This window comes from Polyodon spathula, chromosome 1, assembly GCF_017654505.1.
Source record: "Polyodon spathula isolate WHYD16114869_AA chromosome 1, ASM1765450v1, whole genome shotgun sequence".
NCBI classification, from domain to species: domain Eukaryota; kingdom Metazoa; phylum Chordata; class Actinopteri; order Acipenseriformes; family Polyodontidae; genus Polyodon; species Polyodon spathula.
The window spans coordinates 17,045,531-17,187,041 of record NC_054534.1 but is presented as its reverse complement, the minus strand read 5'-3'; the positions used below and the strand labels follow the sequence as shown (position 1 = coordinate 17,187,041).

The 141,511-nt window shown below is 37.1% G+C and overlaps 1 pseudogene; it reads right to left on the bottom strand.

Moving 5' to 3' along the window:
- Window positions 1-67,743: 67,743 nt before the first annotated feature.
- LOC121316285 lies at window positions 67,744-135,212 on the bottom strand (annotated as a pseudogene).
- Between the last annotated feature and the right edge of the window lie 6,299 nt (window positions 135,213-141,511).

Below are 141,511 nucleotides of genomic sequence, written 5' to 3'. Positions count from 1 at the left end.
CATTACGTTTGGTGGAAAGTGTGAACAACAAAGTCCGCTTGGAAAACAAACCAAGCTGAGTCACTTTGAAACGGACCCACTGTGAATGCAGTCTAACAGTACTTTTTCCCTATGCAAGTACAAAGCTTAGTAGCAAATCAACAACCTTCAGCATCAAACTTAGGGGTACATATTTGCGTTCCAATTTGCTGCAATGAAGTGTAATTCTACTTTATAACATGATTTATAATCAATCAATCTCAGTGGAACAAACTATACCTAGGGCAGGTGTTGCTGCTAATTGGCTAGTTTGATGTTAAGACACATCAAGGTTTAAATTATAATTCAACAGAAAATAGTGTTATTGTGATTATAAAATGTACCATTCCATAAGTATTACACAACAAAAAGCAGTATTACAACAGACTAGCAGAGAAGGTAAAAAAAAAAAAATGTGTTTCCATCTATCCATCCATTATCTTTTTTATGGTTTTAACACTTAATCTTAAATTTCAGAAATAAATCAACTAAAAAGGATAATAGAAAAAAGGATGACTTATTTCTTGTGATGAGTGAAATGTTTTTAGTTTATTTTTATTGTTTTAGTTTGTTTTTATTTAACATTTTCAGTTATTTTTTAGTATTCTTACTGTTCATTTTATTTGCAAGTCTTGTAACTGCAGCCATACTAGCCACTGATTTCATTCACTGCTTCATTTATTTGTGTTTGACTTCTTTATCAAGGAGAAGAGCAAGATTTCCCCCACCTTTTTTTCCTTAGTCCATCAGGTTATTTACATCTTTAATACAAGTCGACCTGCTCTCAGATGTGTTTCAGTTGAGCACACTCTCACGAAACTCCTACCATTTGTCATGCTATATTTATATTCATATTCCAAAACCATCTTTTTCAAACGACAGCTTTGTTTTATTAGAAGAGATATGAGCTGTGCATGATTGTTCATAAACTCATGCACATGTCTGGTACAATATGCAAATTGATTAAATATGTGCTTTTTTGCACAATGTAACGTCTTTTTTTTTTTTTTTTTTTTATTAGTTTGGATGTATACCAGAGTTTTCCGAATAGTATGCACGCACTTTAACAAATTTTAGAAGGACGCAGGATACACACAAGGTGTGAAGCATACATGTGTATAATAAGTCAGTAACTACATGAATACTATCATGTTTTTGTTTCCTGCTACTGTCAGAAAAAGCTTACGTTAGAGTTGAGCCTTTAAAAATACGATTAAACCAAAATTTTCTAGTGGGACTGTCTGACTATATAATAAATGTGTGTTTATGCTTCATTTATAGATTAAAGTAATGGGTTTTAAGTTTATGACTGTTGTTAGGATACAAAAGGTGCTGACTGCATTGGGAAAGAAAGAAGGTTAATATGATGATTTTAAAACAATGTTCATTAGAACAGCATTAGCAGTGCTGCCATGATTAACCCTTTACAGTTCAAGGGATAACCACAAACAAAAATTAGGCTAGCTTTCTTATTTTTGCAATGAGGTGCACGAAACAGGGTTTAAAATGTACTGACAGCTTGGATCTGGTCATTCAAATGGTCATTTTGATTGTGATACCCGAGTCACTTTCAAATGTACTTTAAGAAGAAGCCATTTGAACTGCTCAATTCCTTGTGTACTCTACAGGGTTAAGAAGCAACAGTAGTGTAATAGTTAAGAGAACTTGTTAAGTGTTAATCACTTTGATCCATCAGTGCCCCAAGTCTAGCAAATCGGAACTAAAAAAACCAAATGCCATACGCATGGTTACTTTGCAACTTCCAATCTCCTAGTATTAGAGCATGGCATCTCTGGGACCTGTGGCACATTTACGAAGGTATTCTCGTCATTTGTTGCGGTTTAGTTTTTTTTAATCTAAGAAAACATTTCACTCAGTATCAAACCATTCTGAAAGGAATGTGCGTGTGTTTAATTGTAAGAGGAGTTGCACATGTTTATTGTTAGGATGACAGAATTTCCCTGTGTTGCTGATGGATTTTGTTTGTATTGTGTTAGTCTGTGCTCATAAAGCCCCCCCTTTCTTTAGCTAGGCTGCCTTTGCTGACACATACATTTTGAAGTACATGAACACAATGTAATAAACAATATGTGGGAACATATGCATCATTAAAAAGTGAAAAACAAATCAAATGGTTTAGCACACTTATATATAACTAGTTCCCCCTAGTAGGGGAGAATGGTGTGCCAACAATGGACGAGACTTAACTGGCCGAATGGCCTTTTCTTGTTTCTAAACTTTCGTCTGTTCTTATGTGCTTTTATATTTTAGATCAAATATTTCCATATCCTCCAACAAGTATTGGAATGGCAACATGAAAAGGGAACACACTTCAGTATAAATAGAAGTCTATTGTGCTTATGTATTCTGTTTAATTAAAATAAAATCAATGTTTGTGTTAATGAACTTATGTTTATGTTTACAATAAATCTAAGAAGCGTTTTCTTCACTCAGTGAGCGATATAATTCAACTAGACAAGACAAACCAGAAAATTATGTAAATCAAATGGACACAGATTGTAGGTATTAGTAGTCAGTCTTTATATTACACTCCCTTTACATTTGGCAAATGTAAACTTTTCTTCAAAGCTGCTTTGTTAGTGTTAAGGCAGCCATCTTTTTAACTCCCACTCTCCTGCTGAATTTTTAACATATACAGCAACTGGTATTGCAGTGGAAGAAATGTTATTATAAGAGTACCACAAGAGAGCTCCCCTTAGTATCCTGCAGTGTAACCATTTACACAGCCATTCATTTATTTTACATAAATATACACCTTAAAACAGCCATTCTTTTGTTTTACATAAATATACACCTTAAAACACTTAGGGTTCAAAGTGTGGCTAAGCCGTGTTGTAAGATAAAACTGTCACTATAAACACATTCAAATTGTTCAGTTCCTATAACAGAAAGTTGACAAAGACACAAGAGCAACTGGTTAAATGGAAATACAAAAATAAATAAAACGATGTAATAAACAATAAGTGGGAACATATGTGTCATCAAAATTGAAAAACAATTCAAATGGTTTAGCACATTTTTATGTACTGTAAAGCCATAAATATTTGCAAGGCTTTTATTGTGTGTTTCTCGTGTGTGGAAAAAAAAAAAGGCACAAATATCAAACTCCACTAACAATACAGACAAAAGAACTTAAGAACATAAGACAATTTACAAACGACAGGAGGCCATTTGGCCCATCCCGCTTGTTTGGTTGTTAGTAGCTTATTGATCCCAGAATCTCATCAAGCAGCTTCTTGAAGGATCCCAGGGTGTCAGCTTCAACAACATTACTGGGGAGTTGGTTCCAGACTCACACAATTCTCTGTGTAAAAAAGTGCCTCCTATTTTCTGTTCTGTATACCCCTTTGTCTAATCTCCATTTGAGAACCCTGGTCCTTGTTTCTTTTTTCTGGTCGAAAAAGTACCCTGGGTCTAAATTGTTTTGTGAAAACATATAAAAACACCTTTGTCCATCACCAGAACTTTGGATATAAGATGGATATAAGACATATAATGACACATATTTTATGTAGCAGATTGATTCCGGAGATAACTGCAGAAGGTTTTACATTTTCCCCATGCAGTGAATGCTGAGTAGCAGCTGCTCAAATTCAAATAAAACCTTTTTTTTTTTTAATGATAGATATCACATTTAATTATGTTTCACCACAGGTGGTTTTCATTTAAGTTTGCAGAATATTTGCATTTTTGTATGACCAACAATAAACTCCTCTGCACTCTATGAAATTGAAAATAGATTTTTGATATCCTATAGAGAGAGGAATAAACACCATTTCCAATATATACACATTTACAACTAACTCTGCCTTGTACATCACTGTTAATGTCTTCACATTACATAGCACTCATACTTCCCAGTCTGTAAACACAATGTAGAAGTGCTTTACAAGGAATACCTTACTGTTCCAGATTGGTCACAGGACCTAATTTTTCTTTCAGATGGATTCAAAACTTTGAGGAACTGTCTTGCAATTCAATAAAATGACACTCTGAAAACATCTCAAAGCCTTTTTGAAGGTGCTCGCTGTGAAACTCTAAGCTATCTAATCAACACTGGTATGCTAAATGAACAAACTCCATAATGCAACAAATGAGTTTTCTGAGAAAGTATAAATAAAATGCTCTGAATGCTTGGAAATTACTTGTATTACAAATCAGATTTTAGGAACATTACGCAAATTAAACTAAATAGGAAACAGCATATTGTTTGTATAGCTGTGGCTATATAATTAACTAATGCTAAACTAAACATGCAGAACAATGTTACGTTAACATATTGGATTACACGCCGCTTTGTAGTTTTCCCATAAATTTAACAAAAAACTGAGGAAAATTTTAAAATGTGACATTTCGACTATTAAGGCTTCCTGTTGACTTTTACAGTATCATTTTGTAGTTTATTTGATTACATAATGTTAAATAAAATATCTAAATTATGTTTTTATATATAATCCTAAACAATCCTAAACTTCCAGATGATGCAAGACTTTTGGCCATAGCTGTACACTTTCTAAAAGCTTGAGCACTCCCTGCCTTTTCTCTGTTCTTTCTTAGCTAGTGCTAATTTTCATTATTAGGGGGAAGCTGTGCTTCATTACTTTAGGCACTGCATTCCCTATGTATGAGAAGCTTCTATGAAAATAAGATGCAGCTAAAGTTGTTCAGCTGTTAAACCAAATGACATCACATTGGGTATGTACTCGCATTGACCTGTCATGCAAACTTTAATTAATCAAGACAAAAAAAATAAATAAATAAATTTGCACTACAACAGTTTGAAATCCTGCTGATGTGTTTTCTTAAGGGTTCAAATGGATTTCGTTTATGAGGATTACAAAATTTCTTTCCTTCACACAATTCTTTGCTTTTGCACTCTGAATCAAGCAAATTCCCCAATCTAACAGCTCGAAACAGCACAAAAGAAAGGCCTTTAACAGCACGGGAATGTGAGCCACGTTTCAGTAGAGTGTCTGTTCTCTAACAACACTCTTCATAAACTAGACACATGTGAGACAACCTGTGAGAGTTGCGTGATTCAGCTAGAGCAGGGCTTAACAAAGACTTTCCGAAGAATAACAAAACTCATATCCCGGAGAGAAGGCTACTCATCTGAAGCACATTAACCCAAAAAGCTTGCTTATGAGTTTTGCAGCACAGAGCCCACCGATGTGCCGAATGTGTAGGAAAAGCAGCAGTCAATTTGTTCTGTTGTCTGTGTTTGAGAGGCCTGCTACTAACTAGTCACATAATAGAAAGTGAAAGCCACAGTGGACCTGTCCATGATGAATTAGTAAATTGAGCAGGTGACAGTCACTTGGTGGCAGGCCAGACACTTATTCTCTGAAGGCATATGGGAATTTAAGTAACTGGTAGCTACTGCACATCAGGAGAGGTGCAACAGCCTTTCAATTGAGCTGGAGGAATTACTTTAACAAAGTTGGTACACTTCTTATTGCCGAGTCTAGAAGGCTTGTTATCCCTTATGCAAATGCCAAGTACTAGAAACAGTGCAATAGCTATGGTTGGGTCAAGGTCCCCCCCCAACATTTTCATGAATACATCACATATATAATGTGTTATACATCTAAACCGTAAGGTGACCAGGTCCCGTTTTGGATGGGACAGTCCAGCTTTTGGAATACTGGTCCCCCACAACCTTTCTTGGGATGCTCATTTTGTCCCATTTCCTGAAGAGGTTAGACTACTGCAGTGTAACAATAACGGTTCATAAAGATACCACTATATTGTGTTGGAATTATTCTCTTCATCCATGATATCTGTGCAAACGGCTTTGCTTCGTGTGTAGCTATAGGTGACAATTGCGGAAATCAATGCTGTCATGTCACATTACCTTGACATGTTTACAACGCAGTGCACTCCCCCCACTCCCTCGTGGCTGGCAGCTCCCTCTTCAGGGGCTGCTGAGGTTGGGAACCATCCTGCCCTGGTCCCTCCAATGCTGAAGGGAGAGACAGCTCCTGCTTCTCTCCCTCTAGCAGGGTTGGAGACAGAGGCAGCTCCTGCTGCTCTGCTCCTGGTGGTGGTGGAGACAGAGGCAGCTCCTGCTGCTTTGCTCTTGGTGGTGGTGGAGATCGAGGCAGCTCCTGCTGCTCTGCTCCTGGCAAAGGCGGTAGGGTAACTCCCCTTCTGGAGGCAGGAGCTCCTACCCTTCTGGCTGCAGTGGGGAAACTAGCAAAAACATATACAAAACAATAAACAACACACACGGCTATGCCGTCATTTATAACAAATACAATAAATCATAATACATAAATAATACGGGCGGAGGGGTAGACCCCGTTCTAAAAATAAATAAACAAAATACATAAAACCGCAGGGATTTTCTACCGCCCTGCTACAGATACAAACAAAGGCTTGGTTTACATGGACGTGAAAATCGACTCTACAGTCATGACTGTGTGACGCTGTCACATAAATACAGCAAAAGGACGTCCTTTTGGTAGCGCGACTTTAAGGACAGGGTCAATCGCTTTCTCACCATAAAAATAGCTTTTAAAAAAACATGCAGGAGCAGGAATCGTGCTTGTGGCTCATGAGATTTCAGCAGTCATGAACCTGTTCTTCTGACTTAATCTCACATAATCTTCAGCAGAAAGCCCGTACAAAACACATACACCCACAAAATGTACATTGATTTATGGGCTACTTTAACACTCGAAATTCCGCGGTTATACTCATACCTACAACCGCGGACAGCAGTCATTATCACGGTATATTTTAAACATCAATATTAAAATGAAAGACACATTATTGGATACAACTCAAAAGTTTTATTCAAGCACATCATATCAAACATCTGCACAGCCAAACAAATTAAAAATAAGAGTTTACTTTCTAGCTTACCACATACAAAAGCACTACTTCAAAAAATGAAAAACTATAATGAAATAAACATTTCAAAAGCAACTAGTGTGTAAACAGGTTTATGTACACACAAAACTGTAAAAACAAAACTAGTTTTTAAGCTAAAACAAAAGTAACATAATTTGTCTTGCATGTGTCACTCGCAGCACAGAATCCAGGTTGAGCTGCAGCAGCCTGCAGCTTTGCAGCTTTCTGATTGTAATGTTTTTGCCGAAGCACTGTGGCTAGCTTCAAGATTAAATCTCTCCTACTGATATTTTCCCCGGTGCAATCCTTGTACAAAATGAAGGAATTGATGGCTGCCAGGTCCAGTAGAGATTTCAACATATATATATGGAATATTATAGGTTATATAATATTCAAAATAAAAACATGTATTGTAAAAGGCAGTTCAGCTGTTAATGAAATTTTACTTTTAGATGTTCCACAAACACACACACAAATGTAAATTCTAAGTAGTAAAACTTGTACTTAGTAGAAATTATATTTTATATAATTGTGCGTGCATGCTGGAAAGCTAACACAAACAAGTAGCTAATGCACGGCATAATTCAGAATGTGCGCGACAACATGTGAATTAATTTCTCTTGTTAAACATTTTAATCTTCATGGCAGTGCATGAAGCACTCCTCACAATATTCAGAGTTGTTCTTTTCGTATTTAGTAAGCAGGCACAAACATTTAACTATCCCCTCCCCTAAACTATGAATTGAGTAATCTGCACTGGTACAGACGACTATTTTTTCATAAATCAGAACTGCATAGCAACTAATTTCCTGAAAAGTACGGCAAACACATAGTGAGGAAAACTATCATGACTTGTGCATGTAAACACCACATTTTAGAATAATACTTATGTTTATATTAAGGAAGATTAAATAGCTTTCGTAAATAAAGACTTGACAACATTTCATCAGAAAAAGGAATATGACAGTCTTATTAATCCTTGATCCATGTCTCAGCCTGTACTGTTGATTTAAAAAAAAAAATGAACTCCAGCCAAGATCAGCAAAGAAATAAGCCTTTGCAATATGCTTAGTTATCTAATTCAGATTGTCATAATATGCTTTCTCATGATCACTGACTGGTACAGAAAAATGGAATAGGCGGGATATTTTATTGTGCAATGAACACGTTTTTAACAGGTTTCTTTCAGTTTTAAGTGATGCCCATCTGCTTACAACATGTTAAATGGAGGAATTTGGAAATACAACTATACAGAGAAACTTAAAGGGTTTGCCTACGTGGATTAATATTTACCATACTTAATAACTACTTCAGAAGAAAATTCCTGTTTCTGCAATCAGGGCAGCTTCTAAACTCAACTCAGAAAAGCTGATTAGTGGGCTTCATTTATTGCACGCAGTCAAAAGATAGGATATTTAACACATTTCATCACCTTTTAATAGTAACAGTTTAATAGCAGAAAGTGGCTGAAAAAAATCTTAGTATCTCTTAATCCTGACACACTAATGATCCAAGCAGAAACTGCAATAGAAAATATATACAGAACAAATACCATGTCTTATTAGATGTTAAGAAATTAAATATTTTGAAAAAAATAGATTCTATTAAAAAGAAATATTGAGATATGTAATATTTTCATACAGGAAGGGCCTGGTTTGCAGATTGGAGGATAGCATAGAGATAGAGTCAGAGTTAGATGGAAAACGGAAATCAGAGAGAAGATGCAGTTTCTTAGGCAGAAAAGGGACTAGATCTGCAGCAGTAATCAGCAATAAAATAGAATCTCAGAATGTAATACTATTGAATTGCCACTGTGTAATGTAATAACTATACTTACAAAGACAATAAGATCATTTATTCACAAAACAGGGTTTGAAAGTAAAATATTCCACTCTGAATATCACATTGAGTCTCTGCATTTACTTTCAATATGATATCAGATGAAATGCTGCCAAAGTGAAAATAAAAAGCCTACAGCTTCCCAGTAGCTTGGAATTTGGAAGTTATTCACATTATTTCCATACTGTCCCAGTTTAAGGACTTAAAAATCAGGTCACCTTAACAAACCATATTGAACCTGAAAGTTGACACTGTCCACAAAATCTAGTTGTTTTGTTCAATGTTGCATGGCATATACAGTACTGTCCTCTATGAGCATCAAAAACTGGAATATCCTTGAATGCTCCCGAAGAGAGTGTGGATGTTTTTTTGTTTGTTAGTTTTTTTCCTGAAATGCTATTTCACACATCCAGAATGTCTTAATACAATGTCCTAATTCAGGTCTAGCCAGTGTGATGGTTATCCACTCAACACTACTTGATATGCAGGTTAACTGAGCTGTTGATCTCCACAGTCTCCAAAATTTCTATTTTTGGGTAAAAGAATTAGACTCAGGTGGTGCTTTGAATAAAAATTCACATGGTCCCTACATGAGTCTGCCAATGTCCTGCGGTTCAAACAGGGTTGACAGCTGGCCGTATTATTACAAGAGATGCCCATCCTGTGCAGTCTGGGTGACAGGACATCAAAGCTCAATGGGTCTGTCTGCTCAGACAGTGCAAAATTATTTTTACACATGATAGATAAACAAGTTATAAACACAGTTTGTACTCAGTAACTTAAAGCATTCAGAATTCTAAAAGGTATTGACAATGTCGACCCAAGGGGCTTTTTCGACCTGAAAAAAGAAACAAGGACCAGGGGTCACAAATGGAGATTAGACAAAGGGGCATTCAGAACAGAAAATAGGAGGCATTTTTTTACACAGAGAATCGTGAGGGTCTGGAATCAACTCCCCAGTAATTGAAGCTGACACCCTGGGATCCTTCAAGAAGCTGCTTGATGAGATTCTGGGATCAATAAGCTACTAACAACCAAACGAGCAAGATGGGCCGAATGGCCTCTCGTTTGTAAACTTTCTTATGTTTCTTATGTTCTAAACATAAAAGTGCTGTCGTTTTCTTACCTTTAGAACTATGCCATAAATTGTATGTACAGGATGAGATCTACACAGAATAAGATGTACCTGTGCAGTAATTGTCACTTATCCTTAACGCCCATTCTGCCGAGTAGCAGTTCCCTGGAAAAGGGGATAATAGAATTAACTGTACTGTTAAACTTCAGCAGCACTCATATGCAACGCACTTAGTTTCTTTATGGTTACTGCACGACAATTGTATAAAGGCTGTTTTATCATTCACTGGTTTGGATTACATCTGTTAAAACTAGTATTGGTTTTAAGAATAAATAAATATTAAACATACCTGGGGTAGCTACCGGGTCGCGGGGCTTCCTGTGCTGTAAACCTGGAAAGAAAGGTTAGCTCGGAGATTGATACGCGGCAACTATTGTATTGGTGTGGACTGTAAGTAATATAGGTGCACATACTCCTTACAATGACATAAACGTGCTGTCAGCGTGTTATTTAAAGTAAATGCTCTGAAACTGTTTGTGAAGACAATGTATTAAATTACTTGTTAATATGTCAAATTAGCATTTTGACTTTGTGTACAACTGCAAGCCGTTATAACCATCGAGAAGGGCATTTTGGGCGGCGCGCGCTGACATGAGGCTGTGTAATAATAGCCATGAACGCGCGTAATGGAAGTCTATGGTGGTACTGGGTTTCACTGTTGTTTTGATTGTATTGTTACTGTTTATACCTGCACAGTGTAGGTATAGTATGTTATATCAAGTGTATTCACCTGAACATTTTAATATGTTAAGGTTAACTATTATTCAGGGAATGCCTTAGATTAAAGAATATGGTCATTTATTTTGTATTGGATTAGTCCAGGGGAGGGGCTAATGGGAATACTGGTATATTGGTTGTTGGTTCATTGGATTGAAAGATTGAGAGTATGAAGCACTGTCTGAGTGACACAATTAAACAGTGATTAAACAGTCTGTTTTGTTTAAAAGTTTTCTATTTTTATTTTTAGTCATTCGTGTTGAATTCTTTGAATTTATTTATTTTCTTTTTCTGAATTATTTATTTGCTTTTTATTTGTTATATCGCTGGAGGCCTCTAAAGAAATCTCACTTACTTTCAATTTGAATCTTGTGTTCTGATTAATTCCTGCACCAACCCACTTAACCACTATGCATTTCAAGTCCCAAATTAGATCACAAACAGCACTATGTTGAAAGTAGCCAATTACGATTGGGTTTGTGACAAAGTAAAATCATATTGTTTTAAAACTGATTTATTTTGTGTTCCTTTTGAAAAAAAAAAAAAAAAAACACAAATATAAATATTATGAAATGCAGTTAATCAAAAGAAAAGGTGCAAATGTCAAGTACACATTACCATGGAGTACAGCACTATTAGAATAAAAAGAGGTCAAGCCCATTCTAGGTTATTAGAGTGCACATAAAAGGACTCTGTCAAGGTCTGCTCATTGTGTTCTCATTATCAGGGTTTTTGACAAAGATACATCATTCATAGCTCCTTCTGTAAAATATTTTTAAAAGGAAAATAAGACTCATCCATCTGGTTTTATATCACACAGCTGACAAAGTCTTAAGTCTCTTGGTTCGTATTTTACTATCCCCATAGCTAAATTACAGCTAAAGTTCTTAGTTTCAGAACAGAGTTCTTATGTTTCTTTTCCAAACTCATATAAACATTTTTTTCTGTCAATAAATGTGTTTTCAATTTAGTGTAAAGTCATAGTCTTAAGACATACTACATGCCATTCTTGATGTGCAATAACATTTTTCTGTAAGTTAGTTGTACAGTACTTTGTAATCCTTTGTTTGTATTTAAGTTCTTTCTACTATCGTACTGAAATGTCAAAGTCTAAATACAGAATATATATGTATTTAATTAAAATGTTTTCTTTTGATTTTTTTTAAAGCGGTAATATATACAACACTGATTAAAAAAAGATGGAGCTTGGCATTCATTTCCTTGACATTTATATTTACCATGTATACTGTAAGACTTTGATTTCAATCGTATTCTTCATTAAAAGAAGAGTTCCCCCTAGACCTCCTTAAGCATTCCTTTTTCTGTCTGTCATTAGCTCCCTTGTCACTGCCCCGTTTGTCATTCTCCAATATTTCTGGTTTTAGTTTTGTTTTTAAATTAACTTCAGTTTTCACAAACTTTACAATGGTAAGTACTGATTAGGACCTGGGGCACAACACAAACCAGTGATGCAATGTATTCTTGATCTGTACAGTATTTGCTTTGCTGTACACTGTTTTGGTTTATAGAAGGGGTGGTCAATCATCAAAATCTTTGGCATTTGCAAAAAGAGCTTGCATGAACTGTTTTAAATTATTTGCATTGCTCTCAAGAGAGTTCTGACTGCCTGACTGCTGAGTTTCTGCTAATGACTAGCTAAAATCTGCCCTTGCTGTTACTGACAGTACAGAATTGTAAAATATGATACATAAGTGAGCACATAGCTGATGTACAACTTTTTCATGTGGTTTGTGACATCTGCATTACTATTGGGCTACTGAGATTACAGAACAGACCCTTGCTCTTTATCTTGTCTGACACAGATACAGACCACACATACTAACCTTCTGTATAAGAAATACAATCCATATAGAATAATACAGGGACTGCAGTAAATTACAAAAATCAAATTCAATCTAGGGGTCCAGTGACATCATAAGCTTGAGCAGTTTAGCAAATGTCACTAGATGGAAGTCTGCTGTTGTTTTTATAAGAATTAATGTAATAAAAATCTTTAAAAGAAAGTTTTTTTTTATTTATAAAAGTTTGTAATAAATAATTTACATGAACATTTAATAAAATTGCTTTATAGTAATTTATGGAACTGCAAACGATTCATTTTTCCTCTCCAAAGTGCGGATAGCCTCCAATCCATAGCCCATCATACTAACCCATCTTTGTTTTGTTTCTCTGTCTTATAAATCACAATTAAATAGTTTTAAGTTTTAAAATAACTTCCCTATTTCTATACAATTTCATTCAGCTAGATAAAGGCTTGTGAATTGTTTTGAAATCAAACAGAATCAAAATGAGTACCACAATAGGACTGAGCTAAGGCAGGAGTCCTCAAGCACTAAATACAGGTACCTCCTCTATATGTGTTTGAAATCTCACTGCCTTGGCCTGATGTAAACTGAACGCATATTAAAGTGTATGATATAATTTTTTCTTCTTCCCAATTAAACAGTGGGGCCTTTGAGGATAAAAAAAGAAAGAATCCAAAATCATTTTGGACATCTGGAAAACTAAAACTATTATTCGCTGTTTGTGTAATTGCTATCATCTTGACTTCCTTCCCAGCATGCACGGTGGTTCTGTGGCTTCTTGTATGACGCAGTTCATCTTTTAAAAAATAGTGCAAAAAAATCTTGAGCTTCTTTTGACTGTGTCAAAACAAAGCATGTGGCATATATTGTTAGTTGTTACCACATATATCTTTTACAGGAGATAAATGGATGATGTAGGGCTGCACATTATGCCATGTACCTTAATTCAATATATGTGTGGGTGAAAGAATATACAGTGGTAACCATGCATTCAGTCTCGGATCTAGACTTTTTTTTTTTTTATCGTAGTTGTTTTTTTGTGAAAAGGGTTGTGTAACAAAAACCTAATCCCATTGACAATTACATTTTGTGTGATAACAGTAACCATTAAAAAAAGTTTTTGAATGTCATGTAGCCACCTTAAAATAAACAACATCTGCCCCAGTTGTCTGCTGTGCACATGGTTATAAAAAACTCAATCTGTATTTAACTGGGAAACATGCACCCAATGTTCTCTTTTAATTGCACTGCTTCTGAAGTAATACTTTGAGAGCTGGCAAGCTTCAACATGATATTAACAATTCATTATTTCCATTACATGAGAGTAGGTTATGAATCAGATGTGTGACAAATCAAAATATCATGACTGAAATAGCTTCCCCTTTAGAAAATGTTTTTATTTCTCTGCATTTCTGTTATGTTTTTTTTTTTAATTTTTAATTTTTTGCTATTATTGGCACAACACCACAGTACCTGCCAGTGGCAAGCTGATGTAATTGCCTCTGTTTGAATTTGATTTTCCTTTGGCACAGTGCCACCTGGTGGATAAATGTTGTAATTGTCAAAAGGAGGTTACAGGGAAAAACAAGAATGCATTATAAGCACATGACTACAAGCCATTTGATTGCTCCCCCAGTACAATTGGTCTCTTGACCGAAAATATTGAAATAGCAATTTGTCAGTATATGCTTTTAGTTATTGTCTTTTTCAATAATGATATGAACAAGCGGTTAACGTACACTTATGAACATGGTTAAGTAGGATTATGAGCCAAGTATTTTTTAATTTTTTTTTATTATACATGACTTCTAAATTAATGTCATATTATGCACATGAAGAGATTTCTAACATACTTGGTTTTAATGTGCAGCAGTTCCTGAGATCCCCTTTTCACATAAAAACTACATTTGTGTGTTGACTCACATTCATTTTCGTAAGTACGGACCAAGTTGACCAACAAAACTCCCACTTGAGATTACCACTGTCAAAGTGGTTTGCATTGCGCAGGTGTAGAGGTGATGCAGTGCTCAATACAACGACAAACAACAAAGTACTGGTGAAATGATGATGTTTATTTATAATTCAAATGTCACTTGACAACAGCAATAATAAAGGAGGACTAGCAATACACAACGATGTGTTTTGCTCAGTGAAGTAACCACGGGGTTCAGTCCCAAAATAATAAACACAGTATAAACACACACAGAACACAAACACGATCACAAGTCCAGAGTGAGTGCTGACGTGCAAGTGGTGCAATATAGTTTATTAGTGAACACAAGTGCAGTGAAGTCTGGGTTGGGTGCTGGCCTTAAGCGGCAGCATCTGGATTGTGTTAGCAGTCTATCAAGAACAAACAGAAACAGGCTGACAAACAAACAAAACATGATAACACTCATGATTACTAATTACATCTGTTTTCCCACGGGTCCTTCAATAACCAACCAAAGGAAGAGATCACTGGACCACTTTCTCTAAATACCATCAGTCATGCCTTCTTTCGGTGGCGTGACCAATCACATATCCTCCATACCATATTAAGGCGATGACTTCTGGTATCGTGGCCCCACCCCTTTCCTGGATGACCAGCTTCTCACTGACCCGGGAATGAACTGCCAAACCATCCATTCTGGGGCACTCTGCTCTGGTTATACCGTGCCCTCACAGGTCGGAAGGGAGACTGTTGACTAGGATTCATTTGTTCTCTGTCACCATGATCATGATTTTTTTTCACAACACATCAACCACAATTTCTTAAAATCTGGATATCTGATATAAAATTGCCCATTTAAAATCAATGATGAAGTCATGGTGAACTTTTCACTTTAAATTTGGCTACCCATTCTGCGTGCCACTGGGGTTTATTTTGCATCTACAATCTGGTGGTAATTAAATGTTTACCAGAATGTGTCCAATTACAAGGTTTTTACATGTCCTCAAAATGTTTCCATAGCCAGCGCTTTATTTTGGAACCATTTTCTACCAGCTAAAAGAAGTTTTTCCTTGCTGTAATCTATTGTTAATATCCAACATTAATCACCCAACCAACCACTATATGGGAAAAAGTATTCACTGCTCACTGATCTCATAAGGATGACGAGGGCCAGCATGACCTTAGAATATGTGTCATACAATTCCAGTTTTGGAATTTTTAAATAGTAATTTACCCACTACAGACACCTGGATTAGATTGTCCAGAGGATGACATGCAAATTGGATTATTATTGTTGATAAAAAAAAAAAAACTCTTATTTCATAATATTAAAGTAATTATTGACATTGACATTGCCTTTGTCATTTGTAATGTATCAACACTTTTACACATAGATATAAGACATACATGGGATAAAACCACATCATAATTTACTTATTCACCACTTCTAAACAACCCAACATGAAACATTCATGCAAGACCAGCCATCAGGTAACAAATACCACAACATTTGAGTCTACAGAAAATTGTCTGTATATTGGGAACTGTTTTTGATTTTAAGATCAGAACATATGCATGTGTAGCTTTATCATCAGTCTATGCAACCAATGGCACTGACCACAAATGAAATAGTGGTCACGTGAATATAACTTAAAATCTAATAGTTTACTAGAAAGTCACTTTAAAACATCAAGGTACTTAGTACACAACTCAGACTGAACCTATTCTGAATACAATTACTTGCTGAATGAATCATGTTACTGAGGGCGGTGAAAATAAGACAGCTTCCAAGTTCAAATGCATGCTTAAGCTCAATAACAATTTAGTTATACAGGAAAAAAAAAAAATCAATCAAAGATTTCACTAACAATGGTGTCCTGCTGTCAGCATAGCAGAAATACATACAGCGGCTGATGGGAAAAGATATCTCCACTTGTACACTACTGTATGAAAAGTAAACTAGAAGCTGGTGTGAAGTCAAAAGAAGCTGTGATTAAGAAAAAATATCCACTAGATATTGAATCACATTATTATTATTATTATTATTATTATTTATTTTTTTTTTTTTTTTTTTTTTTTTCCAGAAATACATTTGAATACACAATAACAGGACTTGCACAAATAAAAAAAGCAAGCACAAACTTAATGCATATTATTGAATTGTGGTATTTTTGTGTATTGCCGCAGTATACTGTACCATATGCCATACCCCTTTAAATAACTTTTCAGGTCTGTGTTGTTTTTTGGCAGACCATACCGTATCACTGCACCTTACCAATTTAAAACGTATGGCTACTATCTCACCTACACCCCCAATTGCAGAATGCAGTATAGTTCATCCCTCCCTGCGTTCCTGTACAACTTGTCCATATTATAAAGCATATACCAGAAGACCCAAGAGCACTTCTTAAGTTTTCGCCCTCTCCTCTTCAACACCACTGCAGCGCGGGAAGAAACCAGGCTTTAATTTCAGCTAATGCAGAAGCTGACAACTTCCGTCAACATTAAGAAAGCGTTTTTTTTTTTAAAACAGAAAAGAAAGCAGCCATATGTGGTGGTACTATATGTCTTCTGACCAGGTTAGTTTTTAAATAAATTATATTAACACAGACGCGTAAAAAGAGGAAGATAAAAAGAAGGAACAGTTTTGCAAGGGAAACCATACAGAAAACTGAGTTACGGAGCACAACTGTGTATCATCACAGACGGAGTGCACTTATTTTTAGCGTGACTGCTACTTTACCTTTCAAAATTTGTGAACATTTTCGACAGAGGATGAAAAATCACGTGAAAAAACACCTCAATACATTTTATGAGACATTTACTACCACTGGAGTGTAACTTTAAAATAAAGAGAGGCTTGGTTAGTGCCATTTTTCATTGAACTGTCGGTTAACAGTTTTTGATCTCTCTTGGTGAGCAACATTGATATTTGGAAACTATTAAATGGTTTACACCTCGTTTCGCCCAATTTCTTCATTTAGCTAAATACAAAGTTTACCTTCACCGCCTTCAATGCTGCCAGTGAATTACTGTTATTAGATTGTAGATCTACGTTTTTGGGAAGAGGCCATTGATGTTCCTGCTGTCACTCACAGTTCTGAATCGCATCACTCAGGCCTATATTAAAAAAAAAAGAACTGCACCCTTGCTAATTTGACATTACTGTTATACTATTGATTGTGATGGTGAAAGTTGGTCAAGTAATGTTTACTTTGTGAGGTTGTATATTGAAAAATATTGAATATATCAAAGGCAGTTTTCAAGCTTGCAAAACATTCCTTTGATATAGCTTACAATTTGAAGAACAAAGGTGATCAAGCTGACGGTTCTGGTTTATTGACAGCTTTTTCAGCAGTGCCATGGTAATATACAGTTCATAGCTATGCCCCTTGGTGTGCAATGGTTAGTTTTTTTTTGTTTGTTTGTTTTCCTGTTGAATCATGATCCAAAAATAACCATTATTGTTGTTGTTGTTGTTGTTATTAATCTACAATGCTACATCCATTAGAAATGTCTGTCACTTTTTTTTAAAGTAACTTATAATAGCTTTCAGCACGTCACCACAGACTTGCAATGTGTCACTTTTGGACAGTGACATGCATTTTGTTGACCAATTATATTATGACCAATATTTCCAAATTAGTATGGACTTGTGTCCATAAGATCATTGAATAAAATATTATTCTCAGTTGAATAAAATATTTAGAATGGTAATAAATGTTATATGAACACACAGTTATTTTTGGGTGTGCAGTTTTCAGTGAATTAATGTCTCCTATCCTACAATAGAGGACAGCAGTGTTGAGTCCTAGACCTCTATAGGTTGTTGAAAGAGTTATTATACACTATGGTACTGTAGATGGTTGAAAGGGTGTGGAATATAATTTAATTTTGCGTTTTAATACATTTTTATCCTGTAATTAACTAAACTGCACAGAAATTTCCCTGGCATAAAAAGGTGCATATTAAGCTATGCTGCAAACTAAAGTACAGTTTGTTTGCCCTGTATTTGTAAGTGTAAAACCAAATGCATTTTGGCATGTAATTCGTGCAGTTCTTTTGCAAGACCAAAATCGACAAGTCTTATTGCTTCTTTTTAACAAAACGGAAAAACAAAGGGGGGGGGGCTTGCATTTAAGATGCAATGGGGAGTTGAAAAGCATTTGTGTCATTTGTGGCACTCGATAAACTTCTGAGGGTTCCAGGCATACCTCTGCATCTCTCAGAGTAAAACATATTACTGCAGTAGTTATCTTGCTTCTTTAAGGCTGGACCAGAGAAAGGATCTCAATATTTTTACATGCTTATTTTTTAACCTTTCCCACCTTGTCTCAGTGTACAGTGTGGTTTTTAGTTGGCCAGAGTATTACATTTATTTGTTTTAATCTAATTTATTCATTTTCCCCCAACATGAACAAGGCTATAACGCCTGTGTAAAAGAGGCTGAGGTACATTTTGAGCATACAATATTTTATGTTTGATGCAATATTTGACATATAGAACCACCTTAAATCAAATTTAAATGTCGTCTTAGTGCAAAACTAATATAGGCCTATGTATTACTATACAGCATGTGGCATTTGAATTTGTATTGAAGGTGGCACTCTGTGTGAAGTAGTATTGTAATTTAAAGTTCAGTTGTAAGTGTGATATAAAGCTTTACTATCACAATAGTTTGCCCTGAAATAACTGATTTTCTAGTGCTACTTTTCCTGTGGTTTGCTTCCATACATTTCTATATTAGAAGAGATTATGCTTTTCAGGACAACTTTGAATTTTGTGAGTTCTTCAGTTACGATATTGTTTAAATTGTGTGCAACGAAAGCGTAAACATTTAATCAAGTAGTTTTGTTTAAGCCTACTGTTTCTGTTTTAGGAGTCTTACTTAAACATAATGTGCATTTGCACTGTGTTTTTGTGGTATTTTCACCAAAGGGTGTGTTATGCTATGTCTTTAAATGTAATTATATCAGAATTTGGTTTGGAACTACAAACTACATGCCGTATTCCTTCGAATTTAAAACACTTTTTTTTTTATTCTCAAAAATAACCCGTGTCCTTAAATTCAAAAACAGTACAGTGATGCATGTATTAAAAGCGCCAACAAAAGATGTGACTACCCGAGTACACAAAAAGCTACATGACTTAGTGCAGAGAAAAGACGAACCAAAACATTGCTGCACAATCTCGAATCATCCATGGCATACAGACAGCCATTTTCAAAGAAGCGCCATTAGCTTCCTGAGGAATTCAAAGATAAGCTTTTACAATTTCAGCATTTCTAACAAACAGTACCAGCTTGGACAGATTGGAAATGCTGATCAGACTCCCATATTTTTTGATATGCTAAGCAATACCACAGTTCACAAATTGGGAGAAAAACTGTTGTGAGTAATGACGACTGGAAATGAGAAGCAACACATAAATGTAATGCTCTGTGTGATAGCAGACTGCTGCAAACTGCCTCCATATGCATAACTGAGTTTGTATCTTTGTAAATGCATATTTATTTGATGTTATTTTTTTCTCAAATTGAGGGTGGGAAATTTGGGTTGCGTGTTAAATTCAGTCGACACTATTTTCAACTACAAACTACAAAAGAGACTGACCAACTGTATTGCCCAAAAGACAATATTGGTAAAATTCACTGAAACAAGACTTGTCACTTCAATGTTTTTGTTTAATCAAGCTCTTTTGGCAACATTTTCTAAAAAAGAATGCAAAAAATAAAATTAGACTAACCTTCTCTTGCCACTGCATGGCTTTTTTGAAAAACACAAAACAACGCAATCAAATTGTTATATTGTTATTATTTACTGAGCATCTTAAGTGGGCTTATTGGATTTTCTCGTCTAACAAATAACTAAAATATTAATAATACAAATAAAAAAAAACTAAATCTTGTTGTTATTGGGGTCACTTGAGTGAGCAGCTGAAAAAAATCAGTCTTCCTAAAAAAAAAATGTAATTTCAAAGAACTGCTTCTTCAGACATTGTTCATAAGAGGGTTTAACAGAGACTACTTTCTGATCACTTCCTGCCTGCGAAACAGACACTCACTCACACTCCCATACAACAGTACAGAACACCTCAATACAAAATGGCACCTAACAAAAAAAAAAAAAAGTGTAACATCCCTTCAAAAAATTTGAGCAAGTCTTTGTGGCAATGGTGCACATTCAGTCCATGTAGTGTCTATCAATTTTCTGTAAAGCTAACATTATGACGTGTAAATGATGGCAACTGAATGTTCTAAAGATAACAGAAATTAGAGCTGTGGTGTGATAGGCATACGTTTGGAGGTACATACTGTACATTATTGTGTAGAAGCCACATCGTTTGAATTCCGTTGTGCAATGATTTTTGCTGTTTTTGGCAATTTTAGAGTTTATTGTTGGTGGGGATGTACCTTGCATAAAAGCACTAAAATAGCCAGTGGAGAACGACCTGTACCTGTACCGTACCGAGGCTTCGTGGGTCGGATGTACCAGTGGAGAAGGGGTATATGTGTGCATTATATAATTTTAGTATAACTTCTCTAGAGTTGAATTCAACTGACTTGATGATATAATCTAACATTATATTTGCCTTTTTATAGCTTCTCCACACTGTCTAGTTTGCGTAAGAGTTTCATCCACTACTACCCCCAAGTCCCTTTAAAAACCTATAAGAATTACTTTTCAGTTGAACGCTCTAGCCAGCCAAAACATGTTTTTGAAGTCTGGATAATATAAATATGTAAAATATTGGTCCCAGCATCATGTGATAAAACTATTAGAAATGTTGCTGGTAAACTCTTGGTGTTAATGATGCCAAGTTGCTAGAAATAGTTTTAAGCCACAGCAGGGAGGTGGTATAAGTTACAGTTGAGCCCCGCTCTTCTAATGAAATACTGGTGATGACAAATTCAGATGGAAACAAGTTGAGCCCCAGCTGGACAATACTTTTAAAAGCAATTGTTTGATTAAAACTCAGTCACTACAGCCTTGGCACAAAAGGTTATTGATTTTTTTTTTTTTTTTTTTCATAACTGTTTAGCACAGGTTTTTTCTTTAATGGAAAAAAAGGCTGAAGAAATTACCTTCATTTTTTTTGTGCCTCGCAGATTTCCTGGCTATTAGCTGGAGAGGCCCTGGTCTTGAAGTACCCATTCAGGTCTGACTGGAAGTCTTTGTGTGTGTGTGTGGCTTGTGGTATGGCCCAGCAGAGCACCATTCCTGCTGTCTGCTTGGAGTATTGGCAGAATAAAGCTGTAGAGTGGGGACAGGCCACCACTTTGGCATCCCAACAAGATGTCTGCCTACACCTGCAACAATTAAAGGAGTTTCTACAGCAGATTTTCCAAAAGTTGCAGCATATGGTGAGTTGACATAACAGAAGTTATAACTGTCTAAAGAATAGAGGCAGTCCACAGACTGGAGTGAATATGTAATGTAAGATAATAGTAGCCATTAGGGAGTGATGTAAAGATACACGCAAAGTGAGTTGCGGGTACAAAACCACCATAATGCTGCCGTGTTTAGCAGCCGTAAAGTCTGATTACCAGCCGCTAAAAGTGCAGCGTATGTAACGAATGGTGTTCACCTGACATTCTGCACCCACTATCAAATTTGCAGTTTGCCATTACTCCATAAAAATTATGAGCATGGAATTGGGCGGCATATGGATACTAAGCAGGCTCAAACATTGTAATGTGGTGTAAAGATTTTGCCTTGCACTTAGGCAATTGCTCACCCTCCAAAAACTTTACACCTCTTCTTACAAGGTGCAAACCATTGTAGAGGCGAGTAGTTAAGAGCTGTATAAAAGCACACACCAGTAGAGACCTGTCATTGGCTTCAGGATGGCTGCTGTAGTACACCTGATGCGGTGACACATAGATCTTGTTGAGGAGAGACAGGAACACATTCGGAGGGCAAGACGAACCTTTTCCAGAGTGCTAGGCTTATATTTTTATCTGACCTTTTTTTTGTTTTGTTTGTATTTTCGTGCTCTACAAATGTAATAGAGCCACTACTGGTCTCTGTACTCATAGCTCTGCAAGTGCGGCCGCTAAATAGATCGATAAGCTCATTGAGACCCTCATTATCATAATTGTGAATCACTATTTGTGCGTGCTGATCAATTTGCATTGGTCTTAAGCTTACATAGGGTGCAGTGTAAAATAATAGCCTGGCCACAATGCATTTAGAATTTAGCATCCACAGTTATTTGCACTGCGCCTGTACTACATCACCCTCTTAACCTCATGTATTGCTGGATCAAGTGCTGCAAATTGGGGACCAGCCAGAGGTAATGTTAACAGGAATGTATGTCCTGCAATCTTGATTTATTGTGAAAGAAGCCCTTTATTCTTGATTGGTCCCCTTGTCTCATGAGATTTACTAGCCAATCAAGTCGCTACAATTCCTGGCACTTCTAAAAGAAAAAAAAAAAGATTCTGGTTGTCAGGGCCTTAGTGAGTCATTAAAAAGAGGCCTTTGCATGTAAGTCTGTAACCATTCCTATCAGATTTAAAGCATTGTGACATCATCAGGAATGTTATTGTACAGGTATCTTAAAATAATTGCTTTCAAATAAAAATACCTTTTCATTCCTGTTGAAAGGAAAAAACAAAGGTCTGCTATAGTTGATCTTGCTCCTGTTCCTTCAGTGTAGTTTAATTGGACTAGGATTTTCCTCTTTGCCTTATTAAATTGTGTTAAAAATGTTAGTTTACCTAAGTTAAAAAAAAAAAAACTAAAAAAAAAAAAAAAAAAAACAAGTCTAGTGTAAAGTTGGATAATGTTTTTGGCCATACTTAATCACTTCAGATCAGGGAACAATGGGGCCCTTTAGTGATCTTTGCTATTACTTTATTTTGCATTTATACAATCCCTAAATATAGGAAATCCACATCTTGATTCAATGGGATGATCTAAAAGTTCATGAGAAATGCATTGTGTACCTGGAAGGCTGAAGATACTTAATAATTGGTTGGTTTTCAGTTAGTGCTAAGCCACTGACCCTGCTGTTTAGGTGTGAGGAATATATCACATAATCCTCATCAGTGAATAAGCCACATGAAAAATCGGGCTCTTTCAAGTACATGAACTGTTCTTTCAAGTACAGCACTTTTCTTAAATTACAACTGCCACATGTGGAACTATATGATTTGAATTTTTGGTGCATTCTAGATTTTATTTTTTCTCTCTTTAATTATTTGTATTAAATCCAGTAAACCTCATAAAATTATATGTAATCTGTTTTTACGAGGGGGGAAAAAAACTGCTTTGCGGCAGTAAAGGAATGTTTTGTTTCAAAAACAGCATTGTTATTGTCTCCTGGGTTTGTTTTGTGTTGTAGAACACCACTGCGGCCATAAAGACATTTCCTCTAGTCGGTCAATTGCTTGGAAGACTCTGTTGGAACCCATGTGTTGTAGCGGATGGTAAGTAACGCTGGAACTGCCAAGCTCTTGTATTCTCAGTCACAATTATTAAGTCGCTTAGCGCAGTAGAATTAATCAAACTAAAGAAACAAGGTCCAGTAGCAGACAGATGTTTAAAAAAGGAAGAAACATCTTGTGACAGGACTGGAAGGAGTCCCTGTCGTAATTTGCCCTCCCGACCACCGGCAGCGCTGTGTAGGGTTGACCGTGATTGGATCAGGAGGCTGAACTCTGACCATGCAGGAAGTTCCGGGTCAGGCAGCCATCTTGGCCCAAGGTAGAACCATGCGGCCGTCGGGTCCCATCATTGCAATCAGCTGTGCTGTTCTCGTTGATTGGCTGACGTGGGGCAGCGTGCTGATTGCAGGGGTGGGACTTGGCAGTATTTAAGCAGTATGGTTTTGCCATTCGCGCTGGCTGGGCTGAACTGAAAACACATGCTGTGCTTGCTTTGTTGCTTTCATTCACTGCTGTTATTCACAGAAGCTTGAAAATCTTGGACACTGTTGGATTACTGGAGTGAGGAACCGAGGACTGGCCATTAATCTGTGAAAGGGAGCTAAGAAGCGGTGAGAGGAAACCCACTGCAGTACCACAACGAAACCCAGTGCTTCCTTTGTTGTTATTTTGTAACCGTGACATTTTTGTTTACTCTTTTTATTTCAAACCTGAGTTTACCATTGCTGGTATTCCAGGTGGTTTTCTTGTTTATTTTTTGCAATACTGGACTGTTCTATTTTTATTGTTTTTGTAAAATAAAACCCTGCCCTGATACCATTGATGATACAGGGCTCTAAGGACTAATCTCCATTTCCGGCTCCTGTGTGCTGTCATTTCTGGTCCTTCCCAAAAGCTCCACCCACTACCCTCCCACACATCTAAACAATGTTCTATTTGAAATTTTGTTTAGATTACATGTTTGAGCATTTTAAGTTTTGGATGTAGGTCATGGTGATCTCCTCTTTCATGATTACAGATTGCTGTAATTTAGTGTGACACAGCCGTGGCAGGGCAATGTACAGCTGCAGCTTCTTGCATCACCTAGAATTTTAGGGTTAAGACAATAAACCGAAACAAAAAAACTACATCTCTCTCTCTCTCTCTCTCTCTCTCTCTCTCTCTCTCTCTCTCTCTCTCTCTCTCTCTCTCTCTATATATATATATATATATATATATATATATATATATAATGAATGGAGCTGGCACTCACTCTCGTTTGTGGCACCTTTTCTTTTTATACACTTGAGCACACTATCAAGCAGGCTTCTGTACACAACAGCAGCCCAGAACAGAATGGCTGCTTTTTTTAAATACCCTGCACCTAGCTCTAATTTAGAATTATCACTAGGTGCAGGGGATAATTAATAGTAAAACAATTAACAAATATAATTAAACAATTAAACAAATACACATTTTATGCAGGGAGGATATTAACCCCCTCCCTACTCTGTGTGTGTGTGTGTGTGTATATATATATATTTTATTTTATTTTAGTTTTTATTTTGGCTAACATTTTACAAACGTGTTCAATTTGATATTTTTCTTTTAACAACATTTAAAAAGAGAAGGGCACAATAGGCATCAAATGCAATGAAAGACTTTTTGTTGGACATTGATTGAGCATGACCCCATCGAAAAATGCGAACCCATTCTGGAATTCCCCTCCCCTGTCTTGGTGCTTGGGGAGTTAGTTAATTCTACAGGGTGATGCAAAACTTATGGCCCTAGCTATAGTGTGTTACTGGTTTTCGTGTCTATTCGCGCTAGATAGCAGAAAGGTCTCTAAAGACTAGCATGTATAATAAATATAGTACTGTAAATTGTGTGTAACAGAAATTGTTATAGAGGGTTAGTTTAATGTGATAATCACTTTGATTTTTTTTTCTATACCTCTGCATACTAAAGTCTCCTTTCTGAGTTTTCTTACAACTGTTTCTTTTGTTTCCTGCTATAAGAGAGCCAAAGGACTCTGCTGCAGTGTTTATGGTGTCTATACAGTGCTGAACCACAGAATGCCGTCGAATTAAATGCCAATGGCTGGATACAGGTATGAGAATGAACTTTAACTGACCTGTTTTCAGATTTTTTATTTTATTTTAGTTTTTATTTTGGCTAAGCTTTTACAAATGTGTTCAATTTGATATTTTTCTTTTAACAACATTTAAAAAGAAAATGGCATAATAGGCATCAAATGCAATGAAAGACTTTTTGTTGGACATTGATTGAGCATGACCCCATCGAAAAATGCGAACCCATTCTGGAATTCCCCTCCCCTGAGTTGTGAGTTTTGTAAAACCATTTCTTATGTTAATCATATACAGCAGTAAGGAAAGGATTTCATCATCGTCGTCATCATCATAATCATCATCATCATCATCATCATCATATAATAATAATTGGCATTGTGCTGGAGAAATCCAGTGCCGCTCCTCAGTCCTCCCTCCCTATCTCAGAGTGGATGCTCTGTGGTTGGGGAAATAGGATTCCAAGGTGCTCTACTTGTGTTGGGTGTTCTTGGTTACAGCCAGGACAGGGCTGGGGCTGGGGCTGATTGTACAAATCCCTATTGCCAATCCTGAAGTGCTGGTCAAAATTCATAATTTTTGTTGTGTGTTTATGGCAAGGATTCATGTGCTTACTTCCAAGGCAGACCAAATATCCACATATTTGAGTTAAAATATGTGTCAGTGCCAATGGAGGTGTAAGACAACCATCGAGCTTGTTAGAAGGTGTAATATGTAAGAGGTAAAAGTGAAAAAATAGATCTCTCTTGCTGTGCGTTGGCTGTATAACTTTTAATAATATTTTTTTTTATTAATTCTCTGCAGGAACAAGTGATGTTTCAATAGTCCAGAGAAGGATTGTTTTTCTGCTACTGCATTTAAAAATGCGTCTTTCATTACAAACAGAGCTGTAGTCTTACTGATAGAGCTGCAACACCTGGTGTCTAACAGATGGGAGAGGTATTGTTTACATTAAAACCTAATATTTTTCAACCAACTCAGGCCCCTTTCACACTGGCATGCTCTACCCAGGTTGGAACCTACCTGGTCAGGGCCAGGTGTCATGCGGGTTGGCTACTTGATTTCATGCTGCTTTAGATAGGGCACAGATGCAAGTACACAATGCGTGTATTAATGTCCCAGAAGCAGTTTGTTACGGATGCTTCCATCCAAGCTTCTCTGGATTGAACCATCGGCCCAAATGTTGATTAGAGCAAATGTTCCTACAAGTCTGCTGTAGTCTGGCTCATGCTGTGTCTCAGTCTACACAAATTGGGACAAGGATGTGGAAGGGGCTTTATTCTAAAAAAGCAACCAGATTAAACCTTTGCACATTAAAATACTACCAAATTAAATAAAATGGAATTCGTCTAATTCTAGTAGTAAACTTTTAATCTGCCAGATGTTTTCTGATCTACAACTTAAAAAAAAAAAAAATGTATTAAATAACTAGAAAGAGAACTTGGTTCACGGTGCTTTGAAAAAGAAAAAAGGAAAGAAAAAACAATAAAAAAAAACTTCCATATGGATTTTTTTTTTTTAACATGTTTGATAAAGGTCCTCTAAGTGAGCAAATACACTAAGGTAGTTGGCACAACTTACTTAAAAAATACTAACTATTTGTTGGTATAGGTAAAGTAATCTAGTCTAGACTGATTAAATGTAAACCATGGGTGTCTGTGATGAGTCAAAGGGGTTTCGGTCTGCAATTCAGCCTCCCAACAGTAGAAGGCATCAAACCAACTCGGGACTTCCCTTACCAAGGTCTTGTGACCATGACAAAAGTCATCTTTTTGAGGGGCGGCACCTTGGTGAGGGGCGGAAGTACGAGTATGTAAATTCCAGCCACTGGAGTCAAGTGAAATTAAGGATACCTGTCAGTTTGGGATTGGTGATCCACTGACTACCGGGGCGGGTTGGTCCTAAGGAATAGAGGCGGGGGAAAAAAGGCTGGAGGGAAGTACGTGGGAGTTTGGACTCTGTCACGAACGGAGGCTTTACTAACTTGGCTCTTTTCTGTTTTTATTCCTTTTTGTTTTATTTTTGGATTTAAGCAGAACGCGAAGAGGACTAAGAGGCTTCCGTTCCTTTATTTTTGATTACTCCAGCACTCCCTCCCTCACATCCTTCTTTATTATTTTTCTTTTTTCCGTGTAATATTAAATAAAATTTAAATTTTTACACGTAAATCACTGTCTGGAAAATCCATTTTTACTCACACGCCTCACAGTGCCATGTTTATATTTTTCTGTAAACATTTAAACCACCTGCAGTTGGCTGATCTGAAATATTTATTTAATAAATCAATTAATTAATTAAGAATATTGAGCATTCAGAAAACCACAGGGTTAATTTGCACCAAACACAATGTGAAGCATATATTAACTGCTGTGTTTACTTTAATAAATACTTCCTCGCTGCAGAATGGTTTTCATCATCTGACATTATGCAATCTGCAACAGTAAAATCGACTGTGAACTGTTTTGGCAACAAATCTGCTTCATATTTATGAATAACAGGCTTACTGAGGCTTGCGTTTGAGTCATCCACGCTAACTTTTAACATAAAAAAATATAATAATAATAATAAATAATAATAATAATAATAATAATAATAATAATAATATACAGTTGCACATAAAATATTTCACAAAAGCCACACAATCTGGCAAGAACAAAATAACTATTACCAAGAACATCTTTGCAACTGATTTTTTTCATTTATTTATTTTTACCAACAAAAAATCTCACCTTCACTATCTGTGTGGGATTACCTATTGATGCTATTTGATATAATTGCTCATGTTAACATTGGATTTGTCTGAGAAATGTTTATTATTATTATGGGGAGCATTGGATCAGTCTTCACGTGGCGCTCCCTGTCAGTACCTTGGTACTGCTAATTGATCCAACCCTGCTGATCGAATCCAATCAGTTTTTCATGGATCCCGGCCACTTGCGATATGCAAGCCACAACGTGGCAGGATCCTCCGACTTTCAAGCCATTCAAGTTTTTCAACTCAACTCGAAGGCTTATCACCAGCCAAGAGCACACTGATCAGCAGTCTTGCTCATCAGCTCAAGATTGACATTGTCTGTCTACAAGAGACGCACATTGCGGTTGAAGAGGCCGGTCGCTATGCCATTGACGGCTTTGACTTGCTGTGTCATGCAAATCGCCCGAAGCACGGCCGTGCAACGTACGTCCGCGGCGACGTTGCCGATGCTCTGTTAATTTCGTCAACCGCTTTTTGCGATGTCATCGAAGTCGGAGGTTTTCAAATTGCTAATGCTTACAAGCCTCTGAGTGCCAACTGGGACAGTCAAGTTCTACCGGTGCTTCGTCCTCCCGCTATCTATGTGGGGGATTTCAACAGCCACCATTCAGACTGGGGATATGAGGATGTATCCAATGACGGTGACAGCCTTGTTACTTGGGCCGCCAGAAATTACATTATCCTATCATACGACCCAAAACAACCAGGTTCCTTCCACTCAGCCCGCTGGTCCAAAGACTACTCACCAGACTTATGTTGGGTGAGCACTATGAATGGTCATTCCCAACCTACTGCCAGAACGATCCTCAGTGACTTTCCATATTCCCAGCACAGACCATCACTGATACATATTAGTCTGCGCCTACCAACAATCCACAGCTCAAACAAGCTTTGTTGGAACTTCAGAAAGGCAGACTGGGAGAAGTTTAGTGAGATAGCCGACCGCAGCATTCCAACGATTCCACTTCGCATCATTCCGGTTGAAGAGGCGTATAACCGCTTCCGTCAAGCAATCTTCAAAGCAGCAACGTCATCAGTTCCAAGAGGCCGAAGACCGGTGTACATACCGTGCCTGGACGATGAATGTGAGGCTCTGTTGAAAGAGTACGAAGATTCAGGATACCCAGAGTTTGTGGACCAATTGTTGGAATCATTGAATGCAGCCAGAACAGCGCGCTGGGAGGAATCGACAAGAAACCTTGATTTCACCCACTCAAGCAGGAAGGCATGGAACTTGGTCCGCTGACTTGGTGCATCCCAGAAACCTCCTTCATGTAGCTGCCCAGGAGTGATGGCAAACCAGGTGGCCACTCACCTGATAGAGGTTGGCAAAGCACCTCTCGAGAAACAATGGAAGAGATGTGTAAGAGACGAGTGGCGTCAACTCCACCGAAGGAATAGTTGGTCAGGTCACAGTTAATCCAGTCACACCTGCTGAATTGGCAGAAGCTCTGAACAGAATGAAATCTGGAACCGCCATGGGCTATGACAACATCCCCCCAGAATTCCTGAAGCATTTAGGACCAAGGGTAAGGGCATGGCTGGCTGGGTTTCTAACGCGTGTCCTGTCAGAGCGCCTCATGCCACGAGTTTGGCTCTGCTCAAAAGTCATCGCTATCCTGAAACCGGGTAAAGACCCTCGCGTCGCAGCAAGTTACAGACCTATATCAATACTTTCAGTATGCTACAAGATCCTGGAGCGGGTGATCCTTAAACGCATCACCCCAGATGTTGAGCGGATCTTCCTAATTGAACAAGCAAGTTTCAGAGCAGGAAGAAGTACATGTGATCAAGTCCTGGCTCTAGCTACCTTCATCGAAAAAGGGCTTCCAATGGAACTTTAAAACCGGTGCCGTTTTCCTGGATTTAACTGCAGCGTATGATACCGTCTGGCACACAGGCCTCTTGTTAAAGCTGGCAAAATCCTTGCCAGCTTGGGTTCCAGATGTCGTGGAGTTCCTGCTGCGAGACCGGAGGATATGAGTACACATGGGTGAAGAAGTAAGCAGGTGGCGGATTCAGCAGAATGGTCTCCCACAAGGATCTGTTCTCGCACCCACTCTCAACCCAGTTCATGTATGCGGACGACATCTGCTGTGCCACTCAAGCCCAAGCTTTCGAAGAACTCGAAGAGCGTCTCAACATTGATATGGCATATATGTCTTATCCGACTACTGCAAAAAGTGGCGACTCCAACCAAGCGTCACAAAAACTGTCTCAGCAGTTTTTCACCTGCACAATGCAAGTGCTTCACAGGAACTGAATGTAGTCCTAGATGGTAAACGGCTTAAGTGCGACCACAGCCCAATTTACCTTGGTGTTACCCTGGATCGTTCACTGACATTCCAAGACCACCTGATAAAGACAGCCGCGAAAGTCCACGCACAAAATAACTTGCTGAGTATGTTGGCCGGCATATCATGGGGAGCACGAACACCGGTCCTCCGGTCCACAGCCCTTGCTCTCTGCTACTCAACAGCTAAGTACTGTGCCCCAGTCTGGTGTCGCAGTTTGCATGCAAAGAAAATTGACACTCATCTGAACTCTGCAATGTGGACCATTTCGGGCACTTTTCGCTCAACTCTGGTCCAGTGGCTACCGGTGCTGAGCAACATCACACCTCTACACATTCGGCGCAAGGAAGCAGTGGTCAAAATCGTCAACAAGATCCAGGATAACCCGGCACTACCATTGCATGACTTTATCCTCCATCCACCAAAGGTGCGTCTGGAATCTAGATGCCCAGTCTGGCTGTCACTTCCTGACCCTGATTGGTCATCAACAACCCAGTGGCAAGAGGAGTGGTTCCAGAGCGACACTCACAACCAATTCCACATTGCCGACCCAACAGACCGCCCGCCCGGCTTCAACCTGCCACGCCAAAATTGGACTTTACTTAATCGCTATCATACTGGTCACGGTCGACGTGCAGCGTGTCTTTATGACTGGGGCCTCGAAGACAGCCCACTCTGCTCATGTGGGCAGAAACATTGTGGAGGACTGCCCGCTGGCAAGTTTCCCGGGTGGACTCCGTGCTTTACACGTAGCTGTTGATTCAGCAGTTGCTTGGCTGAACAAGAACAGTGCACGCTAAGAAGAAGAGATTATTATTATTACAGAAAAAATTTAATTGGTGATCCATGCTTTAGGTCGTGAAAGCAGTGGTACCACACATGCTCCTTAAATAAAATTGATGGTCGAACCAACAATGTTAAGTTTCACCGTAGAGCTCTCTATGTACAGTATTGTCACCTTACACAACCGCTTCTAATGGGACTAATGCCTTTTTCCTGCGGTGTCTTCTTCCAAGTAGAGAGGAACAATAAATAATTCCTTTAAAATGTTGTGCTCGACCGTTCTGCTGTAGTTTCAATCCTTCAAATCTGTTTTCCCAGTAAAATGTTCTGGGAATGTGTGTGTGTATGTGTGTGTGTATACACACACACACACACACACACACACACACACTGAGTGTACAAAACATTAGGAACACCTGCTCTTTCCATGAAATAGACTGACGAGGTGAATCCAGATGAAAGCTATGATCCCTTATTAATGTAACCTGTTAAATCCATTTCAGTCAGTGTAGATGAAGGGGAGACGGGTTAAAGAAGGATTTTTAAGCCTTGAAACAATTGAGACATGGATTATGTATGTGTGCCATTCATTCATTGTTGCCGAAAGACCCATAAAAGAATGCACAACTCGTCGTACCTTGACACGAATGGGCTATGGCAGTTGACGACCTAACAGAGTACCACTTCTTTCAGCAAAACACAAGAAACTGTGGTTGCAGTGGGCTAAGGAACGAAAACACTGGACACTGGAGGATTGGAAAAACATTGCCTGGTCTGATGAATCCCGGTTCTTGCTGTTTCATGCTTATGGGAGGACTAGGGTATGGAGAAAACCACATGAGTACATGCATCCATCATGCCGCATGTCAACATTGCAGGCTGGTGGTGGTGGTGTGATGGTGTGGGGTGTGTTTTTATGGCACACATTGGGCCCCTTGATAAAAGTGGGGCAACTTTTGAATGCCACAGGATATCTGAACATCATTGCCAATCAGGTTTATCCATTCATGGCAGCAGTGTATCCTTCTGCTAATGGATTTTTTCAGCAGGATAATGCCCTATGCCACAAGGCTAGGATTGTCCAGGTATGGTTCCATGACCATGACAGTGAATTCAGCTTACTGTGAGTACAAATGGATTTTCCAGACAGTGATTTACGTGTAACAATTAAAATTTTATTTAATATTACACGAGGAAAAAAAGAAAAATAATAAAAAAGGATGTGAGGGAGGGAGTGCGGGAGTAATCAAAAACAAAGGAACGGGAGCCTCTTAGTCCTCGTCGCGTTCTGCTTTAATCCAAAAAAATAAAACAAAAGGAATAAAAACAGAAAAGAACCAGTTAGTAAAGCCCCCGTTCGTGACACAGTCCACAACAACCAAGTCCTCCTCCAGCCTTTTTCTCCCCGCCTCTATTCCTTAGGACCAACCCCGAACACAGTAGCACGTTCCCTTTAGTATGCAAACCCCGCCCCGGTAGTCAGTGGATCACCAATCCCAAACTGACAGGTATCCTTAATTTCACTTGACTCCAGTGGCTGGAATTTACATACTCGTACTTCCGCCCCTCACCAAGGTGCCGCCCCTCAAAAAGATGACTTTTGTCATGGTCACAAGACCTTGGTAAGGGAAATCCCGAGTTGGTTTGATGCCTTCTACTGTTGGGAGGCTGAATTGCAGACCGAAACCCCTTTGACTCATCACATATCCCACCCCTCAGAGTGGAGCCGAAGGAACACTCGGAAACCTCTAACCCCTCCTTTTCCCCTCCCTCCCGGGAAAAAAAATCAGCGTTTTGATGTAACTTACCTGCACGATGCCTTATTTGAAAGGCGAAGGGTTGGAGCGCCAGGTACCACCGCGTAATCCTAGCGTTTGAATCCTTCATTGTGTCTAACCACTTTAAAGGGGCGTGATCTGTGATGAGTACAAAGGGTCGTCCCAGAAGATAGTATTTTAAGGACTCCACCGCCCATTTTACTGCCAGGCATTCTTTCTCTACCACCGAGTACCTCTGTTCTCTCGGCAGTAACTTCCGACTAATATATAATATCGGGTGTTCTATACCATTTTTTTCCTGGGACAGAACCGCCCCCAGACCAGTGTGTGATGCATCGGTCTGAAGGATGAACTCTCGGCTGAAATCCGGGCTTACTAATGCTGGGGCCTGACTCAAATTAGTTTTAATAGATTCCAAGGCTGTCTGACACTCTGCACTCCACTTAATTTTATTTGGAGCGTTCTTTTTAGTGAGATCAGTGAGAGGGGCGGCTATAGTGGAAAAGTGTGGAATAAAGCGGCGGTAATAACCAGCCAATCCCAACAATGATCTCACCTGGGTTTTTGTGGTAGGAACCGGTGAATCCAACAAAGCCTGGACTTTTGAAACCAACGGTTTTACTCTACCCTTACCCATTATGAAACCTAAATATTTTGTTTCTTCTTTTCCAATAGCGCACTTTGCCATGTTCGCTGTGAGTCCCGCCTTCCTCAGAGACTGTAGGACGGCTTTTAATCTACTCAAATGTTCTTTCCAGGAAGAACTGTATATGACTACGTCATCGATATATGCAGCTGCATACTCTCGATGAGGTTGTAATACCCTGTCCATCAGTCTCTGGAAAGTTGCGGGAGCTCCATGAAGTCCGAACGGCATAGTACAAAATTGAAAAAGACCATCTGGGGTTGAGAATGCCGTTTTCTCACGAGAGGCTTTTGCTAATGGAATTTGCCAGTATCCTTTCGTCAGATCCAAAGTTGAAATAAACCGAGCTCGCCCCAGCCTGTCTAAGAGTTCATCTACCCGAGGCATGGGATATGCATCAAACTTAGAGATAGCATTCACCCTCCTAAAGTCTATACATAACCGTAGTGACCCATCTGGTTTGTCTATTGGTACAATTGGGCTACACCACTCACTTCGGGAAGGTTCAATTATCCCAAGTTTCAACATACACTCCACCTCCCTCCGGACAGAATCTCTCCGACTTTCTGGAATGCGATACGGTCTCTGTCTAACTCTCAGACCTGGCGGAGTGATAATAGCATGTTCAATCAAATGCGTTCTTCCGGGCACGTTAGAAAACACATCACCAAACATTTTGATTAAATTGCTTACCTCTTTGCGTTGATCAGGAGTTAATTGTTCCCCCATCGGAACCCCAGCTGCTGATACTGGCTCAATTGAGGGTCCATAGTCCTCTCCCTCCTGTTCGGGAGATATAAAATGGACCTCCCGTTCTTTCCACGGTTTGAGGAGATTAACATGATAAATTTGATTTTCCTTCCGACGCCCAGGCTGTCGGATCTCATAATTAACTTTTCCAATTGCTCGAATGACCTCAAAGGGACCCTGCCATTTAGCAAACAACTTAGATTCTGATGAGGGAAGCAACAACAACACTTTGTCTCCAGGTCGAAAGTTCCTAATTCTTGCATTTTTATTGTAGCTTTGCTGCTGCTTCTGCTGTGCCACTTTGAGATTGTCATGTGCCAATCGACCGACTAATTCTAAGCGATCGCGTAGCTGTAATACATATTTCACTATATTTTTAGAGTCTTTTGACTGTTCTTCCCAGCCTTCTCTTATGAGATCCAAGATACCCCGCGGCTGCCGACCGTACAAGAGCTCAAACGGAGAGAACCCCGTTGAGGATTGTGGTACCTCACGAACTGCAAAGAGCAAGTAGGGAAGCAGTTTAGCCCAATTACGTTTCTCCTGATCTACAAAGCGGCGCAACATACTTTTTAAAGTCTGATTAAATCGTTCAACAAGCCCATCCGTTTGAGGATGAAAAACTGAGGTTCGAATTGAACGGATTTTCAATAATTTGTATAATTGCTGAATACAGCCAGACATAAAATTAGTGCCCTGATCAGTGAGAATTTCTTTCGGGATTCCCACCCTAGAAAATATTTTAACCAATTCATTTGCTACTACTTCTGCACTCATAGAGCGTAAGGGAACAGCTTCTGGATATCGTGTTGCGTAGTCCACTACTACTAAAATATACCGATATCCTGACTCTGCTCCCTCCAGAGGGCCTACTAAATCTACACCAATCCTCTCAAACGGTACTCCAATAATTGGCAGTGAGACCAGAGGTGCGGGGCGAACTAACTTAGGGGCAGCTAATTGACATTCCGGACACTCAGATACATACTTCCGCACAAGACCATAAACCCCTGGCCAAAAAAACCGGGCCAGAATTCGTTCCTGAGTCTTTTCAGTTCCCAAATGACCTGAAAATGGAATGTCATGCGCCAATCTCATGACTTCTGACTGAAAAGGCCTAGGAACCAATAACTGTTTTACGAGCTGTCCCGTCCCGGGAGCCCGGGTTATTCTATATAATAAGTGCCCAGATACAGAAAAATGCGGAAATACCACTGGTTGTCCTTCCTGCATATCCTTCCCCTCAACATATCTAACCTGTTTCCAAGCATACTGTAATGTGGGATCATTTTGTTGTTCATAGCCCAGGTCAATATCTCGGTCCCAATGATTAGGTACGCTGAGAGGAGTGTCTTTTATTATGTGACCTTCCACATCAGTAACCTCGCAGCCCCGGTCACACTGAACACCTACTCCTTTACCCTGCCGTTTACAAGATTGGTTTACCTTTGAGTCAGACCCCTCCCCTTGTCGTCTCAGAGTTCCCTCATATTTTTCCACCCTGCGCTCTCTCTTTGTTTTTCTCAGGCGGATTTTAGGGTTAAACAGGTCGGATTGTAACGGGAAAATCTCGCCAATTGTTTTCTCCCGTTGCTTAGATTGTCCCCTGGTAGAAACTAAGACCATTTCCCGACCTAAAATACGATCAAAAAACGGCCAGTCTCTTCCCAGGAGAACAGGGTATGGTAAACATTGCGCTACAGCCACTTTAACGTAAGCTGAGTAACCATCAACAGTAAGTCTAACTTTAGTGGTGGGATAAACCCGAGTTTCTCCATGGATACATGAGATAGCCACTTTACCCTGTGGCTCCCAGGTTACCCCCTCCAAAAGAGCTTGTCGAATCAATGTTTGTGCACACCCAGAGTCTGCAAATGCATTAGTACTCTTATCCCCGACCTGTACTCTTAATTGATAAGGGCCCTCCCAACATTCCCCAGTGTTCTTACCTGTTACTGCCGACCAGGATCTTCTTGCCAGGTCTACCTCCATCATTGGACAATCCCTGGCTATATGTCCGGGCTCATTGCATCGGTAACAAACTGGGGTAGAAGGCACCAACGGGGTTTGCTTGTCCTGTGAGTCGGTGACCGACAGGTTAGGGGGGTTTTCTCTCGCCCAAGATGGGGCTAACCTCGACCTCCATGGTCTGAAGGTCTGGTTACCTCCTCTGGGCTTCACTGATGGGTTGGTCCTGGTTAGTTTAGGCGCAGGAGTGGGGTCAGAGGCGGCGCCTTCATTCGCATCCTCATAAGCCTCCGCCAGGATGATGGCCTTCTCGAGAGTGGTAGGTTGATTCCTTCTAACCCACTCCCGATTTCCTGGCGGTAGTATGGAGGTGAACTGCTCTATAGCGATCTTCTGCACCAGTTCTTGGGGTGTGTGTTCTTCCGGTTGCAGCCACCGGGTGCACTGATCCAGGAGATACTGTCCCGCAACCCGGGGCCGCACCCCCTTGGACAGCTGGTATTCCCGGAAACGGCGCCGGTATGTTTCTTCCGTGATCCCGAGGCGTGAGAGAATGGCTTCTTTTACTTTTATATAATCCGCGGCCTCCGGGGCCATCAAGGCTCTGTACGCTGCTTGCGCCTGTCCTGTCAAACAGGGTGCCAATTTCATGGCCCAGTGTTCCTTGGGCCACCCTGCTGCTTCTGCCACTCTCTCAAAGGTGACCAAGAACGCCTCAGGATCATCTTCCGGAGTCATCTTCTGTAGCTTTGGTTGTGAAGAAAACATCCGGGCAACCGCTGTTTCCGCCGCTGGTGTCGAGATTTTCTCTACCAGCTGACCAAAGAACTGGGCGAGCTGTTCCTGGCGCCGTGCTTCCCTCTCCTCTCGCTTCTCCTCCTGCTCCCTAAACATCGCCAAAACTGTAGCTGGATCCATCTCCCACAATGACACCACGTGTGAGGCGTGTGAGTACAAATGGATTTTCCAGACAGTGATTTACGTGTAACAATTAAAATTTTATTTAATATTACACGAGGAAAAAAAGAAAAATAATAAAGAAGGATGTGAGGGAGGGAGTGCGGGAGTAATCAAAAACAAAGGAACGGGAGCCTCTTAGTCCTCGTCGCGTTCTGCTTTAATCCAAAAAAATAAAACAAAAGGAATAAAAACAGAAAAGAACCAGTTAGTAAAGCCCCCGTTCGTGACACAGTCCACAACAACCAAGTACTCCTCCAGCCTTTTTCTCCCCGCCTCTATTCCTTAGGACCAACCCCGAACACAGTAGCACGTTCCCTTTAGTATGCAAACCCCGCCCCGGTAGTCAGTGGATCACCAATCCCAAACTGACAGGTATCCTTAATTTCACTTGACTCCAGTGGCTGGAATTTACATACTCGTACTTCCGCCCCTCACCAAGGTGCCGCCCCTTAAAAAGATGACTTTTGTCATGGTCACAAGACCTTGGTAAGGGAAATCCCGAGGTGAATTAAACTGGGTAGATAGTGTATTTTTATGGAAAATGTGTTTGAATGGTGTGTTTTTTTATTTTTTATTACTTGCTGTCAGTCTAAGGTTTGTGTCGCTCTTGGTTGGTGCTCCTGTTGGTGGAGGATGATTGTAAATCTTCACAGAGACAGATTTGTTTAAAGTGCCTAAAAAACATGAATTGTGGGTGTTGTTGAGTGATTGAAATTATGTAAGTCATTGACAAGAATGTTTTTAATTTCCTGTCCCTCTCCATTTTCTCTGAGATACGAGCTTTAGATCATTTTTTTTTTTTTTTAACTTATTCTCATTTTGTTGATCATTAATGAACATTTCTCTACTGTGGGTGTTGTCAAATGATTGAAAACGAGACATTTTGTGTTTGAATTGAAAGTGGTCTTGAGGAGTCGAATGGGTCAAAGTTCAAGTATATTTTCCTGTAGAGGAATTATGACATTTTGATGTCACTACTGTGCTATTATACCTTTTTTGTTCAAATGGCTCATGGATGCATATATAGCCTTCATCCATATATATATATATATATATATATATATATATATATATATATATATATATATACACAGTACTGTGCAAAAGTTTTAGGCAGGTGTGAAAAAATGCTGTAAAGTAAGAATGCTTTCAAAAATATACATGTTAATAGTTTATATTTATCAATTAACAAAATGCAAAGTGAGTGAACAGAAGAAAAATCTACATCAAATCATTATTTGGTGTGACCACCCTTTGCCTTCAAAACAACATAAATTCTTCTAGGTACACTTGAACACAGTTTCTGAAGGAACTTGGCAGGTAGGTTGGCCCAGACATCTTGGAGAACTAACCACAGTTCTTCTGTGGATTTAGGCATCCTCAGTTGCTTCTCTCTCTACATGTAATCCCAGACAGACTCGATGATGTTGAGATCAGGGCTCTGTGGGGGCCATACCATCACTTCCAGGACTCCTTGTTCTTCTTTACGCTGAAGATAGTTCTTAATGACTTTCGCTGTATGTTTGGGGTCGTTGTCATGCTGCAGAATAAATTTGGGGCCAATCAGATGCCTCCCTGATGGTATTGCATGATGGATAAGTATCTGCCTGTACTTTTCAGCAGTGAGGAGACCATTAATTCTGACCAAATCCCCAACTCCATTTGCAGAAATGCAGCCCCAAACTTGCAAAGAACCTCCACCATGCTTCACTGTTGCCTGCAGACACTCATTCGGCGAACAAACTGCCTTCTGCTACAGCCAAATATTTCAAATTTTGACTCATCAGTCCAGAGCACCTGCTGCCATTTTTCTGCACCCCAGTTCCTGTGTTTTTGTGCATAGTTGAGTTGCTTGGCCTTGTTTCGACATCAGAGGTATGGCTTTTTGGCCGCAAGTCTTCCATGAAAGCCACTTCTGACCAGACTTCTCCGGACAGTAGATGGGTGTACCAGGGTCCCACTGTTTTCTCCCAATTCTGAGCTGATGGCACTGCTGGACATCTTCTGATTGCAAAGGGAAGTAAGCATGATGTGTCTTTCATCTGCTGCAGTAAGTTTCCTTGGCCGACCACTGCGTCTACGGTCCTCAATGTTGCCCGTTTCTTTGTGCTTCTTCAAAAGAGCTTGGACAGCACATCTGGAAACCCCTGTCTGCCTTGAAATTTCTGCCTGGGAGAGACCTTGCTGATGCAGTATAACTACCTTTTGTCTTGTTGCTGTGCTCAGTCTTGCCATGGTATATGAGTTTTGGCAGTAAACTGTCTTCAGCAACCTCACCTTGTTAGCTGAGTTTGGCTGTTCCTCACCCAGTTTTATTCCTCCTACACAGCTGTTTCTGTTTCAGTTAATGATTGTTTCAACCTACATATTGAATTGATGATTATTAGCATCTGCTTGGTATAATTGTTTAATCATACACCTGACTATATGCCTACAAGATCCATGACTTTGTGCACGTGTACCTAGAAGAATTGATGCTGTTTTGAAGGCAAAGGGTGGTCACACCAAATATGGATTTGATTTAGATTTTTCTTCTGTTCACTCACTTTGCATTTAGTTAATTGATAAATATAATCTATTAACATGTCTGTTTTTGAAAGCAATCTTACTTTACAACATTTTTTCACACCTGCCTAAAACTTTTGCACAGTACTAATATATATATATATATATATATATATATATATATATATATATATATATATATATATATATATATAAAGATAAGATATATATAAACTTCTAAGCTGAAAGAAGCTAAAAACAGGAGAAAAAGAATTTTAAAATGGGAAGCAAAACCGTAATTCATAATACTGGTAAATCATTGTTTATTTGATATTAGGCAGCCACCTAGGGGAGAACACCGACATTACAACCAATTCATTTTTGTTGCGTTAATAAACAGCATTGGTTAATAAATTAAAAATAACTGTCAACATGATTGTTTGGCAGTTAAATCATAGGTAGAAACAGTGGAATTGCCGCAACACATGCAATAGATTAAGATAAGAATATTAATATTATATTTAATGAGTTGAGTAGACAGTGTTGGCAGAAATTAGCACATTGATTTCCCTTTAATGGCTGTGCTTCACATTTTGTGGGTGGTCCCAGTCTGCAGGCATTCACAGTGGAGATTTCAAGTCATCTTAATCCCTCTCACTGTGTTTTGTTTTTCATTTTATAACACGAACATGATTTTTTATATAAAGAATGGAAGAAACACTTTGAAAATATAGCCCTGTGTTTTGCAGTATGAGACGATACTGTTTTGATTCAGACTGTTACTGCATGTTGCAAGTGTTTGTTTTATTTGCTTGGCAGCTTTTATTTTCACAACTGCAAGAAACTATTCATAGTTGATGAAAATAATCATCTCTAAAGAGACTTATAAAAGCAACAACTGTTGCTGTAGTAGATAACTTTGATTGGTATGCAGTCAGTGGGGATTGACAGTGTGTGCTGAAAGAGGAAGGGAACATTCTCAACGAGTCTCTAGGGAAGAAAAGCCAAGAGAACTGCAATCTGGGAATCTTTTTGAGCAATTATGCTAAATATGGAGTTCCAAGATTTGCCAGGGCCTTTCTTCCACATCTGACTGTCGTCCATGTTTCATGTTTTTCCTTTGTGGTGAACACATGGTACTTCAAACTTTGGAAGTCATCCACTTAGAATCTGTGTGGTCTGAACTACAGTAGCACAGGTCTTTGTAATTGACCATCCTTGAGTTAAAGAAGGCCATTGGTTTCAATATGAACACTTCCCGGGTTACTCATGTTGAATGACTTTCATCTAATAGAGCTTTGGGTTCTTGTGTAGGTCTGACCATCCCAAACATGAGATCTTGGTTTTGTAAGAGGTTTGGGGTTTTATTTTTTCATCATGAGTTTGTTTTTGTTTACAGCAGTCAAATATATCATCCAACCAGCTGAGGCCCAATTGAACCTACCCTTTTTATGGTATTCATACATTAACTCAGTGGTGGAGCAGTAGGAGGTGCAGCAGGTGCAACTGCACTTGGGCCCACGCACTTGGAGGGCCCCGGAGGGGTTCGAAAGTTCTTATTTATTTATTTAGTTATTTTTGAACAAATAGTATTTATATTTGCAGATGTTACACATTTGTATCACTGTAGCTGCCTGTCTGCGGCGCCAGTAAAATTCAGATTGTATCCTCTCTCATTTCAACAGATATCGCTATTGTCTTAATTATCCTAACTTTTTTCTCCCCGGAGGCCGGTACGAGGCACGTCTTCATGGAAGGTTTTGCGGTACTATTCAGCACAGACATCTGCAGTTATATTCTGTGTGCGTGATTCATGCTGTGGTTTAGCTGGAAGCTGTTAGGTTCTGCTGCTGGCACCAAAATAAACTATAGGAAATCAACATGCCTGCATTTCTGATTTAAAAATAATAATAATAAATAATAAGAAGAAGAAGAAGAAGAAGAAACAAACAGCTTCCTATGTGAGGGCATTTCTGCAAATGTCTGTGCAGAATTGTGAATTCTCAGAATTGGGGAATCCTGGTAGGGTTAGTGATTTAAACCTGTTTGTTTATGATGTAGTGTTGGATGTAAAGATGTACATAAAATAAAATAAAATAAAATAGGTGAGTAGAAAACGTTCTTGTTATGTAATGTTTCACGCATGCTAACATTCTGACAAATAGCTCAATAGTGAACACTTGAATTGGTGTGTTTGATGTTTATAAATAAGGGTTAAATTAAAGTTTGGGGAGGGAGACCCACAATAAAGTCCTGCACCGGGGCCCATCTTCCTCTTCCTCCGCCACTGCAGTAACTGTTACCAGTGTTGACTATTTACAGTGTATGCCTTGACATTTCGTACTCTATTAAGTCACAAGTTCAAAGGCTCAAGAGAAACATCACAATAAACAACTGCAGAAACTCACTGACCAAAAAAAACAAACAAAAAAAAACAATACTGGAACTATATTGGGCACATAATGGACTGATCTACCAGCAACATCTGAACCTTTCAACCTTCTGTAGAAATCTCATAAATGCCTGCACAGATTGCGTGATATTCCAGTTGACAACGTGTTTCAGCAATATACCCCCCTAGTGAAGGCAGTCGTACATAAATACATATGTGATTTAAAAATCTAATTGCTAATTCTTATTCTCGGCTATTATGTGCTTGATATTTATCATGTTCTTCAACTGTTTCATCTTACTGGTAGCTCTAATTACAAATTTACATTTGTTCTAGAGGATGTATGTTACTTATTTAGCAGTGTGTTCTACCACAGTATGCAGCCACATTTAAATAAACAATCTTCATTAGTCCTGTCATTAGTAGAGATCTGTTTCTCAAGCCCAGACTAAAGCCATGTTTAACACTTACCGTTTTCAGGATAAAGCTCCTCAAATGAAGGCAGTAATTTAGACAAATGTGTTGTTGTTTGACATATTTTTAGAAATGTGCTTTTTGGTCATCTAATTCCGCCACTACAGATGATTATAATTTAGATTTTCTTTGGGGGTGTGTTTACTGTATTCTATGGAATTACAACAAAAGCCATACCAAAGCAGTAATCTGGTTAACATCATTTCAAACAGATGGCAATGACATTTTGTGGTAAATAATGTTAAAGTGAACACACACAGTGTCGGCAAGCTCCACGTAGTGACATGACATACATTTGGGCCCAATTTTGTTCTGTCTGCAAACAATGTGATGGTCTAATGAGATATTACAGTAAGAAGACACCCCCCCCCCCACACACACACACACATAATCTGTAACAAATCTTTCAATTATTTACTTGACCAGCATTATCTCTTCCTATTCTTAAATGTTAAAAATTAATTTCTGTTGCTGGGGTTAATAAGGGAAAGAATGAAAGAGGAGGAGGGAGGGAGAGAGAGGCTGTTTTGGCTCAATTAAAATATCTGCAGACTTTGTTATGATTGGATGCGAGTGTGGAAATTTTTTGAATTGTGTTGTCCACATCCTACTCTCGGAATGGGTTGTATAAACAGAGTGTGTGAGGTATGTTATTCGCCCACCCCCCCCAAAAAAAAAGAACATAGTAAAAAAACCATGGAATATGTTCATATCATGTATTATCTTAATAATACCCTGTATTTGTCTAACACATAACAGTACAGCTGAAATGGCACATGACAAAACTGGTTGGCACTTTTTTGAAGTATAATGTCAACATGTGTAGGTGGATTAAGACACAATGTGGGGGAGTTTGTAGCTCAGCTATCTCCAAGTCCTGATATTCAACCACTAGGCTATAACCCTTTTTGTAATTTTCATTTACCAAAAAATATAGCGTTACACATCCCCACATGTTGCTAGAACTATTTAAATAACGTACGTGTGATTTTTCTTTTCATTGTTAACATCCTGATAACTTTTTACACTCCTAACTAAAGTCTGTTTCAAAGCTTTTTTCAAAATGTCTGCTCTAGTGCACTGATAATGTAAGGATTATTGCCCACGTTGTCAAACAGGTAACACAGCAATAACGATCCATGATGTGGTACGGAACAGAAAAGCCAGAGCACTTTTTATGTTTTTATTTTTTATTTTTTTGCAGTGATTTAAAGGACAGATCTTAAACCCCAGTGCACTAGAGCGAGCATTTTGACAAGAGCTTTTAAATAGACTTTAAAGTTATTAGTTGTTAATAATGAAAGGAAAAATTACAGGCACGTTATTTAAACAGTTGTAGCAATGCTATATTTCGCAGAACCCTGCTATTTACTTTTTTAAAGCATGTATTAACAATGCCGTGTTTTATTATGCACAATGTCACTATAAAAAAGGGGGTGTTGGGTTGCTTTCTTTTTTAGTGTTTGTCAGGAAAGTTTATAATGGTCTTGAAAGCAGTGAAAGTAAAAATATCCTTCTGCACTGCTTTTCGTCTAAATTGGTTTGTAGTATAAGAAATAAGTGTAAGATTATGCATTTTTACTGAGTGTATTGTTCATTTTTTGTCAATGGTTTTAAAACTACTAAATATTGTTATGTAGCTTTGTTTAATTTTAGATAACCAATGGAGAAACATAAATCAGTTTGGGAATTTCTGGAGAAAAAATCCAACGCGGTGGGTCTACCATCTTTTTTGGAAAAATAATTAAACTTCTATTGTTTATCATGAAAATCAAGCTTTAGGCCCCTCCCACGAATTGTCATATTTCTAAGAATTTACCTACTCAACTACAGAATTTTGTTACAGTTGAAAGCAGCACAGCACTGAAGACCACTAGAGGGCAGACAACGATGTGCAGGATTAGCTGCTCAAAACTAAAACCAGCCTGCTGTCTCTGCTGTAGGTTTTTTTTTTTTATCAGTAAAAGTGGAAATGTCAGTCTGATAAGTTATGAAATACAACCCATTCCCGTGGAACTGCAATATCAACAATTACTTCATGGGAAGGGGTGCAAGTGGTTCATTGTTTACCTTAAAATAATCTGTACTACATTGCACATCGTATTACTGCACATTTAAAGGTGTGCAGGATTGTACACCACACACTTTAGTGTATTGCGTTAAACCAAAAGGCTGAATCTATGGATATTTGGAAAAGCGTTTAGTAAGCAAAAATAATAGTGTCTGCATGCAAATACATTTTTGATCAATTCTGCTATTCAAATTATGGAAGTCATTAGATTTTGTCACCAACCAATTTAAAACCCTTTCGCTAATAAAAAAAATAAAATAAAATGGGCCCTGTTTTTTTGAGGTTCAGGTGCAAACCCATTTGTTTCTTCGAGGTTCAAGTGCAAACCCACTTGTTTTTTTGGAGGGAGAGGTGCAGGCTTATGTCTCTTATGTTTAGATTGCATCACCTACCTGCACGCTACACTCTCCCCTGTCAGCCTCAAGTCCACCCTTGGACTTTCTCACCAGGATACAGGCTTCCAAGTGCATGCCTGGGTACCTGCATCTCACCACTTACACCAATGTGGCAAACAGATATCTGGCTTGTGTTTTGATGTTTAGAATGCGTCACCCACCAGCCCTGACATCTACTCCTGCGCACGCTACAGTAGGAACTAAATCAAAACATGATCATACTTTCTATAAACTGCTCATTTTAAACCATTCTTTTGAGAAAGGTAGTTTCCATGAGGTGGAATTTTCTCCTTTTTATTAAAACTTTACACTTGTATTAATCCCCCCTCCCCTTTTTAGAGCTTGATACATCATCTTATTTCGGACTCTGAGGCAGCGAACAATTCCTTCATTCAGATACTGGGATATACATCGGAGGAGTATCATTCAAATGTAGTGAAGTGTGTAAGTAGGATTTAAAAAATGTAACTTCATCCAGATCCCCAAATTACATTAATTACATTAATTTCATATTGCTCCTGAAGTGAGATGTTTTATTACGCCATTTTGGAGTTTTACAACATGAAGATCTAAATATATATAATTTAATGTATGTTTGCATACTTTCTTACAAGTTTAATCTGCCTGAGCAAACATTGCTAAAGGTAAACCAGTTTGCAAAATGGAAGTTGGCTTTACTGTTTTTTTTTCTTTCTTTGATGTAAAAATAGAAATGTGCAAGTCAGATAGCAAAGTTACAGTTCTGCCACCGTTTCCCCTAGTGTGTGTTTAACGTGCCGTTGGATTTTTCTGTACAAATGGTTTCAGCATTAGTGACAGAGCTAAGAGAATGCTGCTGTAATGGAATTCATGTGTCTAAAAGGTGAGCATTGCAGATACACAATTACCTAACAGTGTTGAGTTTATGTTATTCCACAAATAAACACACATTCATCTTGCGAAGAACATAAACTGTATAAGGAAATATCTCTACTACATTTCACAAACAGCATTCCTAAACTGTAAGGAGATTCAGTTGGACATTACTCGGGCAATATGGGGTAAACAGTAGGTATAGTAGGTTAGTCTCAGTTGGAAATAAAACACTTTTCAATGGCATGAACAGTACTAGTTGATATTCTATGTACTGTATTATGATGTAAACAAGTACATTTTAATTTTTCTAAAGGGTACATACTGTATTTTCCAGTATTTTGTTTACACCTGATAGACTGCACAGTCTGTCAGTTTTCTATATACCTCTTGTCACTTGTTCGGAAGCTGCTCCCTTAATTGAAGCCCTGCTTATGTGTTGTGAATTTGGTTCAGTAGAGACACTCAGTGCAGACTTCTTAAAAACTATTGACACAGCACTGCTGCAGTAAGTACAATTATTAAACAAAGCAATACAACTTGAATTGGTCACCAGAAAGAATACACCTTGGCTGCATATTCAAGGGGAGGTGTACAACTATGGCCAAACGTTTTACTGTGGCCATACGTACTGTGGATCGTCGTCTTGGGTGCTCACAGCCAGCAATTTCAAACCTGGTGAGACGCTATAATGAGGCACACTCTGTCAAAGGCCACGAACTGGGAGAGCAAGATTCACAACACCTGCCCAAAATCGATGGACCATTATGGAGCGTCTTCCTGATCGTTTTCGCACTGCTAGTCGAACAGCATCTGATACTGCAGGCTGCAACAATCCATGCATCAGCAGTTCAACTGTAAGAAAGCAGTTACACGTTATCATCTGCAGGCCAGACGACCATACAGCAATGTGCACCGTCTCAACAGAATGTCTCAACAGGACCTTAGGTGGACCCGCCTTCAGTGGAGCCAGGTCCTCTTCAGTGACGAATCAAGATTCTGCATAGACGTCAGCAAGTATGGCGTAGACGTGGTGAATGATACGCTAATTGTTGTATACGAGAGACCAGTCAGTGGGGAGGTCCAAGTGTGATGGTCTGGACAGGAGTGTCTAGATGGTACAGAACTCAGCTGGTAGTGATTGATGGCAACATGACTGCACAGCGATATGTTGACCAAGTCCTACAGCCTCACTCAGTGCCCTTCTTGCAAGCCCATCCTAATGTGACAACATTCCAGCAAGACAACGCACGTCCAAATGTTGCTCGTGTCACGGCAGTTTTCTTGCCAAATGCAAACGTGAGAGTCAGGCCGTGGATGCTTTATTCCCTAGACCTGAGCTCAATTGAACATTTGTGGGATGAACTTGGGCAACATTTGGTTCTAGTGCTCCGAGAGCACTGAACAGGCAGATGCTTATCCAGGCACTCCTCCAAGAGGAATGGGCCAGGATTCCGCAAGATAACATTCCGAAACCTGGTGCAAAGCATGCGTCGTAGATGTACTGCTTGTATTGCTTCCAACGATGGCCAGACACGCTACCAGCCTCTGACTTTCACAGTATCCCCCGTCCCCCCATAACTTCAGACAGTAAAATGTCAATTGTTGGTCAGCACAATAAAAAGTCACTACCTGCTCTACGACTGAGTTTGTCATTTTTCGATCACATCTAGTGCATTTTATCCAAATATGAGTGATATGTTTTTTTTGATGCTCAATGTGTGTGTATGTGTGTGTGTGTGTGTGTGTGTGTGTGTGTGTGTGTGTGTGTCTATATATATATATATATATATATATATATATATATATATATATATATGAACATAATTTAGATATTTTATTTAACACATGTAATCAAAGAAACTACAAAATTATATTGCAAGTGTCTACCGGAAGCCATAATCATACAGTATTTCATGTTAGATTTTGAAATTGTCAAATTTTGTCAATTTTTGTCAGTTGTATGTAGGGCCCTATGTTTTTCACTACCTTGTTTTTTTTTAACCTGCAATTCAGTCCTAAGCTTTCAGATGTCTGTGTAACCACTCCAGCTAAAGTGATCAGAAGAATAATTAAGTAATCAACCCATAAAATTCTGGCTAATTAGAAAACACCCCCTAATTACGAGGAACAATAATTATTGCCATTCTAGAAATTGATGCGTTTAAAGAAAAGGCTTACCTCGAGACTTGCTGTTTTAGAACAAATACATGCACCGACAAACTCAAAAAGCATTTATTTCGTAGATCGCACACAGCAATATCCACCTGGTGTGCTGCACACTGATGGGTAGAACCTATTTTGAAATCTGTAACAATTGAATTCATGAAACGTATAGTAAAGTTGCAGAATTAGCAGCACAGATGGCAGAATAGACAAACAGAGTGGTGTTAAAACTTTCCACAGTGTTTTTGAAAAATTGAAAAAGTTACTACAATCCTGATCAATGTAGAATCAAACCATGTTTTATTTAACCAGCTCACAAGTTTCTGACAGCAGTAAGGATTTTAGAGCCACAACGTGATTGTAGTTTAAATTCTATTCCATGGATTGGTTCTTAATGTAAATCAGAAATGGAGGGATATCAACTATATGCAAATGAAAAGGGTAGTGGAATTTCTTTGACAGGATTTTGGAGAAATGCAGAAGAACTATTTTCCAGTTTAGCAAGAAAGGCTAAAAGGTATTTGTCAATTGTTACCAATTCTGTGGATGCTGCAAGAAGTGTTTCTTCATAGGGACACATTTTCACAGAACAATCCATGAACGAAGACTGGGTTAACCAACTGATGGTGCTTAAGTTTAATAGCAAAATATAATGCACAAGAACTGAATTTTTTTATTTTATTTTATGCGAACATAAGTAACACTTATCTTATGAACAACATTTTTTTTTTTACATTGTAGTCAAAGAGCAAAACAAAACCACTAAAAAATAAACACAGCTTGCATATGTTACAGAATCTATCAAATGTCCAGATTCAGGGATTGGTGCCAGAAATGTTAAATCTATAATCTATATATATATATATATATATATATATATATATATATATATATATATATATATATATATATATATATATATATATATATATATTAAAAAAATGTTATTATAATACATACACATGTAATACATTATATATATATATAAGATATATATTATATAATATATATATATATATATATATATATATATATATATAATATATATATATGTAATAATTATTATGCATAATACATTTCTTTACAAAATAATTTGCTTAAAAGAGTACTGGTAAATTATAACCTGTAAATAATATTGGAAAAAAACAACTTCCTGTGCCAGAGTGCTGAACATTTGTATTTTATTCACAATACATTGAAACTGATCTTTAATATTAAATCTTAACAAGTCTATCATTCTTACCTTCTCTTTAAAGAAAACTGGGATGTCCGACAAGTACTAAGGAAATGCAATACTACAGTATATTTATTACATAATACACTTGTATCATCAAAGTCTTTAAAGATTGCAAGTAGATGTTATTTGCCATTATGACTGAGCCCAGGTTAGTGAAAATTGGTCATGTTAAAATCATGTTTAAAATGTCTGATATTTCACAAAGCAAAAAGGGCCTCCACAATATGTGAAGTAGGCTTGTATAACCTGTGCAAGCGATGAGTTATATATAAACATGAACAGCGTCTAAGTTTGTTAGGGCTCGGCTTCTTTTATTTGTTTTTATGACTTTAACTTGGTGATTTTTACTGAACAAAGCTCTTTATAAAATCATGTTTGTTGTTAACTGTTTTCCTTGTGCAAAGTCTTTCTTCTTGCATTTAATTTAATTTAAGCATTACAAGAACAAACTTCTAGCTACATCATTGCCTCACTCTAGTGTTTTAATCTTCTCACCCACATATGCAAAACCACATCCCCAGATTAGATTCACTATGGAATCTGATGAAAGCCACATTCTTTTCTTTCATGTTCTTGCTCACAGTGCACAGAACTGATTTGAATTACCCTTTCTGCATTTCGCCTACAGGTGAGGGATTTTATCTTAACTATATGCTTGCTGAGCTTGTGGTTTAAACATTTTGAAGTCATTTGGGATATCATTAAAATATGTGAACATTGAGTCCTGGGGTTTTGAAAACTGATATCAGTTGTTGTGTGGTACAGTATTTTATATCAGTTAACCAACCCAAGTATTATGTGTGTAAAATTCATTCAAGATAAAAAAAAGGGGGGGGGGGGGGGGGGTTAATTGGACCAATTAGGCTTCTAATAAGCACTTAGAAGATATGACCCAAATAGTGCTAATATGTACAATGGGCAGGGAAAGACAGATACAATTCATTGTTATATAGTTGAGTTTTTAAGGTCTCAAGTTGAGTTTGCAGAGGGATCTATAAACTGTGCTGCCACTTCCTTTCCGTAATTATGTAACCTTTCCACCGATGACCTGAAGGGAGCCGGCGGGCCGCAGATTGAGAACTGCTGGTCTACATGATTTTAAACTAAGACAACTTTCAGAGAGTGTGTACTGGAACAGAGATTTTCTTTCATCAAGCAGAAAAATGGAAATTACATTTAATTGGATTGATTTGGAACATAGGTTAAACATTTATTTCAAGGTCTTTTTACAAGCGATTAGAGACCTCATATTGACCAGTTGGGTTAAAGGAAATCTCAGATCAATTTTTAAATATAATTAATTCACTCCAAAGTGTTTATGTTGTGTCAGTGAAGAGAGACATCTGTTTCCACTGTAGTCAACTTGTATTCCTATCGAGAGCCATTGTTCACATGTTTGCATTTATCAGTAGGATTGGAATTTAGAAAATGCAAATTGTAGAGTACAAAATACAAAATTCAGGATACACTTATTACAATTGCTCAGGACGGGTGTCAGTCAGTGTGGACTTGAAAATTTTTTTCTAGACTGTGATTTAAGTAAATACCATATAAATGCAGTGAATGGAAAAGGACACTAGATGTCATTACAAACTCTTTCTATTGGAATACTCTGTGTGTGTGTGTGTGTGTGTGTGTGGGGGGGGGGGGGTTTATACTTACTTTTTGAAACTTGAGAAACTGTTTTATGAAGTGGCAGTCTGTTTGGCAGATTTACCAGAAGTCATAATGAAGGTGTTTAATGCCTGCAAATTCTATATTATGGTTTATTATCCCTTGATGGGGTCTTAAGGATAAAATCTAAAATATATATGGGTATATTGAGGTATATTGTCTCTTTGGAGCTCATTCTTTAAGGAACCATGTGGCAGATGTAGGCCATCCATTGTAATAGCTATAACTTTATATTTACAGCCATGGCATGGTATGTAAACTTGCTGTTCCTCCCAGAATACTATTTCCTGCTTTTTGGGGTTAGCTTGTTTATCTCAATATGGCCTCTTATCATGTGGAGGTGCTCTGCAGCACAATGAAGCCCAAACCTTTGGACTGAAACTGCATGTGGTGATCAGCATGAATAAATGTGGTGATCGGCATGAAAATGCGATTTGAAAGCTATTGTTTTCGGCACTTCAAAGAATATTTTATTTTTCAAGCCTTACAGTAATTGAGTAAGGTTTATTTCGGCTCTGGCTCTGGCACAAGAATAATATGTTATGGGCTGCTTAACGACTTAGGGAGCAGTTACATTTAATATCTATCACTCCTTAATCAGTGTTTCAACAGGAGTGTTTTTTGAATTAATAATTACTATAGATAAAACAAATGTTTGATGGATATTTTTACTGTATGTTGTGCCTTTAATTTTCAGCCGAGCAGAGGCTGAAAATAAGTGCTTGAGTTCACATGCTTCATTTTTACCTGTGCTTTTTGAATGGTTTGTTTTAATAAATGTATCTTACTGGAGTTATGTGTGTGTGAAGTTATGTGTGTGTGCATAGTTATGTGTGTGCAGTGTCTGCAAAGTAGATTAAAAAAAAAAAGAATGTTAAGCTTAGTTGATGTCCAACATAATTGCCTTTTTTTCCCATTCTTGTTTCAGCCCAAAGCTTCAGCCTGCCACCCTCACATTTATGTGATAGTAGACACTATTTTTAGGTAAGTAACTGCACTATTTCCAGCATGCATTGAAGTATGATGTGAAATGAGTAAAGGACATTTGTTTTGTGTGGTGCAACTTCAGATTTTGCCTGGATCAAAAAAACTGCCTAGATCAAATATGTGTTAATGAATTACATACTGGAACTGTGGGCGTCTGTTCTTTTAATCATCTGCACGTTGTGTTTACTCTGTAAAGGAAAATGTTTTCCCTTTTAAGCAATGTACTTTAATCTTACAAAAATGTATTAAATGAGAATCTGAAAAAGCTCTTTAAGTAGGTACGTCAAGCTGAGCAGAGAGAAAACAGGTTTCTATTGCAGTCTCCTGCTCTATTTAGCGCAGTATGACAACTGGGATTTTTTGTTTGGTAAATCCTTGCTGAACATTGAAGCACAGTGGACCCCTAAATACGCCAAAGCTAGTGAAATCAATCAGTACAACTTTTTATACGTTATTATCCATTGTTTGGTGCCATATTCTAGTTTGAAGGAATTAGGGAAACAATGTGAGAAGCTTATATTTACCTGAAAGTTACATTTTGTACAAGTTGATATACCACACAAAAGGTAATAAGCCCATAAAGTACATACTGAGGGTCAAATTATCCAGCAGGTAACCTGTTAACTCTTTTGCTACAGAATGTGTAGTAGCCTATATTTCAGCAGTTTATATGACCACAGGTATGGCCTTTGTTTTATGTATTTATTTAGCTTTTTTCTGATTTTAATTTAAGTTATTTTAATTGTTTTCTGGAATAGGTTTGGAATCAATTTGTTTGTGGGTGTGGATAAAAAAAAATTCTCTGGTTGACTTTCTACTGTGAGTTGCATATGGTACTGCACATACATATCCAGTCCAATATTTTGAATGCAGGTTAGCCTGCCATTCAAAAATAGGTCTGTTAATTATTATTCATAATGGTTAAAGATTGAACGACTCAAGAAGATGCAGTTTTGTGTTTGAGTTCACGAAAGACAGGCTGTTCAAAACGTAAACTGCAAGTGCATGAACTGGATTTAATAGTAAAACCAGGACACCTTGATTTAACAGTTAAGCCATAAGGAACAGGAATTCTCAAAGGCATCGCTAATAGTTTTACCACATACTGCACAGTGAGGTGGCATTTCTACAACATATCATTATGTTCAATTTACTTTACAGATAGTAGCAAAGTATACATAACGGTATTCTCACACTAAAGACTTCAGTTCGTTTGCCGCTAGTGAAACAGTTAACAGGCCCCACAGCGTCAGAGTCGAAGGGGGGGTTCAGATATTCCTATACATCGGAACCCCTTTGCAGGATATTTGAACCTCATGTCCTCTGTATTTCCCTTCATTTTTGTCGTATATCAACAAGTACACAATGTAAATAAAGTATAAGCTTCTTATAAAGTTTCCCTGTTCCATTTCATATCAGTAGGTTCCATCCCATATCAGTATATATATCATATATAGGGATATATATATTATAATATATATATATATATATATATATATATATATATATATATATATACAGTGCCTTGCAAAAGTATTCAGACCCTCTCACAGTTTTCACATTTTGTTGCTTTAAAGCTTGCAGTCATGATACTTTGAAGTAGGAATTAATTTGTGTTATATACACAACCTACTCCACACATTCAAAGCAAAAACAAAAAGAAAGAAGAAAATAGGTAACTAATATGAAATAAAAATGGAGAAGTCATGATTGCATAAGTATTCAAACCCTTTGCTGTGGCAAACCTAAATTTAATTCAGGTGCACAAAATGACCTTAACGAGCCACACAATTAGTTGAATGGCATCTGTCTGTGTACAATATTAGTGGTTCTCATGATTTCAGAATAAAAACACCTGTCTCTGTGAGGTTGCTTGGTCAGGTAGTGAATTTCAAGCAAAGACTCAACCATGAACACCAAGGAGCTTTCAAAGCAAGTCAGGGATAAAGTCATTGAAAAGCACAGATCAGGAAAAAGGTACAAAAAATATCGAAGTCTCCGAATATCCCTGTGAACACAGTCTACTCAATCATCAAGAAATGGAAGGTGCATTGTATCACCCCGATACTGTTAGATCAGGCCATCACTCCATATTGAGCAGCCATGCAAGGTTGAAACTGGTGAGGGATGCCACTGTTAGGCCAACGACAACTTTGAAAGAGCTACAGAGTCCATTGGCTGAGATAGGAGAAAATGTGCATCAGTCAGCAATATCCAGAACACTTCGTAAAAGTAGCCAGTATGGCAGGGTGGCAAGAAGGAAGCCATTAGTAAAAATAAGCCATCTCAAAGCCTGCATGGAGTTTGCAACAAAGCACCTGAGTGATCTTGCAAAAATGTGGTAAAAGGTGCTGTAGTCAGACAAGATCAAATTGGAACTTTTTGGTCTAAATGCCAAGCGTTACATTTGGCGCAGACCCAGCACAGCACATCTCCCAGTCAACACCATCCCTACAGTCAAGCATGGTGGTGGCAGCATCATGCTATGGGGATGCTTATCCTCAGCAGGGACTGGAAAGCTTGTTAGGCTTGAAGGAAAAATAGATGGAGCTAAATACAGGCAAATACTAGAGGAAAACTTGTTTCAATCTGCTAAAGACTTAAAACTGGGGTGAAAATTCACCTTTCATCAGGACAATGATCCAAAGCACAAGGCCAAAGCTACACTAGAGTGGCTTAAGAATAAGAAAGTGGCCCAGTCAAAGTCCTGACTTGAATCCTATTGAGACTCTGTGGAAAGACTTGAAAACTGCTGTCCATAAGTGATCCCCAAGCAGCTTGAGAGAGCTTGAGCAAATCTGCGAAGAACAATGGGCACAAATTGCACCAGCCGGTGTGCAAAGTTACTTACCCAAAAAGACTTGCGGCTGTAATTGCTGCCAAAGGTGCTTCCACCAAATATTTAGTTGATGGGCTGAATACTTATGCAATCAACATATTTCAGTTTTTTCTCTTTAGTTTTTGCTGACATTTACTGTAACTTATCTTACCCTTAGAAGTCTTCAGTATGAGTCTTCAAGTTTTGTAATATATTGTAAAATATTAAGTTTAAAAAAATGTGTATGCATCTGTCACAAAGCTGGCAGGAGTGCGGGACGTCAGACCAGAAACAGGAACCAGGAAATAAACAGAGAGGTGGGGTTTTGGGGAAGCTGAGCACTTGCTTGCGCTTAGCATTTAATGAATTCACAGATCAGTAAATAAAAAAGTTGTAACAAACAAAAACACAGGACACGGCACTGGCAGCCAAAATAAACAGACAAACAAAACGGACTAACACTAAACAACACTGTGAGCTGATATTTTACTTTACGTTATTATTATTATTACCTCCGTCTCCACACCCGTTCTCCACTCACCGAACACACAACAACCACATGAAAACATGTTGCTTTTATGCAGCTGTACCAAGACTCGATTGCTAATCAATCATTCAATGGGAGTCTCGGTACAACTGCACGTGAATTAATAAAGTGCAATTCCCCGTGCTCACATATTATTACTTTTTACTTGCACGTGAAGTGCTGTGCAATCCTTGTGCCTAAATACAAATATACATTTTAAACACTTGTGTTACACAGACACGTTTATATCCCGTGTACCAATGACTATACACCAACATTAACACACAACATGTAACACAAAATACACACAGGGGCGGGCACTTTGCCATAGCATCATTTTGTAATTTCACAAAACAGGACAACATAGGAAGGGTCTGAATACTTTTGCAAGGCAGTGAACGCATATATATATATATATATATATATATATATATATATATATATATACACACACACACACACACACACAGTACCAGTCAAAAGTTTGAGTACACCTGCTTGAAACCAGGTTTTTCATGATTATCTATGCTATTAACTGTATAAACTTGTCTATAAACACTTCACATTTCATTATATATTATGCGTACTTATAAGCTGATAATCATAAGTGAATTGCATTCAAAAATTACATTTTTAAATGAAAATGTAAATATTGTCAATTTCAATGAAATGGTCACCCAAAGCAAGGGGATTTCAGTCTGAAGCCCAAGTCAGTTAAAAGTCTGAAATGTGTATAACACGATGTTAGAACACTGGCCTAAGTATAAAAGTGTCTTTGTTAGATGTTCTCCGAGTTAACTAGCATGTTACCTAATTAACCTTTTGTCACCAATTATTGTTAACAGGTGAGGGTCCATGATTACTATAAATATAGGTAGCGTAGGTACAAGTTTGTCATTCCTGAATGGCAAAATACGCTCAGTTAGTTACTTTAAGAAATGAAGATCAATCTTTAAGACAAATCGCAAGAACTTTGCAAAAGTGTCTGTAACTGCTGTGGCCAAGACCATCAAACGATTTGAAGAAACTGGCACTTATGAGGACCGAACAAGGTCAGGCAGGCCAAGGGTGACCTCAGAATCAGAGAACAAGTTCATTCAAGTCACGTCTGCAAAACTGGCGATTAACTGCCCCTGAAATACAAGCTCAGCTAAACGCTACTAGAAGTACAGATGTTTCAACATCAACTGTTCAGAGGAGAGTGCGCGAAGCTGGCCTAACTGGAAGAATTGCTGCAAAGAAACCATTGTTAAGAGTGCAGAATAAGAGGAAGAGAATTGCCTGGGCCAAAAAACACAGAAACTGGACGTTTGAGGAGTGGAAGTCTTATGGACTGATTGAGTCAAAATTTGAAACATTCGGGTCCAACCGCCGAGCGCTTGTAAGATGCAGAGAGGGTGAGCACATGAGTTCTGCATGTGTGGTTCCCACTGTCAAGCATGGAGGAGGCAGTGTCATGGTCTGGGGTTGCTTTGCTGGTGACCGAGTTGGTGATCTTTATCAAGTCCATGGCAAGCTCAACCAGCATGGCTGTCATAGCATACTTCAGAGGCAAGACATTCCATCAGGATTACGGCTAGTTGGGCAGTCCTTCATTCTTCAGTAACATAATGACCCAAAACACACCTCAAAGTTGTGCAAGAACTATCTAGCAAAGAAGGAAAGTGAAGGACAATTCAATCTAATGACCTGGCCTGCCCAGTCTCCAGACCTCAATCCCGTAGAACTTGTATGGGACTAACTGGACAGAAGAGTCAAAGCAAAGTTACCCACAACAAGTTTCTTGAACATTGCTTTGATACTCCTTATGTTTTGTTTTGTATATTGTAACATGTGTTTTCATTTTCAAGTATTTACGGAAACGTATGCCATGTAAAATATTGTCAATTATGAAAAAAACCTAGTTTCCAGCAAGTGTACTCAAACTTTTGACTGGTGCTATATATATATATATATATATATATATATATATATATATATATATATATATATATATATATATATATATATATAAAATAAATATAGTAACAGAATGGTTAAACTGTTTAAAATATGAATAAGTTCAATAAAGAGCTGAACCTAAAAACTTTAGGAATCAAAGGTATGGTATTATAACTTTAAAGCAGAAACTGCACCAAAAGCAAACTGAATTCTTACTTTATGAAGTCTGGGTAATTGACTGCTCCTGCTCACTGAAAAAGAGAATGAGATATGAGGCTTCTTGAAGTAGGATATATCCACCTACTTTTAAAATAACAACATTTACTGTTTGCTTTGGGCAACAAGATTACATATTCATCCTATAGGATTAAAAGGAGTAGCCTGCACATACTTTTGATTTCTGTCATTATAATTAGATGGTATATGCTAGATGTCTTTTAAGACTAATGAGATTTGATCTATTTGAACTGGGATTCCCATTTGCAGTGGAATTACTGAAAGTGACATGGCCTTAGACGTTTTTTCTTTTAATAAATCAGTGAAAACAAATGCATACTAATTTGTGTAATGTGAAAATGTGAGTGAATGCAATGTTTATCTTTTCACTGTTTGGCAGTTGAGCATCTATAGAGTGTTATACACATTCTCCAGTTTGCTTAGCAGCATATCTTCTTTACATACCCACTACAGAGGTCTACTTGAATAATCTGAACAGTATCATAAAATGTATTTACCTGGGGGTTATATATTTAAAGAGGATATTAGGTGCACCACTGTTTAAATCATTAAATAAAATCAAACCCTATACTATACATCATATATGGCCTTCCCCAAGTTTGAAGGCCGAGGTGGAAAAAATAAATAAATAAATAACAGAATAGCAGCTAGTGTGATTTTTTAGATAAGAAAATAATACATATCCTGCTCCTTGAAACTGAGGAACCATTGAGAATAGGGGGTTGTGTGGTCCAGCATTTAAAGAAACAGGCTTGCAAGTAGCAGGTCCCTGGTTCAAATCCCAGCTCAGCCACTGATTCATTATATGACTCTCAGCAAGTCACTTAACCTCCTTGTGTCCACTTAACCACCTCTGTCTTTCAGGTGAGATGTTGTTGTAAGTGACTCTGCAGCTGATGCACAGTTCACACACCCTAGTCTCATATCTTGTAAAGGTCTTTGTGATGGTGGTCCACTATGAAAGGCACTATATAAAATAAAGATTAAAAAATAAATAAAGCAAGTGTTTGCATTGTCCAGTATGCTTTTATAACAGTTCCCTTTCCTGGTTCTCTTATATGCGCACTTAAGTTTATTAAATATCTTAAGTCAAACCTGCAAGTTGTCTTAATTAAAAAGCAGCTACAGTATTTAAACAGTAGACTTGAGAGGTGGTCTTAAATACCAGTTTTGATTGTATTATGAATTCTTTGTCTAACCTGTCTAATTGTGACCTCTTCGTGCACAGGAACATACTACTGGAGTCTGATGGAAACCTTTTAGTACAGACACCCATACAGATGTTTACTCGGAGCTTCATTCAGGCACTGCCTTATGGGGAAGCACAGGTACAGTACAGTCTCTTGAAAGATTACTGCACATTTAACTTTTTTTTTTTTTAATTTAGTGGTTGTCAATAATTGTTTTCTGTCCAATTTAGCAATGTCCATTTTTTTTAGGCTCAGCCCACTGCTACAACCCCTGCACTTATTTGGGAGGGGCGAAGATGAACACACGTTCTCTTCCGAAGTGTGTGCTGTCAGCCGCCAGCTCCTTTACACACTGCAGACTCACCATGCAGCCACCCAGAGCTACAGCGTCGGAGGACAACGCAGCTCTGGGGAGCTTACAGAAAAGCCTGCAGGGACCCGGCCAGACCACAGGGGTCGCTTGTGCACGGTGAGCCAAGGACACCCTGACCGACCGAGCCCTCCTTCCCCCTGGGCGGCGCTCGGGAGACTCAAACCGGCGACGTCCAGACTATAGGGCGCATTTACTCGATGCACCACTCAGGAGCCCCCACACTTAACATATTTACACATATACACAAATGGTTGAAATGTGCCTGGTTTTGTCCTTGATGAAACAGGTCATCAATCCCCATGGATGTCTGAAAATACTGGAATGTATTATGAGGATAGATTCACTGTTCTGTGATGCTGCTTGGGAAAATATGTGCTTGCTATTTCTCCTCCTTGTCCACAAGTTATTTTGATGTGAGAGAACTTATATTTTTTATTGTGCCCTTCATATGTGCAGTGTCTCAAAGTGCTGTGTAGTTACCGTAGGACTGGTCATATATTAGGATTCAATGCTTTTTTGCAAAGCCCCCTGTCATGTGAAGAAGCCCACCAGCATTTTCCAATATATTTGAATATTTGAATAATTAGCTTTCTACTCCCAGCTGGTTTCGATAATAAAATCATTTTAAGGAGCAATTAAGGGGCCTGGATACCGTAGTGAACTGTTTATTCATGTATTGTCCTTTTATGTTCTGTCAGTGGCCCATTAAACTACACTGTAAAAGGGTCATTAACATAATTGGTTGACTAATTATCTTAACTTCTGCTTCTGAACCTTTTTCATTCTTCTTTTTTTTAGGATAAGCCTCCCTTGAAGGCTTTCTTTCCCCACAATCCACAGCCTCTATTGATGGCACTTCTAAAGCATCCCTCTGGTACTTTGTTTTTCACTGGTTCGATCCACATCTGTGATTTGTGTGATCATTTAACATGTTTTAATGTACGATGGACACAATTGTTGTTGTGCAGTAGAATATATTTGCTTCACTTGCTGATGTCCTAGATTATCAGCTTGTTTTTTTTTTTAATTCTGAGCTTTTGACATGGGAAATAAATAAACATGTCATTTTAATTTTCTGTTTAAGTCCAATAACTAGGGCTGTGTTTTTTTACTTAAAAAAAAGGCTTATTTCACATATTTGATAGATACTTCATGATTAAACATAATAGTTGTTATACAACAAATGTTCCTAAATGTAAACGCTTACCAGAAAAACAGTAAATGCGAAATTGTAGAATATTTCATTTTTTATGTCCACTCTTTCTATTTTCACCCTCAGGGAATTATAAATACATGTAAAAATAATATGTGAATGTCCCCTTCTTTTACTAGACCGAACAATTTACATAAATATTTCCAATCTTTGATGCAGCTGGTGTTTTATTTTTTTGTTGAAGACATTTTAAAGAAATAGTGCAGCTCTATGCAGTGTGTTCAGTTATTTACCTGGAAGCAAACAAAACCGGCTGAAAGTTCCTAAATACAGTGCAGGGCATCAATCAGGCAAACGTTTGCTGTATTTTATTTAAGTGATGCAAAACATATGTATATGTGTATGTGTATTATGTGTATTTTCACATTTTATATGGCAAGGGTTACTCAGAAATCGTGAAAACAGTGAAAAAATCCAGCCTTCCCAATAACATTAACTAACAATACTAACCCTACGTCATACAGGTCTCACTACCTGATAGCTCTCAGTGCACTGCAGTTTATAATTCACATTTTTGTGGGCATGGTGCAAATTTGGATGAACAGTTTTGCAAACCACCTGGAAAGTGTGGAGAATGGAAACACTAGAAAGGAGATTATTTAGTTCTTTCAAAATGCAGCATGGTATAATTTTGTGGTAGCTTAACACAACCATATTCTTTTTCTAGTACTCTCTGTAGATTATTATTATTATTATTATTATTATTATTATTATTATTATTATTATATTATTTATAGAACTGTGTAAATGATGAAAAACACATTTTATGTGCAGTATATGTATACATTTAAGTGGCTTTGGGGGTGGAGTATAATTTCTACAATTGTATTTGCCACATTAAGTATTGGTTAAATTTAGTTGGAACACTGAGTACAGTACCTTATCTAACTATCCTGTGTGTTTCTTCATTTAATTAGTACTGTAGGCGTTTGGTAATTACTTACCTATGTGTGTCTCTCTCTCCCACAGATGTGCCCTCAAAAGTGTGGCCTCAACATTTACTGTGTATTGTTGAGACATTAAAAGTGGCAATAAAGGTCAAAGATAATGGAGGGTAAGCAACCTTTTGCTTTATAAAATATTATACCGTAATCATACTCTTTCTAATTGTGCCTGTTTCACATTGTTGTTTTATTGTATATCCCTTCAACTGTGATATTTCACTTTTACAAAGGGGTATTATCAAAACAGTTAAAGTCACACAGAGTACATTTACAAATCTGTTTTTATGGGAAGTTAATATATAATGTTGCCGTGGCATCAAGTTTTACATTTGACCACAGAATATTTCACAGCTGTGGTGGTTGCTTATGTGAAAGCAAATTGGCATTGGGAAACACTTTCTTTGTCTGCATATTGCAACATGGAATCAATTTTTACAATTAGAGCTTCATTAGATCAGTATTTAGGAATAGTATACCAAGAAAAGAAAAAAAACTAAAATCTTCTGAGTTACTGCAGTGCTGTGGAAATTCCATCCATCTTCAGTTCTCTCTTCAGGCAACAAGCTGCAGCTCTTTAAATCATTTCAACATTTCCCAGTTGTAGTGTTTTATTTACAAACTCTTCTTAGTTCAAATGAGACTTTGGGCCAGTTATAGGATTATTTTCATTTGGTGTTGAAACCCTGGATTTGCTGAGGCTTCAGACATTCCCTAACACACTTCGTCCTCCCTGCCTTTTTTTCTTTACCCAAAGTGCAGGTACATCCACTTGATAAAGATAGGGAGACTGCAATAAGTGGGCAACTTTTGTTTGTTAATGAAACACAAGTCAAGCACTTCAGGATTTATATATGCCCTGTCAGTAAAACTACCCATTTAGTTTATATTTCCTTATATAAAAAAAAGTTTTGCCCAGCGGCTACCTTTTACATTCTTTCACAGATGCTAATGTCGGGAAACTATTAGTTTGCGGAACGAACTCCAAATTAATATAATGAATAGCTGCCGGAGTTGCAGAAGTGAATTTTAAGGATTTAATGGTGAAACTAAATAACTCTAAAGTTTATCAGCATCAACCAGGAACTAGCGCAGCTGTGTCTAAATAAAATAATTGCAAATGAGGGGAAATAGGCTGTTCAATTATTTATTTAAAATACTTGGCACAAAGAAAGGAAAGGGATGGGAAGAGTTGTATTTTAAGGTTGTGTAGAAACTGTAAATGCGATTGTTTCAATGATAAATGCGCGGTGTGTTTGATTTTGTTCCAGATCTCAACGAGGCCTCTTTGAGAATTGGTTCTTGCTTGTCCATTGTGGAGACTGGGTGGATATTGCTGTACAGCAGCTAATTGCATCAAAAGCAGAAACCTCAGAGGCCCTACTGTGGCTTTTGGCGTTTTACCATCATCCAAACAACGAAAACCAGCAGAGGACCAAATTACTGGTAGGTTTATGTGGTGGATGGTTGTGATCAGTTGGGACAGAATATGAGTCATAAACATTTTGTCCCCTATTAAGGAAAGTCAGATGAAGGCCACCATCGCAGTTACTTTTGTTTTTAAATATGTTTTTGTTTAGATATTGTTTTTATATAGAGAAACAAACTGTCTAATACTATCATGCTGTCTGTTTTCTCAAAATAAAAATACAATGAAAATAAAAAGAACATTGTGTTCCATTGATCTAATCAGTGGCATATACAATACTACCACAGTTTCAATGTTAAATTAGATCTAAACCCATCATTTTACTTTATTTTTTAAAGACAAAATGCAGTTAGGAGATTGTCACACACTGTTGGAGGTGTATTTGAAAAGAAACTGCTTATTTAAAGCCAAATTGTTCAACTGGCCTCTATTGTATAAAGTACTGATGTTGAAAAAGAGAAGCGCAAAGGGATTTATCAGAGTGGTTCATCACTTAAGGCCGCATTGCACTGCAATGGGAGTGTATTGATCTGTGTCTGACCAATCTTTGCTTGAGGAACTTTTCTGTTCCTTTTCCCACAGTGCAGATATGACCACCTCTGTCAGGGATTTTTTCATTTCCTTTTATTATAAAAAGACAAATCCTGGCTCTGTGCCCTGGGCAGCTAATTTTTAGAGACCAGGGTCTACCCATGTACTATTCATTCTGTCCAGGCAACCGCAAAAGTGTTTCTTTTTACTCAGGGTTTGCTTAGCAAGGGTGAATCAGATCAGACTGCACTGAGCTCATGTAAACTTTTTCTTTAATCCTGTGCAGTTGTAAGAAAAGTCTGTGATCAGCTGAAGGTGCTCTTCAGCAGTACAATGCTCTCTTTCTCACATCTTCAGACGTCTTTAGACATTGCTGAAGCAAACTCAAAAGAAAGTGGCGCAAAATATCTGTTTAATCAGCGCTTTCGGAACTTCTTGCTCTTTTCTGCTGGTGAACAAACAATTGCAAAGGATGCTGTCCATCTGGTAAGCACAATATTTGACACTTGATAGTCATGCACCATGTATGACAAAGGAAAAAGAGGGATATTTTATTTGCTTCTATTATCAATTTGGCTGTGGCATGTTTTAAGTTCATGAAACCTATTCAGTAATATTGTACTTCAACTGCTAATATCATGTAAACCTTTGGAGATGGTAACTTGATATTTTTTGTGTTATGGAAACCCCTTGGGCAAAATGTAAATCGAGTGGTACCTTCATTTAACCTGGGACCTAGTATACTGTAGATGCCGCATTGTTGTCATGGGAATTTTTTGTTTCTGTATGACAGACCTAAAATAACACTTTGAGACAATAGCTTCATATTCGGTACACAACTATTTCCTGTGGGTCTCTCAATAGAGTCAATACAGTTCCATTATAGGTTTTGTCCAAAAAGAAAAAATAAATAAAAAAAAAAAAACACATTTCCCTGCTTGCATTGTTTTAGTCTCAAGCCACATCAACAAAGGCATGCTTTTTCACATACTGTATCCATTTTACTTGATGTTTTCATGCCAGTTGATTACATGTACCTTTCCACAGGGATTCCTTGTTTCTGTTTACATATCTACTCATTAAGTATTTCATTTTTTAAGGTATTTTTTTTTTTTGGTTTGTTTTTCACAGATGACACATGGAAATTTACTAAATGGAATTTCTGACATGCTTGCTGGGGCTGAACACAGACTAAACAGTTATGGACTAATGGACTACAAAGCTCACAGAACTCTGAAGCTACTTCAGGAACATCTTAAATGCAAGGCTTAAACACAATAACTTGTTCATTATGAAATGTTCTTGGAAGTGTCACTGTATACTGTATATATCTGGTTGTCATTGAAATGTTTTACATGAAATACATATTTATTCACCTAAAATAATAGCTATTAAGTTTGGGGGAAAAAAGCTACTCCTTCCCACTGTAAAGACATAAGCACTACAAGCAGAGTCTTCTTCTATGAAACAAAAGGCTTTTGACTTACCTTTTCAAGCCATTGGGGTCTGATTCAACATGCACTGTCCCATCCACAATTTCATCCACAATAACGGTTTTAAATGTGAAATAGATGATTGAGGGTTTTGTAATATTGCTGCAATGCATTTTTGACCCTGTTAACTTTTACACACGTTTCACAGAGAAAAGTATACAGTTTTATGTTTTGTAACTGAATTGGGTTTCCTATACATATTTCTCAGTTTTTATTCAGCCATAAGTACTATTGACTGCAGTCGATTAGGATTGCAAAACAATTGCTGTATGTGGCTGCCTTACACACCTTACCGGTGCTCTTAACTTGCCAATGATTGTGTCTCAAACCAATACCTTGGTGAATAAACTTTATAGTTATAGGGGATTCTTTGTTTTTTTGTTCAGAGAAACACACGTTTGTTGTTGATCTATAAAGTTAAAGTGAAAAGTCATATCCAACAAGTTGTTCTCATGTTATAAGAGTAACAAGCTTTTATTAAAACGGAGACATCAAACACTGAGACATCAAAACCACCATAGAAGAAAAATGTATAAAAACAGTGTGCGTCCTTGTCACAAGCTGGCTTGTAGTGGTGACGTCAGACCCGGAAGAAACACAGTACTGCGGGGTGAAATGGTGAATGCACATGCTTGCGCTGGTTTATTGCAAATAAAAGTTTTAAACAGAAAACAAAACACTGATCAAAACCAATGGCATGGTAGCCAAAACAAACAGACAGACTAACAGGCAGTGGACGAGCAATACACAAAGAAGTATTGTTATTTTAATTATTATTTTTTGTCTCCTGTTCTCCACTCTCGAACACACAACCCAGAGTGAGTGAAACGTGCATCTATATATACACTTGTGCCGGGATTCAATTACTAATTAATTATTCACTTGAATCCCAGCACGTGAACTAATTTGTGCAACTACATATCTTAATACTCATGCTAAATATCCCACATTATAACACCACAACACACTACACACAACATAACACAAAATACACATGGGCAGGGCACACTGCCACAGTCCTGCAAGCACTCGCCCAGATAAGTACGACTATAGACTTTATCTTGACCATCTTAAAAAAACTGACTGAGCTTCTTAAATACTGAATATATTTTATCTTTCTACTGTATTTTATGTATTTAGTGATTGTACAATATAGATTTACAAAGTGTACTTCTTATTTCAGGTTTACTTTTATAATTTAGATTTTTTTTAATAAGTACTACAAAAGGCTAAATATGTCAGCTATTACAAAAGCTCTAGTTTTACAATAAACAATGTCCCTATACATTTCACTTCAGCAGACAGAATATTCTTCTGTTTCATCTTTAAAACTCCCACTAGAGCAGGAACCAAATGGTGGGAATTGTTTTCAGCAATTTTTATGATAGGGTGGTATAAAATCAAGCCATTGATGCCAAGTACAGCTTTAAGAAGCAGACATCTGTATCCGCATTCTTTGCGACTGACTCAGCCAGGCCTGAGTAAATCTCTTATATTTATACTGCTGATTCACACTGTTTGACATTTACCTACCACTAGACAACAACTAGCAGTGCTCAGCTGTGGGCCAGGTTTTGGTTTTTACTTGGACACTGATATAAAGACATATACTGTATATAGCAAGCAAATCGTGTAACTGTTTACTGAATATGGTTTTATAACATTTTAAACCAGATCACATGGACTGCAGGAGCATACACTGACAATAGAAACTATTGTATAACAGCTGATATTGTGATTTATAGTCTGCAGTTGGAATTTGTCAAAAGATGTGGATATAAAGTAGGGGTACTTTATATGGGTTGGTGGTATAGAACAGTGGCAGTACAGTAGTATCCTTTATTCATTTTTTAAAAATATGATACTGTTTATTACAGTCAAATAAAAAAAGAACAACTTGTAGTACTTATGCTTTGGATGGTAACTATTTTATCAATATCCAACCAGTCAAAAACTCACACTTGAACCACCTTCACCCTGGATTAGCCTTGAGATGTTCCTTCAGATAGTTGTTTTTTTTTTTTTTTCTGTCAAAAGGAACACATTAAAAAGACATCTTTCAAACAGAATGCTCCAGTATTAATTGTAAACATGATCCAAGCACTTTGGGAAAAGAAGGGCTTTAAATTCCAAATTGCTTATGTATCAAAATATAAATATATATTTTTTAAACCTACATATTTCCATATGGTTTCCCAGTAGCCACACAGTGCCTGGAGTAAATAACACAGTTCATCTGATTTAACATTTACAAGACTCAATATGGACCACACAGAATTCATTGTTAAACATTTACAAACATTTTATTAGTGATTATTTGATAACCAGGGACACTACACATCTAAAAAAAAAAAAATTGAAATACAAATAATATATATATATATATATATATATATATATATATATATATATATATATATAATATATATATATATAGATAGTATATTTTTATATATATATATATATATATATATATATATATATATATATATATATATATATATATATATATATATATATATATATATATAATTTTTTTTTCAAATATATATATACTTCCTACCAAACAAATGACAGCTAGTGTCCTGCAGCAGGAACTTAGCTGGAGCTCTAAGGCTGAATGCCGAGTGGCTCATCTTGTGGTCCTTCCTTTATGTGCTGCCTTTAAGACCGCGGCTCTGGAATACGATCAGATATGAATGAATGATCTATCCAGTAATTGTTTTAGCAGCCTCACATGTTTTGCTTTGATGTCCCAGTCAATTAAATCCAGGCACTTCCAGGATTTACTGAAAGATTTCAAATTATCTCTTTGTTTATTGAAGCTAAAAAAACACAATCATAAAACTGAATTAGATGCACAACTATGATTCTTCCATTACAGCTCTCTGCTATGTTATTAGTTAAAATCATTTAGCTTTGTGTACAGTAAGGCAGGTTAAACATCTCCTTTGTTCCATTATTAATTCTACATGTTATATTATTGGGATATAGGACGGCGAATATAACCCATACAGACTCTCATCATATAACTATTATATGCTGCTTTATTGTTAATGTACACATTTAAAAAATCCAGCTAAATTTTTTTTTCTGTTCATGACTAACCTTTATTATTAGTCCATTGTGATTTTCACTGAAAAAGAGACAAAAGGTTGATGAAGAGAATACTGTTAAGTGGCTGATTGTGATGTCACAGTCTGAATTGACTTTACAGTTGAAGTAAATTCAGCGAGGTGCCTCAGGTATGATCTTCTAAAGCAGGTGACATCAACCTAAGTTGAGATGATATAGCAGTACATTTTTTACACGTTCAGTGAATAATAAAAAAAAAAAAGAAAGATAAAGTTAAGAGTTGAGAAAATGTCCAGTGTTACTTCTATATAAATATATTGGGTGGTTCATAATTTAATGCTGCAAACTATAATGCTGCAAAAATGATATAATTTTAGAGATCTCAAGCACAGTAAAACTATCAATGGTAATGAGCCACAGAAATGTTCAAGCATTCAGTCTGCAGTCCACAGACACCAATAGTTTTAAATGTCCATGGTTGTGTTTGTGTTTTCTGCACTGGTGTTTCTGGGAATTGCTCAATGGTCCATTGTTTGCTTGCAAAGATTATTGATTTGAGACATGGTGATGCTGGATGATTTGCAGATACAATGTTGTATGATGTTGCTATCTGACACAGAAGTGCTGCCTTGTGGGAAAAAGAAAGTTTACTGAAACCAGACAAAAGACACAGCCATTGAAAATGTGTTGTTTCAAATTCTGAATACCCTGTAGTTACCCACTGACAAAAACAAGATCTTTTAAGTACAATGGACCATCACTGTAAGTCCACTCCCTGTATTTGATGACCAACTTGTTTTATTACAGTTACACTTTTCTTGATGCTTTCCAATAATGCATACCGGATATACTCTGCTAACAAAGATACATTCATGTTACAATGGCATGGCTGAACAATACCATCCCCTGCTGCCTTGACTTCCTGCTTTAGGGCCAGACTCCTGTTCCTGCTGAACTGAGCCAGTATGTAAAATTAGAACTGTTATCAGCTCAGTAGGCACAGGAGGTCAGGCCCATTATCACTCCACAGTGCAGGCAGCGTTCAGCAGTGTTGGGCCATTGCAGCAACTGAAGGAAATGTGTAGCCAGGAAACATTTGGCAGCCTGAGAATTAATAGGTTATATCTGGTTATTTAAAGTTATATATATATATACATATATATAAAAATGGCAGATGGTCAATACAAGAATTAATGTGATTTTTTTCTTTTTTTTACCCTATGATCGTATTAAATTGGGTCTTGATTATTTGCAGTTATATAATGGCAAGTTTACAGCGAGCAATCTCATTGGCTAAGAAATGTTCTAACCTGTTCCAGGCCTGGTTCACTTCAGAACCAACTCACTTTGAGAAGGGTGTGGGTGCCATTTTATAAGCACAATAACACACTCCAGGGTGTTCAAATATGGTCCAAAATCCGCAGCCCTAGACTGTTTAATGACACTTGGAACAACACTGCTAGGCATGCGGATATCAGATCATATTTGAGCACGCTGTTTTCCTACAATTGTTTGATTTCATTATGCTGCAGTCCAGTGGTTCTCAATCCTGGTCCTGGTGGACCACTGCTCTGGCACTGGGCCAGATGGGAGATTTCAATTTACATATACAGTTGTATAAGGAATTTAAATTCTCCAACTTTTTATAAGCTACACTATTTAAAAAGTCAAATTAAGCTAATTATTAGTTTAACTAAGGGTTCATTTAAGTAATTGAGAGCTTGGTCGAAACAAACCAAGCATGGGGTCCCCAGGACCAAGATTGAGAACCACTGCTATAGTCTATTTAGATTAGGTATAGAAACATTAAAATGGAACCAACACTGTCTCTATAAACAGTAAATAAAGTGATATTTTTTATTTATGCCAGTTTCGGCAGGCTTTTTGCTGTTAGTTCAAAGAACTTCTAATTAGTTTTATTTTTTTTTCTCCTGTACTTCCTTTCCACTATCATGAATCACTATAAAAAAATGTTTTAAAAAAATAATAATAGGTGGTGCTTTTATGTTTCCTGCATTCTTCACAGAGATTAGATGAAGCACATCACCCCAGCTTTCATATTGTATAATGCAATAAAAAAAGGGACAGCCAGAATGTGCTAAGATGATTTCTAGCCTGAGGATTATACTGCAATATTTGAACACTTTACCTACACTTACTACAGTACCAATGCTTCGGATTCTTCACAATATATAAGTAGGATATAAGCAATAAAGGCAAGTACTGTGAAAGAAAACAATACCATGGTTGAATTACAAAAATGTGTTTTTATCAATACAGTGCATTTTCAATGACAGTAATGCTAGATTACCAGTAGAGCACTGTGATGATCCGGGATACAATCACTTTAGGAATCAGTTTCCAGTGCTTTCAGCCCCTGGGGGATAACTTTTTTTTCACAATGCATTAAATTAAGTGTCAAGTGTCCTCACAAATGTACTCCCATATATGGCACCATATTGTCTTTCCTATTGTATATCAATCTGGACTCTCACTACACTGCACAAGTCTGGAAAATAAATTACAGGATTGTTTTTTAGACAAATTAATTCCTTAATTTTGCATCACCCATGACAATGCCATAATCCTGTATTGCAGTGTAAAGCAAATATTGAAATACTTCATACTGTAGATTAAATCAGTGGCATATTTCAATACAAACTGATATGACAATTTGTGTATTAAAGTAAATTCAGTAAAAAAAATAAAAATAAAAAAAGATGTTATTTTACCAAACTATAACCCCCCATTATTTACTACCAGTGTATTCATTTTAAAACACTTAATACAATTTAAATAAAATGAAAATATAAGTAGGTTCAAAATTGCTGTTAAAAGGCAACACTATCAGTGTACCAAGACCACCTAGTTTTGGATCTCAGGTTGGTTTGATTACATAGCTCTTGGGTGTAATTTAGAAAGGGTGGTAAACTTATTACTTTGTAACTGCAAAGTTCAGAAAGCTAAAATTAAACACTAAGGCACTTGATTACCTGAAGATACCTGAACAAAAACATGTACACAACATCAAGGACATTTGATTGATTACCTATAGTATTCAACAACAGTGAACTGTACTTAAATGCAGCTCAGGTTCATTATTTTCTCTAGTGGCATTCTTAATGTTTTCCCTTCAGCAGTCAGACTTTCAGAGTGAATATTTGAACAAATCCCAGTGAAAGCACATTAATGTCCCACACCAGCACCGCTTTCATTGCAACAGCTGCCTCATTTTTTTTTTTTTTTTATCATCAGAGAAGGGGCCTCGTTCAATTCTCACCCTCTCTTCAGGTGCAGAACTTAGCCACTGTGAACAAAGAGGAGATAAATCACTGTTCCCCAATCAGCTAAGCTCTGCACCTTGTAAGAGAAGTCTGGTCCATGGCAGCACAAAGAAACATCATCAGGAGGATTGTGAGAGAACCTTTTGCAGATCAATCAGTTTTTAGCTCTTTTTGTGCCTCCGGTTTCCATAACAGCCACCAAGGCCGTGGTTGTGTGGTAATCCCTGGCAATGTGATTTTATCTTAAGTCACAAATCAGCATGCCAGGAACCCACACAGCCATAACATGAAAGGAAACCTGCAGATCTTCTCTCCCCAAATTCACTATGCTCAGATGAACAAGGGAAATTTCCCTCATTAACCTTGGTTCCGGGATTGGCAATGATCCAAAAAAAAATGAAATAATTCCTGCCATCACTGTACCATTCACACACAAACACATCCTTCATAATGTTGTTTGATTTCCAAACAGTAGCAAGGTTTCAAATAAACTTTTTCAGACAATTAATTTGATAAAATAATCAAAACAAGTAGGCCTGTCACGACCCAAACATATTTGTTTAATGAAGAATGCATATTTGTTATTTTGCTTTAGAAAGCTGGAGAAGTTCAGAAAAGACGTTAATCAAGGGCTACACAACTTAAAATCAAACCCCACTAATAATACAATTAAAGAAGAAAATACAACTAAATTATTTCTGCTTAACTCTCATGCACAAACTCCCTGAAATATGTTTCTTGTGATGACAGTGCAGTTCACAAGTGAAGTTTCAGAATAAACAATTTAATCCAGCTGAGACTGGCAGAAACAGAGAACTGGAGTTGCTGAAGATGAAGTAAAATAAGGGTTTGTTTTTTGAGTGGATTCTTTATACAACTTGCTGAGCCTTTCTTTTACATTTGTTTGAGGTTCCAAATTCCTTTTTTCTAACAACATAGATTTGAAGGCCTCCTGTTAAACCACAAAGCAAGTATTATAAACCAGAATCCACAAAATGGATGAATACATCTTTCAGACAGTAAACATAAAATCACACCCCTGCAAATCACCCTTGCATTGTTTTTCTAAACACTTGCCTGTCTTCTAGTTAGTCTATTCTTTCACATCAACTGAACTACAGACAGAGGTTTTCCAAGTAAGAAGTTTGAATTTGGAAATCACTGTCAGTATTATAAGAACAGCCTGTTAGAAAACAGTTATTTCATTAGGAAAAAATCTGAGATATGCTGTACTGGGAGAAATCTTCATACGAAAGCTAATTGATTATGTGTTCAACATGCATGTGCAAACACCAGGAGATTCGTTATGCCTACAGAAAAAGTACTATCATAATATTACGGCATTTTAACACAACAGTCTAAATACTGTAGTACCTTCCTGTAAGGGTAGCATTAAGGGTTATTCATTCAAAAACATTTTGACTTTTAAACAATAAAATAAGACCACATGGATTGTACTTATTGCTTAATGTAAAACCACAACAACAAGCTATTCAGTAAAGAACAGAAAAAAACTTGGATCATCTTAGATGCATTGTGGTCCCTAACTGCAGAGACTGCTGAGCACCAAGCAACCAGTGTAAATGGTATAACTGATCGAAATGAGCCAAAAAGCATTATCTTAAGCCAGTAGTAGACTTTTTAAAGCTCTTTAGTCACACACTGTATACAAAGTCTACATAGTTTCACTGTGGCTGATAGACATAAGTCCCAGAGGAATCAGTACAATATTTAATATTGTCTCACATGCCCAACACTGCGGTAATTACCTCCACACTCATTGTAGTCTGGCACACTAATGTAGTTGTAAGAAATTGCCATCAGTTTTGCTATCCCTACTCTGTAGCTAAATATAGATGACTTCAAAAATAAACATACCTTTATACATTTATAAGATCATCTCCTCCACCATTTTCTTAGTGATGGGGTCCATTTCTTCGTAAACAGATCTAAAGCAGCTTTTGGTCAGCCCCTGCTGCCTGGCATCCTCGTGAACCATCAGCTCTCCATACAGGTTCATGCCCATTGCCTTTAAAACGTAACACACACCAAGGCCTTGTTAGAGACCTCACAAAACAATGCTACAAGGAAAACACATTCTTATAATGCTTTCTATTTCATCCTATCCTACAGCTCTTTCCAAGACAGCAAGCAGACAGCAGCTAAGACAAATTAAACAAGTTTCAGAAAAGAGCTACAAATGTGAATATGGCAAGAAAAAAGACAGTGCACAACAGTATATCAAAAACAGTTAGGAAAATCGTCAGGGGACAGTTCACCTCAGTGTGATCCCTACTGGGCAGACGCCTGACCAGTCCAGACAGAGACTTCCCAGCTACTTCTTCAAGGTTGTGTTGTTTGGTAACACACATACCTTTGGTGGCTGAAATGGCTTGACAGCTCAAACAGAGGTGTCTTTAAGAGACCCCTCTCATAAATTACAATGTAATCAGTCGATTGACAGAAATGGAACTCAAGGGCTAAAATGAAAATGAAGTGAGGGGAATCCCCACCACTTGAGGTAACTTGCAGTTGCAGCAATGTCTTCACTTCTTATGTTTTTTTTTTTTTTTTAAGAGCATAAGGGAATCCACCATGACTGCATCAGCCACTTCATTTTATAGATAATCCTGGGAAAAAGACAAGCATAGCTCAGCTGTGGATTATCACAGGGTGTACAGCTATGGCCAAAGGTTTTGTATCACCCTATAGAACTCACTAATTTTGTTTAATGAAGTCGAAGGCAAGCCTGCTGAATAATGTTACGTTAACATACTGAATTATACACCGCTTTGAAGTTTTCCATATACTTAACAAAAAACTGACAAAAATTGAAAATGTTACATTTCGAAATCTAATATGAAATACTTTACTTCTTTTATGGTCTCCGGTAGGTTATTTTGTAGTTTCTTTGATTACATGATGTTAAATAAAAGATCTAAATTGTGTTCATACAGTTTCTAAAAAAAATAAATAAAGTATTGTCAATCTGAAAATTCTAGGTTATGTAAAACGGTTGGCCATAGCTGTAGATTGATCAACCCCTAAGTTTACTTGTTTAGTTTTGTAAGAAAGTTTGTAACCACACAGGAATGTGCTGGATGCGTCACTAAAAATGATTTGATCTGGCTGGATTACTTAGTGTTTTGAAAAAGTATGCTAATTGCCCAATTATTCCGTTTCAGTTAATGCATGTTCTGGCTTTTCTTTTGCAGCATTATTAAATCTTTCCGACAAGATTTAGTATGACAAAAACACTTTCAGAAGTCATATCAGAAATTAACAGCAAAGCAAGTCATTTCATGTTTTTCTCATGTTTAAGGTCCTGACACCTATAATCATAGCAATGCACAACTAGAACCTTACTTTTAAACACTGTATATTAATTTCCATCTGCTACTGTGCACAGTGATATCTCACATTGGCACCATAAACTACCCACTTCCAGAAGATAGAACATGATTTTGAAGTTTTGAGAGTTTCCAAGGATAACAGAATATCTATGCAAAAGTCATCTCATTGGGAAATTCCACACATCCCCAATGTTCTTATTTACAGATTTAAAATTATATGTTTCATCTAATAGTAAATGCATGGCATTCTTTGGTAGTTTTACTCCTTTTGAAATGTAAACATGGATTTGTAGTTTTGCTTTTACAGAATCAAAACTTGCCAAGGCATGTTTTTTTCACATTCAAAAGCCAGAAAAAGCAATAAATTGAGATTGGTATATGAACAATCATAATTCCATCTGCTGTTTTATCCATCAAGGACACTCTCTGTTTCCTATCTTGTTCTTTATTTTTGGATAAAATTGAAACCAGCATCTCACTGAGATAGAAATGTCTCATTTTCTATTCTGGTTTTCAACTGATATTTCTAACCTGTTAATACTAAGTTTTAAAAACTTTTAAAAACAACTTCCAATTTTCATGAAACAGGCACTTGAAATTCCCAAGGCAAAACTAAAAAGAAATAATAAAAATAGGAATCCTACCTGGTCTTTCTACAGAAACTGCTCCACATCTTTATATGCAGCAGTGTGTTTGTGTTGGACAGCAAGCTCACACCAACGATGCCGCACCTGGGAAAATACATTTCTGTCACTGGAATTTTCAACAAAATAAACAAACAATAAATATTTAGCTGCCTGAAAGCAGGTACTGTTTCCTCCACAAACACTCTTTAACACAAGCTTTGCTGTGGGTTTCCATTCAGGGGCTGACATATGCAGGTGTGGCAATCTGCCCCGCCCGTGTGTATTCATGGGTTATATGTTGCATGTGGTGTGTTAATGTTGGTGTATAGGTATTGGTGCACAGGATATAAATGGGTCTGTGTAACACAAGTGATTTTAAATATATAGTTGTACTTAGGCACAGGAATTGCACTTCACTTCATGTGCATTTAAAGTAATTAATAGTATGTGTGCACGGGGTTGCACAAATTAGTTCACATGCTGGGATTCAAGGGAATAATTAATTAGTAACTGAATCCTAGCACAACAGTATATATAGATGCACATTTTACTTGTGTGTTCAGGGCGAAGGAATGGGAGAGAGTGAACAGGTAAAATAATAAAATCAATTGCTACTACATGCTGGAGAACCAGCACTGTGCTTGTTTTGTGTTTAGCGTTCGTCCACCCTGTTTGGTAGTGTCTATTCTTTTTGTTTGTCTGTTTATTTTGGCCTCAAGTGCCGCATGCTGTTTTTTTGTTTAAATCTTTTATTTTGTTTCATTCATTAAACACACTGGGCGCCGCAGCATCTCAGTTTCAACCTCAGCACTGCCTGTCTGCGTGATTCTTTCTGGCCTGACGTCACCCCTACAGCCAGCCTGTTCACAGTAGGTCATGATAAAAATGAAACGTCAATCACAATAATATACAGTATTGTTGATCAAGTGGATTATTTTATATTAAAAAAAAAAAAAAAGTTTAAGTACTATAAGATAACATTATTTGAAGAGCACATTTTCCAAATAAATAAATTAGCAGATTTTTACAGGTCTTTACAGGTAATATTAGCCTTTGCACAATTAGATGTGTATTGCAGATAGATAGATAGATAGATAGATAGATAGATAGATAGATAGATAGATAGATAGATAGATAGATAGATAGATAGATAGAAGGAATAATACATCAACGCAAGTTGGATTCCACTCATTTCAAAGCTCCATTTCTTGAGCTGCTGTTCTCTCTCATGAAGTTGTCAGCAGCACAGTAAAATGATGCCCTGATTTTTAAAAAGATTTCATTCAACCAGTATTAACACAATCTATAGCAGGACTTTATATTCAGTTTACCTTGTAAAAACTATCATCAATCGCACACTGACTGGGCTCCTATGAGACAGCTAGTTATGTTGCCAATTGCAAAACTAAAAAGGAAAGATCTACAGGGAAAGAAAAAATGAAAATCTGATTTCTTCTTGTATTCAGTGCAACATCATTTGTTCTCTGTCCAATCCAACAGACTTTCTAGACAGTATTTACAGTAAATACACAGGATATTGTTAAGCGTGTGTGTTCGATATCAAGCGATCCATGATGATCATTTTGTAATATTTGAGGATCCTATTTCATGCCAAATGATCGTTCTAATGTTATGGTAACAGTAGGTGTATTCAAATGAAATGTAAATCGTTTTGTGAATTTAAACAACCACAGATCTAGATTAGTGTTTCTATGAAAAAAACAACTTAAACAAAAAAAAGTAAATGAAATCGGTTAGAGTATTATTCATAGATTACTTTGTTTAAAGGCATCTAAAGTATGTATTTTACACTTGCTTGGAACCCAATGAATGCCAACCATTGAGTTATTATTATCAACCCTGGCACATACAAGATCAGAACTCAATCTGCAGCTTCAGATTCCACTCCAAGGAGGGGGGATTGTAATCGTGAACAGTACTGGAGTGGTCTGATGTTTTTAGTGGATTAAATCCAGAATAGCTTCAATAATTAAATTCAGAATCCATTTAAAAAAAAAATAAAACAATGCACGGTCTGGGGATAGGTAGGGCTGGAACTGAGGAAAGTGAATCCATAATGCTTCTGCTACAGTGTACAGGGGGTAGGGGGCTCAGAAATGGGAAATGTAATTTATAGGAACATGATTAAGCCTTGGTGGGAGGCACTGCACTTTTGTCAAAGTCATCAATGAACACAGCTAGCGTTATTGTCTAAACACAATGGCTGTAATCCAATACGCCTCGGCACTTTGCAGGGCTTTAGTTCAAAACCAGGGGCTCAACAGCCATCTGATCACACCACTCTGTGTCCACGGCAATAAAGATGAAGTGATAATAGATTAGCCATATAGCTGTCATAAATATTATCAAAACAAACACCTGCAAACACAAAATAATATTGTTTTTTTGCAACAACTGCCGGAAGCTGTGATCAGTGTAACAGCAGATGCCTTTTCATTCTCTGATTATACATGGAAAAATGATCACTTTGGGAGGGAATAATCTTACTTTCAAAAATAAAAATACAATATATTACCATGTGCTAAACACTCAGCCACAATAAATAGTAAGTAGTGCAAAAGCTACTTTGCAATGCATTTACACAAATGACTTTCAATGCCTTTGTGTGAAACTCATCACCATCACAATATTCAAGCTAAGGTTTGGTATTTTCTTGAATATTGTAATGTTTGGAACTATGTTGCTTTACCAAATGTAAAACATTTACAGATAGTTTCACAGACCTAGATTAGTACTCCTCTTGGATTACTGTGTTCTAACTAAAGTAACATTAGGCAAGCCAAGATTAATTCTAATCATGGTCTGTGAAGCTAGCCGCTGAAGTGACTGATGTTGTTAAAATAAAAGACATGGCATCTTGAGACTCTAATTAATCACGTCTCAGTAAATGAATGAAACACACTTTTTACTCTACTGTTCTGTATTCATAATTGGTGAGCTCGGGACTGCATGCACCAGAATGTGAACCTATTATTATACTGTCTATTTAAATAAAATCTACAGGCCTGGCTGACTGATGCCCACCTCCAGCCTAACCTGAAGCGATACCCTGCCCCGCCAGTGGATGAATCTCCAGCACATGTGTGTTTCAACCAGGGGAGTGTTTACAGCCTTTTCAAATTGTTTCATAACTGGACTGAGTTAACACCATGAAGCTCAATGCACTTTCTGACTACGCTAATTCAAACTTTATTCTCAACAGGTCTTAGCCAGCCGACCAACACAGATTCAATTGAGAGAAACGTTAGTGAAAACAGAACACCAATGCTATGTATATATTCTGGTCAATGTGATACAAAGTTAATTCATCTTAAGTTTAATTCCACTATTCAAACAAAAACACTTTCATTATTCAGTACTTGAGAGTCACACAACACATTAAACAAGACATTCTAAACAGGATGCATTGTGAAACTGCCATTAACAACATTACATTAAATTCTCAGACACAAACAACATTTTGTTTAATTTGACCACAATTAAAGTACTGTGTGCAAAATGAGTCACATAATATGTAACCCTGGTATTAATCAACAAACTAAAAATAACAATGATTTAACATGAACAGTTTTTTTTTTCACATGCTTAAACAATACAAGACCACTTGCTCCTTTACCATTATTTAAAAAAAGTCACAACAGGCACACACTACAGGAAATTATTAAAGCATTTACTCTATTATTTGCATTGACAATCACAAGGTGTGTCCATCTTATACTTTATGGCTTTGTCAAAATAAATATCATAATTTACAGCCTTTAGCTCAGAAAGCATGTGTGGCAATGTTGCCCCACCCCTGTGTGTATTTCTGTGTTGTATGTTGCGTGTTGTGTGTTAATGTTGGTGTATAGTCATTGGTACATGGTATGTAATATGGGTTATGTGCACAAGTGTTTAAAATGTATATTTGTATTTAGGCACGAGGATTGCGCAGCACTTCACGTGCAGGTAAAATGTAGTAATATGTGAGCACAGGGAATTGCACTTTATTAATTCACGTGCAGTTGTACCAAGACTCTCAATACAGCTGTATAACAGTAGAATGTTTTCACTCACTCGAGGTTGTGTGTTCAGTGAGTGGAGAACAGGATTGGAGAAGGAGGTAATAGTAATTATAATAGCATCTCATCGTGTTTGTCTGTATAGTTCGTTTTGCTTGTCTCTTTGTTTTGGCTGCCAGTGCCGTGTCCTGCGTTTTGTTTGTCTTTACAACCTTTTATTTTCTGTCTGTTCAATTATTAAATGCTGAGCGGAAACAATCGCTCAGCTTCACTAAACTCCACCTCTCTGTTTATTTTGTGTTGGTTCCTGTTTCTGGTCTGACGTCACCCACTGTAGCTGTCTTTGTGACAGCATGATACACCTTTACCTTAATAATCCAACTTGCCTGCTATATACAGGTAGCATCATTATGACTTTCCTAATCGAAGCCCAACTTCTACTCACTTCTGACAGTTGTCGAATATAAACCTGTACTATATAAGAGGTTTTGCTCCTAAAATACAAATTTGGAATTATTTAAATCTCAAACACTTAATATACTACCTTAGCAGTACAATTTAGATTTCAAATGTCACCAAGCTGATAAATTGGGGCACTATACAAGAGGTGCACTTTATATTGACAGAATTATGGTAATACAATTTAACAAATTGGGCCTGAAATTAATCTTAAGAGTTGTTTGTTTAATAATATTCATAGTTTGCAAATTGGTGTTACGACTTTAATAAAAAAAAAAAAAAAAAATCCCATTTCAATCAATATACTGAACTTTAAGTAGATAACAATTTAAGAATGTTCTTGAATTATTCATTTATTCTTTAATGATGCACTGTATACTCATAAATATCATTTTTCACATCCCTCAAATCATTTCACTTCTTTTTTCGTTGTTTTATGGCATGCAAAACAGGTTTAATTTGTATGTATTTGTTTTTACCTGTCTTGTAATACAAACTTAATTAATTGTTCCTGTTAATGAAGCACCTCTCACACCACGAGAGCTTCTTGTCTTCACCTCTTGCCATTCAGTCCTAGGATGCAGAAAAGCAGAGGCTGGAAATTGTGTGAAATTCTGTCCTTTTGTGAAGGGCTACCAGAGGCAAAAGGCACGACAGGCTAGTAAATGATACTGCTTTGGGACTACTCTTACCTAGTCTAGCCCCACGTTTGTGTGTCATGTTATAAGTTTTGCATTACATTGCTCTACAGCACTTAATGCAGTTTAAAACCAAGCTATAACCAACTTATTTTAGATTGGGTGTTTACATTTTCCATGGAATTTCCTGTTGGATGGCCCTCCCTTCTCTCAAAAAGAATCAAAGGCACTAAAAAGTATACGAAAGACTAGATCCATAATAAAAATGCTGCCAATTTATCACTCTTAAAGCCGCATGTTAAGACAGGATGCTAATGTCTCCAGATTCTGAAGGTTACAATTATTAGGTCTCACTTGAATTACAGACTACATGCTGAAAGCACTGAGGAGTAACACCAGCAGTAAAATATTATTTAAAGGAATTATTTATACCCTCTGAATTTTAATTTTTTTATTTATCTCTTTATAATCCCACGAGGTGTGTTCCTAATCATCATGTATGACTATTTCTGCACTCATGGATATGTTTAATAAAGCCACCATCATATTTTATCTGTCTCTCTAGGTGTAATTTCTTACCACAGAAACAGTAATTTTGATGGATATTTTCCATTGTACATTTAATTGTGGTCATTTTTATACTGGCCACATTCGAGATATTCTACATTGTTATTAACAACCTTTATTAACTATATGATATTAGTTTATTCCATTTTTTTAAAACACTGTTAAACCTATGTACATTTGTATAAAACACTCTTTAAAAAATATCCTTAAAACAATCCAAGTATTGTATTATTGAGGTTATTATGCTTAAAAAATGGAATAAAAAAAAAAAAAAACTGTGATAAACTGGGTGAACAATGTAGGTACTTTGATAATATCCCAGTGAAATTCAGCACAGTCGATACATTTACTTCATGTAAAACGTCTGTGTTTACAATGGTTATTTTTTGCTGTTCCCAGTTAGAGGTTGTCACATTCTAGGCATAGTTAGTATTCTTGGTAAGGTCAAATAAATAGTGGCGCATACAGGGATGGAAATAAGACTCCTGTTGCATAGCAGTTTCACCCATTCCAGGTTTTAATACATTAGCTACAGTGTATAGGTAGCACATTCAGGTGGGTCTAACCAGGAATTGATGAAACTGCTATGTAATGGGTCTTATTTATACCCCTGCCACTGAATATGCACACTGGCAATAATAGTGTATGTTCTTAGGGAAATGCTACAGTATTTTTTTTTTGGTTCCATTTTGTTTTTAGATTTAACAAACAACAAAGCTGATGTAGCAGTGGTTAGCTGCAGCATACAGTGGGTGTGTTTATCACTTTTCAAAACAGCTGTAAGTGGTATGGCGTCTATTTCCTTGCTCTCTAATGTCTTTTTCAAGACCACACAGACAAAACAAAAGCTTCAATACCTTTGCTCTGTGGAAATCAATAGGGTTACTCCTGATCTAATATCATACCTAAGTAACATGATAGTGCAAACATGCCTCTGTGGGTGGATTTTAATTATGGGGACATATACGAATGAAAGGAATGAAAGGAAATGAATTATCTTTCCCTATCAACAGGATTTCATGTTTCCAGGCTGTAACCCACTAACGCGGTTCTACAATCCTGTCATCAAAATGTTCTAAATGCTTGTTTAAAGGACTGCACTTTTAACCTTATCCCCACGGCTTATTCTCTAGCCTAGTAAGTTTTTAAAAAATAAGAATACAAAAATAGAAATACAAGTACTTATTTACAGAGGAAAAGATACTTTTACTTTCAATGACTAATGGGAACAATTCAAACTGGAGCACCACTACTATAGATGATAAATGTAATATCTCTACACAACTCAAGGAAAAGTTCTAATAAATTCCAATACAAGTTAAACAAAATGCACATGCCATAAATGATCTGATATATAACAGAGACAATCCCAGTTTGCAACAGCAGACCCTGGCCTTCGTCTTGGTGTGGTAATATTTAGTATTTCCCACTATGTCTGGTATTGTTGCTTCATTTTTACTACCTCCTGCCTCTCTTCTTTTTCTAAATGCCCTCTTCCTGGAGGATTACAGAAGCATTCCCAGCTGTTGGATTAGTGCCTCTGGTTGAGGTCTCAGAGGGACAGTTCAGTTACCTCAGCATCCTGCTCACAGAGGCTGTATCTCCTCTCCAGCCACCGCAGTGTCCCCACAATGAGCGACTCCTCCTCCAATAGGAGCTCCAGAAGCAGGACCAGCTGGTCTAAGAGAACCTGAGGAAACAAACAGCATCCCCTGAGAAACAAGGCCAAGCCTGTGGAGTCATTAAAACCAAAAGACACAAGACACAATGTCTAGGTTGCTCTTTGTAATTACAGCATGATGGCATGTTTGAAACATGTGAATACTTTTTAACTGGAATCCCTGAAACCTCATTTTAAACGGTTAACATATTAAATGACTCTTGACTGGGAGACTTTCCATCCTTGTATTTGAATACCCTACATTTAGACAAGACCAAACATAAAAAAGATTTTTATTGAAATACTTTGATAAACTTAGCATCTCTGTTGTTTGTCATGCATTTGCAAAACATGTGTTGAAGTTGCTTGAAAATGGAATAATATAACATGTGTGCAATTGTTCCGTCCGAGCCTAGAGAACACATCCATGTCCTCTGGTACAATACTTTAGCAAGAACATTTGTTTAAAGTCTGATTTTATAGTTGACATTTACCAATATTAAACTAACTGTTGAGCTTGAAAAACAACTTGTCTTTGGGTGAGATAAATCTCAGCAGATTCTTAAATAGAAGAGGATCTTTCTTGAGCTCCAGCCTGCTGCAGCCAGGTGCGAGCTTACAGTGGACCATAAATAATCCAAATCATTTTTTTTTCAGTCATGCAAGTTGAGACCATAGCCATGGTTGATGCAAGCCTGTGCATATAATACATCCACCCACCTTCTAATTAAGATCTGATAAGGAACAGCTTCTCCTTCACTCCCTTATTGTGATGCACTTAGAAGGGACAAGCTTTTCCTCAAAGAAGATTTATATTAAAAACAGAACTGCCAGCCTCTCACAGCCTAGGGATCAATAGATAAATGTGCTGCCTAATGGTGTTTTGAGATTGTAGACATTATTTCTTCAGGTTTGCACTGTTCAAAGGTATAGGAGTGCAGACATAAATCAAAGAGTCCTAATAAAGGAGAAATCTACCTGTGGTGATCATCGTTTAAACTGCTGTTCTGGACAGGAGTCAAGCTTTTTAATAAATGCACTCTCTGTCAGCAATGGCAAACAACCTCTCTCATTCACAGCGTTGCTGCTTGTTAATGATCAGCCGAAATCTAACTAAAAATGATCCTGCTGGTTTTAGATATACTGTATTACCAAACTCCTTAGTGTCCAAAAACAATGGTTGATTTTTGATACATAAAAAAAGAATGAACACATTCTAATTGAATCTTTAGGATATACAGGCAGATGGACAAATCTATTACACCCAATGTCATAACTGTAATGCCCTAAATATATCTGTGCCACATAACCCTGTAGTTCCTGTTGCCTCTAGGCATGTTTTAATACCAGGACAGTGCAGAGTACAGTTTATTAGATCATATTTGTGCTTTCCAGGATTTCCTTTTCAGTCGCTGACACTCAGCTACAGAGGGTCACAGATTTTTGTTTAAACATTTCACACTTAAAACACTGACCTTTAATATTTCTAATTACTTGCCCAAAGCCAATTTAAGCTTGTTCACATCTGTGTGAAAATGAAACATCACAAGTAAACTCACAGCTCTCACTGGACATCTAAACAAAGCAAGCACATGACTGTTGTCACCAGCTGCTATTTTACACAACTGTAATACATGACCTGCCCCTTTGTTTCAAAGTGAGAAAGTGCCAAGTGTCGTCCCCCCCCCCCCCCAAAAAAACCCCCAAAAAATCCAGTTGCCTTTGTAATACCGACACGGTTCAGGTTTGAGTGATTACTGACAATCCATTTCTCACACTACTATCACAGTACAATTAAAGCTGATATTTTTTTTTTTTTACCATTTAATCAAGGCAAAAACAAAACATCACTGAAACAAATTACTACTGACCTTTCGTTGTCATGAAACCTGACACAGAAATGCAAATCAGCATCCTCGACCGCACTGCTTGCTCTGCACCCCCAGACTGGACACAAATCACTCTAAAGAAGAAGTACAGCTGGTATGCTGAACATCCCGTTTGCCCAAGCCTGCACTGAGAGACAGCTCTGAGGGGAAACTGATCGGTAGCGGCCGACTGACAGTGGCGTGATTTCTATTATTACTCTATTATCACACTGGGATCTGTGCCTAAATGATGCATGCTTCCCCCCTGATGCCATTTCCTTTTATCCTGGCTGGAGTCTAAAAGCAGATCAATGGGAGTAATACATATGATGTCACTTCAATTTACAGCTACTACCTCACACACACACACACACACACACACACACACACACACACACACACACACACACACACACACTTCCTTCTCTGACTCTCTCTCTCCCCCTCTCGCTCGCTCGCTTTCTCACACACACATAGATTCTTCCCAAAAATGGTTAAGAAATGTTAAGGAAGCCTCTCCCTACCAGAAATGCATCCGTCCTCTGCTATATTTGTCTACATTACTAAAGCAGGAACTATTTACTGCATGTAAGTGGTTAGAGAGAATTGCAGCTAAAATAAAAAAAGTCCCTTAAATACAGAAAGTAGTTCACACGACTTCAACACAAATAGGTCCTAACAGAATTAGACTAATTTGACCTTTAAAAATTATACACAGAAGGCATTTAGATGTTGTACCACAGTGCTGGTTTCTCCCATGAAAGGTCACCTCCAAAAAAGACAGAAATTCCCTTTCATCTGCTTTTTATACTGTTAAGCCAAGACCTGTTTGGTAGAATACAGGCCTTGACACCGGGTGCTTGTGTTTAAAAGGAGTGAGAGGCTTCTCATTAAACCATATAAGAAAGCATTGCTATGGCTCCAAATTAAAGAATTTATGGGGCCACACCATCCATTTCAGAAGGCCTTCCGAAAAAGAAACTAATTTCTATGTCGTAAACTGATTTGTATGGTCAATTTACCTACGGGAACATCAATTGTTTTGAGGGTTCAACAGAACAAACAGCATTTAGATTCTGATGGCTGGGCATTGGAAAAATGTGTTCTGGCTTGAAAAATTAAACATTCCAGTTGCTTATTTTTGCAGTTCCAGACACCTTTTTTTATTTGGATAACAAACACATTTTATTTCATTACAGGGACAATTCATCCACTTAAACAAAACACATTTTTTCATTAAACTAATACAATATAGATGTGAATACTACCAAACGATTCCTATACTCTTAATACATAGTTCTGTGTAGTATACTTATATTTATGAAGTCAGCACTTGAGGTCATTTTACTGTAATGTCAAAATTTTACATTCAGGTCACTATAGTTTTGCGTTTTTTTTTTTTTTTTCTGGGAAGCACTTATAATAAGACGTCATTAAAGAAACAGTTTCATCATGGCACTTAGAAAAACAGGAAATGTTCATTATGACCTCAAAACATGTTGCTAAAAAACCCCACACAAACAACAACTTGTTACAAGTGGAAAACGTATAATTCATATAGAAAAATAACCTTGTACCTTTTGACAAACAACTACCACTAACCATGTTTGGTGTGGTATGAATCTTTTACTGGATTAATTTCTCCAGTCTTCCAAGTGGTTCCACAAACAGTTAAACCTTACCTAAAATGTTATTTTTCGTTGCCAATGTATCAATCTACCCAGCATGCTTTTCTCTACGTCGACCCCAAACGGCTTGTAAACACATGAACTGCTCCCACCTTGAATGTCCGGCAGCATGACCAATGACAATGGCAAAATATTATAGGTAGAAATTTTACATCATTTGACACTGGCTTTCCTTTTAGGGAATATTTAGGTAAGCTTCTACAAAAAAAAAAAAACGATGGCCGAGTGTTTTATTGAGAGTAAATTAGAGCCACTTGTAATGCAATTGCTTTTCAGCAGTTTTGAACCCAGGTTCCGTTTGACTTTCTACCAAGTTTAAGTTTTTTTTGTGAAAATGTACTAAAGTTATTGCAGTTACACTGTGAAGACAACACACGATGGACAATCACTGGAACCAGATATTAAAAATAGCTGGTTTGTAATACATTCACTCTACAAAACAGATTTGATAGGTATACATACTGTAGGTAAACAAATACAGATCCACTTTTTGTCACATGTACTACTGTATTTCTTCATCTGTTAGAAACACAATTCCCCTACCATGGCTGGGAATTAAAATGTATGCACATGTAAATATGAAAATGTGACACAGACAGATTCAGATTCTCAATAACTCTTTCTACCAAGTTGTATCTGTATGGTGTAAAAAATAAAAAAATAAAAAATATCAGAATTACAAGGAAAGACAGTCCAGCCATTGAAAGAAGAAAAACAAAGACAAAATTTAAATGATGTGACTGATTTTTTTTTAAATTTATATTGAGGATCCTACATAAAACTTAATATCTCATCATTATACAATTGATAATTGTCCACCATACCTATACCCTGCATTAATGCATAACTTGCAAACTAAAATACAGGCAACTTTACTGATGAGCAGAGTGCTTGGCATCAGAACAATCTCCATGCGGCTCTTTAATCTTCCCAATGAGAAGGCACTGAAACACAATCCCCAATGGCACTGTGAGGATCCTGTACTTGTCACTGCTGTCTATTCTGATGATGGCAAGCTCTTGTCATAAAAAACAAACTGTAAAATCCAGCCCTGCAGGATCCGTTCACACATCGCTGACAGCTAAGACACATTTCTCAATGCCTGCCCTGTAAGTCTTTGGCAGAACAACTGCAAGATGTTTGTTAAGACTACTCACCATTGCCACGTACATATTAAGCAACAGGAGCGCTTCTACAAGCAGTGTTCCTACTTTGGAAGCATAAAAAACATTGGTCTGTAACTGAAGAGGAATCGCTCCAATTAAATCATCACAAGACATACAAACGCAAAAATTCAAATATCTTTAACCACAAGTATTATTAGATTCCAGGGAAGCTTGACGAAGCTGCAGATCACAGCTAACTTCAGCAAGACCTCTGAAATCTGACTCTATAAAACATGGTGAGGTTTCACACTGTTGAGCTACCATACTTATCTTCACACAGTACCTATTGCAACATCCTTGTATTCAAAAATTCCAAGTTTCAAATGTGTTTGCAATACTAGAGTCAAGGTTTAGTTATACAAAAAAAATAATAAATTTACCAGTCCAATAATTGGCTGTTAATTAACTTCCATAAATGATTCTGCTTGGCATGTTCATGTCATAAATTACCACATCATTAAAAGTTTAGGAGAGTTCATATGGGAACAATTATAGATCAGGTGTTCCAGAATACAGGTCTGGTCAGGTTCCTGTTGTGAAACAACTCTTACAGGTTTGTCTCATCTGAAAGTTAACTGCTAGAATCAAAAAGGTCAAACTATCTAGGAAAGAAAATATGCATATCTCTTTTCAAAGGTGGTAGATTCCTTTAAAAAAGATTTACAAAAAGAACAGATGACCTGAATATAAAAAAAAAACAGAACTGATAAGAGACTATATTGAAAAGGTAAGAGCAAAGACTTACTGAATGTGAATATGCATGTGAATAAAATACACTGACATATCAGGACAAGAAGGAAAAGATTACTGCTGTGGCTGTTCTCATCCCATTGACTTCTATGAGAAAGAGTAATCATTTGGTTCACAAAACTTTTTATATTAAAAACCAGCTATTTATACTCTACTAATTGTAACACTGATATCTTATTTCAATTCATGACGTACATCTCAAATTTAGCAACATCTGGTAGAATATCCATCACTTAATTTAATAGCGCCAGCAACATAGAGATCCAAAATTGTGCCACATTCTACTCACGTTTGTAGGTTCCCTGCTGAACTTGCACCTGAGTGCTGAGGAATGGCAAGTGTGTGGAATGGAATTCATGGAGCGACTGCACAGGCTCAAGGAATAACTCTGATCAAATGTCAAGTATGCTAAGTAACAGTACACTTGTAAAAGTCCTTGTGGGGCCCTCTGTATCCTGGAATTGTTATTTGATTTCCATGGGTTTGTGATGAGATATGAAATATTACATCACATGGGCATGGTGTGGCTTCAATGCTTTTCAGGCTTCACTTGCTAATAGAATACAAGGATGTGAGATGAAATGGCATTTATAACAGTGTAAATCCCTTATTAAACTATGTTAAAAATGCCTCTTCTCGAATTAAAAACCACAGTTTTAGGGGCATGCAAAACAAGTAATTTATGAGGGAACGGAAAATACACAAAGCACGACTATAACATCTGTTTTTGACCTTATAAAATTAAATAATGGTACAGTTGATTCTAAATGGCAAACACAAGCCATTTATCTTTTCTGGAAGATATTACACTGCAGATGCATATAACACATTTTTCCATTAAAAATTCATCATCTTGCAAAACTGATGCAACAATTGCCATATGACTAAAATAGGTTTGACTTTATTTAAAGGGCAAATTTTGTAGTTTATGAACTGTTAACAAACACTTAATTTTTAGCTAAGGGTTAGGGTTAATAAAAACCTGATTTAATTTGTTAAACATTACTACAGTAACAATCTGAACCAATTTCAAGCATTTGATAGACTGGGTATTGATCATCCATAGGGCTCTGGTGTTTGATTGATCATCCATAGGGCTCTGGTGTTTGCACTTTTAACTGACCTATTATATATTATTAACTAACAGTTAAAAGAAAATAAATAATGTCCATTAACATGTTTATTAGCTGTTTAACAGTTAATAAACAAACAAAAAAAAAAGTGTGACCAAAAAACATAAAAATAAAACCTGAAACTGACAAACATTCATACTGTTTTATTTGAATGACTTCACAAGTGAACGTGCAAAAACACAAATCAATGAATACAGAGCTCTTATCATATCATTTTCAACTCAAATATGTATAATGGCAACAAGCTTTCTAAATACAGTACTCTAAATACTTCTATAAGACCAAAGTAAAAACGACTAAACAGTGAGCTCTTTTACTTACCTGTATTGGGAGCTTGGAGTCAGGATTCAGTGTAATCTGGAATATGCCTTATCTGCAGACACCTGTGTGCTGAGCTCATATACTGTAGGTAGGTACGCAAACCATGTGCACCATCTTTTAACCAAAAGGCCAATCCTGCAGCAGGTCTAACCCTGCTCCACCCCTATGCAGAATAACTCAGTGGTATTTAATTACTGACGTTTTACCTAAAGCACGCTCACCCATAAACTTTAAGACTTACCCTGTGTGCTGACAACTGACAACGGCAACAGAAAAGATCAAAATGAGTATTCCGCCTCTAAATTTAACTCGGGCAACAAGCCTGAAAAGTAATTTAAGCCAAGTGAATAATGAGCTGATGTAAGTGAAGCACTGAATGAATCTAACAAACAGAAGTACAAAAATTACATGGATAGACCTACTGGCACATTATAGCTTTCACAGTAGTCCAGTCAGTAATAAACTATGTGTTCTCTGGCATTTACCCAGAACATAGTTCAACTGTCATCACTCTGTCACAGTTGGTATAACAATATATTTGGGATTGATGTAAAAGAAAAAAAAAAAACTAGGCCGAAATACAACTGAAGCAAGAGGCATTCTGTATAATAAAACAGTCTGAACTAGGTGTGGGTTTACACAACACTGCTTTATGTGTGAGCCAGTAAACATAAGACATACAGCTATGGCCAAATGTTCACCTGTGGAATGAACTCATTTTGCTTCATGTGTCAAATGAAATCTGCTGAATAATGTTACGTTAACATATTTAATTGCATACTGTTTTGTAGTTTTCCATATACTTAATAAAAAACTGAAAAAATGTGACATTTTAAAATCTAACATTAAATACTGTACTACAATTATGGCTTATGGTAGACTTTTGCGCTATCATTTTGCATTTTTTTTTATTACATCATGTTAAAAATCTAAATTATGTTCACACATATATATATATATATATATATATATATATATATATATATATATATATATATATATATATATATATATATTGTAAGATAGCAGGGAGGGAGTTAAAAAAATTCCTCCCTGCTAAAACCATGTGAAAATGCACCATGGGTGAATTGGGCTAAGGGTTTTTGTAATTGTTAATTGTTTGTATTGTTTAGTTAATCCCCTGCACCTGGTGCTAACTGTAAATTGGAGCCAGGTGCAGGGTATTTAAAGAGAGGCAGCCAGACTGTTCTAGGCTGCTGAGTGAAGAGCCTGAGTGCGTGTGTGTCCAGTTGTATTGAAGAGAGCGCTGCGTGAAGTCCGTGTGAGTTTGTGTCAGGTAAACGGCTTAGCCGTCCTGTGGTCAGTGAGGGACCAGCCTGTATTTAGTTAGCTCTCCAAAAGGGAGTTAGGTGTTTATTTCTGTTTGTTTTGATTTTGATTTGGTGTTTATTAAAAAGTGTGCGTCAGCGCCAGAAAGTGGTGCAATCTTTCAAAGTGATATATATATATATATATTTATATATATATTATATACACACACACACACACACACATTTTTAATTATGTCTCGATCCTAAAATTCTAACTGACTCAAAACTTTTGTCCATAAGTGTACATTAATTTATGAATTTAATACTGTTGCATATACCTTGCATTATCTGTTACTTTTAGTAAGTTGTCATCATTTTTTTAAGTGATATTAAAAACCGTCTTTAAATTTATAATTTACATCATGCTGAGAAATGTAACTTTTTTTTAATTAATCGTAGAGTCTTTTTATGCTTAAACATGAGTGATGATGCCAAAGACAACTGCCTGTTAAGAGTTTGTGACTAGGAGCTAGCTATTGAAATACAGAAAATAGATATTATTTTCACGCTTGTATTTGTATTTAAAACTGCAGTATAGCAGGCGATTATTCTGTAAACATTTGACTTACTACCAGGTCAAAGTTTTAAATGAGAATAACATCCGAATGGACTTTCCTGGCCAAAGATCTCTTGTAGAAATGAAAGAAAATACAGTATAACTTTGCTATACCAGTGGATGGCTTTATGCAACATGGTGCACAACATTCCTGTGCTTTGTAGATCCAGTTACTGACTGTTGCTCTTTTAAAAGCAAGACACTGTTATTGACACAGTTGTATTAAGTCTGAAAGCTGAATGTTGGAAAGGCTTTTAGTTTTTTTTTAATTATTTTTTTTTTTTAGTAGATGTGCTTCGAAAAGAATGTTTATTGATGTGTTTCTGGGAAACTCCACAGACTAAAGTTTGCTGGGCATGACTGCTGTCTTCCACTCTTTGCAACTGTTCACAAGACAATGAGTCATTTATTTTCTTCTCAATCAGTGTGGTTTTGCAATTGATACAGTACATGTGTTCATATAACTGGTAATGTGTTTAAATGACTTAATTAAAAAATCAACAGTAATTGCTGTTTTTCAATTGATTGGAAAGAATGGGGATAATTCTAAAATAAAAAAAATAAAGAATGTGTGTTTTTTTTTCTTTCTTTTAACAAGCAAATTCCCCTGTTTCTGACTTAATGTAGTCTTTCCAATTACTGCAAACTCCTTCAAACAATGAATTAAAGGCACATTTGTTTTATTAGAGAAGTTGATGCTTCGTATTATTCAATTAGGCAAACACTAGACACATCACGTCTTAAGCCAGAACAACAGTAATGAGACTTTAGGCTGATGAGGCTGTTACGTCAACAGGCTGTGGTGGGACGTGGAATTAAGATATTAAAACATACAGCTGTATGCCATTTGTATGAGCAGTGACTGATTGTGGCTGGGATTTATTACAAGTTCGGTGCCACCTTTATTTTTAAATACATGTTTTTCATGATTAGAAGAATCTGTTGAATTACATTTCACATCTTGATGGACTTCACTGGTTCAAACAAATATGTATGCTCCATTACTATAACTAGCTACACCAAAATGAGCCTTATGAATGATTATAAAAGAAGCTCTCACCCCACTGTGGTAGTCACTACTTAAAGGCGTTTCTCATTTGGTTACTTTCACTATAATCAAACATCATTAGAGACATTCTCAACAGAAAAAAAGCCTTCACTGGTCAAACACAAAATACAAGGGAATCCTAGTCCCTTCACAAAAACAATGCTGTATACATGTTTTTATTATTATTATTCCAACCGATGTATTATTTCTAGAACTTTCTGAGTATTGTTCAAATGCATATGGTAGTACCACATTAAAAGTACAATCTAATGAACTAACTTATTAATGCAGTATTTGCAATCTGAATTTGAACAATTTTATTTTAGTTAAGGAGGTTTGTTTTTTTGTTTCCAACAGTACCTTGGTATCACCTCAAATTCTTAAAAGAAGGTTCATTTATGGCCTTGTAAATCAGGTATGAGTGAACGCACCTGGACAACAAAAAAAGTAACTCTCAATACATCCAAGGACTTATGATTTTTATAGGTAATCCCTTCAAATTCTTGAACATTATCAGTATAAAGAATGTAGTCACAGCCTATTGGGTCTTATCACAAATAATTTACTCCAACACTGGCTTTACTTTTATTTAAGACCACTTCAAATGTATAACCCTGACTGTGCTGTCATTGGCCTGTAGTTGTATTTTAATTAGCTCTTCATCTATCAACACCATGGCTGTTTAATCAAAGCACAAGTTAATTTATTGTTTCACTGTCAATAGTCCATTCATTTAAGAAATGTTAGTTGTTTAATGTCAAGACTGTTTCCCTGGAAACACTGTCATACTGTTTGACAGACGCTATTCAAAATAAACAAACGTGGATTGGGGGAAACAAAGGGCACATACACTTTGCTGTTTGTAAAGACGTCTACACCTGTACACTTTTTACTTAAAACACTGCAGGCCTTACTTCTCTTACAGAACATACTGCAGCTTTGTTCTGTAATCACACAGTTTTGTTTTACTTCAACAACAGTGTCATTTTATTTGATGTAAAGACCCTTATAAATGTGTGAACTAAATGCAACAAATAAATAAATAAATAAAGAAATGTTTGATCACATTTTCTCTTTGTGGCATTACAGCTGTGTTCAAATAATATTATGAACATCAATACATTTCCAATTTTAACACTACACTTGGGGTAATGCAACACAATGCCAACACTCAATACCAAAAGAATAATCTTAACTTGAGCAGATGTCTTCAGTCGTTCAAGTGGCATTAACTTTAAAAAGAGAACGATGATGTAGAAGTTTAAAAGTAGTGAAATTAGCTTGCAATTCGCTTAGTCCTGGCTGGGTTTGAATACAGTCACTGTTTGAGAGGGACACCAGACTGAACAGCAGAACCCTGAGGGAAAGCGTTCATGTCATCTGTTATGTGCTGGACTATAGCAATATTTTGTGGAAATTGTAACATATCTGAGATAGTACTTTTAAAGTACAATTGATTTGACATTCTTAAAATGTTGTTAAATTCCTTAATAAATTATGCATGGTTTAAAACTGAAGAGCCCCAAAACTGCAGAGAAGTCCTGAAGAGCCCTAATCCTGGAGGTTTTATTAGTGTCTTTATGTCATCAATGGTTAAAGATCTGGAACACATGTTAATCTGGACCAATTAGGGCAATAACTGATTCAATTAAGAAACTGAGAGCTTGGTTCTGTGCTAGCCAGACAAACCTCTGTCCCCACCCATTTTCTTTGAAGGGCTTGGGCACTGCATGACCTAATAAATGTGGTAGTGGCTGGCTTGGCCACTTGCCAGTAATCTGGTTTTTATGATCTATAGCTTGAAAACTAATTATAATGTAACTGCAAAACATGAGCTATTCAAATACTGCATCCATGAAATATGAAATATGAAATTCTACAGAAATCCATCTGAATTTGTGGCCATTGTTGATTATTTAATGTTACATTATTATAAAGTGCTACCAAAAATCTACAGTGCAATGCATGACCTCTTAGTAAAAAGGCTGAGAAAAAGAGCTGAAAGTAAGTAGGTACTTAAAAGTACAAAGTGATTTATTTATAAGGAAGTTCAACTTTAAAAGCTTGGCTTTCACGCCTTCATTATCTGTAATAAATGTTTGGGTAACCTTGATCAAATGCCACAGTCTGTCAGCTAACAGTCTTTGTGGAATATTAAAACAAAAAAGAAGACAGGACTGAGTGAATTAATAGCTCAGTGCTTTTGAGACAATCGGGTAGTTACATCTGCTAATGTACTGAATATGATTTCCATGACATCAGAGTAGATGTTAAAACTTCATGCTGATTTGAACTCGGCTCTCGCCAAGATAAGCACCAACTAAGACGTAGCTTTACAGTAAACTAATGTGATCCATCTGCATCTCCATCCATTTGCGTTTCTTTCCATCTGATGATGTAGATACCCTTCTGCTTGGTGTTGATGGCTGAAGTATAATGCTGGCTCCAGGGATCAGCTCATTTTGCCTCCCCAGCGCATCAGCACACACAACGGATGTGATGCTGGCTCCGGGGATCAACCACAGTACGGTCTCCCCACAGCATCAGCATGACAACCATCTGGATTGAGCTAAGTAGGGTATATCTCTGGGGTCTTCAAGTGGGCACCTTCCATCCTCAGTGTTTCGACTAGCCCACGACACCTTAAGAGGGCTCAACAGCCTTCCGTACCCCTCTCAACTTAGCCCAGCTTACTTACCCGTACATCAGCGTTGCTTTCTTTCTATTGTGCTTGAGATCCCCAGCCAGAATCTTTCCGTCTCAACCACAGCCAGTTGCTGCTCCTTTCTGCTGCTTCAGATAAGTTCTTCACTGTGCGACGCAACTCTTGGCCACTGAACCCGACGTCTCTGAGAAACCAGGCTGTACCACAATCAGGTTTGTACCAGTGTGCCACAAATCCTCGACAACCCACCTCCACTGGGTAAACCCGGACACTCTATCTGCAGAATCCTCCCATGGCACTGTTAACTCTACCATATGAACAAGGCATGCGGAGCCAGACCACAAGACAATGTCTGGTCGAAGGTTAGTGGTGGCAATCACAGGTGAAAAAATAAGCTGTTGACCAACATCTGCCAGCATTTTCCAGCCTCTAGCAGTTTCCAGTTGTCCTGCGCGAGGCTTGATTTTAACACCTTATCTTGGTGGTTGCTCTCCTGGACGGAGGAATACTGACTTTTGCGTGAAATGCTTTGATGGAACTGGTGGCAACTTATTGGCAACTTATTGGTCAGGTTACGCTTGTCTTCAAATGCCAAGGCATTAATATAATATAATCTTACTGCAATGTCTTAAAGTGTCTGAACTTTTCCAGATGCTTCTGTGTTTCAGTGTAGGATTATGATTACATGGAAATGTAGGTATGCTGACAAAAACTACAACTGAGCAACACAGGAAAAATCTGCCTAGACCTTAATAACACTATGTAACACAATTTTTGTTCCTGGGTAGTAAGTGTTATTTCCTAATTGCGTATGCCTCAAAAGTATAGAAAATGGCTATTATTCCCCACAAACTTTGCTTTTGTGACCAGGACAGTGATATTTCAAAATATCACTATTTCCAATGGGAAAACGGGCAAATGTGTGTCTTTTCGTTCACATAAAGTCAGAAAAAAACAACATATGAATCCAAATTAACATGTATTTATACTAAAGTAATACAAAAATGACTACAAAAGATTTAGAATTGAGTAGTTTTTCGAGATTTATGATTATACTGTATTTACAGTATGTGATTGAATAAAACTTTTGAGTTGTAACCGATAGTTTGTCTTTCATTTTAATATTGACGAGGTTTAAAATGTACCGTGATAGTGACTGTCGGCGGTGGTTTTTATGAGTATAACCGTGGCGGTTCTAATGTTAACGTGGTCATTTTTGTAGCACATATAGACTGGCATTAGGTTCAAGTACTCAAAATTTTTAATCTTCGAGCACTAAATTAGTTGAAATTCCCACAAGTACAGAGCAATCCATTGTACTCGCTTCATACTGTATACATTCCTGGCAAGAAAGTCTTCATATGTTGTAGACATAACAGCATTTTCTCTCAGCAATTGTGAGCACTATTTTGAACCAGGACCTAAAAAAGCAATTGTAAATGACAAATCCTACCTACAGTAGTCTTGGCTATAAAGACAGACCATCCAACAACCTGCTTTGATTTATATAGTGTTGTCACAATCTATTTGGTTCTTTATATTGCTTGAATTACCAATTTCAAAACAGTATTATATATTGTACAGTAACAGGAAACACGGTGGATTTACCAGTCCAGTTATCTGAATCACAACACTATTTTTGGGGCCCTATGGGGTTCACAAATATATTACTTCCTGTCCACATCTATAGAATACAAAATATTTTATAACTGAAATATTTAACATAGATGAATGACCAGCATTAATCAGAATATATCTGGTGGGAAGTAAAATATACATCAATATCAGGTTGAGGCAACAGCCATCAGGGTTGAAAACATAGAAAAATATAATTACAAGAATATACCATAGTAGGGTCTCCTGAGTGGCGCATCTGGCAAAAGCCCTCCGCATAGAGTGCAGGATGCACTCTATAGCCAGGAGGTCACCAGTTAAGGTCTAGGCTATTCCATTGCTGACCATGGACAGGAATTCTCAGGGGGTGGCGCACAATTGTCCCTACCCAGAAGGGGAGAGCCTAGGTCAGCCAGGGTGTCCTCAGCACACTGCACACCAGCAACCCTTGTAGACTGTAGACCAGCAACCACCTGCCTGTAAACCAACCAGAGCTGCATGGTCCTCCAGAGGGCCCACAGAGAGCACACATTTCAGAGGACACATGTGTCCATCTTCATTTCTCCCAATTCAGCACAGGGGGTGGCAGCAGTGAGCCAGGTTGAAATAAAAAAAAAAGTAATTGGACATTTCAAAATTGGGGAGAAAAAAAGTAATTGGCAATTCCAAATTAAAAAAAATAAATAAAATAAAATAACATAGTGTAGAACAATGCACATGTTCTGTGAGTAGTTTACAGTACCAGAGCAAATTTACTGAACCAAAATACTACAGTATAATTAGTTTTGCTGTAAGGGGGAAATACAAAGTACACTACAGTATATCTATTTTCCATTCTACATTCGGCATGAAGACAAGGTTTGAGTGACGCACAGTGCAATAGTGTGTCTTAAACATTCCTTTCTGGTTTGCGTCAAGGTAGAATGGCTGATTAAAATGTACAGTAATAGACAAAAATAAATACCTGACATTTTTTTGCTGCCAAACAATATACAAAATGAATTTAATTAACAAAAAAAGAAATAAAAAGAACACACCCTGTCTATCCACAGTGTCTACTAACAAAAATATAATTTTTATTTTATGTATATTTACACTATATTTTATGTATATCTGCCTGATGCATAAAAGATCCTGCAGCATATAAGTGACAGAAAAAGCTGCATAACACTACAGTGACAGTGGAAAGGGCAATCGGGGCAAAATGAACTAAACAAAATCTGTAGTAACACTATCTGATATTGACATTTATAAATAGTGTAGCATTGGAAATATTCACAGATTGTTGACAGTTAGGGATGTGCCCAAAATAAAATCTGAATATAGTGTTTTTTTTTTATTTTTTTAGCTTTCCTGCTTATGAGATTTTCTCAATGCTGGAGGGCAAATGCTGTAACAATAATTCTTGAAGAAAGTATTTTCTGCACACCCCTAATGGCAGTACTGTAGTTTCAGCAATAAAAAACAGATTTATCAAAAGTTAAGAAATGTTTCATGAACACCAAACCAAATCAACAGGGCAAGTATTATTTCAGTACTTTATATTTTGTTGTAAATATAAACCAAGCAGTTTACATGTGGCTCAGGGTTACAGAAGCACATTTAATACCCTTTTGGGAGACAATCTGAAAATGAAACCCTCTGTATAAAGTAACAGTGCCCTAGTGGAACCCTCCCATGAAAACTGAAGAAATACTGCAGCATTCGGACCTTGAACTGCATTGTCCAGTTTTTGTTTAAAACATCCGGATGAAACTGTACTTTGTGCAGGAATTACACCTTGCAGCATTCCTTTCATTTACAGTGGAGTGACAAGCTGTTCAAGGCTCAGCCTAGGGAATGCCAGCAGACGGATTAATAGATTCTTTTATACCATCCTGACCATGTGATGTGTTACTGGCAGCTCCTCTGGACAAATACTGTATGCTACCTCCTAAGTGGCTCTTTTTGTACCCTAAGTTGTATGTACATATGCCATGAAAAGCTATAGTATCTTGCTTGCTTTATAATAACCCTAAATGCTTCTCATTTCAAAACACTTTTTTTTTTTTTTTTTAAAGCAGTCCTAGGACTTTACTGATGGTAACTTTTCTTATTACAAAAGTAAGTGTTCCTTTTTGGTTTGCTTACAGCTGAGATGGCTTATTAAAATGTAACAAGGCACCATGATTAAACGGCTACTTTATTCTCAAAAATACACAGAACAAGATGTATAAGATTAATTAAAAATACATCATTTGATAAATGTATCCTGACTGTGTTTAGAAAACGCAAATTGAAACAATAACAACATCACATTCTCACACACACTGGGTGAATACCTCTTTCTTTGTTTCTTTGATGAGGCACAACAATTGATTTTCCATATGGCTTTAGATATGCATGAGATGATCACTGATTTCATTGTGTAGATGTGGTCCATTTTTACTGAACAGCTGCATTCTTCTTTTAAACAATGCGCAGGGGCACTTTCTATCCAGCGCTGGCCGTGATTTAACGTCTACAAATTAGCTGGGAAAAAAAATGCCAACTCCCAGCTCCGGGCTAGGAGAAATAATCTAAAAGATAACAGCAATAACAGTCCTCTAGATGAACCTAATAATTTCAGATAATGTGACAGAGCTTTGATTAATATATAGGAGGGTTTCCTGTTTTTATCTAGACGCACTTGGTATTTTCTGTAGTGCAGCCATTTCAAGCAAACTCAAGAGAAAAAAAAAAATTTCCTTTCACAGTTTAACTTCATTTTATAAAGAAAAAAAACAATGTACAAGGGAAGTGTGCTAAGTGGCTTTACTTTTACAAGACACTCTGTGTAATTGCAACTTTGGTAATGTGATTATATTGATACAATTACAATAACATTGTTGATATGCAAATCTACATAAGAGTCTTTTTCCATTTTCACTGAATTATCACTTATCACAATTATCAAGATGCACTATATGTAGGATGGTGGAATTGTTTTGCCTTTGTTTTTGCAAATTAAGTAAGAGTTACTGGTTGCTGGAATAAGATCTGATATTGGACAGCAGCATTAATGTTAGGATTATATTTAAAGATTGGGGATTGTTTTAAATTTACAGAAAAGAAAAAAAAAATCACAGTATTACCCTGAAAACAATTGCAGGTCTGTAAGCAGACCACAGCATTACAAGCAATAGCACAATGGCCCTTGGAACAAAAATAGCACAGAGGCCCTGGAAGTCAGCACACAAATATTGTACTGTATTATGGTACCAATGTACTGTAATGGATCACCAATGTATACTAAAGTGATATCACTGTATGTACAACGACAGAAATGTGACCACTGTGGTACCACACATTTTTTGTTTGTTTATTTAAATAAGTATGATAGTTAACCTTGTCTCGTAGGTTCTGGAAAATGTAATTCAGAAACGTTATAGTTTTGTTACATTAAATACCAGCCATTGTAATGCAATATTATGGGCTTTCACATGTGTATTAGGATGCAGAACATAGTCTCATTAAATTTTTGATGAAAAGTATGGCAAAATGAATCAGGAGAGCGTGACTAATATCACCTAATAATTTGGCAATAAAAATCCCTTCTTTCCTGCATAAACCTTGTATTTTACATTTAAGGGGCCTTAATCCTTCAGCTGCACAGGAGGGGATGCCTGTTGGCACTCAACCCCAATAATTATCTGTGATGTCATTATCTTTAAACTATTTCAACTCACAGCCATGCCGACACAGTGTCTCCTAATTTAGAAATCGCAGCCTCATTTATGGGAACTCGTCGTGGGAGGCTACCATTTGATACACAGAAAACTGGATTACAAAGAATCAAGAACTTACAGTTCGCCTAATGGTAAAATATATTCGGATATCAAATAAGGGCCCTTGCAGCATATTGCAAAGAGTCAGAACCTTGCAGCTACAAAACAAGGATTATTAAATGATGACCTGTTTAAACACACTAACATTGCATCTGATTCTGCTAAGGTTGGACCCTTTATTTGACATTTGTCCTTACACATTCTAGCTGATAACTGGTGTGCCAACAACACAGTCGGTTTGTTATGTAACTACAAGGAAAAGTTAAAAAGACGCAGGTAGATTACATGGAGGGGGACAGAGCTATTGTAATACAGGTTTCCTTTCCTTTATAACTGCTGCATTGCACAGGGAACTAGGAACAAGTGTTCTGACTTTATTTAATTATTCTATCAAATTACACGAATCCCTTCCTCAATCTATTAAAAAATCTACTTTTTATAATACTACTAACTAAAACTGATTTACATGAAACTAACTAATATATGCTGCCAAGAAACAGTGCAAATAATACCGCACATAACAAACTGATCTTTTTTTTTTTCAAAATAACAGTGTGCAAAGGGATTTTTTGTTGGTAATAAAAATGGCCTACTTTTGACTTTTCAACATCTGTTTGATGTGTCTGCATTCCTTAAACAATCCTCAGACTTTCGTAAAACAAAACCGACAGCTACACTCACAAATGAATAATGAGCCCTATTCACAAACACAATAAAACCCACTCACTCACACACACACACACACACACACACACACACATACACACACACATATATATACTCTTTGTCTATTTGGATGGATTAAACATTTTGTATGCATAAAATGTTACTAGACCTTCCTTACTTGCTGTTCAAGAATCCAACAACATTTCCAATCAAGTTTGTGCATATCACATTGATTTCATCCATTAACAGCTTTGAGTTCCAGTTCATACTTATGATATGTTCTTCTATAGTGACAGCAGTTGTTCCTAACTCATTTTCCATGTCATAAAAAACATACAATGTCAATTTGGGGTCTCACAGACCCAGTGGTCAAACAATACATAACAAAACAAAACAAAAGACAAAAAAAAAGGCCATTATGTTAGGGATATAAAAAATCAATTTCCTACTGACTATTTGGTAGTAGTTTTTGTTATAGACTGAAGTGTACTCAAGACATCAAATAGGAAAACTAATTAAAGCTTCCAAACATGTACCTACCTCTTTGAAGATCACCCACTCCTCCGCTCTCCTTTTTCATTTTGTGCCCTTTCTGTTCCTCCAATTGAAGTGTATCCATTTTGCAACCTGCAGTTTAGTTGAGAAGAGGCTCGGAGTTAGAAAATCGAGAACAGAATAGCTCTCCAGCATGAGTAAGAGACTATAAACATACGTTAGACACACTTTCCATTGCTTCACTGGAAAGAAAAAGTTTCCCGAGGGCAAAGAAAAAAGACTCTCTTTGTGATCCCACTTAGTCACCTCTGTGTATGATCACATAATATTTTAAGCTGCTAGCGGTATCCGTCTCCTTGGGAGTTAAAGATGCAATGATAGAAGCTCTTAGCCAAAGCAGTGCATTAGAAACTACAGAATCAACCTCAGGCTGTTAATATTTCAAACATGTTTCAAATCCAACAAACCTTTAAAACTATAAGAAAACTAAAGCACTTCTCTTACACAAAAAATCACTGTGTACTACCATGTAACATAAAATGCATCTTTAGGCGTTGCACAGCAACAGTTTAGTCTTTAAATTAATATAACAGTAAATACAACAGAAACTAAACTCCATCTCACCTCTCGTTTTACTTCTTCAACCAACTGATTTTCAAGCCAAGCGTCGCTCTCCTCCAACAAGGGCTGAATAAAATATATACAAAAAAAAAAAGTTTTACAGCTCAGAAAGCAAGGCTTGCTGTTGTTTCATGGAGCGTGTAGAGTACCTCAGCACACAGCACATCTAATGAATGGAAAAAACCCTTATTAGGTTGTTCTCGGGATCAAACAGCAGACAAAAAGAGCTTTTACATAATCTCTTTAAAATCCATGTGACTAACATACATTATATCTTTAAGTTAATCTTCCCTTAATTTGATGCAGATTTTGATAAAAATAGTTCAGTTCCTTAAGTTTTCTTCCCTTTCCTGTTACCATGTACAAGTGATCCTGTTGCTGAATCCTTTCACTGACTCAAGCCTCCAGAAGTCTGAAAGCACAGACCTCATTGTAATCAAACACCGCTGTCTACAATTCCACTCCTCGATCATACAGGGGCGGAGTTTGGGCTGTACTCTACAGTATAAGGGAAAGCATAGCACGCTTTGCTAACCTGAAGACAGAAGGATTTTTTGGCCTCACTCGCCATATGGAAAAAAATATATATAATTCATATGTTAAAAAGCACATACTTTACATATATGTTTCATATAAGCAAACTTGTGTAAACCATATATGCACTGTAGTGCAAATATGACCAGTTTCCTATAATTTCACTTATGAGACAGGAGTATGGATAGCCCTTACAAGGATTCCCTAGAATCGATCACACTGATGTACATGGCAGCAAAAAAAAGAAAGAAAAAAAGGATGTCTTCTTCAACACTGTAAAAGCATGGGGGTCACAACAGAGGAGCAGTCCCCCTCTCATGGTTGCCACATGCCTTCATTCAATATATTTAATATGTTTATACTTGTATGTTAAATTCACAACATACATGTTAAATATATCATACAAACATAACCACACTTTAGAAAGTGAAAGAAATTAGAAAATATTCCACAATCAACTGAGCACTTAAATATCTTACCAATGAGGCTATTTTAAAATTTAAAAATAGTTAACATAAGTGTTGTAACAGAGTACCCATGTTTGCATTGATATAACTGCATTATAAACAACTTGTTGCATCAATTTTAACTGAAACTTTTAAATGAGAATCAAAGCAATAATATCCATTAACAAACAATGGTACATAAGAGAAATAGAGGATGTAATGGAATAATCTATTCTTTTAATAAATAGTTGCAGTTTTTTAAAAGTTTACAGTGTTTTGAAAGCATAAGAACATAAGAAAGTTTACAAACGAGAGGAGGCCATTCGACCCATCTTGCTCGTTTGGTTGTTAGTAGCTTACTGGTCCCAGAATCTCCTCAAGCAGCATCTTGAAGGATCCCAGGGTGTCAGCTTCAATTTACTGGGGAGTTGGTTCCAGACTCCCACAATTCTCTGTGTAAAAAAGTGCCACCTATTTTCTGTTCTGAGTGCCCCTTTATCTCCATTTGTGTCCCGTGGTTCTTGTTAATTTTTTCAGGTTGAAAAAGTCCCCTGGGTCGACATTGTCAATACCTTTTAAAATTGTGAATGCTTGAATCAGATCGCCGCGTAGCCTTCTTTGTTCAGGACTGAATAGATGTAATTCTTTTAGCCTGTCTGCATATGACATGCCTTTTAAACCAGAATAATTCTGGTCGCTTGTCTCTGCACTTGTTCTAGAGCAGAAATATTCTTTTTGTAGCAAGGTGACCAGATCAAAATAAGATCAAACCCTGTGTGTGCTGGAATTTAGAATTTAGAGAGAATAAAAACTGGTGGGAGTAGCCTCTGGACCTGTATTTATGTTCTCAGAAAAATCTACATCTGGTGGTCACAGGGATTTTACTCTTTTCATTTGTCTATACTGCCTTGAAGAACCTTGACTGATCTTTCCAAATTAGAGAAATCTAAAATGTGCCCAGCCAATGCAGATTCTAAATGGGGGGGGGGATGGTAAAAAAAAAAAAAAAAAAAAAAAAAAAAAAAAAAAAAAAAAAATGTTCAGACTGCCATCACAAGAAACCCAACAGCCTCAAGTAATTCTTTTTCCAATCAATACCTCTTAGACACCCAGTTAGTACGTGCTGAGGAATAACTAGCTAGTCTTAAAGAACAAGGGGGAAAAAAAGAAAAAGGGCGTACGACAGCATGTGTTCCCACACAGTTGGAATAAATAGCTGGCTGAGGAAAAACACAATCAACAATCTGCAGTTTACTTTTTCAGACAGTTTCACAAACGATCAAGTGAATCAATGTTTTCTCTTTCTTTGCACTTAAACATCCATGTTAGATAAACCAGAGCACCAGGGGTCAATGTGCTTAAGCGCTTTGTGGTGGTGGTCCACTATGAAAGGCGCTATATAAAATAAAGATTGATTGAAGATTGATTGATTGAATGTGAAAACAGACCTGTCCTGCTTGACTTTTGTTTATTTGCACTCTCCTGTTCGTGTAGGTGGGGAAGTGGGTACTGGGGAATGTGAACTTAATCCAGCATGAATCACTCAGGCAGTAAACTTGTATTGTTCGCTGGATACCACACATAACTCCTTTATAACAAGGAGAGCCATAGCCATTCCTGACATAACACAGCTTTTGTGCCCATCAGTGAGATGGAAAGAAACCGCATAGCATTTTGTAATTTTGTAAAACTTAACATGATGTAAAAAACTAGAAGAACCTGGGCATACAAGGTCAGTGTCTTTGACTTCCTGAGTAAAGGGGGTTCTTTTCTAAATGTGGGGTGCTGCTTGGTCTTAGAGATTGTAACTGTGGCAAAGGAGGTCAGGGGATTTGCCAAGAAACAGAAATCACAGATTATGGAGGGATAGCAAATCCATTCTGCAGATTTATACATTTTGAGGTGACAGAGCTACTTGTCTTATATACTGAATGATATTGTTTTTTTACAAAGCATTTATCTTTGTTGTTGGTTCACCTCAAAACCCAGCATAAAACTAGTCAGCAATTATAAAAAGCATGACTTTACTAAGTGATTTTATACAAGATGAGTCACAAATTATTATTTTAAGGTTTGCCAAGTTGAATATCTTAGTTTAATTTATTATGTTTATATGTTCGCTCTAGATAAAAACATCTGCTAAATAATAATAATAATAATAATAATAATAATAATAATAATAATAATAATAATAATAATAATAATAATATCTGTTAATACTGAATGTCCATTTTGTCCAGTTTATATCAATACAAATGTTTCATACAAATTGTACTTCAAAGTGAAACACACAGATTGACCTTTGGTATCCTAGCACTGTCCAGCCAGTCTTCATAAATCATGTCAAGAGCAAGGCCTTGTCTAGAACATAAAGGAGAAAATACAAAGACTAATTCAAAAACAAAAAATTACTAATCAGTGTTAAACTGCTGTATGGTAATTGCACTTTGATTTTACAATGTTAGTTGAAACACCTGCTATGACACTAAGTAGGGCCACCATGGTCAGCTAGGATAGCACATTTTCAAAGTGGGGAGTTGTCTGCATTGTTCTATATAAACTTGATTTCCACTAAAACGGCAAGGAACCATATTTTAATTTCACCAAGGAAATAGAATCCAAAACAATACAATTTTTCAAACACCCCTTGGTCCAGCTAGTTTCAGTAACTGAGGTTTCACTGTAGGTTACTTTTATTACATCTAAATCAGAGAATGTAATTATTTTCTCCTAGGGCGTGAGAGGGTGACAGATTGTAATGTGATAGAGAACACTTCACTCTGTCCCGTAGGGATTAAAATGTACTTAAAGAAATCTCAAAACACAGCAGATGCTTCTTCAGTTTCTATCTATGATGACAGCAATAACACCCCACACTTTTCTTTCCTCTGGCTTCCAGGGAGCTAGTGAGTAAATCAGGCGTTGAGAATACTGGAACCCTGAAAGCTGTAAGAGAACCCACTTGCCAGCAGACTGATGTAAGAATGTTTAGTCTGTAGATAATGGTGATAATGCCCTGCATTGATTTGCTCTTATTTCTCAACCACTTGTATTTATCTGCTCCGATGTAGCTTATAATAAACAGCTCTGTTAAAAGGGCACGACATCCTGCAGAGAGAACTGGATTTCTTGGCTAGAAGACAGTTTTAACCAAAGCAAGCTAAACTTCCTGGCACTGTATCCATGGCATGACATAATTTATAACCGCAACTCTGATGTGTTAACCACCACCACCACCACCAACTATCGTAACTACACTCTTTAATAACACTTCAAAATAATATCCTTCATTCATTTCAACTGAAGGTGCAAACAGTTAGCAGTTTAAAATGTATTTTATCTGTTAAAGTGCTAAATACATAAAACAATAGCCTGTCACAAAAACGGCTGCAGTGGGTGAAGTCAGACCAGAAACAGGAACCAACACAAAATAAACACAGAGGTGGAGTTTTTGGTGAAGTTGAGCTGTGCTCAGCATTTAAAAATTGAACAGACAGAAAACATAAGGTTGTAAAGACAAACAAAACACAGGACACGACACTGGCAGCCAAAACCGAGACAAACAAAAAGGACTACACAGACAAACACGGTGAGCTGCTATTATGATATCTATTATTACCTCACAACCCAGAGTGAGTGAAAACATGCTGCTTTTATGCAGCTGTATCGAGACTTGATTGCTAATCAATCACTCAATTGGAGTCTCGGTACAACTGCACGTGAATTAATAAAAGTATTAATTCCCCGTGCTCAGTATTAGGTCCTCTGCTATTCCTAATCTACATTAATGATTTAGATTCTGGTATAGTAAGCAAACTTGTTAAATTTGCAGACGACACAAAAATAGGAGGAGTGGCAAACACTGTTGCAGCAGCAAAGGTCATTCAAAATGATCTAGACAAGATTCAGAACAGGGCAGACACATGGCAAATGACATTTAATAGAGAAAGGTGTAAGGTACTACATGCAGGAAATAAAAATGTGCATTATAAATCATATGGGAGATACTGAAATTGGAGAAGGTATTTATGAAAAAGACCTAGGAGTTTTTGTTGACTCAGAAATGTCTTCATCTAGACAATGTGGGGAAGCTATAAAAAAAGGCCAACAAGATGCTCGGATACATTGTGAAAAGTGTTGAATTTAAATCAAGGGAAGTAATGTTAAAACTGTACAATGCATTAGTGAGACCTCATCTTGAATATTGTGTTCAGTTCTGGTCAACTCGCTATAAAAAAGATATTGCTGCTCTAGAAAGAGTGCAAAGAAGGGCAACCAGAATTATTCCGGGTTTAAAAGGCATGTCATATGCAGACTGGCTAAAATAATTGAATCTGTTCAGTCTTGAACAAAGAAGACTACACGGCGACCTAATTCAAGCATTCAAAATTCTAAAAGGTATTGAAAATGTCAACCCGAGAGACTTTCTCAACCTGAAAAAAGAAACAAGGACCAGGGGTCACAAATGGAGATTAGACAAAGGAGCATTCAGAACAGAAAATAGGAGGCACTTTTTAATACAGAGAATTGTGAGGGTCTGGAATCAACTCCGCAGTAACGTTGTTGAAGCTGACGCCCTGGGATCCTTCAAGAAACTGCTTGATAAGATTCTGGGATCAATAAGCTAGTAACAACCAAACGACCAAGATGGGTCGAATGGCCTCCTCTCGTTTGTAAACTTTCTATGTTCTTATATAATATTTATCCTTGTGCCTAAATATAAATATACATTTTAAACACTCGTGGTTCACAGACTCATTTATATCCCATTTACCAATGACTATACACCAACATTAACACACAACACGTAACATACAACACAGAAATACACAAGGGCCAGGGCAACGTTGCCACATAGCCATAGATAAATATATCTATATTGGGATGAGAATGAAGCAAACTTCTTGAATGCTACAAAAAAACAAAACAAAAAAACTGCCACTATCTGAAGAAAACCAAGTAGCTACCTGACAAGACCTGGTCCACCAATAGGTTGTTAATTAAAGTCCTTTTCATAGGCGAATACAAAATATTAAAGCACCAATTGAAATCTAGGATTGGTCAGAACCAATGAGAGGTCCTGACATCAACAGTCACTGTTGATGTCAGTTTTGCAACCACAATGCCAAGTGGTTGCCAAAAAAAAAAAAAAAAAAAAAAAAACACTACCTTCATAATTGCTATGGCTATCAAAAGCAAAGCAAAAAAAAAATCAGAGGGGAAGTGAATATAACATCTAAAAGCATAGTAGAAAATTGCAATCAACTATAATTAAAGCATAGTAAATCATAGGCAGGCATCCTTGATAAAGAGAGAAAGAATCCATGCTACAAATCTCCCTCCCGACCAGAAAGGGCTCCGGGTAAGGTTTAGTTAGTTAGTTCACTTCCCCATAGACAGGTCGACTCGGCGGTGGGTAGAAACCGGAAGTCAGCCACCTCGGGGAAGGTCCATACTGAAAGTACTCTAAACAACTCCACTGCGATCAGATACGGGTCAGGCAGCGATTGGATAAACCATGGCAACAGGCTGACTGCAGGGAGGAGTTTGGTGGTACAAAGGGGACGTAGTTGTGTGAGTACGGACCCTTGCGCTGAAAACGTAAACTTATGGCCGCAGCCTGTAATGTTTGTTTTTGTTACGTGTTTTATAGGAGAGGAGTGAGCACCCAGGAGCTGTCACTACACAGCCAGCATTCAAACCTGAGCAATACCTTTCATGGCACAATCCACACGCACATTACGATCCCCTGGGAACTGAACATTCATGAAGGACGCAAGGACGGACAAAGTCCTTTTGTGATTAATTGTTATTATTTCAGATTTGCAAGCCCGCCGTGTACACCCAAGACCATTGCTTATAGTGGGGGGGGGGGGGCTTCTTTTGTTTTATTTAATAAAACACAGACTGTTTTTGGGAGAAATTGCTGTCTGGATCTTCACTTTGTTCCCACACCACTTGCACCTGTTAACAGCATCATAAAGCACAAAAAGGTATAGTAAAGCAAAATAAAAAACATGGAAAACCATGGCAAATTATGTTAAACGCAAGGCATAACCATGTAAAAACATAACATGCATAATTACCGTGGTAAACTTTATAAGAGATATTATAGATCAAACTAAAACAGTACAGACAGGCATTCCTCCAAATTCTTACAAAAAAAAAAACAACAACTCTTTCCTTCCAGGTTGCTGCTGAAGTTATAAGAGAGCTTGATGTTTTAGGGCCAATACATGAAAACAAATGGGACTTCTAATAGCGTGTTTGTGGCTCAAGACTTTGGGATGTTCATTGCTATTTATAATAACAAATTAAGTCTCAAAAGAAAGCTGTACGTGGCTCCACTGTTTCAATCTCTTAACAATTTGTTTTGACTTTCTGTTTTGTGCTACATATAGCTATAGTATATAACTGCTGCAACAACTCGTCGAGAATCACAGAACTAAGAAATAGAATTGCAGGTCTAAATGAAATGAAGCACACACAATAGTTGGCATCTATAGTCAAGGTTCATAAACCGCCAGTCTTTGCAAACAGTGGAGAGATTACAACCTGGTAAGAAACAAGGCATGATACAGTGGTTGAAATAAAAGGAAACTGTCCTAATTATACTAAGCATTTGTTGTTGTTTTTTTGGTGGTCATAACGTACACTAAACTAGTAGTACCACTTTCTGTCTAAACAGGTTTCAAACTTTAGAATGCTACTTAAGGTCATTACTGCATCCAAATCTGCCATTTATTTATACATTGTTTTTGATCCATAAGTACAAACAGATTGGGAGTAGGTTTACTCCTGTTACAGCACACATGTAAGCATGGAGAACTCATGAAGACATCATCAGACACCATTGCCTTCAATAGATACTCATGAACAGAAGCTTTTTGCAAGCCAACTAAGTAACATAGTATCACTGTCCCAGTTATATAGGCTAACTCACTGGATGTATATTTAACACAATTACTAAATCAACGTCTGCATTAGTTTAAAGGTTTTGCTTTTACAATCCTTTTATCAACGATTGAGGTCCTGTTTAGAAAGAATAATAAAAACCGACAAGTGTTGTAATTCTAGGGAATTCAATATTTACACACTACTCACAAATAAACCTAGTATTAGACCAATGTATTTTACTAGGCTTTGCACCATATTACACTTGCTTCTAGACTAATCCTACTTACATCTTTATTTCTGGGAACTTGTAAACAATCCTGGAGAGAAACATAGTACTGCTATTGAATGCCTGTCAATAAATAATTACATGTTTACTGCCCTAGTGACAGGACTTCACCAGTTAGAGTTATTCAGCTATAAGGAAGTAATTAATGTATTCCTTTTGCCATTGCAGTACCATCCATTTATGTATACAACAGGGCCCCTTTATCCTACACAAGATCGCTTTTTCCAAGTTTAAAAGTATAGACGTTCTATAAAATACATGTTTTGTGTTGTGTACATTCTGCAGTTTTATACCTCCGTACCAGTGACCTCTTCCTTTTTGATTAACTGGTTATATTAAACAAGATTCCTTCAATATTACCAAATGTTTACAACGTAAGTACAGCACACACAACAAGAAGAGGAATCATTTTCACTGGGAGTCTGAATGGATGGTCTGTGTAATTATGGTTTTTCTACAGTTCTTTCTCGGGAACAAAAGACAAGGTTTACTAACAAGGTAATCATTTATTAAATAAGATTCACCTAGTACTGCTGGAACAATTACTATGTTTAACAATAGACAAAACATCTATGGGTTTGTAATTTAAGATAGTGTAACTAGACTAAAACCATCTAAAGCCTTTTTTTTGTGGAAAAAGATAAATAGTGTTTTTAAGATTTTATAAATTTCTTTATGAAATATTAGAACAGACCCCATATGAACAATAACAACTCATTGTTGGCTACAATGGATTTGATATTGGCATTAATACACCATAATATTCAGTAGATCTATCAAAACTATAAAAAAAAGAAAAACTTCTATGTTACATTGGTAGATGGGGGGATTTTATCTTGTATTGAAATTTAGTCATTGAAGTCAAGAAAGGGCAAACAGGACCTCAGTTTAAGGTCTTCTTCAACAACGCCTACTATGCGGTTATCCCACGAGGTAGAATACCCCCTACTAAACCAAGATCGCCACTTTCTGCAGCACCAATCCAAAGGCTGGCTATGCCCAGTATTACCTTCTAAGAATTCACGGTGCTATGGCTACAGGTTTATTGCCATTCCTTCTTATAGAAATACCCTTTGGCAATTACGCAGTACATATGCTTTTAAAAAATGCACTGTAAAACTATATAATGAACTAAAGTATGTATTCTCTTTTGCTGAAACCATAAAGGAGTTCTAACTAAGGTTTTAAAATCCAATGTCGTACCTCTAGTTAGCACTAGCAATATCTCTTTTTTTTCTGTTGAAAACATTTTAGGTTTTTGCTTGTTTTTTATACTAATGGGCCCTATTCACAAAGTTTAAATCCATGAGTTATTTAAAATTCAGTTTTTATGAATAAAACAAAGACTGTTGTTCAACAAGACAACAACGATTCAGAAGAGTTTCATGAGCACCACATCTTATAAATTCATCATTAAACATGTCAATTATTTGGCTTAAATTACAAATCTCAGTTAGCTTAAAAATAAATTAAAAAAAACAATGCAAAAAGGTTAAAGAGTCTGAAGCTTTTTAGTTGCATGAGAGGGGCATCATAGCAGCCTACCTGAGAAAGAATGAGTTGACCGTGAGTTTTTTGCACAAACGGCAGAGGAATTTTAGATATCGCTCTTCTCCTATTTTACTGGATAGAAAACGGAGAAGAAAATAGCCCTGGAAAGGAAAATAGTTATTTCTTAAATGCATCAATCAAACTTACATAAGATGACTTAATGTCTAGGCTAACCAAACTTCCAAATTGCATGTTCAAATATATTTGGGTTCAATAAAAAATGAATCACCTCTTCAGATAAATAATCAACAATACCCCATAAATTAGATTTTGGAGGTGTGGCTATAACAGGGCAAGATTTGTTACAGAATAGAAATTAGAATATATATATATAAAATCTATTGTGGTTTGTGTTAATAGCAGTCTTCTAAACAATAGATGCTGTAGCCCTCATACAATCCCTAAAGCAAAAAAAAAAACTGAACGGATGCAGAATTTTAAATGATTCAAAAACACATAATACAGTCCTGCAATGTTTTTTAACACTCACATCTGTGCATTGCTTCTGTCAGAAGTATTTACAGATCTCACCTTTAAGTAATGAATCTGCATGAAGATTTTGCAGGGGTTGAGGCCATGTTTAACAAGGGATGCCCCTGAGGGACTGACTTCACTTGTTTGCTCTCTGTTAGGCCTACAACCAAACATAATCCATATTTGTTACATGAACAATAACAGAAACTTTCTTCTTTCTAAACTCATTTCTTTCTTATGTCATGTTACAGGAGCCATATGGTAGTAGCTCTTATGGGGTTACTTTAGAAACAGTCTGAAGAAACAATCTCTTAATTAAGTCTTGGAACTAAAAAGACATTTTGTGAAAAAATAGGTAATCAACAACAGAACACGACAGAACAAAACACAATATAAATTGAATTTTAAGTTGAGATTTATATTTATATATTAAAGTGAGTATATTCACTCAATAAAATAATCAATGGGCTTGGCATTATAAAGGGATACAATACTATAGAATTGCTTTAGGTTGGCTAATTATGAGGTTCTGTTTTAATTATCAGCACAGGGCCTGGTTTTTACTGATGTATTCTCACGGTTGCTTAAGGATAGCTAAGAGCAGGAAGTGGTGATGTAAACATGTTCAGGATGTACCAGAAGAGGAGCTGCAGGTATCTTAATGTTTTGACATAAACATTAAGCAATCCCATAGCACTCTTAATAATGCACCAGTAAAACTAACGCTGATAGAATTGTGACAAAACTTTGGCAAAAGTAACCAAGAGATATTAAACAGATAGTTCAATGCACTTTAGATTTTTATTTTAAAAACAGTGTTTTTCTACAAGCTTTCTGTTCCCGTCATAATATATATATTTTTTTCCAATTCAGCATTTATAACAGATTTAGCTAAATGTCAGAAGAATACCTTACAGAGAAACCTGGAAAAGTAACAAGCCTCTACATTCCAGATAAGCCCTTTATCACAAATGCACATTATTCCAGTCTTTAAATATCCTCTGTATTTCAGAAATAGGTCAAATACCTTCATTTCTACTCTGTCACAGTTCAACTATATGGTAACTAACGATAAGCTCAACTCTTTTGTACCAATATCTATCACATCAAGACACATGCTAGCTGCAGTGAGCTATTGGGCTATGGCCCCGCTTGTATAGCCCGGGCACTGATTAATCAAAAATGCGTAAGGCTGTCCATCTTCTTACAAGACAACAAAGAAACGCCTAATGAAAGTGATTCACCTTATGCTTCTAATGAAAACTCCTGGCGGGAAGAATATTTGAATATTTAAATATAGTAAATATTTAGAGATACCAGATGTAAAGTGCACCAGATTCAACATGTTTACCAAAAAATGATGAGAAAATAGTATGACACAATAATATAGATATACAAAGTATCACCACCTGGAAGAGATTTCTCGTATGCCACAGGCGATATTTGTTTTTAAATTTGTCACATAGAGTGGATTACATTTTTTATCACATATTTTAAACAGAAGGGTGTGTTCTGCTGAAATCTTTAAGAATTTTGGAAAAACTGGTTGTGATTCCTGAAATATTTTGTAGCCTATTTGTGTTCTGACATCAAGCAGTTTATAAAAATACTGTACTAGATCCAGTGACACACAGATACACTGAACACATCTTAATACTGCCTTAAGACTTCAAATAAAAGCAATACCATACTGGTTACATCTGGAAAACATTGTGTGTAAAATCTTTGCTAAAAAGAGCCAGGAGGAGTAAGTCCTTACAAAGCTGATGGATTTCACAGTAATGTAAACTCCATTATATCCACAGTCTCTTTTCAAATTAGCAATTAAATGACCACAGCAAAATTAGTTCAAATGAATATCATGTGTTTATATGATGCTTTTCCTATGTAATTGTGTTGATTACAGTATTCAGAAATTACTGATTGAGATACTTCAAGCTCTTTAATCTTCAAAATAAGCAAGCACAGCTTAAGACCTGTACTGGTAATAAAAATGTTGAATTGATGGACATATTCATTTAAAAATGTTTGAACACAGTTTTATGACACTGTTGTGTAGAAAGAAGGGTCTACACTTTAGCCAAAAATCCCTGCTTGCACGGTATCAATAAAAATGTTACTTTATAAGCTTTTGTTAAAAATGCCAGACGGTTGGTGTCACATATTATCACTATGGCAAAAAACTACACACAGTTTGGGTGAAAAGGACATTCTCCTTTTAGTTTGTATTTTGTAGGGGAAATCACATTCATTAATCACAGTGGCAAAGTGGAGAGTACGTGCAGGTGAGTGCAGTGCAAAGCAGATTAATCACACAATGATTCACAGGTGCAAGGGTGTTTATTAATGATTATAATGTCCAGAGCAATATGGCAAAACCTATAAAGAATAACAATGATGGAAGTGGTACAGTGGCGTGTATCACTCCTGTTTGTAAATCCCATGGGTCTGACCCGCAACCAAAAGTCCTGTCTTTTCTCACCCACACAAAACACAAACACAGACACAGTTCCTACAGTGCGTGAATTAAGTGCTTGTTGTGTAAAGACAGTTCCGAAGTGAAAAGTAAGTGTTGATGTCAGGGTTTAATGCTGGCCTGTGGCTGCAGCTCCGGATCGTGCTAGTACTCTTCAAGACAAACAACACAAACAAACAGTGTTACAAGACAGACTAACAATCAGAACACTCACGGTTTTTACTCACAAATTACGGGCTCCTTCTAGGTCATTGCTAACCATATACAAAGGAACAGATCACTTAAGCTATGCCCCTATATATACCCTCGCCCATGACCCCTAGGTTAACCAGTGCATCTGCTCCTCCAATTCTCGGATGCCACGTTGTCTACCGTTCGGGTCAGTGAGCTTGGGTACGGTAGCTCAGCTCCCTTCCTAAATGGCCGACTTCCACCAACCCTAAGGAATAAATTGTCATGCCATTTGATTAAGGTTATTCTGTTCCTTCTTTCTAGTGCCCTCACAGGTCAGGAAGGAGATCTAACACCAAGCGTCATTCGATCTCTGTCACAATCACACACAGCCCCTACAAACTTAGCCACCCAAGGCTATAGGTTTACCTCAACACTTGTAGCTCTTCTGAGTTCTGAAGTTCTTCCCTGGGAAGCAGTTTGAGGAAACAGTGAGATGTACTGTTCATTTACTAAAGGTTTGTAATACCGAATCATTTTCGGCAGTAATTAACACAAATTAGTTAATTTAGGGCAGTGGTGCACAAAGTGGGGGGTGCAGAGAGTCAGTAAGAGGGGCGTAACTATGACTAAAGTAGCATGTGCAATCAATTGCGATCTAATGGGTGTTTTCCTATTATCAAACAGAGGTACATTTACCATTAATATACATTATTTTTTTGCAAAAAGTAACAAAATGGCTCTCACAATTGGCGCATCCAATAAAGTGGAGGATACGCCCTATCGCCTGGAAATCATTGCCGACTGTTACTGGGGGTTCCTAGGGGGTGGCGCACAATTGGTGGAGCGTCGTCCGGGTAGGGAGGGCTTAGGTTGGCAGGGCAATCCACGATTCAACACGCACCAGTGACCCCTTTGGTTGATAGGGCGCCAGTGGTTCTGCAGTGGAGCTTCCAGATCTGTGTTGTCCCCCGGCACTATGGGTCTGGTGGCTTCGCTGTGGATCCGCAGTGTGAAAAATTGGCAGAGACATGTTTCGGAGGACGCGTGTCTCAGCCTCCATTTCCCAAGTCGCTGGGGGGTTGCAGTGGTGAACCGGGATAAAAACTAATAATTGGGCATTCCAAAATTGGGGAGTAAACCAGGGTAAAAACCATTGGCGACGACTAAATAAAAAAATAAAAAAAGGCAATAAAATATGTGCAAGGGGGCATCATGTAAAGTTTGTGCACCACTGAGTTAGGGAAGCAGAAATGTATTTTAACTGCAAAGGATTTAGTGCTGTAGAAAATCGTCAAATACAGTAGACAATTACAGTATATAAAGGTGTTTACAGTCTTTACAATAAGCATATGTGGCAATGTTGCCCTGCCCCTGTGTGTATTTCAGTGTTGCATTTTGCATGTTGTGTGTTAATATTGGTGTATAGTCATTAGTACACTGGATATAAATGGGTCTGTGGAACAGGAGTTTGTTTAAAATATATATTTGAATTTAGGCACGAGGATTGCACAGCACTTCACGTGCAGGTAAAATGTAATAATATGCAAGCATGTGGAATTGCACTTTATTAATTCACAAGCAGTTGTACCGAGACTCCAACTGAATGATTGATTAGCAATCGAGTATCGGTACAGCTGCATAAAAGCAGCATGTTTTCACCCACTTGGGGTTGTGTGTTCGGTGAGTGGAGAACAGGATTGGAGACGGAGGTAACAGTTAGTATAATAGTTAAATCATAATACAAGCTCACCGTGTTTTGTCTGTGTAGTCCGTTTTGTTTGTCTCTTTATTTTGGCTAAAGTGCCGTGTCCTGTGTCTTGTTTGTCTTTCAACCTTTTATTTGTTGGTTCTTGCTTCTGGTCTGACGGCACCCAATATAGCCGACTTTGTGACAGCATCCCATAATAAATAACTTGGTTATTTATTATTATTCTTAGATATCTATACATCTTTCCACTACGCAATCTTGTAAATGAGACCTTGGTCTCTTGGTTAAATTCCTGGTTATATAAAGTTATTAAATAAAATAAATATTTTGTTTTTAAAAGCTCAAACTGTTCACTCTGAACATAAAAATCAACCTTGATATTACCTTTTGTACATTGATCCAAAATACATCTTCAAAGAACGTACCAAAGCCCTCACTGATCCATTCCTCTGTCCAGTCCTGGACACCTATGGCCAGTCCAAACCAGGAGTGGGCAATTTCATGGTACAATCGCCCCCCACAGAGGTGCTTCTTCCTAGCCAGTACACTCTGAGACAGGAACATGATGTGTGGGCTGGTCAAACACAAAGCAGTAAAGGAATATGACATCATATTCTAGTTAAAGCATGTACAGTAAATGCAGGTATATCAAATGACAATCAGTATTCTTTATGCCCAAGCTGTTATTAAGATGACAAGATAGGCCATGCAAGTAACAGACATCATTCCTTAAGAAAATAAATTGTAATAAAGCTTCCCACATTTCTAAGGCTTTGGCAATTGTGCTGACAGATGCACTGTGGAGTGGTTTACTGCTCTATTATCATTACCTATATGCCTTGAATCTGTGCTGTTTTATATCACCAAAAGCACACAGATCTCTGTTAATAAATCGTTTTCACTGTGCGCAAAATGTGAATGAATACAAACTACTGCAAATAAAGTGTGGCACAATTTCAATGGCAGTATAGACACAGGAAGGAAATAAACATATTTCTTTTGTGTCCTTAAGCATCTAAATACCTGTCTAATAGTTAACAAATGTGAGACTGGGTCAGCAGTCTTCTTGGGTTATCTGAATTGAGTATTACCTATGGACATAATAAATGCTTTAATAGCATTTTTGTTTCCTAAAACATACCTATATGATGTTCCACAGCGCGGGCACACACGCACACGCACACGCACACGCACACACACACACATTTTAAGTCAATGTAAAGCAAAACTAAAGCGACATGATTAATGAGACAAACACATCCACAGATGTTCTATAATAACACTGTTGCAGAAGATCTGCAAAGTTAAGTGTTTGTGATTGCTAAGCTGAATGCACCTCAGAATATACAGAGGACCAACTGACATCTTTAGTGTGCTGATTTTTAACAAAGTGCCCCTTTTGTTGATATACCACCCATACAGTACCTGGCTAATCCCTTTACTCAGACTTTGCTGTTGTACTTGTGAAATGTTTTTGTACATGGGTTACTTCTGACCCCAATTTGTACTTGCTTTCACACTAATGGTCTTGAATTGTCAGAGGGATTCTTCCATCAGTAACTGGAAAATGTGTATTGTGTATGTAGTGTTAATGTGCATTGTTGCCAGACAGCTAATGGAGTACACCTGGACATTCTTTGAAATTAGATACTGCATATTACTTCTAATGGAGCTTAATTCTTTGAGAATGTTGTTTTTTTTAATACTTAATTCTACGAGTAGGAAACGGATATGGGATAAAATGACATTTTATCTGATGGCACGGTATTTTGTATCTTTTTGTTTTTTGTTTTATTCTTTTCACAAAAAATAAATCCACTGCAGTTCAGCATTAACCAGATTTCATTTTTGTTTTGTGAATTCTGAAATTTTGAGAAACTCTTAACTTAATCAGGCTCTGCAGGGTTATAGAAACAGCAAAAGGAAAGTACCCTTTTTACAGCATGAATTCATCTACTAAATAGTACGGTCTATAAAAGAACACAATTCATTTTGGTCCCTAAGTCCTAAAGGCACTGAAAATCCAGTTTCAAAGATTGTTTTGATCCTTTGATGTTCTTAAGAGCCTTATCCATTTAAATTAAGGTAAGTGCCTTGTTTTAATTGCACGCTTTTATGTGGTGCATCTTTTGTGACTTTACTGCTTATGGCTGCTTACAGAATCTGATAAATAGGAGTTGCACAATAGTTGGACAAAAAGGTGTAAACACCTGCTATTGGTGCAAGGTATAAAGAATGCATTCATTTCAAAGAAATGCCACCCTGTCTGCCTATGATGGCCCTCTCCCTATAATGTAATGGCCAGTGTTGCTATTCTTTATTAGGTATTACCATCAAAATCTTGTCAGGGCATCTACAAAACCTGTTTGTTGATAGGTTTAACATGTATGACAGATAAGTCTTTTTCGCTACATTGTGAGATATGCTGCTGTATGGCCAATGAAAACAATCACAGTATTCTGCTGCAGCATGCTGTATTCTGCTCGGACATGGTGTATTCTACTGAAGCATGGTGTACCTTCAGATATGGTAAATGATAGGTCATGCTTTTGTCTTCCAGAAGGTTAATGATGCAACACATACATTCAAAACGTGCAGAGGCCACACGGAGGGGACAGAAAGCCAGGATCACATGCTGTCACGGACAAAGAATCATTCACTGACAGAATATGTGTGGGTAAAAAGGGGAGCACAAAGCCAAATCAAGGCAATACCACTGACAAAAGACTAGGCAGCCACTGTTCAAACACACACACACACACACACACACACACACACACACACACACACAGAGACAGACAGACGCATGCACGCAGACAGACACCCGCACACAGAGACACATGCACATGCACACACAAACACAAGCACAGACACACACACCCACACGAAAATACACACGCACATACATGCAGGCACACATACCTAAACTAAAAAGTAAGCTGTTGCAAACTGGACAACAACTACACTCTCTGGTTTGAGATACGGATCTGACTGGCAAGTGGTATTAACATGATTTATAAAAAAGAACAGATACTGCCACTTTGTAAGACCAGTAGGAAACAACAAACATTTTCCTTTATAACAAATAGGGCACATTTGCAAGCATATTTATGGTATAACTAAAAAAAATGTTAACAGAATAAATATCAATGACAAAAATCGTTAGAAATCCTGGCTAAAACAACAAATTAATTAGGCCATATATCCCAGCTTATAATATTAAAACAAAAAACTTTTTTTTTTTCACTGTTATACTCAACTTGGAATTAACAATTGTTAAAGCCAAGGAAAAAAACAGTGCTATTTAACATTTAGAGAATAATATTTTATTTTTTATTTTTTTAAATCAAAGCTATGTGGCTTCATGGTATTTTGTGAAAAAATGTAGTCAATTCATTTTTACTCGATTTCCTGCAGCTATGCTTTAAGCAAAACAAACTATTTCAAGTCTGAACTGTTTTTCTCCAATGTTTTATTTGAAATGTTTTAACATTTGCACATTGGTGGTTGGTGGTAATTTCCTATTTTTCAACTTCATCATTTTTTTTCAATGGAATGTCAGATAAAACAATCAACTGCTTGCGTAAGCGAACGCAGTATGAACAATGGCTTGTCTATGGCCCTTTATTTCTCTTTCTAAAATTAGTTTTATAAGTTTATTTTGTGCCATTCTGGCATTAATCTTATTCTATAATAAGTCAATAAGCGGTTTGTTTTTCTCTCCTACACAAAACAAAGGTTCCTTTCAGCAGTTTCTATAATCTGTAGGAAGGCCTGTCCATGCTCTTCGGCAATAATGGAATCCATCAGTGACAAATGTCAGCGCGCTGGTGTGGTAAACATTAAACAAGAGTGGTATTCAGACAGGACATTTCATTGCATGTCATACTGACCCTCCAATTTGCAACAACTTTGTCAACTTATATTAGGCAGCACAAAACAGGGCTTATTTTCCTGACAATAAGTATTTGTGTTGAAATAAGATATTTAAACATTTTTAAACTGGAAAAACAAAAGAAGATGATATCTCGGGGAAATTATTACTGCTGTACCTACATTGCTTTGGGAAGCACAAATGATGTGTAGGCATTGTACTGTGAAGTTTAAATTGTGTTTATCTTGTCTACGGGTTAGATGTACAGGTTTCTGTATTGAACATCATGCAATGACCGAATATTACCGTATTCCTTCAAATTTAAGATGCCCTTTTTAAACAGTTTTTTGCTTCTCAAAAACAGCCTGCATCTTAAATTCGAGTACAGTATAGTAAGGCGTATATTAAAATCGGCAACAAAAGACGTGACTATCTAAGTACGCAAACAGCAACATGACTGACTACTGAGAAAAGACAAACCAAGCTTCCTGAGGAACTCCAAGAGAAACATTTACAATTTCAGCATTTCTAACAAACACTACCAGCTTGCACACATTGGAAATGCTGATCAGACCTCTGTATTTTTGTTGTGGTTGCTGAGTTACATGGTGCTTGACGACGTGTTGTGCCATGCTTGCTGTTGCCAGGATGTGGGATGCCATAAGTCAGTGGTGGTATGTGTATGACAGAGATGTCATCTTAAGTATTATACAGTGCGCAGCACAATAAACAAGCTCCGTTGTTAATCTACAACAACACTGTTTCGTGTCAGTTTTGTACGACACAGCAGCGTAATTGAGGTTGTATCTTTGTAAATGCATATTTATTTGATGTTTTATTTTTTCCTCACAAATTGAGGGTGGTAAATTTGGGCTGCATCTTAAATTTGAAGGAATCCGGTAGTTTCTTGATTAAGTGTGTTATATGCAAATTAAATAATCATAAAACAATTTCCAACTTCCTTTTGATGAGAAATGTCAAACATTGTGTGTAATACACTAACCATTCTGAATCAAACATGCTTAAGAAAATGTGTGTGAGGAAAAGAGCAAGCTTTCAAGTTTGCTTTAATGATTTATTTGGGTTTTTGCTTTTGTTTTTGGTTTAAATCTGTGTCAAGAGTTGGAATTCAGATAAGTCTTTATTTGAAGAAGTAACTCCTACTGTTGTCCAGCAAAATGTATGACTTCAAATGTCTGGCATTCCAGTCTCCCTCTGTGGCTCAGACTCCGGGAATGGAATTCACAAAAATGTTCAAATGATTTTAGTGGAGCTCAAATGCACTAAGCACATTCTACAGACTAAAAATCAAACCTGCTATAGGGTAATAAATCCTCATCTATCCCACATAAAGCACTTTATAACTATGCTAAAGATTCTAAATACAGAAATAAAGGCTTTACTTACTCTTGTAATGAGTAGTCCCGTACATTGTAAAACTGTTCTTCTTTTTTATTTTTTTTGCAACTTTATGTATAAAACAGGTAAACCCCCTAACTGCATACATTAGCAGTGCGTATTAGTACATATCCATTATTTCCCTTATTCTTTCTGTTCCTCCAAACCATCTACAACATGTATTGATTCCACTCTATTCAGAATGTATGACATATAGTAACTTTACCTTCCAGTAAAATAAATGACTGCATTTGATTTCCAGGGTATAAAAAAATAGTGAGAAGAAAGAATCTTGCATTAATAGGTGAGTTTTTACCAAGATTGATACATTTAGAGTGATTTAACAGGGATTGTGAGTCACGAGTTACGGTTAGTTATTTTCTGTGAGATATTGACCAAATATTGTCTTTTTACAGATATTTATACTCATCCCTAGAAAGCCATTCTCTGTAGAAGATGGGCCCAGGTCATGGCTGATTGATGTGCAGTGTATTCTGTTATAATTTGTTGCTGCCAGGGCTGCCATCTGTCCAGCTTTTGTGTGGTTGATACTGGATTTAATAACTTCCCCTGCTCCATGAACTCCCCCAGTTTTAATTATAAGCTGGCAGTTTGGTAGTGTTTTATATTATATCATAATATTAGACTGCACATACACAGTTCTAATTCTAAGTGCCAACTTTTACCATATTTTTATATAAAATATGTTTTTATTTGTGTTTCCTTCAGTCACGCCATTGCTGAATGTTTTAATTATAAAACCACTGAGCTTAAACAAAAATATGTTGTTACTTAACATAACTTTACACATAAAAGCATGCTGAATCCAGGCATTTTAATTGAAATGCAGATTACTGAGACTAAAGGGTGAAACAGGCTGTTATGTAGCTTGGAGGTCTGAATGAATAGTAACCTATATGACAAATAGAGTTATTAATCAGAGCCAGATAGAGGGAGGAATGGACTTTGAAATAACAACACTGCTTCTAAATTGGACAGGAAGATCATCATTATACGTGAAAGACACTTTGATAGGTCTCTTTTAAGCAACACAGACAGGGCACTCCTCCCAAGTCAGAAAATAACCTTGTCTTTTAACGTTAATTAAAATGTTTAGATCACTTCACATTTTCCTACAGTTCCCTGGCCACTTAGTTTTTTTTAGGTGGCAGTGTGTAGTGTAGTGTAGTTTTATTTCCATGAGGTATTTCCATTCCGCTTTTGTTACAAAAACGCCTGATTAAAAACTTTCAATAGAACACATCCCATCGTTGAAGGCTTGATTAACTGGTGTCTTTTGTTCCTTGGCCAAGTTTAAAGCCTTGGTCTATCACACACTTCTTAAGTTACCTGGCAATCACACTTCAGTTAAAAAAAATAACAAGGAAGGAACTTGACTAAAACCAGAAAGCAACGATACACATCTTGTTATCTTAGGACCTTTTCCTCTGTTTGTAAACATTCCAAGTTCCTTACAGACATCTGATTATGTGCTGCATTCCAGGCCTGTGCTTCCTCGTTCACATCTGGTGTTTTGACTGCTTTTCCAGGCTATATAAAGCTCCGTACAAAAGCTTTCAGTAAGTATTCCATATTATTGAACAAAACAACAAAGTATATCCAAGATATACTAGGACACAGAGGGTCAATTGCAGCAAATATTAGTATATGTATTATTCCTGTCATTATGATAATATATGTTGTGTTTGCTGCACCCTTAAACGAAACAAGCACAAGACCATTTTCTTCTTCAGCATACTACTTTTTTTTTGTTTGTTTGTTTTGCCACAGTTCGAGTTAAATGTTTAATAAAGCAATACATATTATTTCTTTAATACGTACATCAATAAACTCTGTTCTACTCACGGAAAGCTTTGCGTGGAGCAGTGTCTCTTTCAGAGATGGAAAAGCTTTTTAGATATATTGTCTGTTACTTAGTATCTTTGTAGTAAGCTACGACTGCAGTACATTTTTGTTTTTAAGTCCATGGACATACTCGCACCTCATCTGTAACGTCACATATGTCTGTTCAAATTATTAATTTCTTAAAAATTTAATTAATGCTCCATTACACTGAATTTCGATCAAACTCAAGGCTAGCAAATGTAAACAAATTAGAATACTAATAAAGAATGTATGAATGTTTTAACCACTTTAAAGATACTAACATTTAGTTTTTAATATTTGGTTCCTCTCGTAAAGAACTTCAACATGTTGGCCTACACAGAAACTTTACGAAGCCCAAATTCTTGGCATGTAAGAACAAGCCCACTGTTCCAATTCCAGGAGCACATTTTAGCTATACCGCATCAGCATGCCAAGCGGTCACCTCGAAATGTACAAATCCGTGTAGATAATAAAATTACGTAATACCTATAAAGGTTATTTCAGAAATATCAAGATGAAGCTTTTAAATTTACTTTGGGTTTTCGACAGGAGATATTATAATAATAATAATAATAATAATAATAATATAGAATTACCCAACTCTGTAATTTACAGTATAATTGTAAATCTCGAAAAACTACTCACTTCTAAACCTTTTGTAGTCATTTTTGTATTACTTTACATGTTAATTTGGATTCATATGTTGTTTTTTTCTGACTTTATGTGAACAAAAAGACACAAAAGCGCCCGTTTTCTCATTGGAAATAGTGATATTTTGAAATTTACCTGTCCTGGTCACAAAAGCAAAGTTTGTGGGGAATAATAGCCATTTTCTATACTTTTGAGGCATACGCAATTAGGAAATAACACTTACTACCCAGGAACAAACAAAAAAAAAAACATTTGTTACACGGTGTATTCAAATGAAAACAGTAGAACAACATTTTTATTTTATTTCTGCCATGGCTGTGTTCGCCTGCCCTTTCACATGTAACTGCCTTGTTTCCGCCCCTTCAAAAGGTCACAAATACCGGCTGAGGATTGGTCAACAGCTGTTTTCATGTTGCTTTCAGCAGTCCCTCCTACTCCTATGAAACTTCTCTCCGCCCCTTTCATGGATTGGAAATGGCTCGTTTTGGTTTCGGGATAAAGAAAACGCAATATGGAAACTAGTAATATTATGGTATAAAAATAAAAACGCAAGAGCGATCAGGGTTTGATTTGGTCCGGCCATAAGGGCTTGTGACGTTAGCAACAGAATATGGGTTTCCCCTTGACTACTCAGAGAATCGCCCTTGCTGAGGTGATGCCGAACCGATCGACCTCCAAGGCCAGGAAGCGAGATGACTTCTGCCAAGTGGAAACTAAGGAAGGATAGAGGACAAACTAAGGTCTCTCTGGCTTACTGAGACATCTAAATTCAGAGAGATTAGACTTGGCTGATGCTCCTAGGTCGCATGGAGAGCCTCGCAATCTTTGTAGTGAGAACAAATGTGCTGGAAAAGATAATAAAGAAATAAACACATAAAGCTGTAAGAGCCACATTTGATAAGTTGAGTTAATGACTAGATCGAAAGTTGGAAGCAAGCTTTGCTCTCCGACGGGGGAGACTGGCACGGGTGCAAATGAATAGATTTAAGCAAGAGAATGGAAAACAAAATGTAGTTAGAAAAGTTTTGGCCAGGGGTCCCCTCTGTCCAGCGGGAACCTTCCTGTCGGATGGCAAGATGACACCGTCAGCCTCTAAGGTTGGAAAGTGAGGCCTCTAAGGTTGGAAAGTGAAAAGAGAACCCCCAGCTCCCTGCAACTGCGCCACCAATGCAAAGAAGAGAAAAAATTGGCAGAGATGAAAAAACTTTTTGTGGGAGGAAACTTCTGGTGGTCTTGGCAGAGAGATGGCCCCCAATCTTGGCATGCTAGCAATACTTTGTTGAGCTGAAATAATATCAGGGAGAGAAGAGCGAATGTAAGATTCCACTGCAGAGGAAGACCAATGCACCATTTTTTAAAATTAAAGACATTGATTTTAACTTTGGCTGCTGATGTTGCTGCACCTATATGGAATGAATGAGGAGTATACAATTGGGGAGGAAGACTAGTTTTAGAAATGAGTGAGGAGAGATGAGAAGAATTGTTGTTATAATAGAATTGTTACAGTTCATAGAGAGGACTGGAGGGTTTAGAGGAGTTGCAGTGGAAAAAATAGTGGGATAAAGAGGGTAAGAGTGAAGAGGTGAGTTGAATTTGCACAGCTGAACAAATTTCCCCTATCATAGCTGATCTGTCTTAGAAATGCAAAGAAAAAAGGAGCTAGTGAGTCAGGAATGAGAGAGAGGTTGCAGGAACGAAAGCCCAAAGAGGAAAAACTTGAGGGAGAGGGGAAAGCAAACTCAGAACATCGAAGAAAGACAAAGGGATTCCATATAACTGGACCATCAAAAGGAGAAAAACAAACCGTGGTGCAGGATTGAGATGAGGCGATAGAGAATATCTGACAGATCGGACAGATGAGAGAGGGGGAACAGGAAATGCACACTGGTGATAATGGAACTGAATAATTCCCAAGGAGATATGCAGCTTGTCTTCTGCATGAACAAGAAAAGAAAGAATGAAATCCTGCTTGAAGGGTGAAGGGGAGATGTGATGTTGCTTGCAGAAGGTTGTGACAGTGGACCCGCTGGTTGAATAGGAGGAGCAAGGGCATCAGTCATATAATCTTGAGCTGTAGTCTGTAGATTGCAAATGGATGAATTTAGTTGAAAACCAGTTTACTGAATGGAACAATGGATAGAGGGAAAGGTTGAGCTGAGGGACCAGACGTCCGAATTGAGCAATCTCAAGTAGGGCTGTGGATTTAAGCTGAGGAGGAAGATTTTTGATTTCTGAAGACCAGACACCTGAGAACCATTGATTAAGAAAAATCCCACCAAAACCAACAGAAGCATCCATATTACGTGAGAGAGGTCATGGGGGGGGGGGGGGCAGAAATTAAGTCATCGTAAAACAGAGAAAGGTCGTTCCAGTGCTGCAGGAGAGAGGACCACATCTTGATGTCTTTCTGAGCTTTGGCTGTAATATTAAGGTGAGAATTGAGATTTTCAGCTGTTGTAGAGAGAGCATTAGGATGAGAAATAACTGTCCTACCTTGAGGAATGTGAATTGCAAAATTGAAATGTCCCAAGAGTTTGTCAGTGGGCCAATCCTTATTAAAAAAAGGTGCACTGGAGAATCATGTTAAGGTTTAATGTGTTTAGAGCAGTGAGGAGGAAATGGAGTTTCTTGAGATTGGTGAGATGAGACAGTGGGACTAGGCACAGTTGGATAAGCGAAGGTTGAAGCAGCAGGAATAGCGGAGACTTGATGGAAATCTTCGGCAGCATTGTCAGATAGAGGAGAAGCAGGACGCAAGGATTTCTTTGAGAATGACACAAAGGGAGGAGTTCCAGCTCCAGCCCCCCAAAATACAACCATGGTTCTACATCTTTCAATAGAACAATTACAAATTATAGAAATCATTTTCTTTGTGGTTTTCCTCATTTTGTTTAACTGCAGAAAACTTATTGTCTGCGACTATAAATGGGTTTAGTCATATTTTTTCCTCAAACATAAATAAGACGTTAAAAACACAGAATAACGAAAAACGTGTACAAACAAATCAATCTCTATTCAAATAAACACAACTGCAATTCTATAAATATTTACCCATTAAAATCCATAATTCTAGACATGTTTTAATCAAATACCGAACAGTCAAATTCTTTTGTATGGAAATGTGTAAATGCACATCAATCTTGATGCAGAGACGTGAAGCAGGATAAATTATTACCAGAGAAAAAAAATGTGGGTGTATGTTAAGAAAATTATGAAATGGATCTCTTTAGGACCTTTACTGTTGTGATCAGAACAATGTGTGCCATGTTTATATTAATGTAAAAACCATTAAAGTGGTTGCAACATTTGACATGTAGGTAGTGTATGTACAGTAGGTATGCTGTTCAGATATCTTCTTTTCATATATTACTTTTCTTGTGTTCCATCTTTCTGTCATGTATGAAAACATGAGTGAAAGTTATTAAGTTTTAAGGACAGCTGAGATGAAAGCAGAAGGAGACTATTAAAACTTTGTAAAGTTGAAATATAGAGTCTTACAGAACAGCATGAGAGACCTGCTGGTAGTGAAACACAGTAATGAATCAATGAACTAGTGGGATAGAGCAGCGGTTTTCAAACTAATTTCCCCTAAAAATACTAACTATATTATATAAAAAATTAAAAAATAAAACAGACATAAGCACTTATTTTTTTCCCCACAATAAAACCAAAGTGTTTCTAATTAAAAAAAAAAAAAAAAAACAGCAGCCTGTGGCAGGGCTTGGGCCCTGCACATTAGAGAATGTGTTTTTGTGGCTGGCAGCCATCTTGGCTCAGAAATGGAGGAAGAGTCTGGTTCCAAGATGGCCATTCATTGCACAGCCACATGGTAATCAAGATAATTGGTTTGGTGTTGTGTCTTTCTAGGGAAGTTGATTGTCTGACTGATCATCCAGAGAAAGGTCAACATATAGTTCCTAGTTGGTTGATCAACCACCTGGAGAAAACACCACACCATTTAACAAGAGTACAAATAAATCTTTGTTAGGCAGAAGAGATGAGAAGAGCTTAGTTGAGAGCAGCAGGTTGTGCTTTCTGCCCTGTCTAAGCACAGAGATAGCAGAATTAAACCTGCTGAATAATATTATGGCAACATATTCAATTACATACCGCTTTGTAGTTTTCTATATACTTAACTAAAAAATGTGACATTCTGAAATCTAACATGAAATACTACTGTACCATACTGTACTACTATTAAGGCTTCTAGTAGACTTCTGCAATATAATTTTGTAGTTGCTTTGATTACATGATGTTAAAAAAAAGATCTAATGGGTTCCCCAGTGGCACATCCAGTCAAGGAGTGCAGGATGCGCCCTATAGCCTGGAGATCGCTGGTTCGAGTCCAGGTTATGTCATCGCCAACCGTGGCCAAGAGTTCCCAGGAGGCGGTGCATAATTGGCCGAGTGCCGCCTGGGTGGGGAGGGCTCAGGTCAGCAGGGTAATCCATGGATGATTAAGCTTGGAATTGAACTGTATTTGACAATTATATGGTAATTACAATTACAAGTACCATTATGCAAGTGTGCCAAGGTTCACCTACAATTAAAATGACATTGTAATTGCAATTAATTACAAATTTCACAATTATAACTGTAATAGACCCCAGGTCTGAAAGAAACAGATGTGGACTTTTGCCTTCAAATTCATGTTCAGCAATGTTCGTCCAAATATTCAGATAGGAGTTACTGGGGGCTGCTGTGGCCGCACCAAATCCAGCTGGTGGCCGCATGCAGCCACAGTGGCCATATTTGAGAAACACTGGTTTAGAGTATATGGTTATTTGGCATAAAACAAGATATGCTAAAATAATATGTAACTATTAACTAAAACATATTTCACTGTATATTAGTTTTATACATTGGCAAGTTAGCTGAACATAAAATGCAGAATGTTACATGTAATTAAAATATCCTTGCACTGCTACAGTTAATATGTATTTAGCAGGGAACTTCACTTTTGGATAACCTCTGGTTACAGAGTGGATTGTGGACTGGATGGAACTGGGGGCAGTCTCAGTCTGATATTGGGACAAGATTGAGTTTTACTGACCAGATTCATGATTCAGATGGAAATGTGGCATTAGACATTAAGGTTAGTATTGGATTTAGTCATATCAGAGAAGGAAATGTCAATTTCCATATTTTCACTTTGTTTGAATATCTCGCCATTACATTACAAAAGAAAAAGTATGCGCAAGAGAAATTAATTTGCCACTGAAACACCTTGAAGGGCTCCTTTCAGAAGAGAGGTGTGCCTCAGTCCCTAACCTCACCAGGCTTCTTGACCGAAACCAAAACCCAGCACATCAACTAGAGCAGATACTCTGTTTAATGAAAACGAGTTTCTTTAAAACATTCTTATTTATTACCAGCAAGGCAACATAACTATAAACAAAGATTGTTTCCTTCCTTTGTAAATACAAAACAGTGAGTACAACTAGCTGTCTACAGACAGTGTCAAATCCTACAGTCTTGTTACTACAACCTTGTGTTAGATCATAATAATCTTATGTGTAGCAGAATTATGTCAGGGTAAGCAGTTTGCACCACACTGTGGCCAATATAGGATTTACAGACACAAGATTAAAAAACTCACCCAAATATATCATGAACTGCATAAACACCCTTTGCTTAAAAAGACCTTACAGTAACCTAAATGTTTAATATAGCGGTACGTAGAATAAAAAAATATATACATCTAACAAATATAACCATTTTTTTTGAAGGATCAATCTCTGAATCAATGTCCCTCATAATTAATAAATTATAGCTCCTATCAGTTTGCAGATGAAATGAGACAAAAAAAAAAAAAAAAAAAAAAAAAAAACTTTGAACGGTCCTCATACCTTGCCATTCCAAGACTAGAAAATCCAGCTGGGACAAGCAGTACATCAAGGCTGAGGAAAGGATGAGTGCCCAGCACAGAGTGTGCTGCTGTGAGGCAGCGAGGGAGCAGTGGGAGCAGGATCTGCTGAGACTTCTCCTTGGGACAGTGTGGAGGAATCACAGCCTGCACCTGGTCAGTTGGATCCTGGAAATGACACAGGTAATCAGTGCACACACAGTAGGACACCTAAACAGAGGCAGCAAAAAACTATTTGACTATGACTTTAGCTTCCACAGAATGCCAACCTTAAAAGGCACATGTGCATGAGGTTATCATCCCACTGATACCGGCCTGAACGGAAAAGAATAAGTAAAAGGACTATAGCCGCACAACTACTGGATATAGTTTCAAATACGTTGTGCATTAGACAACAAATATGCAATACCTGTCATCTGTAGCACACCCTTTTGGGTAAATGAGCTGCCCCTGAAATGACTGCTTTAAGCAAATGGGATCCATGGCATGTTTTCTGGCATATATAAAGTTGCATTTTCCTGTTGCAAGTTAGTATCAGTGACCATAACTGGTTTATCTGTGTCTAAGACTGCCCAAATAACTGCTGTTTCACAAGGAACCACCTTAGAAATAATTACATTCTAGAAAACAGACTTCACTGCAGGGTGACAAGCTTTAATCATTGACAAATAGTCGCAGATTCCTCAAGAACATAAAACCTGCATGATGTTAGCAAGCTGTCCTCCTGAGATGTAAAACTGTCTTCCAGTTAACTTCTATCCAATGCCCCACCGCAATGGTGAAAGTGGATGCAGGCATTGGCATAGTGACATAATAGAACCAACTTGAAACACCTGCCAAAAAAATAAAATAAAACAGCACACTTTATTTAGGCAATAAGACCAAGTGGGCCCTTATCACTGAATCAGGCAGTGCTTAAGAATGACCCCCTTATAAATTACTTGTTTTCAAATTAAAACACATAGCTTTAATTCCTGTTGAAACTTCATAGTTTCCAAAGATTGGAAGTAATACACAAAAAATCAGATGGATCCCTGATCTCTGTCAATGGTCTTGGAGGGAATCGAAGTGCAAAGCAAGGCCCTGAAGAAAATATATTTGTTTACTCCAAAAAAAAAAAAAATATAATAATTATTGACAGTACATAAATTGAGAAGAGCAAGTCAAAAAAGAGTAAATCTACCTTACTAAAGCTTTAAAACTTCCACTTTTTTTTTTTTTTTAAAGAAATGTATATGGCAGAAAAAGGGTGTTATGCTGTATTCTTCATTGCGAATGTTCCATCAATGACTCACAATATGATTCAGTACTATTATTAATTCAGCTGCAGAAAATATATACAATTCAGTTTGAAATACAGTATCAAATTCAGACAACTGCTTATATTCAGCACAAATAGTGTACAATTATGATTCCACTATACTGGAAACATTTGTAAAATTCAGTAATATTAACAGTCTGGCACAGTCTAACTGCAACACAATCTCAATAAAATATCAATTGAATGTCAGAATGTCAGTATTTAGCCAGACATGTAGAAATTAAATAGCATTACTTCATTTTTAATGAAGAATATCTTGCAATGTATGACCTACAAAGAATGTGTATTAGCATAACAAAAGTGCCTCATTATAGTGTATTAAATATAACATATTTGCATTGTTTGGAGTGGGTAGCAACTGAATTAAATTATTTGTAATCACTTGCTTTCTTTGTACAAAGACATCTTTAATATGGGTTTTATTTAACACATACACAGATCAAGGGCAAGAGCCAGCACACATTTAAAATCACTGTGTGAGAATTCTTAACAGTTAGACAAAATCAGCTTGTTGCAGTTTGTAGTATGGCACTATGGTCTGTTCCAATTGTTTTGACTCCAGCATAATAATTACAAATTAACCCATGCAAACCTCATCTTACAGTGCATAACGTACTAGTTAGCTACAGAAGCAGCTAGACAAACCCAGTAACGTGTTTACACAGAACAAACTGGCACTTACGGTATTCCAGTTACCACAGTGATTCTTACAGATTGATATTAATGACATGCAGTAACTCATTACTGGGGGATGGACACAGCTTACTCACTGTGAATGAAAACAACTGATTGACTACATAATGCTGATGAAGTTAACCTGGCCTACAGCACGCTAAACAGCATGGCAATGCACTCTAACAAATTCATTATTTACATCAAACTTACAAATGTAACATCATGATTTATCAGTATTTATTTCGGATACATTTCAGGTGAAAAATCAATTAAAAAAATGTGGTTATTTATCCTTAAAAATGATGTGCCGCACCTTCTTTAATCTGGACAGCTTCAGCAGGATTATCACCACTCAGGAGAAACAAGCACCCTTCTGGAGCCTGGATGGTTGCCTGCCAGGTTGACATGGCAACTGGGGGCTCCTGGCATGGAAAGAGGGCTCTGTTGTTTATAGTAGACTCCACAGTGTAAACACATGGTCTGAAATTAATGCACAGGAAAAGAAGACATAGAAGTTAATTTATTCATATCCAAAGTTCTTTTTAAAATGCTTCATATTTTTTAGAACATTATTCGAATTGTCAAAATATCCGCAGTTTTTATTTACCTTATAGGTATTTTAAAATATAATATAAAAGTATCTAAATACTGTACCACCACTATTTAGATAACTATCAGTACCACGTGTGGAATGGTACAGGTTATGAAAATCTAATAGTTCATGTGTGTGCCTTTAGATTATTTCTGCCTGTAAAAACATTTAAAAGGCCAGGGAGGGTCACATTTTTGTGATTTAAACAACTGAATAAACTCCAGTAACTTGATTTGACAAACAGCGTATAAATACTACATCAAGTAAAAGACGCCATTCTGAACTCGTAATTTTCTTAGAATAGTATCCTTGACGTATTTTTTCCTCATCAGAATTGAAATGCTTTTATTTGCTCTCTACTCAAATTAATTTCCTATACAACCACATTTTTTTGCAGTTTACCAGTACAAAAAGTAGAGATCAAGTTTAACCATATTAGAAATCATTTATTTCAGACATTAATGTTACTATGATGTAATAATAATAATAGAGAGCAAAATGATTTGTCATATACACATTTGAGTCTTTTTTGTCAACCTAAGTACAGCAAGGTCTACATTTCTGTGTATCGTACTGTAACAGTCAAGTTGCTGTCCGTCAACACCCCCTTTTGGGCAAAAACAAGTAGGCTACCTAGTCTTATGTAATGGCATTAAGGACAACTCATTTTTTAAAAGATCATTGTGCACTACTGTTAACAAATCAGGTTAATGGGCTGTTTGATGTCGTTGTGGCTCACATATTGGCAAAGCACTATTACTGACAAGACGCGATTAGCAATCCTGACAATAAAATGAATACAACTATAAAGCTAAACGTAACAGGGCTCATCAATCATATTATAGTTAAACAATAACTATTGCATTAAATACAGTATTAAAAGAATGACAACTCCCTAGTTCAGCTATTGGTACTCTGCTGAATAAAATTGAGCATATTCTTTATTTAAGGTAGTCATTCTTCAATCACACATTATTCTACACCTTATCTACTCAACTGTTGAAAACCACTTAGTATAATTCTGTGTTTGCTCAGTTACCCACCTGTTACTTTGGTCCTTAGTCCACCGGACTGAAGCGCCATCAGTCTTAGTTTCATACCAGATTCAAACTAAATGTGGGAAATACCTCGCCATCTTAATTCCTGGTTTTCTGATTTGCAGACTCCAGGAGTCCATTTCAAAAGGAAGCTCTCCACATCCTGGTACTCGACTGCATTGCAAAAACAAGTCATGCTGCTCCCGCCAGCTCCTTGCGGGTAAAGTCTCAAGTTTTTGCAAAGCATGTCTTAGTTGGCGGTTGCTTAGCTCTTGGGAAAGGCCATCTTCTGTGCACTGCCCATCTAGTTCCCAGATACCTGGCACAACAGCAGCATCAACCTCTTCGACCTTTAACACAAAAAGATCACAGCAATCCAACACCAGCACAAAATCCTCATTCCCGGCTTCAGCTGTGTCTCTGCAGTCCTTCTTTGAATTGAAAATCCTTGAAGTTGTTTCCATGTTGCCATGGTTACAGTTTTTATCAGTATCTTTTCTGCCACTTCCACAGGCACCAGCATTATTCGTGTCAGATGGAGGTGAATAAATACTCGTCACTGGAAAACATGCCACTCTTTGGGCACAGGGTTCTCTTCCTCCAGGGTTACATAATTTATGATCATCTTTCCTGGATTCAAAGAAAAGAACTAATGACCTTTCTTTGAAAATGCACAGCCAAGTACAAAACATAATGCCTTACAAGTATGGGGTTGGTGTTGGCCCTGAGAGGAAGGTCATCTTTCCTGGGGTCCAGGTCGGGATCCATATCATTTTGCATTTTTAAGAATACAAGGGTCTATGCATTAAGGTGGTTAATTAATCTCCAATTCTTATGGTTACAAATCTGTAAAACATTAACATTAATGATCACCATGATATCAACAGGAACACTTTATGGACATTTACATATTTAAGGCGTTCGATTTTAAGGAAACAACGGTAGGTTTCACAGATCCCGTTTAGCACGAATTAGTGCTAATCTATACCAAGTACAGTACATTGAAATATTCTGTAGTTAAATCCTACAAAAATGCAAAGCCTACAATGCCTCAAGCCAATACTTCATCTTTATAAAAGCACAGAATAAACCCTCTGTGCACAATTCATTACATATTTTTTTGACTTTGTTAAATATTACCAGCTGTGTATTAAAAGGTAAAAAGATGCTTTCTTCTAGCGTAATTTCTACAATTACAAATACACAAAAAAGAATGTAAAGTTCCTGCACTGATTCCAGCACCTGCAAATGTAAATTCCTTACACACAAATGCCATTCCCTTTATACTAATTAGGTTGGGGGATTTTAGGCACACCAGTTATTATTAATTTATATTGGATTTTAAGAACACGGCTTCACCCACATATGCATAATAATATGCATAAACTCCCTGCTTGTGACGCACTAGCTCAGGCACCATGTCGTTCAAAACACACACACACACCACATCACCTTGTAGTAGGGTTGCCACCTGGCCCCATAATTCCGGAACACTTGGGGACCAGACATGGTTTTTAAGTTGTCCTTAAACTGAAAGCAGTAAACACGTGAATTGAACACTAAGCACTTGCTTAATTTATACTGCTTCCTAATTATCTGAATCATTGTGATAATACAAATCTTACAAAATAAAAAAGCATCTTGAATAAACATGTGTGTAGGTTTATTCAAGATATTTATTTTTATTTTGTACAAAATGATATTTCAGTTCTCAATATTTAAAAGATGCTATTTATATCCTATTAATTAGTAATATATAGCCCTAATTTACATTGACTCTCCCAATTAAATAACAACACTGATCTCAGGAATAGTGAACAGCTGCTCAGTATTAATGATTTCAGTGGGAGAAGGTGATATACTATTAGAAACTATAAAGAAACTTTAAAATATATATTTTTAAAACTATTAATAAAATAAATAAATATTGATGATGTACTTATTTATTTCATTTGTTAAACACTATTACTGTATTGTCATGCTGCCTCAAGATAATTAATCACCAGATAATTAATCACCATCAATTTAGCAAAGGTTTTGGGCTCAATTCACATGTTGATTTCCTTCAGTTTATTCAAAATCCTGTTCTGTCTCACAGTGTTCCCAACTTATGGGGCCAGGTGGCAACCCTACCTTGTAGGTAAATATATTACATGCTTGTATGATGGGGACTATTAAAATTCAGTTTCCTATTGAAAAAAAAAACAACAAAACTAAAAAACTTCAGTATGGTTTCAAAAATTGAACTCCAGGTACCTGTATGAGATGTTCTGCTAATAAGCTAAATAGTTCAGGTGATAAGAACGACTGGTAGCCCAAGTATACATGGCAGTGGGCCACTTTAAAATGCTGCTTTGTGAAAGCCACCATCACCAACAGTAGTAGCACCACTTGTTAGTTATTTCGTAAACAGTACATTTTCAAATTAATTCTGTCTTAAACAGATCGTAAACAAATGGCTTATTACAGTCAGTGGAGATAATTAAAACTAAGAAGTTTGTGTTATCATCGATTACCTGAGACTCAAGATCAAGCAAAGTCTTTCAGAAAGACACAGAAGTTTGTATGTGTGTGCATGCAATTTAATGCAAGGCTAAAATGACTAGCTTTCCACAGCATCAGTTTCTTTTCCTCTGTAAATTGACAACTGAGCCAGCCCAGAACTTTGAGCAGGCTGCTGCTGTCATTTTGCCGCGTCTGTGTAAAACAATCAGGAAGTTTCAGTTCATCAAGCGCAGTGAGCAGTGAGCAGTGAGAAGGACCACATACATGAAAACCAACTCTTAGAGGAACGCAAATGTTTTAGTATTATTTTTATGATTTGTACCGAGATCTGGTGGTATTGTGTTAACTGTATTATAGTATACTGCTGTTTTGATAGACCAAGGCTGACTGAGAAATATGTACCGGTTTGGACTGTGGAAAAGGTAGCAACCCCTCAATTAAAGGACTTCTGAACTATCAACAATTAAAACAGAAATACGAAATATTCAACGTATTACATTTATTACAGTACAACAGATTATTTGACTATTTTGTTTAGTCTTTTTTCCGGCGCTACCTCTGATAACACTGTTAATAAATACAGAATATGATACAAAGTAAGCTGTTCAAAATGAATAATAATAATAATAATAATAATAATAATAATAATAATAATAATACACATGGGAGGAGTCATACGCAAAAAACACTCATTATCATATAATAGACGAACCCCCCCCCCCCCCCCCCCCCAACACAACACAACACAACACAACACAACACAACACAACCGTCATGACAGTAAAAATAGACATAATGAAGCGTTCTTACTTACCTTTGTATAAGTTAGTGATCAGCAGATGTGTCATCCGCACGAGGAGTACAGCCTGTGGTTTCACTAACTGCTGTGCAGAGTAATTTTTTTTTCTATGTGAAATCGTGAATTTCTTCCTATGCATCGAGACGCGAGACAGTTGCTAGGAAATTGGGACTATCCCGACCATATTGGGACTGTTGAAATGTATAATAGTCTTAGTCTCCACGAGTTTTATAAATCAATAATTCAATAATTTAGCTGACAGTCACACAATTCTCATGAGAGCACTATATACAAAAATACAAATAATAACAGTAATGGACAGCTTTTCGTCCGCCCTCGTTTTAAATAAGAATATAAATACAAAACAATACAAAACATAGTATGCACAGGGGCAGGTTGTTCTCCATCACAAGCTCCCTTCAATTTTTTGTTCTGCCCTTGTTAGCCCCCTCAGCAGGGAGTCTGGCCTCGCCACTGCTCACCAGATACTGTGCCGTGAGCACCTGGTACTATCTCGTGCGCATGAGTTAATATCTTGCTGACTTAAGCAGACACCTGGTGGTCATGGTGGATAGGTTAGGAAACAATCATCGTATTTTTCTCATGGCGTAGCAACTATGCAAAACTGGTGTGCTTTTAGACTTGTGCTATTTTAACTAAATACATTATTTATTGCATCCAATTGTATTCTCTTACTGTCTGTAGCATTTCACCCGGTTACAAAAGCAAATGCCAAAGGAGTAATTTGAGTTATGTTTCAGGATTTCGGGCTTACTATCTTGATTTTCCATGAAGAAAAATATGCACATATATGCTGTTTACATTATAGGCTACATCATACAACAGTTTATAGCTCCTGAAGACTAATTCCGAAGAGAAAGCTATTTTACCTCTATGGAAGTCTTCATAACAAAGAGTAAACTGAGTCATGTCTTAGTGATTTGCGAGTTATTACTGGGACTGACACATTCATGATCGAGCCCGATCCTGCTTTTGTTCTCAGAAAGTGGGTGCAACTGCAAAGCAAAATGTAGCTCATTTACAAAAATGACAGTATTGCAAAGTGAGAGAGAAATTACAAAAGAGAAAATCAAAGGAGTCTACCACAATCTCTACAAGTACTGGATAAGTGACCCAAGATTGTGGTAGCCTCATTAGATTTTCTCTTTTGTAATTTCTCTCTCACTTTGCAATACTGTCATTTTTGTAAATGAGCTACATTTAGTTCTGTTCCAGACAGTAAGAGAATACAATTGGATGCAATACATTTTTAAAATAGCATATATAAAAGCACACCAGTTTTGCACAGTTGTTATGCCATCAGGAAAATATAGTGATTGTCTCCTAACCTATCCACATGAACATGGTGTGCTGCAGTCAGCAAGATATTAACTTGTGCGCACAAGATAGTTTTGTTTTTTCACGCTGTCGCTTTAGGGGTTCCATAGTTATAAAAGATAATTCAGGCTGCTGGGTTTAATGCAGATGTTTCTTTACATGTTAAAGTAACTGATATTTAACTGTTCATTTAGACTTTAAACAATTCAATGTTAAAGAGGGTCATGTAACGTAGTGTCTGTGAACTTTTGGGCCTTCAGTTTAAGATACAGTATTTTAGTAGCATCATCATGGTTGTAAATGACTGTCACAAAGATGGCCGAGTGGGTGACATCAGAACCAGGAAGGAATGAACACAAAGACAGGACAGTGAAGTGAAATGATGAAGACGCTTGCTTGCGCTGGTTTATTGTAAATAAAAGGTTTAAACAAACAGAAACAGGACACGGCACTTAACGCCAAAATAAATAGACACACAAAACGGACAATACTAGACAAACACGGTGAGCAGATAGACAGACTAACAAGTATCGTGCTGGTCCCACCAGCACACAATAGCAATTGATAATAAGCTCTATTACTCCTCTCTCCCGTTCCCTACTCAGTGAACACCCAACCGTGAGTGGGTGAAAACATGTTGCTTTTATGCAGCTGTACCAAGACTCGATTGCTAATCAATCATTCAGCTGGAGTCACTCTTTAAATTGACTAGCCCATAAACAAGAAACCTTTAAAAAAGAATATTTTGAAAAAGTAATTGAATTTACATAGACAAATTTTTGAAGAAACCTGCCAAATAATGTTATGTTAACATATTGAATTACATACCGCTTTGTAGTTTCCTTATACTAACAAAAAACTGACAATTGAAAAATGTGACATTTCAAAATCAAACATGAAATACTGTATTATGGCTTCTGGTAGACTTTTGCGATAGTCGTTTTGAGTTTCTTTGATTACATGATATTAAATTAAAAGATCCAAATTATGTTCATATAGTGACGCAAATTTTTTGGCCATAGCTGTAGGTCCCTGTGGCAAAGTGGTAAGTGGTGCACAGGTGTAGAGCAGCTGCAGTAATCCAACAATGAAGACAGACAACAAAGTACGAGTGAAATGATTTCTGTTTATTTTTAAATCCAAGGGGTCTGATGACCAAACAGAAAACAAATAGGAGGGCAGGCAATACACAGTGATGTGCATTGCACAGTGAATAATGAAGGGTTGCAGTCGCGTAAACAATAAACAATCCAATGAATACACAAAACACAAATGCAGTCACCAATCCAGGTGAGTGCTGTAGTGCTTGTGGTGACAATACAATTTATAGTGGTGAACAAGTAGTACAGTGTTGTCTGGGTTTAGTGCTGGCTGTGGACGAAAGCTCCGGGTTGTGTAAGGGTCTAATCTAACAAACAAACAGTGCGTTTTAGACAGACAAACAACACAAACAAAACACTCACGGTTCTTTATATAACACAGATCCTTTCGGTATTAGCATAACCATCACAAGGAACAGATCACCTCACTGTGTCCCCTTAAATACCGTCAGCCATGACCCCTTGGTTAATGAGTGCAACTGCTCCTCCAATCCGCGGATGCCACATCGTTTCCCTTCCGGGTCAATGATTTAATGAACCGTAGCTCCGCTCCCTTTCTAATGGCCAACTTCCTCCAAACCCTGGGAATGAATAGTCAGGCCATCCAGTCCATGGTACTCTGTTCCCTTTACACAGCACAGCGCCTTCACAAGTCAGGAGGGAGATCTAACACCAAGAAGCATTCTTTCTATGTTACAGTCCCCCAACACCCATCTCTACTCATCCCCCAGTCTCAGAAACCTGCAGTGGAAAGTTGCCATCTCTTTTTCTTCACTTTGTTGAAGAAGTAAAACATGTTAAATCTGATATTCATGTTCTCATTTGAAGAAACTGACATGAACTAGGAAATTGTCTCTCATGTATGTCAGCTGTCTTTATTCTTGTATATTTTGTACAGGTTAGGTCAAATTTTAAACAAGATACTGTAACAGTTGAGTTGAAATATATATATATATATATATATATATATATATATATATATATATATATATATATATATATATATATATATATATATATATATATTATATATCAGTATCAGTCATCATCATCAGACATGTTGAAAATATTTATTTTCTCAAGTACCATATAGATTAGTTAGGCCTATATGTATTGAATACAATACATTACTATATATATATATATATATATATATATATATATATATATATATATATATATATATATATATATATATATATATATATATATATTGGCAAATGCAGTAGACTCCGGTGACAATCCGGTGCTTAAAAGACTGTAGTTAACAGACTGTAAAGAACATAGACATTGATTTTCAACAAAGCAGCAAATTGGTATGAAGTAACAG